Source organism: Aotus nancymaae, unplaced genomic scaffold, assembly GCF_030222135.1.
Source record: "Aotus nancymaae isolate 86718 unplaced genomic scaffold, 86718_ANA_hifiasm-v0.15.2.pri h1tg000064l_0, whole genome shotgun sequence".
Lineage (NCBI taxonomy): Eukaryota > Metazoa > Chordata > Mammalia > Primates > Aotidae > Aotus > Aotus nancymaae.
The window spans coordinates 4,464,610-4,579,793 of NW_026988478.1; the positions used below are offsets into that span (position 1 = coordinate 4,464,610).

General features: G+C 42.4%; 1 protein-coding gene and 1 non-coding gene across 13 annotated transcripts; both read left to right on the top strand.

Annotated features, from left to right (window-relative positions):
* The first annotated feature begins 5,764 nt into the window (after positions 1 to 5,764).
* On the top strand, positions 5,765 to 112,760 carry CPEB1 (cytoplasmic polyadenylation element binding protein 1). Of its 12 annotated transcripts, none has more exons than XM_064366185.1 (12): positions 5,765 to 6,095; positions 27,457 to 27,631; positions 84,326 to 84,514; positions 97,308 to 97,531; positions 99,167 to 99,419; positions 102,070 to 102,183; positions 102,517 to 102,606; positions 103,449 to 103,585; positions 106,353 to 106,551; positions 108,125 to 108,219; positions 109,142 to 109,222; positions 111,292 to 112,760. In XM_064366185.1, exons 3-12 carry the CDS (start codon positions 84,361 to 84,363, stop codon positions 111,400 to 111,402), a joined length of 1,458 nt encoding a protein of 485 aa, XP_064222255.1. In that variant the 5' UTR covers positions 5,765 to 6,095; positions 27,457 to 27,631; positions 84,326 to 84,360; the 3' UTR covers positions 111,403 to 112,760. The 12 variants fall into 12 exon arrangements, with proteins under 12 accessions (XP_064222255.1, XP_064222249.1, XP_064222251.1 ...); XM_064366179.1 differs by having other exon boundaries at positions 6,003 to 6,095; positions 102,517 to 102,621; XM_064366181.1 differs by having other exon boundaries at positions 6,011 to 6,084; positions 102,517 to 102,621.
* Positions 77,262 to 77,425, top strand: LOC135270567 (U1 spliceosomal RNA). The gene has a single exon (XR_010338724.1). It is a non-coding gene; the product is annotated as a U1 spliceosomal RNA (small nuclear RNA).
* Positions 112,761 to 115,184: the final 2,424 nt, after the last annotated feature.

Consider the following 115,184-nt stretch of genomic DNA (forward strand, 5'->3'; position numbering starts at 1 on the left):
AAACTGGCCCAGGGCTGTGGAATTCAGGTGGAGTCCAGGACTGCAGGACGGACTGGGAAGCACTCTTAGGACTGTGCTGGTGCAAAGGAAGGGCTGCAAAAAGGGGCCTGGAAGTGGATAGAAGCACAGGGACTGGCACAGAGGCAGAAGATGCCCTGACAAGGACGGGGTAGTGCTTCAGTGGGGATTTAGGAGGTCTGAGCCTGACCAGAGGCCTTGATGGGTCAGAGGACAATAAGCTCAGTGAGGGCATTTGTCATTCCCTCCCACACATTATCAGAGTTGGTATATGTGAATAATACAAGGGATGGTATGTCATTTCTGAGATTAGGTTATAAAACTATTTGCACCTCCATCTTGGTTAGTCTCTCCCTCCCTCTCAAGCCAGCTGCCATGTCTTGAGCAGCACTATGGAGAGGTCCACGTGACAAGGAACTGAGGCTTTTGTCAGCACCCACTTGAGTGAGCTTGGAAGCTCATCTTCCAGCCCAAGGCAAAGCTTCAAGTCACTGCAGTTGTGGCTGACATCAGCACTGCAACCTCATGAGAGATCCTGAGCCAGAACCAGCCAACTAAGTCATTCTCCAATTTCTGACTCCCAGAAATTGTGCGAGATAACAAATAGTTGTTGTTTTAAGCTGCTTAGCTGTAGGGGTAACTTAATAGCAATAAACAAATAATACAATCCAGCCTTCCATCCATCTCCTAGGTTGTCGGGAAAGCCCTCAGGGAGCCTGGGTCCCCGGCTCTGGCCTTCAGAGCACTCTGCTCCCACATTCAGTGTCTGAGTGGTGTGCCTAAGTTGGCTTCTATTGGCTCATAAGGGCTGACTGTTATTACATGTTCAGGAATTTTGTGAGCCAGATGATGTCACATTGACAATTTGAAATCAGCCATGGTGGGAGTTTTTATGCCACCTAAGGGGCAAATGCTACAAATCACTTTCCTCCCCCAGCCATTTACCAGCACATCACTGCCCTTAATTACCTCCATCTCCGTCTCTTTAAAATATTTTGTATTTCAAGTTTAAAGACTAACATAACCACCTGTATCCTAATCACCCAACTTAAGAACTGAAGCACTCATCAATTCAGTGCTCATCAATTCAATGTCCCCCATACCTCTCATTTCATGACTGCTTCCTTTCACACCTGAAACAAATCATCAAGCTGAACGTTCTGTTTATCAATGCCACCATGCATTTTTTGTACTTTCACTATATACAGAGGTGTTCCTAAACAATAGGCAGTACTATACTTTGTGGTAGTGGTGGGTACTACACATTTTCAAATTTTATACAAATGGCATCTTAGAGTATGTTTTCTCCTACATCCTGCTTTTTCACTCAATATTGTTTGTGAGTCATGTTGATATGATTCGCTATATTTCATCTACTTTTACCTATATATAGTATTCCATTGTATAATTATACCATAATTTATTGATCCACTCTCCTGTTGGTGGGCATTTAAGATTGTTATTTTATTTTGTTTTTGCAACTATTAATTAACAAAACAGCTACAGGCACTTTTACTTGTGCCACTTAACACATGAAAGTTTCTGTAACATATTTTCCTAGGAATTAAATTGCTGGGTCATAGAGCATACACTTTTTTTTGAGATGTAGTCTCGCTCTGTCGCCTAGGATTGCAGATGGAGTGCAGTGGTGCCATCTTGGCTCACTGGAATCTCTTCCTCCCAGATTCAAGCGATTCTCCTGCCTCAGCCTCCAGAGTAGCTAGGATAACAGGTGTGTGCCACTACGCCCCAGCTAATTTTTGTATTTTTAGTAGAGACAGAGTTTCACCATGTTGGTCAGGCTGCTGTTGAACTCCTGACCTTATGATTTGCCTGCCTTGGCCTCCCAAAGTGCTGTGATTACAGATGTGAGCCACCGCGTAATCACAGTAGATAAGGGTGGGTATCTACTGGTATGTTTGTTGGCCATTTGGATTTTCACTCGTGTCAACTGCCTATTCCCATCTTTTGCCCATTTTTCTATGGAGTTGTGTTTTTTTTCCTCATTGATTATAAAAGTTCTTTTTTTTTTTTTTTTTTGGAGACAGTCTCACTTTATCACCCAGGCTGGAGTGCAGTGGCATGATCTAGGCTCTCTGCAACCTCTGCCGCCTGGGTTCAAGCGATTCTCCTGCCTCAGCCTCCCAAGTAGCTGGAATTACAGGCACCTGCAATCGCACCTGGCTAATTTTTGTATTTTTAGTAGAGATGGGGACCATCTTGGCCAGGCTGGTCTTGATATCCTGACCTCGTGATCCACCTTCCTCGGCCTCCCAAAATGCTGGGATTACAGGCATGAGCCACTGTGCCAGGCCAGAAGTTCTTATATAGTCTAGAAACTAGTCCCTTGAAGATACATGGATTGCAAATATCTTCTTCCAGTCTATGGCTTGTCTTTTCAAGCTTTCAGCAATATCTTTTAGTAAACCAAAATTTTTTTTTTTTTTTTGAGACAGAGTTTCGCTCTTGTTACTCAGGCTGGAGTGCAATGGCACGATCTTGGCTCACCACAACCTCCGCCTCCTGGGTTCAGGCAATTCTCCTGCCTCAGCCTCCTGAGTAGCTGGGATTACAGGCATGTGCCACCAAAATTTTTGATTCCAGTGTGGTTAAATGTATTATCTTCCTTTATACCCTGTGCTTACTGTTCCTAATTTACAAAATTTTTTACTTCAGGCTGAAGTAAAAAAAAATTCTCCTATATTTTATTCTAAAAAAATTCTAAGTAAAGCTTTTCAGAATTGTATTTATTTATTATTTTGAGATGGAGTCTTGCTCTGTCACCTAGGCTGGAGGGCAGTGGTGCAATCTTGGCTCACCGCAACCTCTGCCTCCTGGGTTTAAGGGATTCTCCTGCTTAACTTCCTGAGTAGCTGGGATTACAGGCATGTGCCACCACACCCACCTAATATTTTAACCTGACCATGTTGGTCAGGCTGGTCTTGAACTCCTGACCTCATCATCTGCCCGCCTCAGCCTCCCAAAGTGCTGGGATTACAGGTGTGAGCCACGGCCCCTGGCCTAGAATTGTATTTTTAACTTACATTTGTGTAAGATAAAAGGTGGGGCCAATCTACTCTTTTATCCCACTTAAAAGGAACTTGAAAAAAACAAAGAGCATGGTTTCTTCTGTACAGAGCTTGGTAAAACTTGAGCAGAGACTGTTTGTCTACCTTGTGGTCTTGAGCTCCTAAGTGAATTCCTTTTCTAATCTTTTGCAACCAGGAAATTATTTTTTCCCGGCAAACTCCTCTCTTCTTTTAGCTCTCTGCCTGCTGCGGAAGCACTGAACACCTGAGCATATACAAGACTGCAAGGTCCCTCCTGTCTCCCTAGTACATATATTTAAAATGTAGTCCAGCTAATTATAGTTAGATTTAAAACCTGTATTGTAAGTCTGGGGATTGACTGCAGAGACAGTGCCAGGCATAGCTGGGCTCAAAGGCTGTTTGTTGACTGGGAGAATAGATAATGCTGCCTATTTGTTCCTGCTACTTCTGCCAGTGACCAGTGTGGGGACCTGACTAAGTCATTTAATATATTCACCTCTGTCACTTTCCATACCCTGCCCAGGGGATTATGGACACCTTCAGAGGGACTATTCTTCCTGTATGACCTGCAGGCCTAGCCAAGTACAGGCAGGGAGCAAGGACTCACCCACACCTCAGGTCATGACTGTATTTTGTCAAAGTTACCTCATCCCTCAACATCTGCAGTCAGCTCTGGGGTCATTCACAGAGAAGCACACACATAAGCATGTCGGAAGTTTTATTCTCACCTGGTTAGGACGAAAGGCTCTGAAACCAGAAGTCTGCCTTGGTTTGAGTCCTTGCTCTGCCACTTTTAGCTGGGAGTCTTGGGCAATTTACTGAACTTCATTGAGCTTCAGTCTCATCTGCAAAATGAGATAACATAGTTAAAGCACTTAGAACTTTGCCACACACATGAGTGGTCACCAAAGATGAGCTATTATTATTACCTGCAACAGAAAGTTTAGGAAGAGAGATTTTGGGCAGCAGAAATTTCTGTTCCAAGTCTCTTGAAAGATGCCTTTCTTTTCTTATGGTTGAGAGTTTTGAAATATGAAAAGGGCTTCCAGATACCCATTCCCTTGGGCACTATTCTGAGTTTCAGATTCTTATCTTGCTTAGCTTTTGGGTCAGAGAGGAGGAAAGGATGTCAGGGATCACAAACTGGCAGCCAGTGAGCTGCATGGGGCCCCTGGACATGCTGGGTTTGGCTCTTTTCATTTGGATTAGTAACCAACTTTAAAATTCACATTAAAGGTTTCAATTTTAAAATAAAAGTACTTCCAGCTTTTCTTGAAAGATCTGGCTGGGCTGGAACCTCATTTCTACATGGTGCCCCCCAGCTAATGGCCCTTTTGGGTGTTCCTTGGGCCTTCAGTATTGTTACCCACCCTCACTTGGCTCCCATGCTGTAGGCATCTGGGTGTGGTACCCTCTCATAGGACAAGCAGCTGTCCTACCCTGCTTGTGGGCCACGACAAAACTCAGGGGTAGTCTGCTCCTGGAGAAAACATGGCTCAAGAGGGAGAGGTCCCAGCAAAGTTGCTCCTGCCTTGCCCCTGTGGTCATCACTCTTTCTGCCCATGAACTCAGCAATCCAAAAAAGCTCCTGCAAGTAGATAGACCTACAAGTGAATGGAGACTGACCAAATCCCAGTCACTCCCTCCCTCATAGAGTTCTTTTCTTTTCTTTTCTTTTTTTGAGATGGAGTCTTGCTCTGTTGCCCAGACTGGAGTGCAGTGGCATGATCTTGGCTCACTGCAATCTCCGCCTCTCAGGTTCAAGCGATTCTCCTGCTTCAGCCTCCCAAGTAGCTGGGACTACAGGTGCACACCACCATGCCCGGTTAATTTTCTGTATTTTTAGGAGAGACAGTGTTTCACCGTGTTAGCCAGGATGGTCTAGATTTCCTGACCTCGTGATCCACCTGGCTCAGCCTCCGAAAGTGCTAGGATTACAGGTGTGACCCACGCCCCTGCCTGTGGATTTCTGCTCTTAGGCTCACCATCCTTCCCCCATTAATTCTTCTGAAACACTAGACTACACCATCAGTTTCCTCTTTCTCCATCACGCGAGGCAGAAACTGAGAGTTACCTGCCCGTCTCCCTTTAGCCATTAGAGCCAGGCCAGGAAGGCGGCAGCACCATCTTCCCTAAGGGCCAGAAGGAGCCCGGAGCGTAGTAAGTGCTTATTAAATAGTATCATGACAACCTGACACACGTAAGACAGTTAACAATGCTCAATAGACTCTGGTCCCTTGTTTTCCCCCTTTTATATACAACCTCTTCTTCTTTGAGACGGAGTTTCACTCTTGTTGCCTAGGATGGAGTGCAATGGTGCAATCTCGGCTCACCACAACCTCCGCCTCCCGGGTTCAAGCGATTCTCCTGCCTCAGCCTCCTGAGTAGCTGAATTACAGACAAGTGCCACCAAGTCTGGCTAATTTTGTATTTTTTTTTTTTCTTTTCAGTAGAGAGGAGGTTTCTCCATGTTGGTCAGGTTGGTCTCGAACTCCCGACTTCAGGTGATCCGCCCAACTCGGCCTCCCAAAGTGCTGAGATTACAGGAGTGAGCCACCGCGCCTGGCCTGTCCAACCTCTTCTAAGTCTCCAGTAATACCTTAAAACAGAACCGATAATTGCCAACCCCTTTTACAATTTTTTAAGTTTCCTGCTGTCTGCAGAATAAAGGCCTTTTACAAACCCGGCCCAGGCTTCCCTCCGGCGGTATCAGTTCGCATCATCCTCAGCCCCCGTCTGAGTGAGCCCTCTGTGCAGTCCTTTCTCTGCCTTTGCTTGGTCTCCCGCCTGGAATGCCATCTCCGCCTCTGCGCTTGCCTGGGGCTTCCGGTCCGCGCCTGCCCTGGAGCCCTCGCCCTGTCCCTTGTCCTATTTCTGTGAAACTTTCTATTTCGGTCTGTCGGGAGCGTCTGAAGCGGTTTCCCCGGGGAACTCCGGTCCAAAGAGGGCCAGTGATGTCTTTGGAACTTTCTGGAATGTCCTGACTCCCGCGGCCCCCTCTACAGCGCACGGAGCGGTGAGTCTAAAGTAAGTGCGCCTCCCGAAGCCCGGGTGCTATGGTTTGGACCGAGGCCGCAGGGCTGGCTGTCGCCCTGGAGAGATCACTGAAAGAGGAGGAGCGCGGATACGCGGCTGTACTGACAAAGCGATCCCGCCGCTCGCAGGGGCTTGTAAATCGTGCCCTCTTTCGTAAGGGGTAATCTGAGGTTGAGGACAGACAACGACTCGGCCAGGGTCACTTAGGTGAGTGGCGCGCTCGAGATCCCCCAGGGGGCGGCTGTGGCCAGCAGCAGCAGCGGTCCCCGCCGGCGTGCGGGTGGGCGGCAAAGCCCTCCTCGGCCGGGCCTGCTGGGAGGGGCGGGGCGCGCGGGGGCGGAGGCGAGGGCCCGGGCGGGGCCGACACAGGTGCTCCGCATCCGGCCGGGGGGCGGCTCCGAGGAGCTGCTTGGTGGAGCTTCATAAGCTGCCGGGGTGCGGGGCTGCGTGCGGCCCGCTGCAAAATCAGTGCCCACGTGCGTGCGCGTGTCTCGCCCGCCGGCCGGCTGGCCGGCCAGCCCGCCCGTCAGCCCCGCAGGGCCACACCGGCCCCATGGCGTTCCCGCTGGTAAGAGCCGCCCGCCGCTCGCCTGGGCGGGGCCGCGTCCCGGCCGCAGTAGCTAACGGTCCGCGCGCAGCCGGGTCCGGCGCCACGGTACCCCATCCCCCGCCCCGTGCGCGAGTCCCGGGCGGGGCGCGGTCACGTGCCGGCGGGCGTGGGGCCTCGTGGAGGGGTGGAGGGCGAGGGGGGCAGGGAGCCTCCTCGTGACTCAGGGCCTTTGGGCTTAAAGGCGCCGCAGCCTTGCGGGGGTGGCCGGTGGGGCCTCCGAGCCGCACTGCGGCCTCCGGGCGGCCTCGAGCGTATGTCCAGACGGGAGTTGACCGGACAGAAAGGAGCCCTGGGGCCCAGAACACTTCTGTCTCACCCTGCCGTCGCACCCGAAGCCGCTGGCGCTGGAAGCTTACGTCCCGCCGTGGGTCTCTTTCGCACTCGCCGCAGAGCGTGGGTCTCTTTCGCACTCGCCGCAGGGCGAGGGGGAAGCCGGGCGGGGCGGGGCTGCTGACGGCGTAGACCCCGCGCTGTGTGGAGAGCCCCACGACGGCGGCGGCCTCGGCCCCTTTAAGGCGGAGGGATCAAGCCCCTCGTGCGGCTTCCCGAACCCGGGCAGGTCACGTGGCTTCACACCTTCTCTTGGAGCCGGAGTCTTGGGGCGAGGCTGGCCAAGTAGTGTGGCGCGAGGGCAGAAGACTGGCGGGGCTCCGCGCCCGGGAGACCTGCGGGGCTGTCAGCTTTGAGGTGGGTCCCGGGGGCGTGGGTGGGAGAGGGGTAGGCAGGGAGCGGCCCGAGCCCGCGCTGGACTGTGCAGTCCAGACCCTGCGGCCTGGCGAGCGGGTGCGTGTGGCCTCGGCGTTCTGGTCACTCTTCTCAGTGCCGGACGAGGCCAGGTCTCCAGACTCGGGTCCGGCCTCAGGTTTGTGGAGCGGCGGCCGGGGCGCTGGACGGGCCGCTTCCCTTGACGAACTGGTTGGGCGGGCCTGTGCCCAGGAGTCACCCGGGAGTTGGGGGGACTCACCCACAAAGGGGCTCTCACCTCGGGGTGTCCCAGCCGGCGTCATTCCCCGGGGCTTTTTCTTCTCTCGTGGGTTTCTCTGCGGTCAAGTCGACCGAGGCTTTGCTGCCTCGTTCCTAGGGGGCCCCGGGAAGCCAGAAGGCCCCGTCAGCGGCCCCGCGCTGGCCCCGGGACCCGACCGAGAAAAGCCAGGCGGGCCCCTGGGCTTTCGGGCGCCTTCGTGGGCGCGCGCTCGATTTCTCGGTGGCACTTTGCTCCCTGCAGGCCTGGCCTCTTGCACCGTTCTGTCGGCGACGGTTCCTCCCGTGGGGAAGAGTCGGGAGCGGAATCCGCCCTTAGAAGCCGGGGTGCCTCCCGCCAGGCCCGCCCGGGAAGAGGCCGCGCCCCTCCTCCCCCGCCCGCGCCTGCAGCCCGGCCCTGACTGACGCCCTATTTCTCTGGCAACCGCTTCCCTTGGTCTCCCTGGCTACCGCCCTGCCTCCCCGCACCGTCTCCTGGCACCTGAGTCAACTACTGGGCTGCGTGGTTGATGGCGACGAGGGGCAAGCGCGTGGGGTTCCTATTCTGGAAGGCACAGGTGCACCGCCCGCCTCTTGGCTGCCCCTCAGGTGCCGGGGCTGTCCCTTGCCAGCGGGAAGAGTGTCTGCTGAGGACAGTTTGCACCCTGAGGCTCGTGTTCCCTTTGAATCTAGGGACACACGTGGGTTAAAAAATAAAAAATTCAAACAGAACCTAACCTTGGAAACCTCAAGTTGGTGAAGGTTTTCCTGATTGGTTTTTTGCATCGTTAGAAAAGCTTGTGGAACTCAGGGGGACTGTAGGAAAACCCTGGGGACCGTGGTTTTGGAACTCGGCACTGGTCTTTTACTTGTCCCCATTGAACTGGCTTGGAGCTGAGCTATATTCCCAGAGCACGTTGCTGTAGAGTTTGGCTTTTTAAATTTTTGTCACGGCGATTTGAACTTTGGGTGGCCTGGTAGTGCCTGCTCAGTTTATAGAAATAGGATTTGGAAGTTGACTACTCTGTGTGTAAGTCAACCTTTGTAATATAAAAATACTTGGCTTACCCCCTCCGAACGGCTCATCTTATAAACAACTCCCTGGCCTCGGCTCCCGCGAGTGGGAGGGAGGTTGTGCCAGCCTGTGCAGCACGTTGGAGGTTGGAGAGCTGATGCCTGTGGTGAATGATGGTGGGAACGTTTGCAGTTTGGGCGAGGCCATAGGCATTTGGTAGAGGAATGGTTCCATGGGCTTTTCTTTCACTGTAGTGCACAAACCAGTGCCTGTGAAGGGAAAAGTGGAGGAGCATGATAAAGTAGTAACTCCAGGCTCAGCACCAAACTTAACTAGTGAGCTAATGATAATAGCTGCCTTAATAAGCATTTTCACCTAGCACAACCATTAGTTTTGTTCTTAATCTTTAAAATGGGTTGCAAACTCAAACCCTACAGGGGCCTGAGGTAACACAAATGAGCAAAGGAGAAGGAAGGAGAGGTAATGGCTACTGAGCTAGAGAGTTTCTCTGAAAGGAGCAGCCACTAGCCGATTGTTGGCTATCTCTATTTTGATGAATCTCCTGACTTTTAAATGTAGCATTTAAAAAATTTTGAACACTATGGACCAAATGTAACATGCCTTTAATGTTGGATTCAACCTGAAGGCTAGTTTGGAGTCTGTCTTAAAATATCCCTGTTGGATTTTCCTGCTATTTTGCAGAAAAGGAAACAGGCTTAGAAATCAAGTCACAAGGCTGTTAAGTGATGGAATTGGGTGTCAACCTAGGTCTTTTTGGTGCCATAGCCCAGCCTATTATGTTATGTGTGTTCTGTTACGTCAGAGGAACAAGGGCTTATTGGTGACGTACACTGTAGAAAAAAAGGTAGTGGTCTGGGAGCTGGTCACAGTTATAGGCAGAGTGAACTTTAACTGCATTGGCAGGAATTCCAGTTGCTGTAGAAGTCAGTGTGGGTCTTCTGAGTGTTAGTACAGCAGTGCTGATGTCGGGAGGAATGTGCTGCGTCTATCATTCCACAATGTATGTCAGGGTAGTTAGCTGATCCTGAGAGCTGGAGCTCTGGAGAAGGCAGGCTCCTCCCACTGTGGGGGTAACCCTCCCAACCCTCTACACAAAGACTCCTTTTTTCAGGACAGTTAAAATTTCAGTAACTTTTTCTGTCTGAGGCAAGGCAAATTTGAAGTTATATACTTGTTTTAGGAACTGTAGAGTAAAATGGTGCTTACTAAATCTATCACCTTGTCTGTCTTAGCTAAAATTTCCATAATGCTGCCTCTTAGATTTCCAGGAAATATTAATAAAGGGTTAAAAAGAAGAAGTTTTTTAAAGCAGCATGTAGTAAAATCTTCTGAGATAAGCTCCCAGGGCATAAAATGACCCTGCCCCAGAAATGAGGGGCTGGAGTTTCAATTCTGGATAAAACTTAGAATGCCAGCATTGTACACAGCCACAGTTGCTCATGTAAAGGGGTATATACATTTTTTTTTCCTATATTACATTCCCAAGGATTTTTTTTTTTTTTTTTTTTTTTGAGACAGTCTCGCTATGTCACCCAGGCTGGAGTGCAGTAGCGCAATCTTGGCTCACTGCAACCTCCACCTTGCAGGTTCAAGTGATTGCTCTGCCTCAGCCGCGGGAGTAGCTGGGACTACAGGCATGCGCCACCATGCCCAGCTGATTTTTGTATTTTTAGTAGAGATAGGGTTTCACCATATTGGCTAGGCTGGTCTTGAACTCCTGACCTTGTTATCAGCCTGCTTCAGCTACCCAGCGTGCTGGGATTACAGGCGTGAGCCACAGTGCCTGGCCTGAGCCACAGTGCCAGGCTGCATTCCCAAGGATTTAAAGGAGTGGAAAGCATATTCAGAGCTTTTGCCAAAGAATTTTTTTCGGTGAGAATGCAAACTCAAACACAAGCTAGATAGCTTTCTTACCTGTGTCCTAGAAAGTTTTTGGAAAGATGGAAACTTTAAAATGTTACCTACTTCTAGCTGCTTCTTAGCAACCTTTGCCAGCCAAGCACTCAGCTATGAGTTCAGTGTTTGTGGATTTGGGGGCGTGGAGTGTGCTGGAAAGGGTGAGGTGACTAAAGCAGCTCTCTGCTGGTATTAGTATTTTCACATTTATAATGTTAGGTGTTGTCTGTGCAAGCATTCTCGTATTCATTGGTTTCAGGTCCCTTAGTTAAATAATCATTTTCTAAAGTTACATTTATTTTAAGGGAAAATTAATTAGTGTGCTTGTACTTCTGGCTTACAGTTTGATATAGAAATGCACACCAAACCTAAGTATTAATGTTTAGACCGTAGTCTTTAGTAGCTAGTGGTGGGGGCAGTAAAAGAATCATGGGATCAAATAACAAATAATTTTCTCTGCTGTGGAGAAGTTGTGCTAATCTTATCCTGTTCTGAAAATCTGCTTTTCTGAGGCAGTATATAAACTGTACTGACTTTGGGGAGAATTTGCCAGAAAGCCCCCAAGGCTTAAGGGTAGGAAGGGATTTGGACTTCAAGGTTGTGGTGGAGGTGGTTATATAAAGAATTTTGCTTCTTTTGTTCGAATTAAGACCAAGAAGCTCTGATTGCACCCTTTACCGTTTCTTAAGCCTTTTAAGATTGTATTATCATTTTTTTGTGAGAAGGTCTCACTTTGTCACACGAGCTGCTGGGGGCAGTGGCGCAATGACAGCTTACTGCAGCCTAAAGCTCCCTGGCTCAACGGATCCTTCAGCCTCGGCCTTCCAAGTAGCTGAGACTACAGCCATGCACCGACATATCTGGCTAATTAAGAAAAAATTATTTTTTTGAGATGGGTTTTGACTATGTTGCCCAGGCTGGTCCTGGGCTCAATCTATCCTCCTGCCTCAGCCTCCCAGAGTGTTGGGATTACAGGTGTGAGCCCCCATGCAGGCTTGTTTGTTTGTTTGTTTTTTGAGATGGAGTCAAGCTCTGTGGCGCAATCTTGGCTCACTGCAACCTCCATCTTCCGGGCTCAAGCGATTCTCCTGCCTGAACTTTCCGAGTGGCTGGGATTACAGGCGCCTGCCACCATGCCTAGCTAATTTTTGTATTTTTAGTAGAGATGGGGTTTCACTGTGTTGTCCAGGCTGGCCTCGTACCCCTGACCTTGTGATCTGCCCACCTCCCAAAGTGCTGGGATTACAAGCGTGAGCCACGGTGCCTGGCCTCATTCAGGCTCTTAAAGCCTTTTAGCCACTGTGAACTCTGCTTCCTTTGCCTCCCACATTGCAGTTTTGGAAATGCCTTTAGTTTTTTTCCTGCCATTGTTGTAGCCTGTTTTTTAGTTCTTGCTTATCAGAGTGTCTCATCTTCTGAAAGTTTTTATGTTGGAGATAGGACCTGCCCCAATAGTGCATTTCTCAATTATAGTAAACTAGTTGAGAAAGATTGAACTAAAACATGCATGATGTATATCATATTTCATATTTCTGTAGGAAAATTATCTGACTTGCAGTAAAAAGTTAGTATCCAAATTTCAGAGTGCCAAATTCACATTATAGATGTAATTTCCTATGAATTTTGTTAGGTATCATTTTAAAGCCCAATGTTATGGATTATTTTGCCATGCTAATACATAACAGGAGTGTTTTTGATTGTTGTGGACTTGGGAGGATTCCCAACTGAATGGGGTTGAGCTTTACTTTCAGTAGTTCAGGAGAACACTTAGGAATGGATAACCTTTGAATTATTATTTGTTTTTTGTATTCCTGAATGGTGGAACAGTTCTTTTAAATTATAGCGCATTAACACTCTTTGTTTTGATTTATTTAAGGCATTTGCTATGAGTTCCCTTGAGATAACAGAAGAATCCCCAGAGGGCACGTCTAAAGGTTGATTTGTATGCTAAAAATGGGTCATAGTTGCAAGTAGCTATTGATTCTGGGAGTAACTTGACTAATAGTGTTACTGGTTTCTTTCTTCTTGGCCGACATAATATGCTGCCTTATGTGCCATGCAGACACATTTAGCACCACTGCCTATAGTCTGAAGTGTGGGAGTAGCTCTACTCTGTTGGAAGAGAGCAGTTACTTTGAAGGGCAAGTTGGTTTTTTTGTGTCTTTTTACAGAACACTTAATCTCTTACTACTTAACATCTGTGTTCTCTGCATTCTGGCTTTGTGCTCCTGGGTTCTGGCTCTGACACCATCTGTTTCCCTGAGTCTGCCCTTTCTCCTCAGGCTTTTTGTTTTTGTTTTTAAAGCTGTAATCTTGGAATTGTTTTGAAGCTCAAAAGGTGTTAGAGACCCGTCTCCTACATATAACTCGGAGTTGACACCAAAGCCGGATTATAATCTGACGTTCTCTTTTCACAGACTAAGAGAATTAAATTTAGAATGAAAAGTGATTACCTTAATTTTATACAGTGAGCAGGGGATAGAAACAGAACTGGAACCCAAGTTTTTTCATTTCTAGGCTAGTACTTGTCTTGGTACTTGCAGGCTTCCTTTTCTCCCTGAATGCCACATTCTCCACAGTTCAACCCTGTTGGATAGTTCCTGTCTCCTTATATATATATAGGAGGCCCACGTGTTCCTGTAGGATCACCAGTTATCTGTGTGACCAAGTTTTAGATTGAGTTCTTTAGCCTTGGTTGTTCTGAAGACCTATACTTCTGATTAGAGTACCGAATGCATATATCTATCTGAGGTGTGTTAAATGCAGCAGATGTAAAAACAGAACCAATTTCTTCTTTTTTCTCATCAGAAATAACATCAATAGTAGGCAGGCAAAAGATTAAGCCAAAGAGGCGTAGTGTAGGGGATGGGAAGGACATTCTAGGCAAAAGGAACAACATATACAAGGACAAGGAGGTATGAAACGGCTGTTGTTAGGCAACTAGGAGTACAATATTGCCAGAATTTTAAGTGCAAGGGGTACTAGCCTATGACCTAGCAATCTACTTGTGTTCCTATATGCAGGAGAAATGAGTATAAAAAGGCATGCACAAGAATATTCACAGCAGTTTTATCCATAATATTCAAAATCTGAAGAAGCAGCAATCTGGGTGTGGTGCCTGTATAGTATCAGCTACTGGGAAGGCAGAGGCGGGAGAATCCCTTGAGCCTATCAGTTCAAGTTCAGTCTGGGCATCATGTCCAGACCCTGTCCCTAAAAATAGGAGAAAACAACAAACAGCTGTTGTGTCAGGGGTCCCTGAAGACAGTGCCCAAATTAGATGATTTGCTAGGAAGATTCACAGGACTCGGCATATAGTGGTACTCATAGCTAAGCTTACAGCTAAAGGATACAGAGAAAAACCATCAAAGGGAAAAAGCAGATGGGGCAAAGTCTGGTACAAGCTTCCAGTGTTCTTCTCCTAGGGAAGTTACACGGGATATAGTTTAATGCCCCCACAACTGACAACATATGTAAAATGTCACCAGCCAGAATAGCGTGTGTGTGTGTGTGTGTGTGTGTGTGTGAGAGAGAGAGAGAGAGAGAGAGATTGTGTATGTTTGTTTGAGGGCTGGTTAAATAGGTAGCCTCTGCCTGAAATGTACCAAAATTCCAGACCAGGAGGAAAGCTGATGTTTAGCATAAACCCTATTGTTTGTTCATTTTGGGTATAGTAAGTCACTCAGTTTAGGGAATGGTGGGAACTCAAAATTTAGGTTCCCAGATGGCACCAGTTAGACCTGTTACTTTAAATCTTTTCTGTACACCCTTGAGCAGAAATATGGATAAATACATTGTGATCTGTCCACATCTATTAATATGATGTGCTACTGCACAGTAATAAAACTATTGTTCTATACTTCAGTGTGTAGACATCTCAGATACTAAGTTAAATGGGGGGGAAAAAGCCAGACCCAAAAGAATATCTACATAATTGCATTTGTAAGAGGTTCAAAAATAGGCAAAACTAATTGGTAACAAAAGGAGCCTGAATAGTAAACTCTTTGGGGGATAGTGGGAAAGGGCACAGGGGAACCTAACAGAGTGTTGGAAATGTTCTGTATCTTCCTGTGTGTGGTGGTTGCTCCTGTATATACAGGTAAGTGAAACTCGATCAAGATACACGTTTGTAACTAGTGTCCTTTAATTGAGAGAGAACACACAATAGAGTAAAGTAGGATTAGACTAGGAGGGCTCTAACTTGGCCACTGAGATGAAGCGAGACCATGAAGGGTTTTATGTGCTATTGATAAGGAACTTGGCCTTTACTCTGTGACAGCACTTTTCCAAGCTAGGTCTCTGCATGCCTAGTGATCACAAAAACCCTTTAAGAGGCCCACAAAGTCAGAAGTATTTCTGTAATTCTAGTACATGAGTTGATTTCTCCTCCCCCACCCCACTGTGTTGACATTTGCACTAATAGTGCAAAAGCAGTGGAAGTGGGTAAAACTGGCTGGCACTTACCAGGAATCAGGGTAATGCCATTAAACTGTAGTAGCAGTCATTGTATTCTTCATGCTACACATTCCTAGAAAAGCCAGTGTCAAGGCCAGGCCCTGTGGCTCACATCTGTAATCCCAGTACTTTGGGAGGCCGGGGCTGGCGGATCACCTGAGGTCATGAGTTCTAGACCAGCCTGCCCAACATGGCGAAACCTTGTCTCTACTAAAAATAGGAAAAATAAGCCAAGTGTGTTGGTGGGCACCTTTAATCCCAGCTACTTGGGAAGCTGAGGCAGGAGAATCTCTTGAACCCGGGAGGCAGAGGTTGCAGAGTCAAGATCGTGCCACTTGTACACTCCAGCTTGGGTGACAAAATGAAACTCTGACTCAAAAAAAAAAAAAGCCAGTGTCACTTATGAATGTCCTTGAGGAAGCAGTAAAATTAATTTCATTAAATCTTGGTCCTTGAATATATGCCTTTAATATTCTGTGTGACAAATGAGAAGTCAGCATAAAGTACTTTTGCTTTATATCCAAGTACGATGATTATCTCAAGGAAAGTGTTTATATGACTGAGTTTCAAGAATAAGCCTCTTTTTTTCCTCAGAGAACCTTTTTTCTTTACTAGAAGAACAACTGACAAACTATGGTTATTCAACTTTGGGTATTGGGCAGACATTTTCTTGAAAATGAACAAAGTAAGCCAGTCACTTAATGAGAAATAACTCGCTATATTTGTCAATGATAAAATTTGGAAGACCTTTATCTGCCACCACGTGAGCTTAACAGTTGCCCCAATACTTAAAGACTCCTGATGAGATTGCTGGTACTATTAACTAGTGTGTCAACATTTGTTATATTTGCATAACTCAGTGAGCCAGTATTTGTCAAATGACTAACATATGATAGAAAAACAGATATGAGTAAAAGATCCATCCAAAATACAAGCTTGACCTATGTGTTTTAATGTAACAACATATGAAGAGTACATATGGTTCCAGATTTCATGTTGTTACTAATCTTTAAGAAGTTACCATTTGTTGAGAATTTTGGTGTAGTACTAAAGAATAACCACGGTTGTCTGAAAATGATATTAAAATATTCCTTTTTTCCAACTACATATCTGTGTGAGGCTGGATTTTCTTCATATACTTCAACCAAAACAACACATGGCGAGAAATGAAATACAGAAACAGACCAGAAAATCCTACCGTCTTATATTAAACCAGATACTAAAGAGATTTGCAAAAATGTCATTGCCACTCCTTAAATTTTTTAATCTTGGGGAATTGTATTAATATGTGATAGGTTTTTTTAAAATGATTAATCCATCTGCCCCTTTTATTTCTAATGGGTGAATATTGATATGTTCTACTTACACAAAAAGCTCTTGAGTAATTCAAAGTGCTTAAAATTACCTCAGTAATTTTAAGAGTATAAAGGAGTCCTGAGACCAAAATGTTTGTGGACCACTGCCCTCTGGAGTAGGTGATTAAATTTGTACTTTTCAAAGATCCTGTAGGAACATCCAAACAGGAATGAAGACCTCGTAAAAGGCTTAGAGTATGCCCATAGGATTTGATAAGGCACAGTGAACTTGGTTTGAAAAAAAGTGTTTCAGAATAGCATGTGTGGAAAGGGAGAGAAGCATTTGATGCTTGCCTTCAAGGATTAAAGAGATGAGTAGAGGCAGTAGAGATGGGGTACTGTGTATGGAAGGCTGATGCGGATGCTAGGGAAAGACAGGCTGGCTACTAGAGGGAAGCGCAGGGTTAAGGAAAGTTCTAAACGTGGGAGAGAGCTGATCATGTTTACAAAGGTGTGAGAAGTGTGGCAGGGATAACTGACCAGGAGGATCTGGGGGTATGAGAAAAGATGGACTCCAAAATCGCTCTTTAAATAGGAAGAAGGATACCCTGTCAGTAACTGTAGAAAAAGGATAGTAATGGAATCTATGTCAAATTGGTGAGGGCAAGAGTAGGGTCATGTAGACCAACTGTCCAGAGCCTTTAGTTTCTTAAATTCCTCAGGAGAATTTATAAGACACTGTCATTCTCAGATTACAAAGAAAAAGACGTGCTTAGAGAAACTGAAAATCTTGGTCAAAGTTCCCCAGTTAATAGAGCACTGGGGCTTAAATCCGAATCCCAGACTCCAAGCTCCCTCTTTCTTCTGCATCAAGGCAGCCTGAGAAGCATTATATGGAGAGATGATAGAGACCAGGTCAGGGAACAGCTCTAAGACAACTCTGGAGCCTTTGTTTTTTGTCAATGTGGAATGGTCTGTGGTCCAAACTTAAAACCCCAAATCCCAAAATGACTAGTGGCTGAGAATTCTGACAGGGAGAACAGGTAGAATTGAATGAATATTTCTCTTGATGTTCTAAAAGCTTAAGAAACGAGTCACTTCCATTTATGGAGGTTGTGATTGAGGTAGTAAAAATACCTGTGACAGGAGTATTATAAGAGGCTACCTTTCATGTGGTATCTTTATTGAGTGCCTGCAAATGCAGCAGATTCTGTGCTGGACATTGCTGAGATACAGGTTATGAAGGACTTTTATAGTTTATTAATTTGGTGAGCTAACAGTCCATACAGTTAGCAGTGTGACTGGTAAGTGATGAGAGCTACAATTAAAGTGACCGTGTGCTTTCGATACTCTTGAGCTGTCTTGGTTTGAAATATTATCTAATGTTCTCATAAATCTGTCCTGGAAATTGTATATCCTCTTCCAGACTGAGTTAATAGAGCAAAAAGAATGTCGGACAGTAGATGTACCCTATGAAAACTGAAGAATAACCAGAGATAGAAAGGGAGAGCCAGGAGAAAGTGATTCCTGACTTGAGTAGAGAATAGTTGAAGGGTCAGATCTCAGAAAGATGCAGAGTAAGATAGACTTGAAGTATTAGTTGGGTTTGGCAGCTAAAGTCATTAATTTGGGAGCAATTGTTTAGTGTCTTTTGGGGGAAGGGGAGAGATTATAGTGCTAGCAGGATGTTGTGGATTGAGAGGATGAACAGGAGGTTAAATAAAGATCACATATTTTCAAGAAGGTTGGTAGTATAGCAAAAGAAAGATGACAGTGAATTGGTAGGATATTTTAGATTAAGGAAGGTGTGGTGGTTTTTTTAAGGTGAAAGAGTCTTGAACATACTGACAAACTGAAGGAGCCAGTGGAGAATAGAGGAAAGTCAGGTGATGCAGGAAGAGTAGAGGAGATCTCGTATCTGTTGATGGATTTATCTTTCTGATAGAGGAAGGAGGTTAGGACCTGTACCTTTTTTTTTTTTTTTTTTTTTGAGACAGAGTTTTGCTCTTGTCACCCAGGCTGGAGTGCAATGGCACGATCTTGGCTCACTGCAACCTCCTCCTCCTGGGTTCAGGCAATTCTCCTGCCTCAGCCTCCTGAGTAGCTGGGATTACAGGCACGCGCCACCATGCCCAGCTAATTTTTTGTATTTTTAGTAGAGACGGGGTTTCACCATGTTGACCAGGATGGTCTCGATCTCTTGACCTCGTGATCCACCCTCCTCGGCCTCCAAAAGTGCTGGAATTACAGGCGTGAGCCACCGCGCCCAGCAGGACCTGTACCTTTATCTCATTGGATCCTGGTGAACTTTCCTGTCCAGCCCTGTTGGACTACTTCCTTTTCTTGAATTTACTGTGTTCTGTATCCTCTCTGCTTATTCTCTGGGTGTTTATGTTCTTTCTCATGCCTGCTTATTGAAATTCTGCATTTTCGTTATTCTCTAGCCAAAATGTCTGAATTGTGAAACCATTTTAGACACCTCGATTTATTCTTCTCTTCTGTAGTATTTTGTGCTTGTCTTATGTTTCTTTTTCTTGCCTCATTCTCCTGAAGGCAAGGATTGTTTTATATATGTCTGTAATCTCAACATCTAACCTAGTGGGTTGTCAGCATTTATGAAATAATATTAGGTTGAATTATGTTAAATTACCATTTTATTGGTTGAAAAAGGTAAAATATTGACAATTTCATATGGACCAATCTGATAAATTTTTATTCCTGACATTGTTGCATAGAAGACTTGAGGTCACACCAAGGAGAAAGTTAAACACAGAGAAGCATCTGTCAGCAAACTATAGAGTCATTAAAGTAGAGCCAAAATCTTGGCTTTGAGTGAGCTGGTGACTAAAGTGAATAGAGAAATTTGGCTAGAAGACAGTACTCTTCCATAAGGAAAACTTATTCTTCATGGGAAGCTGTAGCATTTCCTAATCTGTGGTCTGAGTGACATTTCTCTAAATGGTTGCTCATATAAGGCTCTTCAAAATTGTAATAAAGAGTATGCCCAAAATATTGAGTATCCATGCTATAGAAATTTTATTTAGCTTTATTAATGTAAAACTAAAGGCAGGCTGGGGGTGGTGGCTCATGCCAGTAATCCCAGCACTTTGGGAGGCCTAGGCAGGACAGATCACCTGAGGTCAGGAGTTTGAGACCAGCCTGGCCAACATGACATAACCCTATCTCTACTAAAAATATAAAATATTAGGTGGGTGTGGTGGCACGTGCCTGTAGTCCCAGCTACTCAGGAGGCTGAGGCATGAGAATTGCTTGGACCTGGGAAGCAGAGGTTGCGGTAAGCCAAAATTACACCACTGCCCTTCAGCCTGGGCAGCAGAGCAAGACTCTGTTTCAAAAATAAAAATAGAAAAAAAAAAAAGGCAATTTGCCAGAGTACATCTCAGCAGAACCAGTTCTTTGGAGCATCTAAGTATATTACTTTCTCCTCCACTGGCTTAATTAAAAAACAGTCTAAATGTTCAAGACCGATATGTTTTTAAAAACGTCTGATTAAATGAAGAAAAAATATTTTAGAAAAGTTTTCAGTGTGAACACTTTTTGTCAGGAGGATCACTACATTCCAATCCATGGGACCCCAGTTTTAGAACTCTCTCTGGAGCAGTGCATAAACCTTAGGCCCTTCAAACAGTCTAAATTTCTCAACTGGCTTTTAATGAATCAGTTGTACATAGTTAATAGTAATAGTCTTGAAGGAGTCTTCAGGGTTGGTATTATGTTGTTGATTAAAGGCAAAGTGAATAAAAATCAACCCAGAGATGGTAGTTGGCGTTCATTTACGACAAGTGAGTATCCCCAAATCAGGATTTTAAGCTGCCAGAATGGCCATCCCATCACAATACTGGGTCTTGGGAGTAGGATATTTAAAGGCAAGGCCAAGGTTTCCAAATTAGACAATTGTACATTTCTTCTATACAAATTAAGTATAAATTTTGGGGTTTTTGTCTAGCAAGCATATCTACGTAGCATGGGTTCATATTTTTAAAGAAAAAGTTATGAGTGATAACTTCTGAACCACAGATGGGAAAAAAATAAAAACACAGTTATGTGCTAAAATGAGTAAAAAAGGTTCTTGTGGAACTTGGCTAGGATGAATAAGTTGAAAACATGCCTCTGAGTAACAGTGATATAGTTTAATAACCTGTGTGTAATTGGACATCTGTCACTAATAAGTTATTTTTTGAGCATATCCATGTACTTTATGTATTTCTGACTACTACAAAGTCTGCAAAGTAGGTGCTACCCGCCCCCCTTTTTTTTTTATACCTTTAGGCAACCAAGGCTCAGAGTGATACCTAAGTGGTAGACCTGGTGTTTTATTCCAAAGCCTAAATTCTTTCTGCTTTTCAAAACAATGATTCCCAGTTTTGAGGAGGAGGAGGGGAAGGATTTTCCTTTATGTAGTACGGGAATGCTTTTCTTCAGACTATCTCCATCACCTTTGTTGTCCTAGTTGAGGATCATGGCTATAGGAAAACAGTTTCATGATAAGAGTATCAGCTCTGTGATCCCAGCTACTCCGAAGGCTGAGGCAGGAGAATTGCTTGAACCCGGGAGGCAGAGGTTGCAGTGAGCCAAGATGGAGCCATTGCATTCCAACATGGGTGACAAGATTGAAACTGTGTCTCAAAATAACTTGTATTAGGCGAGTTTCTCAAAACCCATTCTTTGTAACAATAGGTAGATAGCTAGAACTAGTTTTATCTTGAGGCCATTTGTCTTTATATCATCACATTAAACAATTGTTTTTAAATTAAAATTTTAAAATTAATTGTTTTTCTTTTCCAGCATTGCCAAGTAATTCTTCCTGTTGACTCCTGATTTTTGGTAGTGTTAAAGTTTGGGTTCTGTTAAGTCTCTGATTTATCGTAAAGCCTTCTTTCCCCTTGACAGTGAAAGACCAACCAACGGTCAAAAACTACAAATGATCTCACTTTATGGCAAAATATGCCAAAAATAAGAGTAGGAATTGTCAGGCAATAGTAGAATAACCAAGAGAACATTTTTTCTCATGGCAAAACAGTGGTCTGAATGCTGATCTATACATTGATGAAAGTTCAGATAGACTACACAAAATAAATGGGTCTGTGAGTATGGGGTGGATAGTTGGTGTCTGTTTTGAAAATGAGCAACTATGAATTCATTTAACCTAGACAGTTTAAAAGGATCAGTATTGGCCAGGCTTGGTGGCTTATGCCTGTAATCCCAGCACTTTGAAAGGCTGAGGCAGGAGTAGCACTTGAGCCCAGAAATTCAAGACCAGCTTGGGCAACATAGCAAGACCTCTTCTCTGAGGGGGAAAAAAAAAGTAAAAAAAAAATATTAGCTGGGCATGGTGATGGTGGCACATGTCTGTCAGCTACTTGGGAGACTGAGGCAGAAGGATTGTTTGAGCCCAGGAGTTCAAAGCTGCAGTGAGCCATGATTGTACCACTGTGCTGGGGGGTGGGGGGCAGAGCAAGACCCCATCTCTTAAAGAATGTATTCACACACCACACATGCATGCACATGTGTGCATGCGCACACACACACCCCCACCCCCCCAAGCAGCCCTAATCTGAAATGCCCCAAAATCTGAAACGTTTGGAGCACCACCATGTTGTTACAAGTAGAAACTGCACACCTGAATTCTTGATGGGTGACAGTTAAAACAGTCAAAATTTAATTTCATGTACAGAATTACTAAAAATATTATATAAAATTGGCCAGGTGCGGTGGCTCATTCCTGTAATCCCAGCACTTTGGGAGACTGAGGCAGGCGGATTGCCTGAGGTCAGGAGTTAGAGAGCAGCCTGGCCAACATGGTGAAACCCTATCTCTACTAAAAATACAAAAAAAAATTAGCTGGGCATGGTGGTGCGAGCTTGTAATCCCAGCTACTCAGGAGGCTGAGGCAGAGGAATCACTTGAACTAGGGAGGTGGAGGTTGCAGTGAGCCAAGATTGCGCTGCTGCACTCCAGCCTGGGCATTCCGTCTCAGAAAAAAACAAAAAACAAAAAAACAACTGTATAAAATTACCTTCTGCCTATATGTATAAAGTGTGTATGAAAAATGAATTCTATGTTTAGACTTGGGCACTATTCCCAAGATAGCTTGTTATGTATATGCAAATATTCCAGAATCCAAAAAATCCAAATCTGAAACACTTCTTGGACCCAAGCATTTCAGATAAGGAATACTGAACCTGTAGTGGATTCAGCTCTTAGGTAGGTCTATTTGAATCATATCTGTTGTCTTTTAATTAAGCATTTTAAGTCCAAATGATTAGGAAGAGTTATGGGGTACCAGGAATAGAAGTTCTGGAGTCTTAGAGAAATAGTTGCCGTAGGTCTTCGGTTCACTTAGTGAGCCAGTAGATCTTTCCTCAGGGATCCCTGTGGTGGCCTCTGACCTGCTATAACAGTAATGGTACTTCTGATAGTATTCATTGGTTCAGCACATAATTATATGCCAGGACCTATGCTAAGTAACTTTGTGTGCATTAATTCACAAAAAGCCTTATGAGATAGTATTACTTTTATTCCTGTTGTACACAAAGGAGAGTAGTAGATCTGTTCCCCATCTGACAGTCCTGGTTTTGATTTTTTTTTTTCCTTCTAAGCTGGTTAAGGCAAACATTGGTAGTTATAAGATCATACAGTTTGGAGTATACATTGAATACCTCATTCACTTTTATTCTAATTATAAAGTCATCTTAACTAGAGCTCTGGCTTGATGTACGTGAGAGAAGGGGAGAGAGGCATGTCGGAAATCATTTGCCTTGATTTTGGAAGTTGTGTATTTTCCTAACAAGATTAGGAGTGGATCAGGATGGCCAGACATATTCCTAAATTAGATTTTTTTCAGGCTCCTTGAAATGGTAAGATTTCCTTCCTCTCCTAAGGAATACCTTTCTCCGAGACTCTGAAGTCTGCACCTGTCCTTAGACTACAGTGGTACTTTCTCACTAATCCTTCTGCCACTTATCTTTCATGTAGTTGCTGGCGGTCTCCTTCTAAGACTTTCTTTATTATTTACTTGCCTTTAGATGTAGCCAGGATCTGGCATCCATATATATGGTACTACTGTTACAGTAAATAAAAATGAGGTTAATTTTTGTGTATTGAAAAGACAATGTTGACTCCTTAATTTGGCATATGAGGCTTTTCCAATCTTCTCTCCTATACCTAATGCTGTGCCACACTGGACCACTTTTGATAATGCCTCTCTACTCTCTGTGTTCTTCTGAACTTCCTCTTTACCCCTATTTCCAGGCATATTGTCCCTCCGAGCCACCTTGGCTTAGTGGACAATGTATGTTTACAGCACACTGTAGTCTGTGTTATGGATGTTTACAGGATCAGGTCTTAGTTCTTTTTTTTTTCTTTTCTTTTTTTTTTTTTTTTTAGACAGGGTCTTGCTCTGTCACCCAGGCTAGCATGTGGTGGCACAATCTCTGCTCACTGCAACCTCTGCCTCCTGGGTTCAAGCATTCCTACCACCTCAGCTTCATGAATAGCTGGGACTACAGGCATGCGCAACCACACCTAGTTAATGTTTTGTATTTTTTATAGAAACAGGGTTTTGTCATGTTGCCCAGGCTGGTCTTGAATTCCTGGCCTCAAGCAATCCACCCATCCTGGCCTCCCAAAAGTTCTTTTTCCAAACTTCGAACCTTAATTTTGGTTTAGTCCATGTCTAATCTGCTGCTTCTTGGGGTGCTCACTATAGAGAGCATTAAGTTGGCTAATGTTTATTGGGCAGTGAAGAATGAAGTGTGTAGCCTTAAGATACGTAGATTGTGCCAGGCAATGGCACATGCCTGTAGTCTCAGCTACTTGGGAGGCCGAGGTGAGAGGAGCACTTGAGCCTAGGACTTTCAAGTCCAGCCTGGGCAACACAGTGAGACCTCCTCTCTGCAAATTGTAAATATTTGCATCTTAACCTTTATGAAGTTGCTTTCATGAGGTTGAGAATCATCTTAGAAATCTACAGTTGTGAAAAGGGCCTGGTGTGCCACTGGATTTAACAATTCTCAATGGCACCACTCGAGAAAGCTTGGGAAAACAACCTTGTAGGATTGTGTATTTTGGTCTTCTTGACAGTTTGCAAAGGATGCCAGTCTTTTGAAGAACTTGAGGCTAATAAGAGGCTCAAGTTTGTCCTTTAAGGTCATCTTGCAGAGTTGATCAAACTGTAAATGCTCCTGGTCATTCTCATGCTTACTTGGATTTTAGTAGGCTAAACAAAGTGACATCAGGCCTGTTCTTGTTTTGTTTTGATGTGAACAGCTTATGAGATATTAAGTGCCAGTTTTTTTACTTGGTCTGTTTTTGTTTGTTTTCCCAAAGGTAATTGAGGATGATAGAATTGATGAGGCAGGCTCCTCTTAAAAGACTCAATCTGTTGGCCAAGCACCGGTAGTTTACGCCTGTAATCCCAGCACATTGGGAGGCTGAGGCGGGTGGATCACGAGGTCAAGAGATCAAGACTATCCTGGCCAACATGATGAAACCTTGTCTCTACTAAAAATACAAAAATTAGCCGGGTGGGGTGGCAGGTGCCTGTAGTCCTAGCTACTTGGGAAGCTGAGGCAGGAGAATTGCTTGAACCTGGGAAGCAGAGGTTGCAATGAGCCAAGATCAAGCCACTGCACTTCAGCCTGGTGACAGAGCGAGACTCTGTCTTAAGGAAAAACAAACAAACAAACAAAAAACTCTGTCAACCATTATTTCATTGCTTAGTTGGGCATTGGATGTAGAGCGTGAGGGAGACTAGAGTGAAGAATGGTACCTACATTTCTGCTTTGGGCATCGGGTGGATGGTAGTGTTATTTACCAAGATAAGGAACACCAGAAGAATAGTTTTTGTGTAAGGGTTCATGATTTTTTATACATATATACATTTACGTGTGTGTGTGTGTGTGTGTGTGTGTGTGTGTGTATGAGTTCTTTTTTCATTCATTAATGGCTTATCCATTAAGATAATGGCATAAGATAATGGCATCATCTTATCATGCCAGTTAACAAAGTTGTATGTCCTTACAATGACCACATAGAATTGTATAACTTAATCAGTTTGGGTGCTTTGCCACTCTTGGTACTTACCAGTATTTAATAATTAATGTTTTCAGATACAAAAATAGCAGCTACTGTATGCCATGCAAAATGCTTTACATATGTCATCAAAAAGTTGGTATCTTTTTTCCATTTCATACATGGGAAAACTGAGGCATGGAAGTTAATTAACTATGACATCACACAGCCAGTAAACAGCAGAAAAAACAATTTTAAACAGCTGTATTGACATAAATAAAATTGACATACCCTAAAGTTCACCTTTAATGTACAGTTCATTGGGTATTAGTTCAGTTGACTCTTGGACAATGCGGGAGTTAGGAGCACCAACCCCCACAGTCAAAAATCTGTGTATAACTTTTGACTCCCCTAAAACTTACTGTTGACTGGAAGCCTTACCAATAACATAAACAGCTGATGACATATTTTGTATGTTACATGTATTATATACTGTATTCTTACAATAAAGTAAGCTAGAGAAAAGAAAATGTTACTAGGAAAATCATAAAGAGAAAATATATTTACTGTTCATTAAGTGGAAGCAGATCATCATAAAGATCTTCACATTTGCCATCTTCACGTTGAGCAGGCTGAGGAAGAGGAGGGAATGATTGGTCTTGCTGTGTTATCTAGTTATGTATAACTTTGCTATCTCAGGGGTGGCAGAGGTGGAAGGACGTGGAGGGGATGGAAGGAGAAGCAGGCACAGTCAGTGTAACTTTACAGAAATAATTCATAATTTCTGTGTGACTTTTTGCTTTTTCATTTCTCTAAAAATGTTTCTATACTGTACCAATCCTTCTTCCACTGTTTGTGTTAGTTTCAGTGCCTGTATAATAGAAGGGTACATACTGTAAAAGAAGTCAAAAGCAGTCTTGGATAATTGGAACCCTTCTGCCAGATCATCAAATGTCAATTTGTTTTCTGACATTGGTACTTCAACATCATCTTCCTTGTCTGTCACTGGTTTGGAGCACTCATCTCTATCAAATTGTCTCTATTAATTCCTCTGGTATGGTGTGTGTCAACTCTCAGATTTCTCCAAGGTCCAGGTAAACCTTCACTCTCAATCTTTTTTGTCATATCTATAGTCTCTTTCATGATTTTCTGTATTGGCTCTGTGGTAAATCCTGTGAAGTCATGTATAACATCTGGAAACCGTTTTCTCTAGCAGGATTTTATTGTTTTGGGCATGATGGCTTTCATGGCTTTTTCTGTAACAATGATGACATTATCAATGGTGTAATCTTTTCAGATTTTCATGATGTTCTCTCTATTGGGGTTCTCTTCCACAGCATTAATAATCCTTTCCATAGAGTAGCATGTGTAATGAGCCTTAAAGGTCCTTACGACCCCTTGATCTGGAGGCTGACTTAGCGATGTGGTACTTTGGCATGTATACCTCTTTGTTAAATTGTTGTTAAATTCGTAGCATTCTGGGTGGCCTGGGGCATTGTCCAATATTAAAAGAACTCCTGAGTACCTTGCTCATCATAAACACTCGTTAAGTGTTTTACTATATAAGCAAGTCCCTTTCTGGCAAGGTACTTCCTGACTTCGGGGACAAGACATCAATGGAACCAATCCAGAAAAAGGGTTCTTGTTGTCCACATCTTCTTCTTTTATAGCTGAAAGGCTGACAGCTGGTGTTTATCTTTTTCCTTAAGGCCCAGATGTTAGCAGCTTTTTAGATAAAGACAGTCCTAATCATAAACCTGACTATATTTGTAGAAAACTAGTATAAGTTAGCCTACCTCTTCTTGCCCTAAATCCTGGTGCTTGATTTGCTTCCTTTATAATATCCTTTGTGGAATTTTTTCCAAGAGTTGGCCAAGAATATTATGGTTATTTTTTTCTTAGAGTTCTGAGTACTTAGCTCATAGTAAACACTTATTATTTTAATGTATAAACAAGATATTTAAGTCCTTCCTACTTTATCTAACTCATAGTGTGGAGAGAAGAGGGTACAAAGTCTGTCATAAAGGAGTATAGAAAACCTAAATATCTTTTTTTCCCTATGTCTAGGAAGAAGAAGCAGGAAGGATAAAAGATTGCTGGGACAACCAGGAAGCACCTGCTCTCTCCACATGTAGCAATGCCAACATCTTTCGAAGAATAAATGCCATATTGGATAATTCTCTGGATTTCAGTAGAGTCTGCACTACACCTGTAAACCGAGGAATTCATGATCATTTGCCAGGTGATTTAGATTTGAAAACTTGAATGTACTAGGGATCTGTACAGATCTGCTTCTCGGTAGTGATGTAAGAGGTCTTCCTCGGAAAACTTGTGAAGAATGATGTTGAGTTGCTGGCAACACTTGGGTTTTTAGGTTATGAATTGAATGCCTGTCTGGGTGAAGACTGCCTTTGGTTAGGATGTGTAAATCTACTTTATGATGCATAGGAAGATTGAGGGGAAAAAAGAACAGGCCACAGGTTACATGAGTATTTATATAAAGAGATATAATGTGAATCACATATGTCATAGATTTTCTGGTAGCCATATTAAGATTAAGATATAGATGAAATTAATAATTTAGCCCAATATGTGATAGTATGGCAACAATTAATAAAAAAAAACTATTAATGATTTTTTTTGTTAGTACTAAGACGTCAAAATCCAGTGTTGATTTTACAGGCATATCTCAACATGGACGTTTCAGGTGTTTAGTGGCTACGGCATTGGACAGTGTAGCTCTGGAATGTTTTAACAGCTTTTAAACATGAGTCAGCACACATTTAGTTTCTATGATCTATTGGATACTCCAAGGAATAGTGGAGTTAGAGGGCAGCATCTCCTGAAGTTGACTTTCCAAGGAGGTGCAGATGTCCTAGCGGTGTTTAATAACCTTTTGTGGGAGTTGCAACGCATTATAAGAATGTTGAAGTGTTTTTGCTTGAGTAATTTTATTTATTTTATATTTTCTTTCTTTTTTTTTTTTTTTTAAGACAGAATCTTGCTTTGTCGCCCAGGCTGGAGTGCAGTGGCGCAATCTTGGCTTGCTGCAACCTCCACCTCCTGGGTTCAAGCAATTCTCCTGCCTCAGCCTCATAAGTAGCTGGGATTACAGGTGCCTGCCACCACGCCTGGCTAATTTTTTGTGTTTTTAGTAGAGACAGGGTTTCACCATGTTGGCCAGGCTAGTCTCAAACTCCTAACCTCAGGTGATCCACCTACCTTGGCCTCCCAAAGTGCTGGGATTACAAGTGTGAGCTGCTGCGCCTGACCTTTTTTATTTTAGATGAAAGAATATAATTTTTAATATTTAAAAATGGACCTTGAAAAAAATTAGCAACAATGGCAATTCTCAATACAAAGACTGATAATTAGTCGACACTTGAACAACATTATTTTGAACTGTGCAGGTCCACGTTTATGCACATTTTTTTCAAAGATGGAAAATACGGTATTCAAGGGATGTAAAACCCACATATATGGAGGGCTGACTTTTCTGATATAAGTGGGTTCCTGGACCAACTGTGAGACTTGAGTGTGTGCAGATTTTGGTATACTCTAAGGGTCCTGGAACCAGTTCCCTACATACAGCAAAGGACAACTACTGTTTGTAGTTGTAAATTCTTTCATTTATTTTTTAGCTTGGACTTGGAAATAATTCCCACAACAATGCAGGAGTATATGAGCATTAAATATCTTAATGTTTGAGGGAGAGGCCTATTAAGGGAGAAACTAACTTGTGGCATTTGTTTCTGTTGTACAGGAAAGCAAATGAGAGAAGGGTATACTTGGGGTTGTGGGTAGTTTTTGTCTCTTCTGGCTTCTACAAAAGAAAAATGTAAGTCATGAGCTAGTCCAATTCTCTTTTAGCTTACACTGAGTTAAAAATTCAGGGAGTTGCCGGGCGCAGTGGCTCACGCCTGTAATCCCAACACTTTGGGAGGCCGAGGCGGGCGGATCACGAGGTCAAGAGATGGAGACCATCCTGGCCAACATGGTGAAACCCCGTCTCTACTAAAAACACACACACAAAAAATTAGCTGGGCGTGGTGGCGTGTGCCTGTAGTCTCAGCTACTCGGGAGGCTGAGGCAGGAGAATTGCTTGAACCCAGGAGGCGGAGGTTGCAGCAAGCCGAGATCGTGCCACTGCACTCCAGCCTGGGACCTGGCGACGAAACAAGACTGTCTTTAAAAAAAAAAAAATTCAAGGAGTCATCTCTTAATTCTAATAAATGTTCTGTTTTTCTCCTTTGAGAAAATTGCATGTATTGTGTCCCAATAAGGATGACAGGCAGATGTGGTGATTTAACCCCTGTAATTAAGGCTGGAGCAGGTGGGCCACTTGAAGCCAGGAGTTCGAGACCAGCCTGGGCAACATGATGAAATCCCATCTACAAAAAAATAGAAAAATTAGCCAGATGTGGTGGTGTGCACCTAGTCACAGCTAGTTGGAGGGTGAGGTGGGAGGATCACTTGAGCCTGGGAGGTCGAGGCTGCAGTGAACGTGGTCATGTCACTATACTACAGCCTGGGTGACCTGCCGCCACCCCCGCCCCCTCCAAGAAAAAAAGCTTAACAGTTAATAATTCAACAATGGCTTAAACCTCACTGAGTTGCTTCAGAGATGCTGAAAACTTTTCTAGTTTGTAGGAAAATATTTTTAGCTAATACTAGGTGTTGGACTGTCTAAGGGAAATGACCCATGATTGATGGGAGAGCAGCTTTCAGGAGTGTATGTTTGCAACTGTCCAGGGAGCCCAATGACTTCTCTGGTAAAACAGAAGGGTTTGGTGAGGATGTTGTTACCATTATACTCTGCCCAGGGACAGTAGCCAAACTACACGGTGTAGACTTCTAGGCTTTTCAGATTCTTCACAGCCTCTTAGAACCTGCTAAGAGGAACAGGAGGAAGATCTTGAGGAAGCTGGGAAACCTGGGTTCTAAGTTTGACCCTGGGCAGTGAGATAAAGAGGTCAGATTGCTCAGCTGTAGGACAGAATGGTACCTGCTCAACCTGCCTCACAGGTTTCTTATGGAGCTCAGATGTTAAGACAATACTGTAGATTTAAGGGAACTCATGGAATTGTAGGAAAGGTTCCTGTCAAAGGTAGCGGATGTTCTTGAACCTTTCACATATCCCTAGCCCCTCTCTTGTGTGGTCAACTCTGCTTTCCACCTGCGATTCAGTTCATGGTTGTGGGCCTGTATTCTTGAGTGGTGAAACAAGGATGCCTGGCCTACTGCAGAGAGCATTTTTCCTGTGTTTTCCAGCAAAAATACCAACCTTGTGATTAATGAGGAAGTAAACTAGGATATATATTTTTCTGTGAAGAACCTTAAGAAATAACCGAAACTTGTAGCTTCTGATCAAAAGTAATTTTGTTACTTGAAGAAAATAATCAGAATTATGAGAACCTGAGATTATTTATGGAACAGCATTATAGCTCGGGACAATTTGGCAACAGAATGTTAAGTAAATGGTAGGAAAGCCATATCATGGAATATCATTTAACATTAAATATAATGTTTATAGAATAACTACTTAATAGCAAAGAAAGATAACTACAGTATCTGAAATGAAAAAAGCAAAGTGTAAGACAGATGTAAAAAAGCAAAATGTAAAAAAGCAGTTTAAAAAGAATGGTCTTAAGTATACATGTACAGAAAAACACTAGAATGATACAGATGTGAGAGTGAAGGTGGGTAATACGGAAAAAAATTACGGGTAATTTCTTTTTCTTTAGTCCGAATCTCGCTCTGTTGTCCAGGCTGGAGTGCAGTGGTATGATCTCGGCTCACTGCAACGTGTGACTCCCAGGTTCAAGCAATTCTGCTGCGTCAGTCTCCTGAGTACATGGGATTACAGGTGTGCGCCACCACACCCAGGTGATTTTTGTATTTTTAGTAGAGATGGCATTTCACCACATTGGCCAGGTTGGTCTTGAACTCCTGATCTCAAGTGATCCACCCACTTTGGCCTCCCAAAGTGCTGGGATTAAAGGCATGAGCTACTGCACCTGGCTGGGTAATTTTTTTCTATATACTTTTCCCCACTAGTTCTTCTATAACAAACATTTTATAATAAATTTTCAAATTTCAAAGTGTTTCACAGTGCTAGTTGCATGCATAACCCAGGTGATAAAGCATCATTGGAAAAGTGCTGTGACAGGGTCAGGGAGAGGTTGCTTTGGTTAGGAAACTAGGAAACCCTCTGGTTAAGGCAGCATTTGAAATAGGCTTCGAAAAGAATTAAAATTACTTTAGTCTTAACTGAATGTTGAGTAGATTTTTTTTATCTGTTGCCCGAGAATTGGCCATTAGGGCCCAAAGCTGAGAATGAAGAGCTCTTAAGTGACCTGTGGTACAATGAGAATCCCTAAGAGGTGGGACCGGATACCTTCTGCCAGGGCTTACCAAAAGGTCACAGAGCCGTCCCTGCTACCACAAACATTAACTCAGCCCTTCCCTGGTCTATAAAGAGGATCACATAAGGAGGGTAATATTTGAAGTGATTACCTCTACGTTAGTGGAGGAGGATGGGGTAGAATGCGGCTTTGTTGTTCAAGCCAGGCAAGAGGGTCTTCCAAGAGAAGTATTTGTATAGATGGAGAGTGCTTCCAAAAAAGAAGACAAGGTTGAGCATCTGATTAGACAGCAAACTTGCTGTCTTTCCCTGACTGAATGGAGATTAATGAGAAATTAAGAGATAGGGCTGGGTACAGTGGCTCACACCTGTAATCCCAGCACTTTGGGAGACCGAGGCAGGTGGATCACTTTAGGTCAGGAGTTCAAGACCAGCCTGACCAACATGGTGAAACCTTGTCTCTATTAAAAATGCAAAAATTAACCTGGGCATGGTAGTGTGTGTGCCTGTAGTCCCAGTTACTTGGGAGGCTGAGGCAGGAGAATTGCTTGAACCCAGGAGTTGGAGGTTGCAGTGAGCTGAGATCTTACCACTGCACTCCAGCCTCAGTGACAGAGTGAGACTCTGGAGAGAGATGTGGTAGGGCAGGGAAAAAGACAGTAGCTGGAGCATCTGAATTCCCTGTTTATATACAAGGAAAGTGACTTGCTGTGGTCTTAGAAAGTTGTGACTTGCTCAGGTTTTGCAAAGGCCTGAGCTTTTGGGCTAGTACCCAACCAAGAAGGCCATTGTTGCGTGATGGGTGGTGGGAGCTAGAGTAGGGCTGGAAGGTCAGGCCAGAGCTGGATTTCCTCCCCCAACAACTGTCTAATGGAGATGAGAGGGATGCCTGCCACCTAGAGGGCCCTTTCTGCATTCCCTAGTCCTTTAAGCCATAGATCTTTTGGAATCTGTGAGGAATGGAGAAAATGAGCTGTAAATGGACATGTGATTTAAGCATTAATGAATGGAGTTTTTAGTAACTGTCTGCGAAGATCTGAAAAGTGGTGAAACATCATTAAGGGACATCTTAACTGCTGTGTGGGTAGGGAGACTTAATATTTAATATGCCTGGCGACAATGATTGGAGGAAAAATTTAATGTTAACTCACTGAGATGCCATTTCTCAATAACCAGTTAAAATAGCTTAGAAAGGAATTGATTAGCCAAAGCAGTTCAAAGTAAGGTAGAGAACTGATACGTTGATTTAACAGTTTTTAAAAACTGAAATATAATACACATACAGGAAAGTACATGCTGTATCACATGTGAAGAGCTCCAACTTTCCCAAATTGAACACAATCATGTAACCAACTCCCAGACCTAATTAGACTGCTAACTTTTAATGTAGGACCAAAGAATTGTATAGTTGTAGCCTGATGGTGGATTTTTTTTTTTGAGAGACAGGGTCTCTCTATGTTGCCCAGGCTGCTCTCAGACTCCTGGCCTCGAGCAATCCTCCTGCCTCAGCCTCCCAAATTGCTGGGATTACTGGCATGACTGATGTTGAATTTTTGACTAAGATGGTTTCACTTCTTATTGTACTGGATGATAAACTGTATCATCCCTAAATTGTCTGAAAAGCTATTCCAAAACAAAGTTTAATACATTCAGTCCCAGCTTGCAGAAGATGATTGAAATTACTCTCATGAAGTCTTGTTTTCCACAAGATAAACTTTTGTGGAACCTTACTATATGGCTGTAACAGTTAAGTGATAACAATTTAACTTGTGTTACTGAAGTTAACTTACAGAAAAGTATGAATGTACTGTCCACTGAATTTTTATATACTGAACACATCTTTTATAACTACTCACATATAGAGGCAAAAATTAACAATACACCAGAAGTCCCCTTGCAACTCTTTCAGTCTCTAATTCACAAAGGGGAATTGTTATGCTGACTTTTTATTTTTCCGAGATGGAGTATTACTCTGTCACCCAGACTGCAGCACAGTGACATGATCATAGCTCACTGCAGCCTTGAACTCCTGGGCTAAGTAATTCTCCCACCTCAGCCTCCTGAGTAGCTGGCACTGCAAGCCTGTGACACCATGCCCAAATAATTTTTTACGTTTTTGTAGAGACAGAATCTTGCTGTGTTGACCCGGCTGGTCTCAAACTGTTGGGCTCAAGCATTTTCTTGCCTTGGTTTCCCATAGTGTTGGGATTAGAGGCATAAGCCATCACACCCAGTTCATGCTGACTTTTAATTGTATAGATAAATTTTGCCTGATTTTGAATTTACATAAATGGAATCACAGATATGTACTCTTTATGTACTTTTTTTTTTTTTTTTTGAGACAGAGTCTCACTCTGTCCTCCAGGCTGGAGTGCAGTGATGTGATCTCAGCTCACTGCAACCTCTGCCTCCTGGGTTCAAGCAATTCTCCTGCCTCAGCCTCCTGAGTAGCTGGGACTATAGGGGCATACCACCACGCCTAGCTAATTTTTGTATTTACTTTTAGTAGAGATGAGGTTTGACCATATTGGCTAGGCTGGTCTTGAATTCCTGACCTGGTGATCTGCCTGCCTTGGCCTCCCAAAGTGCTGGGATTACAGGTGTGAGCCACCGCGCCTGGCCCAGATATGTACTCTTTAGCTGTGAGTTTTTGGGTGTTGTTTTTTTTTTTTTTTTGAGACAGAATCTTGCTCTTGTTGCCTAGGCTGGAGTGCAATGGCATAATCTCTGCTCACTGCAACCTCCACCTCCTGGGTTCAAGTGATTTTCCTGGCTCAGCCTCCCAAGTTGCTGGGATTACAGGCATGCACCACCATGCCCGGCCAAATTTTGTATTTTTAGTAGAGACAGGGTTTCTCCATGTTGGTCAGGTTGGTCTCAAACTCTGGACCTCAGGTGATCTGCCCGCCTTGGCCTCCCAAAGTGCTGAGACTACAAGCGTGACTCACCATGCCTGGCCTAGCTGTGAGTTTCATCCATGTTGCAACTGGTGGTTGTGGGTCATTCATTCCTGTTGCTGTACAGTATTCCATTGTATGAATGTACCAATGGGTATTCATTATACTGTTAATTGGCATTTGAGTTGTTTCCAGTTTGAGGCCGTTGTGAATAGTGCTGCTATTATCTTTTGGTGAATTAATTTCTCTTGGGTTTCTTCTTAGGAGAGAGGTTGTTGGGTCATAGGGTATACATATGTTTATCTTTGAGATGCTGCCAGTTTTTCTCAGTGTTTATACCAGTTTACACTCGAAGTAGTGTGTGATGGTTTGGGTGGTTCCATATCCTCATCAATAATTGTATTGTCTTTCATTTTAGCCATTTGGGGGAATATATAGCAATATCTATTGTGGTTTTAATTTTCATTTTCTTGGTGACTAATGAATTGGAGCAAATTTTCATGTTTATTGGCCTTTGGATATCCTCTTTCTTGAAGTGTCTCTTCAGGCCTTATACTCATTTTTCTTAGGGTTGTCTACCTTTTTCTTGTTTGCTTATAGCAGTTCTTTATATAGGCCACTTATGAGTTCTGTGTCTGAAATGTTTTACTTTCTTTGAGTCCGAGGTTTGTCTTTGTACTTTTTTTTATTTTTATTTTTTATTTTTTTATTTTCATTTATTTTTTATTTTTTTAAGATGGGGTTTCACCTTGATGGCCAGGCTGGTCTTGAACTCCTGACCTCAAGTGATCCACCCACCTCGGCCTCCCAAAGTGCTAGGATTACAGGCATGAGCCACCGCGCCCGGCCCTTTTTTAAATTTTTTATTTACACATATATTTTATTGCATTTTAGGTTTTGGGGTGCATGTGAAGAACATGCAGGATTGTTGCATAGGTACATACATGGCAATGTGGTTTGCTGCCTCCATCCCAATCACCTATATCTGGCATTTCTCCCCATGTTATCCGTCCCCGACTCCCTACCCTGCACTGTCCCTCCCCTAGTCCTCCCCAACAGACCTCAGTGTGTGATGTGCCCCTCCCTGTGTCCATGTGTTCTCATTGTTCAACCCTCACCTGTGAATGAGAACATAAGGTGCTTGATTCTCTGTTCCTGTGTCAGTTTGCTGAGAATGATGGTTTCCAGGTTCATCCACGTCCCTACAAAGGACACGAACTCATCGTTTTTTATGGCTGCATAGTATTTCATGGTGTATGTGTGCCACATTTTCCCTGTCCAGTCTATCATCAGTGGGCATTTGGGTTGGTTCCAAGTCTTTGCTATTGTAAACAGTGCTGCAGTGAACATTCATGTGCATGTATCCTTATAATAGAATAATTTATAATCCTTTGGGTATATACGCAGTAATGGGATTGCTGGGTCAAATGAGATTTCTATTTCTAGGTCCTTGAGGAATCACCACACTGTCTTCCACAATGGTTGAACTAATTTACACTCCCACCAACAGTGTAAAACTGTTCCTGTTTCTCCACATTCTCTCCAGCATCTGTAGTCTCCAGATTTTTTAATGATTGCTATTCTAACTGGCATGAGATGGTATCTCAATGTAGTTTTGATTTGCATTTCTCTAATGACCGGTGATGATGAGCATTTTTTCATGTTTGTTGGCCTCATATATGTTGTCTTTTGTAAAGTGTCTGTTCATATCCTTCACCCACTTTTGAATGGGCCTGTTTTTTTCTTGTAAATCTGTTGTAGTTTTTTGTAGATTTTGGATATAAGTCCTTTGTAAGATGGGTAGATTGCATAAATTTTTTCCCATTTTGTTGGTTGCTGGTTCACTCTAATGATTGTTTCTTTTGCTGTGCAGAAGCTTTAGAGTTGGATTAGATCCCATTTGTCTAGTTTGGCTTTTGTTGCCAATGCTTTTGGTGTTTTAGTCATGAAGTCCTTGCCTATGCCTATGTCATGGATGGTTTTGCCTAGGTTTTCTTCTAAGGTTTTTATGGTGTTAGGTCTTATGTTTAAGTCTTTAATCCATCTGGAGTTAATTTTAGTGTAAGGTGTCAGGAAGAGGTCCAGTTTCTGCTTTCTGCACATGGCTAGCCAGTTTTCCCGACACCATTTATTAAACGGGGAATCTTTTCCCTATTGCTTGTTTTTGTGAAGTTTGTCAAAGATCAGATGGTTGTAGATGTGTGGCGTTGCCTCTGAGGCCTCTGTTCTGTTCCAGTGGCCTATATCTCTGTTTTGGTACCAGTACCATGCTGTTTTGATTACTGTAGCCTTGTAGCATAGTTTGAATTCAGGTAGCGTAATGCCTCCAGCTTTGTTCTTTTTGCTTAGAATTGACTTGGCTATGAGGGCTCTCTTTTGGTTCCATATGAAGCATAAGGTGTTTTTTTCCAGTTCTGTGAAGAAGGTCATTGGTAGCTTGATGGGGATAGCATTGAATTTATAAATTACTTTGGGCAGTATGGCCATTTTCACGATACTGATTCTTCCTAACCATGAGCATAGAATGTTTCTCCATCTGTTTGTGTCCCCTCTTATTTCGTTGAGCAGTGGTTTGTAGTTCTCCTTGAAGAGGTCCTTTACATTCTTGGTTAGTTGTATTCCTAGTATTTTATTCTCTTTGTAGCAATTGTGAATGTTCCTTCTTGATTTGGCTCTCTTTAAGTCTGTTATTGGTATATAGGAATGCTTGTGATTTTTGCACATTGATTTTGTATCCTGAGACTTTGCTGAAGTTGCTTATCGGTTTCAGGAGATTTTGAGCTCAGATGATAGGGTCTTCTAAATATACAATCATGTCATCTGCAAATAGAGACAATTTGACTTCCTCCTTTCCTAATCGAATACCTTTATTTCTTTTTCTTGCTTGATTGCTCTGGCTAGAACTTTCAATACTATATTGAATAGGAGTAGTGAGAGAGGGCATCGTTGTCTAGTGCCAGATTTCAAAGGGAATGCTTTCAGTTTTTGCCCATTCAGTGTAATATTGGCTGTGGGTTTGTGGTAAATAGCTTTTATTGTTTTGAGATATGTTCTGTCAATAGTTTACTGAGAGTTTTTAGCATAAAGGGCTGTTCAATTTTGTTGAAGGCCTTCTCTGCATCTATTGAGATAATCATGTGGTTTTTGTCTTTGGTTCTGTTTATGTGGTGAATTACAGACTTGCGTATGTTGAACCAGCCTTGCATCCCTGGAATATAGCCTCCTTGATTGTGATGGATAAGCTTTTTGATGTGCTGTTGCAATTGGTTTGCCAGTATTTTATTGAAGATTTTTGCATCTGTGTTCTTCATGAATATTGGCCTGAAGTTTTCTTTTCTTATTGAGTCTCTGCCGGGTTTTGGCATCAGGATGATGTTGGTCTCATAAAAAGATTTGGGGAGGATTCCCTCATGTTAGATTGTTCAGAATAGTTTCAGAAGGAGTGGTAGCAGCTCCTTTTTGTATGTCTGGTAGAATTTGGCTGTGAACCCATCTGGACCTGGGCTTTTTCTGGTTGGTAGGCTATTAATTGCTGCCTCAACTACAGCCCTTGTTATTGGTCTATTCAGGGTTTTGACTTCTTCCTGGTTTAGGCTTGGGAGGATGCACGTGTCCAGGAATTTATCCATTTCTTCCAGGTTTACTGGTTTATGTGCATAGAGTTGTTTGTAATAATCTCTGATGATGGTTTGTATTTCTGTGGACTCTGTGGTGATACCCCTTTATCATTTTTTATTGCATCTATTTGATTATTCTCTTTTCTTTTCTTACTAATCTGGCTAGTGGTCTGTTTTGTTGATCTTTTCAAAAAACCAGCTCCTGGATTTATTTATTTATTTTTTGAAGGGTTTTTTGTGTCTCTATTTCCTTCAGTTATGCTCTGGTCTTAGTTATTTCTTGTCTTCTGCTAGGTTTTGAGTTTTTTTTATCTTGCTCCTCTAGATCTTTCAATTTTGACGATAGGGTGTCGATTTTAGATCTTTCCTTGCTTCTCATGTGGGCATTTATTGCTATAAATTTTCCTCTAGACACTGCTTTAAATGTGTCCCAGAGATTCTGGTATGTTGTATTTTCGTTCTTGTTGGTTTCAAAGAACGTCTTTATTTCTGCCTTCATTTCATTGTTTATCCAGTTAACATTCAAGAGCCAGTTGTTCAGTTTCTGTGAAGTTGTGCAGTTCTGAGTAAGTTTCTGAAATCTGAGTTCTAATTTGATTGCACTGTGGTCTGAGAGACTGTTTGTTATGATTTCCATTCCTTTGCATTTGCTGAGAAGTGATTTAGTTCCAATTATGTGGTCAGTTGTAGAGTAGGTGTGATGTGGTGCTGAGAAGAATGTATATTCTATGGATTTGGGGTGGAGAGTTCTGTAAATGTCTATTAGGTTTGCTTGGTGCAGATCTGAGTTCAAGTCCTGGATATCTTTGTTAATTTTCTGTGTCGTCGATCTGTCTAATATTGACAGTGGAGTGTTAGTCTCCCACTATTATTGTGTGGGAGTCTAAGTCTCTTTGTAAGTCATTAAGAACTTGCTTTATGTATCTGGGTGCTCCTGTATTGGGTGTGCATATATTTAGGATTGTTAGCTCTTCTTGTTGCATTGATCCTTTTACCATTATGTAATGCCCTTCTTTGTCTCTTTTGATCTTTGTTGGTTTAAAGTCTGTTTTATCAGAGACTAGGATTGCAACTCTTGCTTTTTTTTTTTTGCTCTCCATTTGCTTGGTAGATCTTCCTCCATCCCTTTGTTTTGAGCCGATGTGTATCCTTGCATGTGAGATATGTTTCCTGGATAAAGCACACCAATGGCTTTTGACTTTTTATCGAATTTGCCAGTCTGTGTCTTTTGATTGGGGCATTTAGCCCATTTATATTTAAGGTTAATATTGTTATGTGTGAATTTGATCCTGCCATTTTGATGCTAGCTGGTTGTTTTGCCCATTAGTTGACGCATTTTCTTCATTATGTTGATGCTCTTTACCATTTGGTATGTTTTTGGAGTGGCTGGTACTGGTTGTTCCTTTCCTTGTTTAGTGCTTCTTTCAGGAACTCTTGTAAAGCAGGCCTGGTGGTAATGGAATCTCTGAGCAATTGCTTGTTCATAAAGGATTTTATTTCTCCTTCACTTATGAAACTTAGTTTGGCTGGATGTGAAATTCTAGGTTGAAAGTTCTTTTCTTTAAGGATGTTGAATATTGGCCCCCACTCTCTTCTGGCTTGTAGGGTTTCTGCTGAGAGATCTGCTGTGAGTCTGATGGGCTTCCCTTTCTGGGTAACCCGACCACCTTTCTCTCTGGCTGCCCTTAGCATTTTTTCCTTCATTTCAACCCTGGTGAATCTGACAATTAAGTGCTTTGGGGTTGCTCTTCTTGAGGAATATCTTTGTGGTGGTCTCTGTATTTCCTGGACTTGAATGTTGGCCTGCCTTGCTAGGTTGGGGAAGTTCTCCTGGATAATATCCTGAAGAGTGTTTCCCAGCTTGGATTCATTCTCTCCATCACATTCAGGTATACCTATCAAATGTAGATTAGGTCTTTTCACATAATCCCATATTTCTTGAAGGCTTTATTCATTTCTTTTTACTCTTCTTTCTCTTATCTTGCCTTCTCGTTTTATTTCATTGAGTTGATCTTCAGTCTCTGATATCTTTTCTTCTGCTTGGTCAGTTCGGCTATTGAAACTTGTATATGCTTTGTGAAGTTCTTGTGATGTGTTTTTCAGCTCCATTAATTCATTTATATTCCTCTCTAAGCTATTAATTCTCATTAGCATTTCGTCAAACCTTTTTTCAAGGTTCTTAGTGTCTTTGCATTGGGTTAGAACATGATCTTTTAGCTCAGAGAAGTTTGTTATTACCCACCTTCTGAAACCTGTTTCTGTCAATTCATCACACTCATTCTCCATCCAGCCTTGTTCCCTTGCTGTTGAGGAGTTGTGATCCCTTGGAGGGGGAGAGGCATTCTGGTTTTGGGTATTTTCATCCTTTTTGTGCTGGTTTCCCATCTTTGTGGATTTATCTACCTGTGGTCTTTGTGGTTGGTAACTTTCAGATGGGGTCTCTGAGTGGACGTCCTTTTTGTTCATGTTGAAGCTATTTCTTTCTGTTTCTTAGTTTTCCTTCTAACAGTCAGGCCCCTCTGCTGCAGAACTGCCGGAGGTCGACTCCAGACCCTGCTTGCCTGGGGATCACCTGCAGTGGCTGCAGAACAGTAAGGGTTGCTGCCAGTTTCTTCTTCTGTTATCTTTGTCCCAGAAGGATACCCACCAGATGTCAGCCTGAGCTCTCCTTTATGAGGTGTCTCTTTGGTTATATGGGGGTTGATGAGCTGCTTGAAGAGACAGTCTGACCCTTATAGGAGCTCAGGTGCTGAGCTGTGAGCTCCATTGTTCTGTTCAGATCTGCTGGGCAGGTACGTTTAAATCTGCTGCAGCAGAACTCATAACTGCCTTCTTTTCCCAGGTGCTCTGTCCCAGGAAGGTGGGGCTTTATAAGTTCCTGTCATTCTGCTGCCTTTTTTCAGAGATGCCCTGCCCAGCGAGGAGGTGGCCTAGTCACAGTCTGCCAGCAGGCACGTTGCTGAGCTGCTGTGGGCTCTGTCCAGCTGCTGTGTGAACTTCCTTGCAGTTTTGTTTATAGGGGTATAGTTAGAACTGCCTTGGTAATGGCAGTCTGCCTCGGTAATGGCAGTCTGCCTCGGTAATGGCAGTCTGCCTCGGTAATGGCAGTCTGCCTCGGTAATGGTGGACGCCCTTCCCCCCCACAGAGCTGGACTGTCCCTGGTCCAGCTGTGCTTGCTGTGAAACTCTCAATCCAAAGTGTTTCAGATTGCTAGTGTTTGTGGGGGTAGGACCATCACCTCTCCCTGTTTCAGCCCCCTTTTTTTTCAGTTGAACGAGTGACTGTGTCTCTCAGGCGTTCCAGTCGCCAGTTGAAATGGCGCCCGGATTTGTGTGAGTTTTTGTGCGGAGACCCATTGCGCCGGCTGAAACAGCTACACGGGAGACTCGTGATGCTTTTCCGCCTGGGAATCTCCTGGTCTGTGGGCAGTAAAAATTCATTTGGAAATGCGGTGATCACTCACCCTCTGTGCTTTCATTAGGAACTGCAATCCAGAGCTGTTCCTATTTGGCCATCTTGGATCCTCCCCAGGTTCAAGCTGCCTTTGTACTCTTAATTGGTGTCTTATGAATAACAGAAAACTTAAATTGTAATTAAGTGTAATTTACTGACTTTATTCAATTATTCTTAATGCTTTGTGGCCTGTTTAAGAAATGTTTGCCTTTTCCATGGTCAGGAAGGTAGTATAATACTGTTTCTTTTCAAAAGTTGTTTTACCTTTCACACTTAGATTTATAACCCATCTGGAATTTTGCTTTGCATGTGGTAAAAGCTAGAGGGGCAAGATTAATTTTGTTATGTATGAATAGCCAGTTGACTCAGCATCATTTTGGTGAAAGAAAATTCTTTTAAATTGTATTGCTATGTCACCTTTCTCATAAATCAGGTATCTGTAATATATGTGCAGATATGTTTCTGGATACTTCTCTTCCATTGATCTATTTATCTGTCCTTCTGTCTTAATTATTGTAGCTTTTTAATTGGCATTGATAGTTGGTAGTGAAGTCCTTCAACTTTGTCTTTTTGGATTCTTGGCTTTTTTTTTGGATCTTCACATTTCCTTATGAATTTTAGATTCAGCTCATCAGTCCAAGCTCCCTGAACCCCACATACACAAAGTTATACTGGGTTTTGATTGGGATTACGTTTTGTCTGTGAATCAATTTCTGGATGATGGATATGTTAACAAGTCTTCCAGTTCAAGAAGCTGGCATATCTCTTTGTTTATCTGGTCTTTAAAAATTTTCTCTGTGTTTGTAGATGTCTTGCACATTCTTTAAGTTAGATTTTGATGAGTATTTAAGGCTATCGTAAAGGAAGGTTTTTTGGTTTTTTTAAGTGCCATTTTCTGTTTGTTTGCTGCTGTGACAGCCCTATCTAGTGTGGGATCCAGAAGTAGATATTCCAGGTTTTGGACATTTGAGTTCCTCTTATGTGCAAATTATTTATGGTATCCTGTCTCCTAAATAGTCTATAGTTTTGAGATGTGAATTAGTTTTATTGCTTTAGTTCATCTGTGAGTTTTGGAGGCTACATGGAGAGATTTGGATCTAGGCAACTGCCAATTTCCTGTAGGAACCAGGAAGTCTGATCTTACCAGTCTTGTTTGAAAAATATATATATACGTATTCTCTCTCATACATACATATGTATTGTGCATTTGTCAGTGTGTATATGAGAGTATACATATGTGTATACATCATATATATTGACAAAATATACACCAAAAAGTGAATGTTTTTGCCTCTTAGAATGTCTAAAATTGAGAAGACTGACCTTACCAAGAATTGGCAAGGATGTAGAGTAACTGAAACTGTCAAACTCAGCTCACGGTAACCTCTGCCTCCCAGGTTCAAGTGATTCTCCTGCCTCAGCTTCCCAAGTATCTGGGATTACAGGCGCCCACCACCACTCCCAGCTAATTTTTGTATTTTTAGTAGAGATGGGGTTTCACCATGTTGGCCATGCTGGTTAAAATTTTTAAAAGCAAAAGCCCTATAAAAGCAAATATATGCACTTAAATCCTACCATTCAGAGATAACTATATTTACAAAGGGTAACAGTTAAGATATTGATATGTTCGATTCAGACCTTTACTCAGACAGTAAAATAAAAATTTTGCACTTAAGTATACTCTTGCCCTCATTTTCCTAGAGATAGCCCTCCTGAAGTTGGTGTATTTCCTTTCTATCTGTTTTTTATGCTTCTCTGTGTATATCCAGAAACATCATTTGACCTATAAAAAGGTAAAACGTAAATAAAACATACACTGAGGAAATGTACAATTAACGTATATAACTGGATAAATGGTCACAAAACAAATACACTCATGCTCTAAAGCTCAAATCAAGAAATAGAATACCAGCACCTAAGAAGACCCCTCAGGCCCCTCCTAATTGTCATATGTTTTAAATCTTTAGGCAAAGAATATGACATTATCTTCCTGGTATTTGCTTTTTTCCATGTATCATATTTATAATGTGTACATATTGATGTTTATAAGTAAAATCAGTACGTTTTAATTGCTTTGTAGTAATATTTTACATAAATATCTATAACATCCCTCTGCTGGTAAGTGTTTAGGTATATATTTTTTGCTATGTTTAGGTAAATGTTTAGGCATATATATTTTTGCTATTATAAACAGTATTTTGGTGAACATCCTTGTTTATGTCTCCTGTGCACACATCACAAGAGTTTCCTTGAGTATATACCTAGAAGTGAATTGCAGAGTTTGCTATACTGTCTTCACACTTGTTGCTCGGTACTTTTTCAAAATGAATGTACTGGTTTATAATCCTGCTAGGATTTCATGAGTTTTCAGTCACATTCTTTGTAGACTCTAGGTATTGTCATACTTCAAAATTCCAGTTGATATAGCTGTAAATCAAACTTGATTTTGTTTTCTTTATATTATAAAATACTTTCTGAAGTTAAAATAATACATGTAGCATGTGTGATCTGGCATCAACCCGGAGAAAGTTTCTAAATTGTGTCCCAGGGGTCTTATCCTTTATGTCATTCTGTCTGATGTTTCTTGACATTCCATGCGTATCATATAATTAAAATCATTGATTTAGATGAAGTAATGCAATGAGTGCTCTTCTGCTACATTGTTGGCAACTAAATTGACCTTGTCTTCCTAGAAAAATTCTTTTATTCAAGGTTGGCTTGGTTGTCACTTCAGAAACTTTCTCACACTGTTCTGCCTCCTGTGTTCTGTAGTCTGCCAATCCGTGAGATGAAGCAAGGTCCTTTTTGACTCTTCCTGTTTGTGGTTCCACTATGTGGTGTTGTAAGCATATACATTCTTAAAATGGGAGGATAGGGTATAGTTTTGAAAAACATTGTTTGTCCATTTCATAATAAACCCACACAAAGGTAGGGTACAGGCTCTGGATATAGATGACCCGAGAACAAATTCTGGTTGTGCTGCTTACTTGCTGTGACCTTGGCTTATACTCTGAGTTTAAATTTCCTCTTTAGACATATAGGTAGTAATAGTACCCATTTGTAGGGGTTTTGTGAAGCTTAAATAATATTTGTATTGAATACTACTTAAAATGATGCACATAACTGCACTTACTAAATGGTGATAGTGATTGTGATAGTGTGGGTATATAAAGAAGTTGTCAGAGCATTACTGAGGTCATATATATATACACAAATATATACTTACATTAAGAGTTGAACTAGGTTTTCTGTTTAGACTGAAAGTCTCGAAGAATACTTAAGGACTAGATCTTAAATATCCTTGAGTTTCATTTCATTTCCTTTTTTTTTTTAAAGATGTTTTGAAATCCTTGGATTTCCAATCCTCACGATTGGGCCTTGTGCATGTTATGTGACATTATACAATTGCTTAATGAATACATTCTCTCAAACTGGATCCCTGAGCTGAAAAAGGCCCTCATTTTATGTTCAAATTGTACTCCCCCAATATTCGGTACTGATAATATCTAGGAATTTACTTGCAGTTTTGTGTGTGTGTATGTGTACACAGTCAGTGTTTATTTAGACTTTAGTAATTTTTACTGATTACTTAGATTATCATTGTTTCGTTTAATTCTTGGACTAGTTTGCTGGACTTTTCCAAATTGTTAAATATAGAATATATGGAAACTTGAATAAAACACCGGTATATTTTAATCAGTTAATCAGCAGACACCCACATAACCACTACCTAGGTCAAAAAATAGAATATTACAGCTGGGTACAGTGGCTCATGCCTGTAATCCCAATAATCCCAGCACTTTGGGAGGTTAAGGTGGGAAGAACCCTTGAGCCCAGGAGTTGGAGGCTTCAGTGAGCTGTGATGATGCTGCTATACTCCAGTTTGAGAGCAAGACCCTGTCTGGAAAAAAACATATTTTTATATGGTTGTATATTTTTATTTTTATTTTTTTGTCCCCTACCCTCCTTTTAAAATTATACATTAAGTTCTGGGGTACATGCGTAGAATGTGCAGGTTTGTTACATAGGTATACATGTGCCATAGTGGTTTGCTGCATCCATCCCCCTGTCATCTACATTAGGTATTTTTCCTAATATCAGCCATCTCCAACCCCCCATCCCCTGCTATCCCTCCCCTAGCCCCACCTCAACCCCTGAAAGGTCCCAGTGTGTGATGTTCCCCTCTCTGTGTCCATGTGTTCTCATTGTTCAGCACCCACTTATGAGTGAGAACATGTGGTGTTTGGTTTTCTGTTCCATGTCAGTTTGCTGAGAATGATGCTTTCCAGCTTCATCCATGTCCCTCCAAAGGTCATGAACTCGTCGTTTTTTATGGCTGCATAGTATTCTATGGTGTGTATGTGCCATATTTTCTTTATCCAGTCTGTCTTTGATGGGCATTTGGGTTGGTTCCAAGTCTTTGCTATTGCACACGGTGCCACAGTAAACATGAACGTGTACGTGTGTCTTTATAATAGAATGATTTATAATCCTTTGGGTATATACCCAGTAATGGGATTGCTGGGTCAAATGGTATTTCTAGTTCCAGATCCTTGAGGAATAGTCACATTGTCTTCCACAGTGGTTTAACTAATTTACACTCCCACCAACAGTGTAAAAGTTTTCCTATTTTTCCACATCCTCTCCAGCATCTGTTGTCTCCTGATTTTTTAATGATGACCATTCTAACTGGTGTGAGATGGTATCTCTGATTTGCATTTCTCTAATGACCAGTGATGATGAGCTTTTTTTCATATGTTTGTTGCCTGCATAACTGTCTCCTTTTTTATTTTTTTAATTTTTTTGAGATGGAGTCTCACTCTGTCACCCAGGCCAGAGTGCAGTGGCACAATTTCAGCTTGCTGCAACCTCTAGCTCCCGGGTTCAAGCAATTCTCCTGTCTCGGCCTCCTGAGTAGCTGGGTGGTCAGGCTGGTCTCGAACTCCTGACCTTGTGATTCACTCACCTTGGCCTCCCAAAGTGCTGGGATTACAGGCATGAGCCCCTGTGCCTGGCAAATATCTCCTTTTGAGAAGTTCAAAAGGAGACTTCTACTTTTTGATGGAGTTTTTTTTTTTTTTTTGTAAATTTAAGTTCTTCGTGGATTCTGGTTATTTGCCATTTGTCAGATGGGTAGATTGCAAAAATTTTTTTCCCATTCTGTTGGTTGCTGGTTCACTCTAAATGATTGTTTCTTTTGCTGTGCAGAAGCTCTTAAGTTTAATTAGATCCCATTTGTCTAGTTTGGCTTTTGTTGCCATTGCTTTTGGTGTTTTAGTCATGAAGTCCTTGCCTATGCCTATGTCCTGAATGATATTGCCTAGGTTTTCTTCTAGGGTTTTTATGGTGTTAGGTCTTATGTTTAAATCTTTAAGCCATCTGGAGTTAATTTTTGTTTAAAGTGTACGGAAGGGAACCAGTTTCAGCTTTCTGCTTATGGCTAGCCAGTTTTTCCTACACCATTTATTAAATAGGGAATCCTTTCCCCATTGCTTGTTTTTGTGACGTTTGTCAAAGATCAGATGGTTGTAGATGTGTTGTGTTGCTTCTGAGGCCTCTGTTCCGTTCCATTGGTCTGTATCTCTGTTTTGGTACCAGTACCATGCTGTTTTGATTACTGTAGCTTTGTAGTATGGTTTGGAGTCAGGTAGCATGATACCTCCAGGTTTTTTTTTTTTTTTTTTTTTTTGCTTTGGACTGTCTTGGCTATGCAGGCTCTCTTTTGGTTGGTTGTATATTTTTATATTGAGAGGATAACCATTATCCTCTTGTTTCCAGTCTTGGGGGCGGGGTTGTGAGTGAACTTCTTAGCATTTCTCCATTAAATATGCTGAAGTTTTTGTGAATGTTCTTTATCTAATTAAGAAAGTTCTTTTCGGACTTTGCCAAGAGGCTTTTAAAAAAGAAAATCTGCAGGGCACCGTGGCTCATGCCTGTAATCCCAGACCTTTGGGAGGTTGAGGAGGGTGGATCACTTCAACCCAGGACTTAGAGACCAGCCTAGACAATGTAGTGAAACTCTGCCTCTACAAAAGTACAAAAAGCCTGGTGTGGTGGCACGTACCTGTAGTCCTTTTTACTTGAGGCTGAGGTGGGATGATCATTTGAGCTCAGGAGGCAGAGATCGCAGTGAGCCAAGATCATGCCACTGCACTCCAGCCTGGATGGCAGAGCCAGACTCTGTCTCCAAAAAAAGAAATAAAAATCATAAAATCATGAATGGTTATTAAATTATATCAGTTTTTCTGCATCTGTTTATTTCTTTTCTCCATTATTGTATAGACATAGGAATAACATTCAGGAAAGAATACCAACGTGAAGCCAACTTTGCATTCCTGGAATTAAGTTGTTCATAATATATTTTATTTAGTATACTGTTTGTGTTTGGTTTGTAAATGTTGTCTTTAGGATTTCTGTATTCATGCACATAAAAGACAAGCTTGTAATTTTCCTTCCTTAAAATATCCCTGGTGTCAGAGTCCTTAGCTTCTTGAAGCAAATCGTTAGCTTCTTGAAAAGTTTGTTTTTTTTCCTCTGTTCTTGGGAAGAGCTTGTGTGAAATTTATATTCTTCCTTAAATTTTTGTATAATTCATTGGAGAAACCACCTGGGCCTGGCGTGTGTTTTTGTTTTTTTGAGGGACAGGCTGTAGTGCAGTGGCATGATCTCGGCTCACTGCAACATCCGCCACCCGAGTTCAAGCGATTCTCCTGCCTCAGCCTCCTGGGTAGCTGGGATTACAGGTACCTGCTACCTCACCCGGCTAATTTTTTGTAATTTTAGTAGAGACGGGATTTCACTATCTTGGCGAGGCTGATCTTGAACACCTGACCTTATGATCCATCCGCCTCGGCCTCCCAAATTCTGGGATTACAGGCATGGGCCACTGTACCCGGCCAATTTATGTACTTTTTGTAGGGACGGGATTTCACCATCTTGGCCAGGCTGGTCTTGAACAACCTGACCTCATGATCCACCCACCTTGGCCTCCTAAATTCTGGGATTACAGGCATGGGCCACTGTACCCGGCCAATTTATGTACTTTTTGTAGGGGTGGGGTTTCACCATCTTGGCCAGGCTGGTCTTGAACTCCTGATCTCATGATTCTTCCCAACTTTGGTCTCCTAAAGTGCTAGGATTACAAGCATGAGCCTCCACGCCCAGCCCAGTTTTTAAAATATAATTATCCAAATTTCTGTTTTGTTTTTGTTTGTTTTTTTGAAATGGAGTCTCACTCTATCGCCTAGGCTGAAGTGCAGTGGCGTGATCTTGGCTAACTGCAACCTCTGCTTCCTGGGTTCAAGCAATTCTCCTGCCTCAGCCTCCCGAGTAGCTGGGACTAAATTAGCCAGGGGTGCTCCACCAAGCCTGGTTAATTTTTTTGTTTTTTATAGAGATTGGGTTTCACAATATTAGCCAGGCTAGTCTCAAACTCCTGACCTCAGGCAATCTGCCCATCTCGGCCTCTCAAAATGCTGGTATTATAGACATGAGCCACCAAGCTCGGCCCAGCTTTCTGTTTCTTCTAAATTTTGCTAAATTGCGTTTTTCTAGGAATTTCTTCATTTCATTTAAATTTTCAAATTCATACATAAATGTTTATGTAAAAGCCTCTTCTAATGTTTTAGAATTTCCAGTATTTCTTGACATTAAATTTGCTTTTTTTTGTCTGTCTTACTAATCTTTTTTTAAAAATAAGCTTTTGGCTTTAATCCCACCCTATTCTACTATACATTGCTTTTATGCGTCATTTATTTATTTATTTTCCTATTACTTTCTTTGGTTTTAATTTACTGTGTTTTTTAAACTTATTGAGATGAAAATTATTAGATCATTGTATTTTTGTTTTTTGGGTTTTTTTTGTTTGAGATATGATCTCAAGTCATCCTCCTGCCTCAGCCTCTTGAGTAGCAGAGAATGCAGGCATGTGCCACCATGGCTGGCTAATTTTTATTTTTATTTTTTTCTAGAGATGGTGCCTTGCTATGTTGGCCTGGCAACTCCTGGCCTGAAAGGGCCCTCCTACCTCGGCCTCCCAAAGTGTTGAGATTATAAGCATGAGCCACCGTGCCTGGCCTACTATTGCCATCTTAACAATATTAAGTCTTCTAATGCATGAATCAAGGTTGTCTCTCATTTAATTTCTTTCGATGATTACTTAGAATTTTCAGTGTACAAGTCTTTCAATTTATTCATAAGCATATTTATTTTTGATGCTACTGCAAGTGAAACTTCTCTTAATTTCATTTTCAGTTTGTTCATTGCAAGTGTATAGAAATATAGCTGGTTTTTGTACATGGATTTGTGTGTGTGTGTGTGTGTGTGTGTGTGTGTGTGTGTGATTTCTTAGGATTTTTTTACATCCAAGATCATGCCTTCTGGGTGTATCATCTGTAGTTTTGTTTTGTTTGGTTTTTTCATCTGGATGCCCTCTGTTTCGTTTTCCTACCTAATTGTGCTGGCTAAAATCTTTAGTACAGTTTTGAATAAAAGTGAAGAGAGCAGACATCTTGTCTTGTTTCCAAAAGCTTTGTCTTTCACCATTAAATATAATGTTAGATGTGGGTGTTTTTGTAGGAGCCCGTTATCAAGTTGAGGATGTTTCTTTCTTTTGACTGGAGTTTTGCTCTGTTGGCCAGTCTGCAGTGCAGTGGCGCAATCTCGGCTCACTGCAACCTCTGCCTATTGGGTTCAAGCACTTCTCCTGCTTCAGCCTCCAGAGTAGCAGGGATTACAGGTGCACGCCACCACATCTGTCTAATTTTTGTATTTTTGGTAGAGACGGGGTTTCAACATGTTGGTCAGGCTGGACTCAAATTCTTGACCTTAGGTGATCCACCCGCCTTGGCTTCCCAAAGTGCTGGGATTACAGATACGAGCTACTGTGCCTGGCCAAGGATGTTTTTCCTATTCCTAGTTTATTGAATATTTTTGTCATGCAAGGATATTGGATTTTCATCAAGTACTTGCCTGTGTCTATTGAGATGATCATGTGTTGTTTTTTTTTTACTTTATTCTATTAATATGATATTTTTCTTTTTTTTTTTTTAAATGATGAACCAACCTTGTCTTCTTGGGATAAAATCCCATTTGGTCATAGTGTGCAATCCATCTTAGATGCCACTCCATTTAGATTAATAAACAGGTCTATGATTTTCTTTTCTTGTGGTCTGTTTGTCTGATTTTGGTATTGGGGAAATACTGGCTTATGACTGAGTTGTAAAGTGTTCCCTGCTCGTCTGTTTTTTTGGAAGAGTTCATGTGAATAATTGGTATTTATTCCTTTTTAGGTTTTTGGTAGAATTAAACAGTGAAGCTTGCTTATCCTGGGCTTTTCTCTGGGAATTTTGTAATACAGGCTTTTTGTTCATTACAAATATATTCAGATCTATTTCTTTGAGTTAGTTTTGGTAATTTGTGACTGTAGGATTTGTTCATTTCACGTAATGTTTTTCTAATTTGTAGGCATATAATTACTGATAGTAATTCTTTATAGTCTTTTTTTTCCTTTCTGTAAGGTTGGTAGTAATTTTCCCACTTTCATTTCTTCTTGGTTGATAGCTCAAGGTTTATCCATTTTGCAGATGGTTTTCCAAGAACTAACTTCTGTTTTTTTCTTTCTTTTTCCCTCTATAGTTTTACTAGACGTTATTAATTTTGACTTTAATCTTTGTTGCTTCCTCAGCTTGCTTTGTGTTTATTTTACTTTTGCTAGTTTGTTTAGGTAGAATGTTAGGTTATCGATTTTTAATTTTGAAACGGGCTCTCGGTCTGTTGCTCAGGCTGGAGTGCAGTGGCGTGATCACAATTCACTGCAGCCTCGACTTCCCAGGCTGAAGCAATCCTCCCACCTCAGCCTCCTGAGCAGCTGGGACTACAAGTGTGCACCACCATGCCTAATTTATATTTTTTTGTAGAGGCAGGGTCTTACTATGTTACCTGGGCTATTCTCAAACTCCTGGGCTCAAGTGATCCTCCCACCTCAGCCTCCCAAAGTTCTGGGATTACAAGTGTGAGCTTTGACATCTGGTATAATCTTTAACGTAAGATTTTACAACTTTCCAAGTATTATTTTCACTGCATGCCATAAGTTTTAGTATGATGTGTTTCTTCATCTCAGAGTATTGTTGCATTCCCTTGTGATTTCTTCTTTGATCCATTAATGAAGAGTATGTTGTTTAATTTCCACGTTTTGTGAATTTTCCAGTTTTCCTTCTGTTACTGACTTCTAATTCTATTACTTTGTGGTTGCAGAGTGTACTTTGTGATTTCAGCCATTTCACGTTTATTCAGGCTTTATGGCCTAACATATGGTCTATCCTGGAGAATATTCCATATACACTTAAGATTGTATATTCTTCTTTTTTTGATTGAAATATACATGTCCGTTCTAGTTGGCTTATAGTGTCCAAGTATACAGTTTCCTTCCTGATACTGTCATCTTGTTCTGTACATTACTGAAAGTGAGCTATTGACGTTTCTACCTGTTACTGTTGAAGTATCTGTTTCTCCTATCATTTTTGTCAGTTTTTATTGCATGTATTTTGGTGGTCTGTGTTAGGTTCATTGGTGTTTATAATTGTTAAAATTTTTTGATGGATTAACCCTTTAGTTATTATAAAATGTCCTCCTTTATCCTAGTAACAACTTTTGTTTTAAAGTCTGTTCTGTCTTTTAACAGGCACAGTTACTCCAGCTCTCATTTGGTTACTATTTGCAGGGTATGCTTTTTTCCATCCTTTTACTTTCAACCTATTTGTGTCTTTTTTTTTTTCTTTTTTCTTTTTTCTTTTTTTTTTTTTTGGAGATGGAGTTTCGCTCTTGTTACCCAGGCTGGAGTGCAATGGCGCGATCTCGGCTCACCGCAACCTCCGCCTCCTGGGTTCAGGCAATTCTCCTGCCTCAGCCTCCTGAGTAGCTGGGATTACAGGCACGCACCACCATGCCCAGCTAATTTTTTGTATTTTTAGTAGAGACGGGGTTTCACCATGTTGACCAGGATGGTCTCGATCTCTTGACCTCGTGATCCACCCTCCTCGGCCTCCCAAAGTGTTGGGATTACAGGCGTGAGCCACCACGCCCGGCTCTATTTGTGTCTTTTGTGGCTTTGCTTTTATTTATTATTATTTTTTTTACTTTTTTTTTTTTTTTTTTTGAGACTGGAGTCTCACTCCGTTGCCAGGCTAGAGTGCGGTGGTGCGATCTTGGCTCACTGCAACCTCTGCCTCCTGGTTCAAGCAATTCTCCTGTTTCAGCCTCCCTAGTAGCTGGGACCACAGGTATACACCACCAACCCTGGGTAATTTTTGTATATTTATTAGAGACAGGGTTTCCCCATGTTGGCCAGGCTGCTCTTGAACTCCTGACCTCAGGTGATCCACCTGCCTCAGTCTCCCAAAATGCTGGGATTACAGGCATGAGCCACCGTGCCCAGCCCTGTTTGTGTCTTCGAATCTTAAAGTGTGTCTCTTGTTTTACAGTATATGTTTGGATCATGCTTTAAAAAAATCCATTCTGTCAGTCTCTGTCATTTGTGAGTTTGATCCTTCTACATTTAATGTAATTACTGGTAAGATATACACCTGCCATTTTTCTATTTGTTTTCCATATGTCTTGTCTTTTTCCCCAGTTCTTCCATTACTGCCTTCTTTTGTGTTAAATAAGATATTTTCTAGTATAAAATCCTATGACATTTTAATTTCTTTGTTATATATATGTTTCTTTTTCTTTTTTTTTTTTTTTTTTTTTAAGAGATAAAGTCTTGCTCTGTCACTCAGGCTGGTCTCAAACTCCTGGCCTTAAGTTATCTTCCCACCGTGGCTTCCCAAAGTCCTGGGATTGCAGGCATTAACCACTGTGCCTAGTCTCTTTTACTGTGTATTTTTAAGTTAATTTTCTTAGCAGATATAATGAGAACTAGCTTTTTTTTTTTTTTTCTGTTTTTGAGATAGAATCTTACTCTGTCACCCAGGCTGGAGTGCAGTGGTGCCATCTCGACTCGCTGCAACCTCCGGCTCTTGGGTTCGAACAGTTCTCCTGCCTCAGCCTCTTGAGTAGCTTGGATTACAGGCGCCTGTCACCACGCCCGGCTAATTTTTTTTTTTTTTTTGTATTTTTAGTAGAAACGGGGTTTCACCATGTTGGTCAGGCCGGTCTCAAACTCCTGAACTCAAGTGATCTGCCTGCCTTGGCCTCCCAAAGTGCTGGGATTACAGCCGTGAGCCATCATGCCCAGCTGGAACTAGCATCTTAATTTATATTAACAATCTAGGTCCAATAATACTAATTTTATTTTGAATAGTACACAGAAACTTTGCTCCAATATCACCTCATTTTCTCCTCCTTTTGTGCTGTTAATGTAATACAAATATGTCTTTACAGATGGTATGCCTATCAATATAGATTTATAATTATTACTTTAGCTATCTTTTATGTTCCTAGCTGTAAGATATAATTGAAAAATGAGAACTTTATGGCTATATATATATATATATATGTATAAATTGTGAAATGAATTTGCTAATATATTCATCACCTCACATACTTAAATTTTTGTGGTGAGAACATCTAAAATATCTCTCAGTAAGTACAACTATACAACATATTTAGAGTTGCATGCAAGTATACAACTGTAGTTACCATTATTCTATACAATGGTCTTCAGAACATTTTCATCCTAATCAAAACTTTGTACCCTTTGACCAGTACCTTTTTATCCCACCCCAATTCAGTTATCTTCTAAGTCTGATAGGAGAAAAAAAAATTTAGACAAAAAGTACTGTCTTTTGTATTTACCTATGTAGTTACCTTTTTTGGTCTTCTTTGTTACTTTATGTGGATTAAAGTAACTGTCTAGCATTCTTTGACTTCACTGGAAGGACTCCCTTTAGTATTTGTTGTCTGCTAGTAACAAACTCTTTTTCTGGGAATGTCTTAATTTCTCCATTTTTGAAGGATCATGTTGCTGATATAAAATTCTAGGTTGAGTTTCTTTTTTTAACTCTCTTAGTATGTCATCCCACCGCCTTCTGGCTCCATGGTTTCTGGTTAGAAATCAGCTATTAATATTATTGAAAATACCTTGTATGTGATATATGATGATTGCTCCTCTGTTGTAGCTTTCCCCATTCTGTCTTTGGCTTTTGACAGTTTAATGTGTCTTGGTGTAGGTCTCTTTGAGCTTATCCTACTTGCAGTTTATTGGATTTTTTGAATATGTAGAATGATGTTTTTCATCAACGTTTTCTGCCATTATTTCTTCACATATTCTTTCGGTCTGTTTCCCTCATCTCCTTTGGCACTTCTAATAATGTGTATCTTGGTATACTTGACTGTATCCCAGATATCCCTAAGGCTCTGTTCTTTCTCTTCCTCAGACTGTGTAATGTCATTATCTCTATCTTCAGCCTTGCTGATTCTTTTTCTTTTTAAATCTGCTGTTGAGTCCTGTAGTGAATTTTTCATTTCAGTTATTGTAACTTTCAGCTCCAGAATTTCTAACTGGTTCGTTTTTATATGTAATTTCTGTCTCTTTAGTGATATTCTCTATTTGGTGAGACATCCTCATACTTTCCTTTAGTTCCTTAGATACGGTTTCTTGTTTCTGTTTTGTTTTTTGTAGCAATGGAGTCTTACTATGTTACCCAGGCTTGCTTGAACTCCTGGCCTCAAGTTATCCTTCCTTCCTTGGCCTCCCAAAGTGCTGGGACTGCAGAGCCACTGTGCACAGCCAGATATATCCTTTAGCTCTTCAAACATATTTAAAATAAGTAGTCTTTGTCTAATACATGTAATGTCTGGTCTTTGTCAGGGAGACTTTCTAGTGATTTTTTTCCCCATGAATGAGCCATACTTGTTTCCTTGAATGTCTTACAAATTTTGTCTTGAAAACTGGACATTGGAAATAATGTGGCAAGTGTGGAAATTGGGTTATTCCTCCTCCACAAGCTGAAGAGTTCTTGTTTATTGTTCATTTAGTGGCTTTTCTCAGCTAATTCTGTAAACTTTGGATTTTTTTTCATATGTGGCCACTGAAATCTCTACTTGGTTATCTGATGATGGACAGAAATTGCCTTACGTGCTTAGAACCAGTAAGTTTCCCAGTCTTTGGCAAGGGGCCCATTATGCCCTCCACACTGAGCCAGACAGTTTATGACTGCAGTAGTCTTCACTTCCTGTTTGTACAGAGCCTCAAGGTTAACCAGAAGTGAGAGTTCAGGGTCTTCTAACGATTCTTTCAAGCATGCAGGATAGCCTAGATTCCCAGGAATATATGGAGTTTTTACTTTTGTTTCTTCTTTTTTTTTTTTTTAGCTCTCCACACTACAGAATTTTTTTTCTTTTTTTTTTTAAAATAGAGTTTTTAATAAAGCCTCATATTTCATTCCCCAGCCTTTTAAGCTTTTTTGGTTAGCCTGTTGAGTTCCAAAACTGTTACCTACTGCCTCAGGCACCTGGGATATTTAATAATCGCCTCTATTTTTTTTTTTTAAACAAACTTTCTCTAGGAAATGACTGTACTTGGTGAGCTCTGAGGCAGGTCAAATAAAGACAACTGCGTAAGTGGGGTCTTATGTGTAACCCTCTAAAAGGTCAAGTAATGACAGTTCTTTGAGGATAGGGCTTGAGCTTCAACTGTTTTGTCCCTTCAGTGGCTTCCAGGCTGCTAGTTTTCACAGTGATTGCAGGTTGCTGGTTTTCAGGGTTATAGTAGAGCTAGGGAGGAAGGTATGGGAATAGTGCAAGTTAAAAGGCCACAAAGAATGTTGTTCTTACTAAGATTCATCTGTCATGTTTTTATTTTTTAAACAAATACCCCCAGATTTCTGCAAGCTTTGGTTTAATTTCCAGAGGTCTGACAGTTTATTGTGACAATTTTTTGCTAGTGTTCTCATTGGTTTTATGTAGGAAGAATTTTCAGAGGTTCTTACTCTGCCATTTCACTATTACCTTGATCATTGATTTTATTTTAGTTTTATTTATTATTATTATTTGAGATGAAGTCTTGCTCTGTCGCCCAGGCTGGAGTGCAATTCAGAATCTTGGCTCACTGCAACTTCTGCCTCCCGGGTTCAAGTGATTCTCCTGTCTCAGCCTCCTGAGTAGCTGAGACTACAGGTACCTGCCACCATGCCCAGCTAATTTTTGTATTTTTAGTAGAGATGGATTTTCATCATGTTGGCTAGGCTGGTCTCTGACTCCTGACTTCAGGTGATCCACCTGTCTCAGTCTCCCAAAGTGCTGAGATTACAGGCATGAGCCACTGTGCCCAGCATAAAAATCTGTTTTGTTTTGTTTTGTTTTGTTTTTTTAAATTAAAAAGACTTCCTATTAGAAGTGACAAGTTCTACGGCGGGGCACTGTGGCTCACACCTGTAATCCCAGCACTTTGGGAGGCCAAGGCAGGTGGATCACCTGAGGTCAGGAGTTTGAGACCAGCCCGACCAATGTGACGAAACCCCATCTCTACTAAAAATACAAAAATTAGCTGGCTGTTATGGTGCGTGCCTGTAACCCCAGCCACTCAGGAGGCTGAGGAAGGAGAATTGCTTGAACCTGGGAGGTGGACGTTGCAGTGAGCTGAGATTGCACCACTGCACTCCAGCTTGGGCAATAGAGAAAAACTGTCTAAAAAAAAAAAAGGTGACAAGTTCTAGCTTCTTAAAAAAAAATGTAGTTTATGAGAGAGAATGAAGAACCCACCCAACCCCCCTAGAACCATGTAGTTTAACTAGGTGCTCAAACCTATCATCTTTACTGAGTCGTCTTTGTTCTTCATGTTCTATTCCTTTTTCTTTCTTCCATGGCCTCCTGGTCTGACAAGTGAGTAAACATATTTACTGATCTTTTTGTGGCTACTCTAGGCATTACAGCATGTTATCATTGACTTACTAGCATCTAACAAATTAGTGCTTTCATCACTCCTAGAAAATACAAGGACCTTGTAGAACTTGTTATCTTGTCTCCACTGCTTTTGTGCTGTTGCTACTATACATTTTAATTGTATATATATTTGAATCCCAGAAGAAAGCATCTTACATAGTCAGTATTTACTTAGACTTAGACGTGTCTTCTTTTCATTGTTATTTTTTTTTTTCTTCTGAATTTCTGTGCTTCCATGTGGGTTAACTTTGCTCAAGGAGTATATTTAATGTTAAAGATGAACATTTTTATTTTGAGTCTGCTGGGAGTGAGTGATCTTTATCTTCCTTGAAAATATCTTTTTCACGTGTTTCTTAGGATGTATTTCCTGGTTATGCAGTTCTTAATTGGCATTTATCATTTCACTCTTTATATACTGAACATGTTCAGGCCTCAGTGGTTTTGAAAAGTCATTCTTTTGAAACCTTTTTCTCTGTTTTGTTCCTTGTTTGTTTTAATTATCCCTTTGTTTTCTGATGTTTCACTCTTACTTTAAATATGGTTATCTTTTTATTTTTCTTCCTTGGGAGTTTTTGGGTGTCTTATGTGTACAGACTGGTATCTTTGATTACTCAATTTACAACCATTATCTTCTCATATATTTCCTGTGCTTCATTTTTCTTTCTCCTCTTCTGGGAGTCTGTAGTTAAATATTTATTCTACTTTGTCATACTATCCATTGTCTCTTTGATATTCTCTACTTTTTTGTGTCTCCCTTACTTATTGTATAAATTTTGGTTCTGTATTCTAGTTCACTACTTTTCCCCTATTGTACATCATTTAGTTGTTAAACTCCATCTTTGAGGTTTTAAATTTTAGAGATCAGGGCAGGAGATTTGGGGCCCTGGTTTTATTCTGGTTATAGGTAACTTGGCGGGGGGGGTCCCAGCTTAATGTGGATAGGCTGTCTTATTAAATTCCCTTCTTGGGTGTGTTTTGAACCTTGACTTCTTTTCCTTTGCTTCTTGGGACCATAGAACCAAAACCCAACTTTGCTGAGATGGGCAAAGAGATTCCATCATAGACTAAAAATGACTTTGGTGTTCTGGTATTGTGCTTTTTAGAGGTAGGGGAGTGCTTGCCTGGTTTTTTTGTTGTTGTTGTTTGTTTTTGTTTTAAAGAATTTGGAGCCAGGCGCGGTGGCTCATGCCTGTAATCCCAGCACTTTGGGAGGCCAAGGCGGGTGGATCACGAGGTCAAGAGATCGAGACCATCCTGGTCAACATGGTGAAACCCCGTCTCTACTAAAAATATAAAAAATTAGCTGGGCATGGTGGCGCGTGCATGTAATCCCAGCTACTCAGGAGGCTGAGGCAGGAGAATTGCCTGAACCCAGGAGGCAGAGGTTGCTGTGAGCCAAGATCGCGCCATTTTACTCCAGCCTGGGTAACAAGAGCGAAACTCCGTCTCAAAAAAAAAAAAAAAAAAAAAGAATTTGGATTAGTAGTTCTATTCTGTAAGATTTCAGATGCTTTTAAGATGATGTCCCTATTTATTGTTAGCATTTTTTTTTTCAGAAAGAAGGTTAGTTTGAATAACTTTGCCAGCCTTTATTGGAAATGGAACTCAAATAGTTTAAAATTCTGATTTAAGCTTTATTTCAATTCTCTGGTACTACTACCTATTCAATTCTCCTAGTACTAGACACTAGGAACATGTCCAGTTGAGTGGTAGTGATGAGTGTTTCCAATCTTCTTATATTTTTCAACATTTTTATTCTCCTGCATAATTTCAGAGAACTTTTTCGTTCCACCTCATTAAGTTTTTCATTTGTGAACATTACACCAGTCAGACCATTTGTCAGCTTTATTAAAATAATCAGATTTTAACTTCCAAGGTCTCCAGCAATCGTCTAGTATCTTTGGGGGAATTATTGTCTTAAAATATTATTTTCTTGGCTTTATTATCCTTCATTTCCTCAGATATGAGTTAATTTTTTTTTTACTTTTAATTTTCACGGGTACGCGGTAGGTGTATACATTTATGGGAAAGGTATAGGTTTATGTTAAGGTTACTGCCACATTGAATCTGTTGGTTTTCTGAAAATATTTGGTCAATATTGGTTATAATTTGTATTTTTAAATGGCCTTCGGGTTTTTGTTTGTTTTGGTTTTTTATTGAGACGGAGTCTTACTCCATCGCCCAGGCTGGAGTGCAGTGGTGTGATCTCAGCTCACTGCAACCTCTGCAGTTCAAGCGATTCTCCTACCTCAACCTTTCGAGTAGTTGGGATTACAGGTGCCTGCCACCATGCCCAGCTAATTTTTGTATTTTTAGTACAGACGAGGTTTCACCATGTTGGTCAGACTGGTCTCAAACTCCTGACCTCAGACGATCCACCCGCCTCGGCTTCCTCAAAGTGCTGGGATTATAGGCGTGAGACACTGTGCCCAGCCTGTTTTGTTTTTTTGACAAAGGAGTTTTTCTCTGTTGCCCAGGCTGGAGAGAGCATTGGCATGATCTCAGCTCACTGCAACCTTCACTTCCCAGGTTCAAGCAGTTCTTCTACCTCACCCTCCCTAGTAGCTGGGATTACAGGTGTGTACCACCGTGCTTGGCTGATTTTTGTAGTTTCAGTAGAGATGAGAGTTGACATGTTGGCCAGGCTGCTCTCGAATTCCTGACCTCAGGTGATCCACCCACTTCAGCTTCCGAAAGTGCTGGGATTATAGGTGTGAGCCGCCACTCCTAGCCTAAATGACATTTGTTTTTGAAATGCCTGAGAAATCTTGTGTACAAATGATGTGTAGGTTTATTCTAGCCTGCTCTCAGGATGGGAAGTTACAAGGGAGAGATGTAATAGCAGCAAAACTTCTGGATATGTAGTCTCATCATCCCTCCTGGATATCATCAGGTTCCTGGTTCACAGGTGAAGTAGTAGAATCAGCCTGTCTGCTTCTACTGGGCTCCTCCAACTCAGTGATTGTTAATAGTCCTATAAGTAACTCCTTTTATACACCTCTCAAGCTGTGCAGTATCTGGAGCAGCTCTCCTGTTTTGTAACAGTCTTCTTTCAATGTTTCCTCTTTCCGGTTTGAATCCATCTGTCTTGCTTGTTGTATTTTCTTGGTTATTGTTTTTTTGAGACAGGGTCTCATTCTTATCATGTAGGCTGAAGTTGAATGGTGTGATCACTGCTCACTGCAGCCTCAACCTCCCAGGCCCAGTTGATTCTCCAACCTCAGCTTCCCAAGTAGCTGGGACTACAAGCATGTGCCACTATACCCCATTAATTTTTTCTTTTCTTTTCTTTTCTTTTGTAGAGTTGAGGTCTCCCTGTGTTGCCCAGTCTGATCTTGAACTTCTGGGCTCAAGCAATCCACCTCCCTCAGCCTGCCAAGTGCTGGGATTACAGGTGTGAGCCACTGTGTCCAGCCTTATATTTCTTGTTTTCAGGATTCTTCGTGATATTGGCACACCAAGGATATCTTTTTTTGTTTTCTAATATGGTTACAGGCTCTTTAAAATTGACATTTTAGCATTGGAGAATGAAGGAGAAGCTATAATATGTGTTCATCCTGGTATCTTAAGCCTGACATGATTATTTTTGTTTGTTGGTAGATTGTCTTCCATGTTAATGACTTAAATATGTCAAGAGAATGTATCAAAACTACCTAACAGTTCTTATCCTCTCCTTGCCATGTAAATAAAACCACATGCTTCCTGGGTATCTTCTTGCTATAAATAATACTGTAATGAACATTTTTTTTTTTGAGACAGTGTCTCCCTCTGTCACCCAGGTTGGGGTGCAGTGGCACAATCTCGGCTCACTGTAACCTCTGCCTCCTGGGTTCAAGTGATTATCATGCCTCGGCTTCACGGTGGAGTGTGCCACCACGCCCAGCTATTTTTTTGTATTTTTAGTAGAGATGGGGTTTTGCCATGTTGGCCAGGAGTTCCAAGTCCTGGCCTCAAGCAATCTGCCTGCCTCAGTCTCTCGAAGTGCTAGGATTACAAGTGTGAGATGCAGTGCCTGGCCTGTAATGAACATTTAAATGAACTTTTTAGTACATATGTTCTCCATATTTTGCTTTTTTTTCTCAGATTAAAAGCTTATTAATACTTTTATTTGCAAGTTAAATCCTCTCCTGTCAAAAGTTTATTTGCAAGTGAATTCGGTCAGAATGTTATGCCATCAAGAGTACGAATCAGTCCAAGTTTCACCACACACTTGCTTGTATTAACTGCTGTATTTTTTGTGAGCTTTAGTGAAAATTAGGCCTAACTGTTTTTTGAATCTTTCAGGAATAGGATTGTGATTCTGTGATCGTTAGGGTTGCGATTGTTTATGTCTCATGTTGCTTTTAGTCTGGAGTTGCTTTCTCCATCTGCCTCCTGCTGTAATTTATTTTTTGAGAAAAGTAGGTCATGTGTTCTCTGGAATTATCTGCGGTATAGATTTTAGTGACTGCATTCCCATGGCAGTCCTTAACATATCCCTTGGCCCCCTGTATTTTCTATTAATTGGTTGGTGATTATAGCTAGAGACTTGAGCAGACTTAGGTTTGACTTTCTTAGCAAGAATACTTAGCAGGTGATATTGAGTACTTCTGTCTAGTGAAATCTAGGTGGTCACTACCTAGATACATACATTAGGGGTTGCCAAATTGCAGTTTCCTAATTCTCTCAGTTTTTCATGTATTATGACATGCTTTTATAAAAAATAAACTTAATTTCATCAACTATTTGATAAATCAGAAGAGAATGTTTCTTCAAATAATCAAGCACAATTAAATGCTTGATTATTTTTCTTTACTTTCCTTATAATATTGAGCTGATTCTCTAGCATTCTCCAAAGTTGACCAGTAAGTTGTTTTTTAGTATCATTGTGAACTCATGGATTTAATATGTTTGATGTGTCTTGATCCATTGCAGTTACCCTTTTTTGTTTAGATTGTCTAATCTTTGAACAGTGGAGCCTCTTTACACCTGGTAGGATGCCTGTAGCAAAAAGGCAGTAACAATTTTTGATCAGGATGTAGAAAAAGTGAAACTCTCATATATTGCTAATGAGAAATGTTGCAGCTGCTTTGGAAAACAATTTGGCAGTTACTCAAGGTTAAACAAAAAAAATCACCACATGACCCAGAAATTCAATCCTAGGTATGTACTGAAATGAAAATGCATGTTCATACAAAAACTTGTAGGTAGTAACTTGGGGGGTCCCAGCCTAATATGGAATAGACTGTCCTATTAAATTCCCTTCTTGGGTATGTTCATAATATCCCAAATGTGGAAACAACCCAAATGTCTATTAACCGGTGATGAATAGATGAACAGAATGTAGGACTGGCGTACATCATATTATTGTGTTTTATTTTTATCACACCTCACAGATACACCATTTTATACAAATTGAAGGTTTGTGGTAATCTTGTGTTGGGCAAATCTGTTGGTGCCATTTTTCAAAAAATATGTGTTTACTTGATGTTTCTGTGCTACATTCTAGTAATTCTCCCAATGTTTTCATCTTTTTTTTTAACTATTGCTTTGCCACTGTTGTAATTGTTTTGGTGTGCCACAAATGATTTCCATGTAAGATGCTGAACTTAATTGATAAATGTGTGTGCTGTGACTGCTCCACCAGTTGACCATTCTCCTGTCTCTCCCACTTTTCTTGGGCCTCCCTATTCCCTGAGACACAACAAAATTGAAATTAGGCCAATTAATAACCCTACAGTGGTCTCTTAAGTGTTCAAGTGAAGGGATGAGTCACATGTCTCTCAGTTTAAATCAAAGACTGGAAATGATTAAGCTTAGTGAGTAAGGGATGTCAAAAGCCATGGTAGGCTGAAAGTTAGGCCTCTTGTGTCAGATAGTCAAGTTGTGAATGCAAAGCACAAGTTCCTACAGTAAACTAAAAGGGCTACTCCGGTAAGCACATGAATGATAAGAAAGACAGGCTTTTTACTGATACCGGAAAGTTTGAGTGGTCTGGATAGAAGATCAGATCAGCCACAACATTCCCTTAAGCCAAAGCCTAATCCAGAGGAAATCTCTAACACTCTTCTCTTCTATGAAGGCTGAGAGAGGTAAGGAAGCTGCAGAAGAAAATTTGGAAGCTAGCAGAGGTTGGTTCATGAGGTTTTTCTTTTTCCTCACTCCCTTCCTCCCTCCCTTCCATCCTTCCATCCGTCCGTCCTGTCCGTCCATCTGTCTCCGTAACATAAATGTGCAAGATGAAGCAGCAAGTACTGATGGAGAAGCTGCAACAAGTTATCCAGAAGATCTAGCTAAGATCATTGGTAAGATGGCTACACTCAACAACAGATTCTCAGTGTAGATGAAAACAGCCTTCTCTTAGAAGATGTCATCTAGGACTTTCCCAGCTAAAGAGGAAAAGTCTGTTTCTGGCTTCAAAGCTTTGAAGGACAGGCTGATTCTCTTGTTACAGGCTAATGAAGCTGGTGTCTTTTAAGTTGAGGCCAGTGCTTACTGACCATTCTGAAGATTCTAGGGCCGTTCAGAAACATGCTAAATCTACTCTGCCTGTGTTCTATAAATGGAACAATAAAGTTATGACAGCACATCTGTTTGCAGTATGGCTAACTGAATGTTTAAAGCCCACTGTTGAAACTTACTGCTCAGAAAAAAGGGATTCCTTTCATAATATTAGTAGTCATTAACAATGCTCCGTCAGAGCTCGAGTAACAATGTCACTCAAGCTCTGAGATGTACAAGGAGATTAATGATTTCATGCCTGCTAACACAAGATCAGTTCTACAGCCTGTGGATCAAAGAGTAATTTTGACTTTCGAGTCTTATTGTTTAAGAAATACATTTCGTAAAGCTAGGGCTGCCATCCATAGTGATTCCTTCGATGGATCTGAGAAAACCTTCTGGAAAGGATTCATTTTTCTAGGTGCTGTTAAGAACATTTACGATTAATGGAGGGTCAAAAGATTAACGTGAGCAGAAGTTTGGAAGAAGTTGATTCCAAACTTCATGGATGACTTTGAGGATTCAATACTTCAGAGGAAGAAGTAGCTACATAGGTGGTGGAAATAGCTAGAAAAGTAGAATGAAAAGTGGAGCCTGAAGATGTGACTAAATTGGCTGAAATCTCATAGAACTTGAACAGATGATAAATAGCTTCTTACAGATGAATGGTTTCTTGATAGAATCTACTCCTGGTGCAGATGGTGTGAACATTTTTGTTGATAAGACAACAAAGGACTTAGAATTTCACATAAACTTAGTTGATAAAGCAGAGGCAGAGTTTGAGAGGATTGATTCCAATTTTGAAAGTTCTCCTGTGGTAGGTAAAATGCTGTCAAACAGCATCACATGATACAGAGAAATCTTTCATGAAAGGAAGAATCCAGCTATGCAGCAAACATCATGGTTGTCTTATTTTAAGAAATTGCCACAGCTAACCCAGCCTTCAGCAGCCACCACCCTTGTAAGTCAGCAGCCATGCACATTGAGGCAAGACCCTCCGCCAGCATTGACTCACTGAAGTCTCTGATAATCGTTAGGATTCTTCAGCAATAAAGTGTTTTAAAATTATGATATACACATTTAATAGACTATAGTATAAAAATAACTTTTTTTTTTGAGACCAGGTCTGGCTCTGTCACCTTGTTGCCTAGGCTGGTCTCAAACTCATGAACTCAAGCGATCCGCCCACCTTTGCCTCCCAAAGTGTTGGGATTATAGACATGAGCCACCATACATGGCCTAAAAATAACTTTCATATGCACTTGGAATCCAAAAAGGTTGTGAAACTAACTTTATTGCAATATTCACTTTGAGATGGTCTAGGACTGAACCTACAATATCTCCAAGGTATACCCATATATCCATTCAATAAAATATTATTTGGCAATAAAAAGAAATGAAGTTCTGTCTAGGCATAGTGGCTCACGCCTGTAATCCAAGCACTTTGGGAGGCTGAGGCAGGCAGATCACTTGAGCCAGAGTTCAAGACCAGCCTGGAAAACATGGCAAAACCCCATCTCTACAAAAAACATGAAAATTAGCCAGGCGTGGTGGCACACACCTGTAGTGTTAACTAATAAGAAGGCTCAAGTGGGAGGATGGTTTGAACCTGGGAGGTAGAGGTTGCAGTGAGCCAAGATAATGCCACTGCACTCTAGCCTGGGTGACAGAGTGAGAGAGACCCTGTCACAAAAAAAAAAAAAAAAGAAGTTCTGATATATGCTAAAACAATTATGCATTTAAAAACATGCTAAGTGAAAAAAATTTTTTAAACATTGTATTATCTTATTTATGTGAAATATCCAGAATAGGTAAATCTGCAGAGACAGAAAATAGATTCGTGGTTGCCTAGGGGTGGGAGAGGTTAGAGGGAAATGATAGTGTCCTAAAAAGGACATGTACAGACACTTTTCAGAAGAAGAGATACATGTGGACAATAAGCATATGAAAAAAGCTTTATTACTGATCATTAGATGAAACTCAAGCTGGGCACAGTGGCTTATGCCTATAATTCCAGGACTTTGGGAGGCCGAGGTGGGCAGATCACCTGAGGTCAGGAGTTTGAGACCAGCCTGGCCAACATGGTGAAGCCCCGTCTCTACTAAAAACTACAAAAATTAGCTGGGCGTGGTGGTGGGCACCTGTAATCCCAGCTACGTGGGAGGCTGAGGCATGAGAATCATTTGAACCTGAGAGGCAGAGATTGCAGTTAGCCGAGATCATGCCACTGCATTCCATCCTGGGTGACAGGGCAAGACTTTGTCTCAAAACAAAACAAAAAAACAAATGAAAATCAAAGCCACAATAAGATACCATCTCACTCACACCAGAAGGTTGTCGGGGGGAAAGGGTAATGCTTACACACTGTTGGTTGGGAATATAAATTAGTTCGGCCATTGTGGAAAACAGTGTAGTGATTCCTCAAAAGAGTTAAAAACAACTACCGTTCAACCCAGCAATCCCATTACTGGGTATATACCCAAAGGAATATAAATTGTTCTACCATAAAAACACACACACACATATATTGTGAACAGTATTGCAGCACTGTTCACAATAGTAGAGACATACAATCAACCTAAATGCCCATCAATAGTAGACTGGATAAAGAAAATGTGGTACGTACACACCATGGAATACAACACAGCCATGAAGAAGGGGGAGATCATGTCCTTTATAGGAACATGGATAGAGTTGGAGGCCATAATCCTTAGCAAACTAACACAGGATTGGAAAATCAAAATACCACATGTTCTCACAAGTGGGATCTAAATGATGAGGACATATAGACACAAAGAGGGTAACAGTAGACATAGACACTGGGGTCTATTTGAGTGTGGTGGGTGGGAGAAGAGAGAGGATCAGGAAAAAAACAAGCATTGGGTACTGGACGTAATACCTGGGTGGTAAAATAATCTATACAACAAATTCCTGTGACATGAGTTTAGCCATGTAACAAACCTGCATATGTACCACTGAACTTAAAATGTTTTTTTAAAAAAAAAAATTCAGAGCAACTGCTGAAAGGATGCAAGTTTCTGTCTACAGCCATACCACCCTGAGTGTGCCTGATCTCGTCTGAAAGGATACAGGTTTCTTTTGGGGATGATAGAGTACACTAAAATTGTAATGATTCCAGAATTCTGAATGTATTAAAAACCATTGAATTATATAATTAGGTGAATATGTGACCAAGGAGGAAAAAAATCTGTGTAATGGGTAACAGTAGGTTAACTTTCTTAAATCAAAGAGTTTTCTTAGGAATTAATGAGACTAACAACTTTTTTAAAAGGGGGGGGACACATATGAAAAGACTGTTCTGGAAAAAAGAAAACTGTTCTGCACTTCTTTTAGTCAATACCTAATAAACTGTTCTAGCTGTTATGGATACAGATGTGAACAGGGCAGATACTGTGTCTTCTGTCCTGTAGAAAAGCTACGAATTTTACATTTCTAACTACAGACGTATAGTGGAGTAGAAACAAAAGTTTTCCCTGATTATTTGTAGGGGATCCAGGACCTTCTGTGCATGTCCACATCCACAGATGCTGAAGTCCCTGATGTAAAATGGTACAGTATTTGCATATAACCCGCATGTCTTCCTGTATATATACTTTAAATCATCTCTAGATTACTTACACCTAATGCAATGTAAATAGTTATACCGTATTGTTTAGGGAATACTGACAAATCTGTATGTGTGTAATATGGGTGCATTTTTAAAAATACTTTTTTTTTTTTTTTTGAGACAGAGTTTCGCTCTTGTTATCCAGGCTGGAGTGCAATGGCGCGATCTCGGCTCACCGCAACCTCCGCCTCCTGGGTTCAGGCAATTCTCCTGCCTCAGCCTCCTGAGTAGCTGGGATTACAGGCACGCGCCACCATGCCCTGCTAATTTTTTGTATTTTTAGTAGAGACGGGGTTTCACCATGTTGACCAGGATGGTCTCGATCTCTTGACCTCGTGATCCACCCGCCTCGGCCTCCCAAAGTGCTGGGATTACAGGCGTGAGCCACCGCGCCCGGCCTTTAAAAATACTTTTGATATGCGGTTTGTTGAATCCACAGATGTGATACCCACAGGTAGGGAGGGTCGACTGTAATACAATTTATTTATTCCCTCCCTCCCTCCCTCCCTTCCCTTTTTCTCTTTTTCTCTTTCCTCTCTTTCTCTCTCTCTCTCTTTTTTCCTCTTTTTTCTTTCTTTCTCTTTTTCTTTCTCTTTCTCTCTCTCTCTCTCTCTCTCTCTCTTTTTGAAATGGAGTCTTGCTCTGTTGCCCAGACTCTAGAGTACAGTGGTGCAGTCTTAGCTCACTGCAACCTCCACTTCCTGGGTTCAGGCGATTCTCCTGCCTCAGCCTCGCAAGTAGCTGGAACTATGGGCGTGTGCCACTACACCCAGCTAATTTTTATTTTTAGTAGAGACAAGGTTTCACCATGTTGGCCAGGCTGGTCCCAGACTCCTGACTTCAAGTGATCCACCCGCCTCAGCCTCCCAAAGTGCTGGGATTACAGGCGTGAGCTACCATGCCAAGCCACAATTTTAAATTATACTCAGTAATATGAAAACTAAGCAATGGGATATGGTAAGGAACTAGGATGGGGGTTAGTGATTAAATTGCTGGCCCACATGCAATCGAGGTCTCTCTCTCAGAAAGTAACATTTAAGCTGAATACTGAATAACAAGTAGCCAACCATGCAGAGAAACTGGTTTAAGGCCACAGAGCAGGAGTATCATAAGCAGAGCAAACAGCAGGGCCTTGGTATGGACCTGAACTTAGGATTTTTAAGGGGTACAGGGCTTTCCAGGGGGTAGGAAGTGTTGAGTGACAAAGCACAAATAACAGCAGGAAGCTATTGCAGTAGTTCAGGTGAGAAAGTGTGTTGACTTGGACTGGTATGGTAATAACAGAGACAAACTAAGTAGATGGATTTCGTGTAAATTTTAAGGTTTAGGTTCAACAAGACTTGATTGTGAGGAATGAGAAAGAGGAATCAAATTTTGTCTGGCACATTAATGGGGATCTGTTTTCTAAGATGGGGAACATGACGGGGGAAAGGGGGACAATTAACGTGAAAAAATACTCAGTCTTAAGAACATATGGTAGACTCATTGCCCTTCAGCTCAGAATCCCATCATTGATTTAAACAATGGATTCTTTGTTTACCTGTCAGGTTCATAAAAAGTAAACTTTGGCAAGGGTGCAAAGAAATAGTTCTCATATAGTTGAGAATTTAAACTGTTGTGGCTCTTGGGTCAATTGCAACTGATATCTATCAATTTTAAATATACTAGATTGTGAAGTGTATGCATTTATCAAGTATGCTTGCCCAAGTAAGTAAAGATCAATGTCGAGGGGTGTTCACTGCTTTATTTGTAGAAGAAATAAAAACAACTAGAAGCAGCCTGAATGCACATCAGTAGAGAAATGAGTTGAGATCACACAATTGCATTCCAGCCTGTGCAACAGAGCCAGACCCTGTCTCAAAACAAACAAAAATTGACCATTATCCTTATAAGTAGAATCTTAGAAGTACTGAACTACTTCTGAATGTTTGTACTTAGGTATAAACATACTCTTAAAACATATGACCAAATAGCATCCCAGAAAAGTTTTTTACTGAATTATTTTCTTAAAAGAAGACAGCTCATCTTTCTTTAAATGTACTACTTTAAATATATATTGTGAATTCCTTTGTCAGCCATACCCAGATTTTAATTTCTTAAAATTATCTGAAATTTTTTTCTGAGTAGTTTATATTTGCTATAAAAAATTTTTAAATGCCATTAGTTATACATCCTACTGTCTACTTCAGTTGTTTTTGATGACTTTCAGTTCTCCATATTTCTTAATACCTTCATGCAGCTGTAATCTTGCCTTATATACAACTTACTCTCTTTCCCCAACCACTTAGCATTCTCCTTTGTCGTATGCTGAGGTATGTATTTTAATGGCTAAGTTTGTAGTCCATTTTGAGGGAATTTTTACAATTGATTGCATTGTGACAGGCATCTTTGTAGGTAAATCTTTCTTAGCATTTATGAGTATTTCTCTAGAGAGATTCTTATAATACAATTACCAACTTGAAGAGTTTTGATATTTTTAAAATTCTTGATGGTTAAATTCTTGACAGAGATACTATCCTTCTGTTGTTCCCTCAGCAGTTGGAGAGTCCTGTCTCACCATATACATAGAGAAGAAAAAAATTACCAAAATGACTCATCGCCATTGAATATTGTAACTGTAATTTTTCAGGTTTGGTAATCAGAATTCTCATTTTAATTCCCATTTTCTTTATAAGTAGAAGAATTACTTTTTCTATTAGTCTTTTAAATCTTTTTACTATGTTGAATTTCCTGATATCTTTCTCACAACCAGGGGGTGGAAACTGTTGAAACTGTCTTAAAGACAATTGTAGTTCCTTCCCTGTTGCAAAGTTAAAGGTCTGTAGTGTGTTAATTCATTGTCAACTAGTTCCTAATGAATAAAATCCCTTGGGGAAAATGCTTTAAGCCAGGCTTAGGGCAGCACACATCCTTACTAGCAACTTTAACTCTTTAAAATGTTAATGAAGGCTAGGAATAGTAATCATCTTGAATTCACACCTGTGCAATTCAATGTCCCTAAGTATAGAGGGGAGTGTGTGTGCACGATGTGTGTGAATCTAAATTTAGAATAGCTGTGAAACCAGCCTGAACCTACCTACAACTTCCTTACATTCTTTCCCAATGAACACAGAAATACAAACTAACTGTAAGTGGTCTTTTCATGCAGATTGATTGAAGTTAGTTTTTACTAGCAACCTGGCTGTTCTGGACAAAATGTAGCTTAGGTAACTTTTTGTTCCAACCAGAAATGCAAAGGAAAGATCAGATTTATTTAATGTAATCTTTTTTTTTTTTTAAAGGAAAATAACATTTAAAACTAGAGGCCTCTGTAAACAATCTAGAGTTTAAAGCACTTTAAGTGTAGTGCTTAGAAAAGTATAACAAAATTATTTTTAGAGTATTCTCTTTCTTTTAGCGTATTTCTCTTTCTAGAGGACAATAAGTACAGGCTTATTGATGTAAAGGAAAAACCACAGGATAAGAACTCATTCTTAAAGAGGGCAAATGATATAAACTGAAAATTGATAGCTACTGGCTTTTTTTTCTATCTGAAAAAAATGTTTCAACTTTCTAATCAAATTAGATTAACCTTGCAAATGATATTAACAAATATCTGAAAAGCATACTTACCCAAGGAAATTCTAACTACTACTTCCCCATTAGTCCAGAAACCACCTTACAAACTTCTATTTCCTGATTTCTCTTTCCTTCCTAGCACTTCACTCAGAATTACACTTTATCACTTACACCATTATCAGATTTTTTCTACCACTACACTAGTAAACCCAAGAAGACAAGAGCTGTAGCTGTTTTTCTTTTTTTCTTACCATACCCTGGTTGCCTGGCTAGTACCTGACACTCAAGATTCTCATTTGTTAAGTAGCGTATATTTTAATCTATCATATTGGCAGAACTTAAAGTTGAATAGTACCAGTATTGGTAACAGTGTTCACAAATGCATCGAAAATGTTTTAAAAGGAGTATCTCAAACTGTTCAGAGAAGAGAGTAGGATTGAGGACAAGGAATGTTACAGAAATGTGAAAGTGATCTTCGTTTACTTTTTACTTGTTATTTGTATATCTTTTTGAGATGGAGTTTTGCTCATGTTGCCCAAGCTGGAGTGCAGTGGCACAATCTCGGCTCGCTGCAGCCTCCGCCTCCTGGGTTCAAGTGATTCTCCTGCCTCAGCCTCCTGAGTAGCTGGGATCACAGGCATGTACCACCACACCTGGCTAATTTTCTGTTTTTAGTAGAAATGGGATTTCTCCATGTTGATCATGCTGGTCTCGAACTCCTGACCTCAGGTGATCTGCCCACCTCAGCCTCCCAAAGTGCTGGAATTACAGTCATGAGCCACCGCACCTGGCCAATACTTTTTTTAAAAAAAACAAAATGGGAGCCGGGCGCAGTGGCTCACGCCTGTAATCTTAGCACTTTGGGAAGCCGAGGCGGGTGGATCACGAGGTCAAGAGATCGAGACCATCCTGGTCAACATGGTGAAACCCCATCTCTACTAAAAATACAAAAAATTAGCTGGGTATGGTGGCGCGTGCCTGTAATCCCCAGCTACTCAGGAGGCTGAGGCAGGAGAATTGCCTGAACCCAGGAGGCAGAGGTTGTGGTGAGCCGAGATCGCGCCATTGCACTCCAGCCTGGGTAACAAGAGTGAAACTTCGTCTCAAAAAAAAAAAAAAAAAAAAAAAAATGGAATTTTACAATATAATTGTATAAAGGGCATGGTGGGGTAAGGGCTTGGGTTTTGAATGGGATCTGAGTGCTTAACTGTGTGACCTTGGTCAGATTGCTTCACCTCTTCTGTGCCGTGACTTCGGTGCTTGTAAAATGGATGTGATGCCTGTCTTCTCCATGGGGTTGTTTTGAGGAATATGGTGATAGTTGTACATTGCCTGGCTCCTCTTGGACTTCAAAAACAAGTTTTCTGCTCTTTTTCTGCCTTGAAAAATAGAGAATGTGATTTTCATTTAAATTTTGAAAGTCTTAATCTGCATAGTACCATCCCCATCTGCTGGAATGTCCAGGCTTTGCCACTGAAAGCTTAACTGTTGGTTGTGTCTTGATCACAGTCTGGATTACTTCCACTTTGGAGAATGTGTTCTAGTTTCCAAATGTAGATAGGTTGCATCATTTTTGTCTGAAGAATAAATGAGTACATTTAGTACATTTATGGGGGTAGAGGGAACTATGCAGAGATCAGCACTTAAGGCTTCTGGAATTAGCGCTGGGGAAAGGGTCTTTCTACTGTGAAATAAAGGGCTTGTACTAAATGGACTCCAAAGTCCTTCTTATTTTTAATGTTTTGTTGCTTATTTAAATGATCCTGATTTCATTCCATTGAATTCCTGTTGTCAAATTTGGAATATAATACGAGCTTTTAGCTGCAAAAAAATACTCATTTATTTAGGGAATGTTAAATCACCTTGCCCAGTTTAATAGCTTGCATTTTTTTCTTGTTACAATACGTTCACTTTAAAAAGGTAGAAAGCAGACAAATTGGGGGGGAAAAATCACGTCATCTTACTACCCAGAAGTAACTATCGTTAACATTTTGGCATATCTATCCAGTTTTTTTCAATCATGTATATATTCAGTCTTTTTGAACACACTATTTACCTCTTTATCTTTTATCTGTGTTAATTTTTCTATCTTTTTTCAAGGGTACATTTACTGTGTAGATAGATGCATTATGGTATTTTTTATTTTATTTTATTTTATTTTTTTGAGATGGAGTCTCTCTCTCTCTCTCTCTCACCCCGGCTGGAGTGCAGTGGCACCGTCTTGGCTCACTGCAACCTCTGCCTCCCAGGGTCAAGCAATTCTCCTGCCTCAGCCTCCAAAGTAGGTGGGATTACAGGTGTCCGCCACCACCCCTGACTGATTTTTGCATTTTTAGTAGAGACAGTGTTTCACCATGTTGGCCAGGCTGGTCTCAAACTCTTGACCTCAGGTGATTTGCCCTCCTCTGCCTCCCAAAGTGCTGGGATTACAGGCATGAGCCATCATGCCTGGCCTGCACTGTGGGATTCTTAACCTAGATACATGGATAGAATTCAGGGGGTCCAATAATTTAGACAGGTAAAAACTTGTATCTTTATGTTCAGTGATGTTTAACTGAAACATAGCATTTCTTTCAACTGTAAGTTTAGGCAACAAATCACAATATTAGCAGGACCTAATAATTTGGTATCCATAGGATGATCAGACAATTTGTATTGATTCCTTTACAGTCATTGTACATATCTTGATATTATTTCAATATTACACTATTTTATATGTTTTGAAACATTTTTCTTAGAATGTTTCTGTAGGTTTTAGCAGACTGCCAAATGGTTCAAGACACAAAAAAGGTTAACCTCTGGCATTCAGTCTTCATATTTTCGAGTTTGTTTAAATAGGTGTCTATTTCATACACCAGTAAGAAGTACTTGAAGTTAAAACTTTTGCCTACATCTGTGATTATTTGGACATAGGATACATTTCTAAAAGTAGAATTTATTTATCAAAGAATAACTATCTTTTGAAGCTTTTAATGTTTTCGTCAGATTTCTCTCCAGAAATGTTGTACCAATTTACTCTATATGAAAATACCCTGCCCTTTTATTTTAAATAACTGATGGGATGGGTTTAGTACACAGCTCCGTGAGACCTGAGTGCAGAAAAGGGATACTTTGCTAACTTACTGATAAGACAGGTCTGAGTAGGGTTATGTATGAGTGTAGACCTGGGTCTAGAAAGTGTCCCATCATGGGAGAGAGTCTGGGGAGCAGGTTACTCCCTGGATTTGAGACGAACAAATATCTCACCTCTACCTTTTAGTAGCTTTATTGCTTACGGCCATCTCTGAGGCTTGTGTGCTTTCTAGGGAAAAAAAAAAAAAAAAAAAAGGAGTGGCAAGGAATTTCACAAGGTGGTATAAACTGCTTTCCTGCTTTCTTTTGTGGCTGACTTTCTCATCTGGTGCCAGGACATTAAGGGCTTTTGTACCAGAGATTTTTATCCAGCATGCAGTAGTTACTTGTTTGGTCTATCCTTGTTAAAGGGCCTGAATTGCACAGAACACTCTGATTTGTAAACAATCAAACACCCAATCAGAACTTACTTTAGTAAAATGTGGGATATGTTGGAAGGCTGTTGATAGAAAGCTCACAGAATAGGAAGGAATCACTGGAAAGCTGGAGATACTGAATTTGTGGCCTCCAGTTTTATCTATTTCTATCTTTCCTCTGCTCATTTCCCAGTGTGAGTTTCATTATCTCCTGTTAGAGAGTTGCCTGTTATGAGAAAGAGTATATGCTCACATCCTTTGGCGTCATGGACAATCCAGAAATAGTTCTTCCACTGTCTACAGTTAGAAAAAATCTCGAGGAAAGATACCCAACTAGGTTGGCTTAAGTCATGCCCATACCTGGACTGGTCTCTGTAATCATGGGGTTGGGTAATTCTTGCTTAGCTTGAGTCAGATGCTTACCTATGGGACCATTACTGTAACCAGGGAGGTAGAATCCTGCAAGAAGATGCCATTGCCTTTAGCACCACTTGGATGGCAATTCAACAAAAGCAATTCAAAAAAAAACCTGGTGTTGGGGAGATTTTTTGAAACGTTGGGGATTCATGAATTAGACAACAGGAATCTTCCAACATTTGTGTACAACCTAATTTTTTAAAAAACGTGCCACAATGAGATACTAGTTTATACACTATTAGCATGGCCATTATTAAAACAAAATATAAATTGTAGGCAAGGATATGGAGAAATTAGAACATTTGTGCATTGCTGGTGGAAATGTAAAATGGTGCTGCTGCTGGGGAAAATAGTATGGTGCTTCCAAAATAATTAAACATAGAATTACCATATGATCCAGCAATTCTCCTTCAAGGTATACACAGAAAAGCATTGAAAGCGAGGACTTGAACGTATATTTGTATGTTAGTGTTCATAACAGTACTGTTCACAATAGTCAAAAGGTAGAAAGAGGAAACAACCCAAATGTCCATCAGTGGATGAATTAGATGGATGGATGGATAAACAAAATGTTATGAACAATGAAATATTAGCAGCTTTAAAAAGGAAACCTGGCACAGTGGTGCACACCCATAGTCCCAGCTACTTGAGAGGGTGAGGCAGGATAGAGTGAGGCAGGAGTCTGGGGCCAGCCTGGGCAACATAGCAAAATCCTGTCAATGAATGAATGAATGCTGGGCAGTGGCTCATCCCTATAGTTCCAGCACTTTGAGAGGCCTAGGCAGGTGGATCGCTTGATCGCAGGAGTTCACCAACAGCCTGGGCAACATAAGGAGACCTCCATCTCTAAAAATTTAGCCAGGCTGGTGACATGCACCTGTGGTCCCAGCTACTTGAGAGGCTGAGGTAGGAGGATTACTTAATGCTGGGGAGACCAAGGCTGCAGTGAGTCGTTATTATGCCACTGCATCCTAGCCTGGGTGGCAGAAGGAGACCCTGTCTCAAAAAAAAAAAGGGGGGGACGTACTACAACATGGATGAACCTTGAAGGTGTTAATGCTGTAAAATAAGCCTGATACAAAGGACAAATACTGTATGATTCCACTTACGAGGTCCCTACGATAGTCAAATTTATAGAGACAAAGTAAAATAATGGTAACCAGGGTCTAGGAGGAGAGGGTAGTGGGGAATTAATGTCTAATGGTATAAAGTTTTAGCTTAGGGTAAAAAAAGCTCTCGAGGTGAATAGTGGTGATGGTTGCACAAAAATATGAATGTACTAATGTCTGTGAATTGTATGTGCAAAAATGATTAGAATGGTAAATTTCATGTATATTTTACCACAGTAAAATTTTTAGTACAGTGTACCCCTTGCATATTTAACTTGGTATCTACATTTTTATTAAAAAGTGGAAACAGATTTACAATAGTAGATTTGACCCCTATTATCTATTTTAAAATATGTTAACGAGTTCTTTAATAGTGGGAAACTTTATTATTTCTTTTCTACTAGTATTTGTAGTCCACTTCTTCCACTGAGTTTTATCCTAATGTAATATTTTATGCTTGAGAGTCTTGTTGATTGCATGTCATACTTCTCGGTAACAACAAAAGTACGTAAACTGAAATTTTAAATTTCCTGTATCTCAAAGGCGATAAGTATACTGGATTGGTATGACAATTGGTAGGGCAATTAAGACAACTTAAATGTTACAAATCTTGATAAAATTTTATTCTTTAATAAACTGTTTATTGGAAATGCTTGCTTTTTTTGTTGTTGTTGTTTTAAGACAAGGTATCTGTCACCTGAGCCAGAGTGCAGTGCCACAATCACGGCTCATTGTAGCCTCAGCCTCCTAAGTAGCTGGTACCACAGACGCACGCCACCATGCCCTGCTATTTTTCTTATTTTTTGTAGAAACAGGGTCTCCCTATGTTGCCCAGGCTGGTCTTAACTCCTGGGCTAAAGTGATCTTCCTGCTTTAGCCCCCTAAAATGTTGGGATTACAGATGTGAGCCACCACAACTAGTCTGAAAATGTTTTTTAATGACATAAATTGAGACCTTTTAAAAACTCATGTAATTTTATACTTACCTGGCAGGGGAGATACCATGATCACGAAGGTGGTTTTCCCAGGGTGAGGCTTATCCATTGCACTCCGGATGTGCTGACCCCTGCGATTTCCCCAAATGTGAGAAACTCGACTGCGTAATTTGTGGTAGTGGGGGACTGCGTTTGAGCTTTCCTCTGGTATTTTTTTATTAAAAAAAAAAAAAAAAAAAAAAACATGTAATTTTAAGAGCGAGCACAGTGGCTCATGCCTGTAATCCCAGCACTTTGGGTGGCTGAGGCAGGTGGATCACCTGAGGTCAGGAGTTCAAGACCAGCCTGGCCAACATGGTGAAACCCTGTCTCTACTCAAAATACAAAAATCAGCTGGGCATTGTGGCATCTGTGTGTAATCTCAGCTACTGGGGAGGCTGAAGCAGGAGAATTGTCTGAGGCCTGGGAGGTAGAGGTTGCAATAAAGCCAAGATTTTGTCTAGCCTGGACGGCAGAGTGAGACTGTCTTAAATAACAACAACAACAGAAAAGTAATTTTGGGTGGGTGACTTATTGCTGGAATGACTTGGGATTTTCTTTTTTCCTTTTCTTTATTTCCGTTTTTTTTTTTTTTTTTTTTTTTTGATACAGAGTCTCTCTCTGTCACCCAGGCTGGAGTGCAGTGGCATGATCTTGGCTGACTGCAACCTCCGCCTCTCCAGCTCAAGCGAGTCTCCTGCCTCAGCCTCTTGACTAGCCGGGACTACAGGTGCATGCCACCACGCCCAGCTAATTTTTGTATTTTTGGTAGAGATGGGGTTTCACCATGGCTGGTCTCGAGCTCCTGACCTCCAGTGATCCACCTGCCTCGGCCTCCCAAGGTGCTGGGATTATAGGTGTGAGCCACTGTGGCCGGCCAATTTGGGATTTTTAACCCTATATGTATACATTTTGTTTTCATAGGTTTGTGCCCTGAGTAAACTTGTTCACATAAAATAAGTAATTGGGCAGTGAACTAGTTTTTACGATTCTTTGATCTCTTTTAGTTCTGTGCAAAAAATTAGTCATGTATTATTATTTTTAGTCATCTACTTGCTGATAGTTGCATTCTACTCCTCCTTCATATTTGTTGAAAAGAAAGAACTGGAAACCAGCTAATTTGTGAAGATTTGTTACCTAGTCATACCAGACATGGAATTATTGAGTTTCTTGGAACTGTACCAAGAATGCTTTATCAAGATTTCAGATGAGGCTGAGTGCAGTGGCTCATGCCTGTAATCCCAGCACTTTGGAAGGCTGGAGCAGGCAGATCATTTGAGCTCAGGAGTCTGAGAATGGCTTATATGTTGGGCAACATAGCAAGACCCTGTCTCTACAAAAATATACCAAACAAACAAACAAAGCCAGGTATGGTGGCATGCACCTGCAGTCCCAGCTACTTGGGAGGTAGGTAGGAGAGTCACTTAAGCCTGGAAGTCTAGTCTGCGGTGAGCTGTGTTTATTCCACTGCATTCCAGCCTGACAGGGCAAAATTCTGTTTCTGAAAGTTCGTCTCAAAATCAAAACAACAACAACAAAAACACAGATTTGACATTACTACTAACCACGTCTCTTTGTCCTTCATTTAGATACATCTTAACTCAGTATACTTAAAGGATTGAGAAAACTTAAAATAGTTTTTGTGCAACATTGGTAGGAAATTTAAGAATTTTAAGTTAGTTTAAAAATACACCTTCGTAGTCAGGACAGTGGCTCACACCTGTAATCGCAGCACTTTGAGAGGCTGAGGTGGGAGGATCCCTTGAGACCAGGAGTTAGAGACTAGCCTGGGCAACATAGTGTGAGACCCTGTCTCTACAAAAAAAAAAATAATAAAAATTGGACATAGTGGTGTGCCTATAGCCTCAGCTACAAAAACAAAACAAAGCACACTTTTGCCAATATGCTATTTTAAAATGATTTTATTTTACCATTTGCTTTAAGTATGTTTTGTCAAAACCACGGGCCTATAGACTTAACTTTATTTATAGAAAATGAGTTCTGTTTTTTTGGAGACAGGATCTCACTCTGTCATCCAGGCTGGAGTGCAGTGGCATGATCTCAGCTTACTCTGCATACTCTGCCTCCTAGGCTCAAGCGGTCCTCCCACCTCAGCCACCCAGCTAGCTGACTACAGATGCACAACACCATGCTCGGCTAATTTTTTGTATTTTTTTAAGAGATGGGGGTTTTGCCATGTTGCCTAGGCTGGTCTCGAACTTGTTGGCTCAGCTGTCCATCTGAGTTGACCTCTCGAAGTGCTGGGACTACAGGTGTGAGCCACACCCAGCCTGGGATCAGTTCTTATTGTCAATCCGATTAGTTCAGTCAGATTTTCTTTCAGAAAAAGTCTGACTTTGTTTTTTTCTCAACATTTTATTAACATTTTCAAGCATACGGAAAAGCTGAAAGAAATATAAAGTGAACACCTGTAATACTTACCACTCTTATACAATGAACATTTTATCATATTTGCCTTATCACATCTCCATTCATTTAGTTAGCCCCCTAACCACTTATCAGTACATTTTACTTTTATAATTCATTAAAATAAATTGTAGACATTGGTACAGTTTACCTAAAAATCCTTCAGCATGCATATTGTTAACTACAGTTGTTTATAACTTTTTGAGGTAAAATTTTTATGCAGTAAAGTCCACAAATCCTAAATGTGTCATTAGATCCATTCTGACTGATATATCCCCACTCTCATCAAAACTGTTAGCGTCACCTCAGCTAGTTCCCATGTACCCTTTCCTAATCTACCCCAATGCTTCCTGCCAGAGGCAACCACCTGATTTTTTTCACCATATATTAGTTTTGTCTGTTCTAAAAATTGAAATAAGTGGAATTACGTACATATGTAACTTACGTATGACTTTTTTCACTCACCATAATTATCTTAAGATTCACCCATATTGTTGCCTGTATCAGTTTCCTTTTTATTGCTGAGTAATAGTATGGTATATGCATGTATCACATTTTGTTCTGTTGATTCTCACATGGACTGAATCCAGGTTTGAGTGATTATGAATAAAGCTGCTATTACTATTCTTGCACAGGTGTTTTTAGAGACATAGACTTTTACTCCTTTTAGTTCAATTCCTAGGAGTATAATTTCCAGATCATAGGATAATATGTGTTTAGTTATTTAAGCAATGGGCAGACTATTTTCAAAGTGAATGTACCTTTTCTTCCATTGAAAAGGAAGAAAATATTTAAGAGTTTTCATAGGTACAAGGTGGATGTACCATTTACGGTAATGAAGCTTTGATTGACATCAAATGTTGGCAAGATGTGGTACAGTCTTTTTAATTTTAGCCACCTAGTAGTTGTGCAGTAGTATCTCACTGTGGTTTTAACTTGGATTTCTTTGACTAATAATGTCGGGCAATTTTTGAAGTTCTTTTTTTTTTTTTTGAGACGGAGTCTTGCTTTATAAAGCCAGGCTGGAGTGCAATGGCACAATCTCGGCTCACTGCAACCTCCACCTCCTGGATTCAAGCGATTCTTCCACCTCAGCCTCCCAAGTAGCTAGGACCACAGGCACATGCCACCATGCCCGGCTATTTTTTGTATTTTTAGTAGAGACGGGGTTTCACCATGTTGACCAGGATGGTCTCGATCTCTTGACCTCGTGATCCGCCCGCCTCGGCCTCCCAAAGTGCTGGGATTACAGGCTTGAGCCACCGCGCCTGGCCTAAATGCATTTTCAATTTACAGTGTTTTCAACTTACAATGGGCTTGTCAGACCATAACCCCACTGTAGTTGAGGAACATCTGTATATTAATTTAGTGGTTATCACTTTTTAGCACTATTGAGTCTTCCAGTACATGAACATGGTTTATGATTTTCTTTTCTTTCTTTTTTTTTTTTTTTGAGACTGAGTCTAGCTTTGTCACCCAGGCTGGAGTGCAGTGACATGATCTTGGTTCACTGCAACCTCTCCACCTCCCAGGCCCAAGCAATTCTCCTGCCTCACCCTCCCAAGTAGCTGGGACTACAGGCCTGTGCCCCATGCTCACCTAATGTTTTTTGTATTTTTAGTAGAGATGAGGTTTTATCATGTTGGCCAGACTGGTCTCGAACTCCTGACCTCAAGTGATCTGCCCACCTCAGCCTCCCGAAGTGCTGGGATTACAGACGTGAGCCACCATACCTGGCCTCAAGTATTTTCTTTAATCCTCACAAAATGCCTAAAACGTAGCTACTGTTGCCTCTTAAAAAGATGAAAAATGCTCAGGAAGGTGCTCAGAAGGACACAGTGGCAGACCTAGTGAGCAGAGCAAGGTCTGTTGGTTGTCTAAAGCTGTTGATTTTTTCACCCTGCCACACTAACGGTTTTAACAGGTATGGCCTCCATTGATTGGGATCTAGTGAAGGAATCCTACAATGGTAGTGAAAACCTTTATCTGGAGGAATGTCTGGATAAGGAGGAAAGTGACGTCTGTGGTGGTGGGGTTTGTGCGAGTGAAGGTAGAGTTACGCTGTGTGTAGAACTCCAGGCTCTTGGATGCATGTAGCCATTTGGTCCTCAAAGGGTTTAACAGACCTGTTGCTCAGGCCTGGGGTCTTTCAGCTTGGGGTGGGAAGACTGTGTTAGTTGCATACATCAGTACTTTTCAAACTTTTGAGATGGGGACTGCTTTGTTGCCCAGGCTGGAGTACAGTGGTGCAATCATGGCTCACTGATGCCTTGAACTCCTGGGCTCAAGCAGTCTTCCCAAAGTTCTGGGATTATAGGTGTGAGCCACCATACCCAACTGCTCAAACTTTCTTTGCATACATATATATTAACTGGGAATCTTGTTAAAATGCAAATCTCAGTTCCATCAGTTGTGGGTGGGGCCTGAGACTCAGTATTTATAACAAACTCCTGGTGCTGCTCACATTGCTGGTCTGTCACACTATACTTTGAATAGCAAGAGCATAGTTGATTCTCTCTGAGTGAGGGATGAGGGTAATCATCTGCACAGTTGCCCTGATTTTAACAGGTAGAGAATGGCTACTTCTAGACATAGATGCCCTCAGTTTGGGGTAGAGAGGATTATATAGATACTTGATTTAGGGGGGAATAGATACTTAAGTATGGATGAAGAAGCATTATGCTTTGGTAACTAATACATATGAGTGAAGTCTGAAGTATATGCTTAGCTGAGGGAAGGATGAACATAGAGAAGCAGGAGGGAGTAGTCAGGGGTGAGGGCAGCGCCAATATGGGCAATTCTTGCTTGGCGTTTACAGTGATGAACAAGGCTTTGACAAACACAGATAGGGAATAAGCAGAGTATCTACAGCCAGCAGGAATAACGTGGATGGATGACACAGCAGCAAGGATTTAAAAAAAAAAACTCCAATGGAAGGAGACTGATAATTTCCCCCTCTAGGCTATGCCTGAGTCTGAGTGCCTATGGACACAGGGTGTACTGCAGGAAGCTCTGAACAGCTATTCCTATGGCAGCAGTATCCTCTTGACCCTGCCATGGGAGGTCCCACGTGGAAATGCTTCCTGTATCTGCTTGCTTCTCCTTGCAACAGGGGAGAACAAGCAGGTGGAGTGCTACCAGCTGAGTCCGGGTGTGAGCAGCCTGTCTACTGAATCTGGGCCTGTTGCCCTACCCTCCTTTGTGAGGAAGAAGCACAGTGACCCAGGGCTCATGTTGGGAAAGGACTGATGTGGAAGGACATGGCAAAGAGGAAATGGTGGAAGCTCCAAAAACCGAACTTTCTTAGACTTTGTTGCTGGGGCTGTGAGTGGACACAAAAATAAAGCACTGGTCTTATGCAGCACCTCTGAGAGAGGGCCTGAGCATTAGAGGCATCAGTGGCCTCATGGCTGCCCAATATCGTGCTCAGGGCTCTTAGAAGGGCAAGAGAAGCAATATTGACAGAGCTGGGTGATTAAGCTTCAGAGTTTGGTGTTTCTAATAGGGCATAACAATATTTTAGAGACTGTTTCTCTTGTTTTGGTTTGTCAGATGCTGCTTTGAGAGTGTTTCCTCAGTCTGTGCCTGCAGTTGCAGGAGGGAGGGGAGGAGTGGAGCTGGGCCACTATATCTGCTTATGACTAATACCCATCTTATTGGGGTGAGGGAGTCTGGGCACAGGGATTATCCTAGTCAGGGCAGGTCTCACTCTGGCATATGGGTTATGGCCATGTCCTGTGAGGTGTACCTGGAAAAGCCCAGTGACTCTCCCATCCTCTGCCAAAACCGACCCCCTTTCTCTGTGATAAGCTGTTCTAGACAAGCCTGGAACACCAGGTGTTGTTCCCCAAGGTCCAAGTGTACATTGTTTTTCTGAAGGTTATCTTGTCCCTCAGTGGTAAACACTGCTGTGTCAGGGTGCTGCTCAGGGGCCACTTGGAGTACACAGATTTTTGCTAGCAGGATTGTGAAGCTTTGCATTGGGCTGCAAAGCCAGGGCTTGAGCCAGCAGCTGGAGAGAGTCCAGGACTAGAGTGTTTTTGGGTTTGGGGGTGGAGAACAGAGGGAGGGAAAGGGAGGGGCAGGAGGGCAGAGCCACACAAGCAGGCAGTCGGCTGCTTTGGCTTTGCTGTCAGCAGAGAGGACTTCAGTCGTGCCTGAGGGCTGCTTGGCCACCATTGCTGGAGATCGGAGGGCGCTGCCTTGCAACCCAGACTTACCGGCACTGCACCGGGACTATTCCAAGTAGCTGTTGTGCTGTCTTTCCCTGGGAGGCAAGTCTCCTCCCTGTTGTCCCCTCCTGCTCCTCCCCCGTTCTGTGAGGGATGATGCCGCTCTCTATTGCACGGCTCAGCCGGCTGATGTCACTGGCAGCGGGAAGCATCAGCAGCCTGATCACATGCTGGCCCAGTCTGTAATGCAGACGGGATAGGGGTGTGTGTGTGGGGAGGGGGCCTGTATGGCAACTGCTCTTGTTCCAACGCCCCCAAAAGTGCAGAGGCAGCGGCTGCAGCATCCAGCCAGCTTGGATGTCTGGCCTGTGAGCCTGGGGAAACTATTATTAATAATATTTACTGTTGATAATATTGGGGAAAACAGCCCTTAACTCTGAGGTTTCTGCTGTGCTCCTGTCTAACGCAGACTTCCAGGACTCTGAAGAAACAGTTACAAGCAGGATGCTTTTTCCAACCTCTGCGCAAGAATCTTCCCGTGGCCTCCCAGATGCAAATGACTTGTGCCTTGGCCTGCAGTCCCTCAGTCTGACGGGCTGGGACCGACCCTGGAGCACCCAGGACTCAGATTCCTCAGCCCAGAGCAGCACACACTCGGGTGAGTGCCAGGGAATGAGTTGGCTGGGGGAAGGGGATGCATGGGGGTGGTGAACGAAGATATCCACAGCAACAGTTGTTCTGTTCCCCTTTGCATCACTCCCCACCGTACACACATACAACATGGAGCTGTTTTGCAAGAGATGGAAATGCTAGCTGTGAGTGTGGCAGGACAGATGGCTCCACGTAAAAGCAGGCATGCCTCTTCCACTTACCCTGATAAATCCCCTGGAGTTGTTAGCCTGCACCTGGAGTGCCCCTGAGGAGGGTCCCCAAGGTGATGGCCTTATGCAGAAAAGATCCAGCTAACCCCCTGGTGCCCAGGCCTGTCTTGGAGATGATGAAGCAAAACACTTTTAGGTGGGGGAGGGGAGTTAAGGGGCTGATTACTGGATGACCAGAATTACTCAGTGGCTTTAAAAACTAGGGAGTTATATGAAGGGTCGGTGGTCTCTGAATCATGGCAAAGGAAGGATTTTAACCTCAGATGAGGCTGGATAATGTGCTGGGATATTGGAATTGACTTAACGTAAGGTTAAGAGCATTGATCCTGGAAAGGGGTAGGCAGGGTAAGTGGGGTGGGGTAACTCCCAGCTACAGAGCCTTTTTTTCTTTCCTTTGTGTTGAGAGTGACCAGCTGGATAAAAGAAGAGCCACTCCCCTTTAGGATCCCTTGTCTTCTTGGTAGGATTCAATGGGGACAAACTAAAGGGACTTTTTGGCAGTCCCCCTTGAACTGCTTCTGCTCAGACCTTCCGTTACCTGTTTATTTCCCTCTTGTGGTACAAGGAGGAGGGGCAAGTCTTGGAGTATTCAGGAAGAAATGTGAACTTAAATATTACAGGTATACTTACAACCTACATATTTTGCTTCATATATATTGTATCATAATAAAGAGGTATTGGCAGCAGATACTCTAGGAAAATGAAAAGGTGGTAAGGGGCAGTGGGGGGTGGGTGCAGCCATTTGTTGTTGCTGCTGACACTGGGAAACACCAAGCCTGCTATCCTTCCCTTCCGTTCCTGGTCCAGGAACCGGCAGCCATGGCAGCAAAGTACCGTCTTGTTGATTTCTGTGGCCTCCACCCTGTTTGGCGCAAGTCTTTTTTTAGAATGCTTTGCAGAGCCTGGGCCTGTTGTCTCTGTTAGGCATTTTAATGCCTAGTTGTTTTGGTAAAACCCCATTTAGGGGAGGGGTATTGAAATTGTTTGATGTGGATGTGGATGGGGAAGAGCTTTACCTTAAGTAACTACTTCTGGGTTAAGATAGTGCTTCTTGAAGTACTGGCCTTCTGCTGACTCAGGTTTTTCCAGAAAGGTCAGTAACTGCCCTGTTCCCCTAGGCAAGGAAATATGGTGTCACTGTTTGGTATCCTATGCCTGGAGACCTTGGCTTGGACACCACGATACTTTCTTTTGTGTATTCTTGAAGCCAACCTTGGTGGGCTATGAAGCCAGCCTCTCCTGTCCTCACTTCTACTGTATTGGAGCAAAAGATACAAGAGCTCACATAGGAGATGGGCACCTGTTTCTGGGTGATCAATGTTTGACCAAGGCACTGTCTTTCACTGGTATCAGGTTGAAGTATAGCCCTTCTTTTGCCCTGGTTCTCTAAGCTACAGTGCTCTTTCTGAAGACTTAGCTTGGTTTGAAAGTTGCTGAGAAATTCAGCTATTAAAAGCAGCTTGAATCTAGTCATAATATCTACAGCTTCCCCACCACCTGAAAGGCCTGTACTTGTAGCTGTTTGTCTCTGAAATAGAAATGGTTTTTCTTTTCCACTTTCCATCCCAAGCACTTTAGTGATAAATACTACATGATTTTGTGGACCAGGGAGGGACTGCAGCCTGAGCCTCAGAATTCATAAGGACCAGAACTGGAGTTGCCCCAGCAGCATGATCTGGCTATGTGGGTATGTCTTCCTTTCTGAGGGTTGAGGACACACCCATCCCTAATCGTCATGTTGCCTTTGGTTTTGGAGCAGTGGTGACAGCCATCGCTCTTCTTTCCCTGGGCTCTGGGCCTTCTTGGAAAGCCCACATGAGGGTACCGCCTCCTGGAGTAGGATGCAACCCTCCCACCAGCCAGCTGCAGTGCCAGATCGTGCACCCTCACCAGCAATGCGGGAACATGCAGCCCACATTCCAGTGCCTACACTGCCTTTCCGTCTGAAAACCAGCTAGCTCACTTGCTTCAGTGAGGGAGGAGGCTTTCAACAGCTTTGGGCATTTGGGGAGTTATCCTTGCCGATATCCTGTTACACTGTTGCCTCTGTGTAGAGACCAAGATGCAAGCTTATTCCTTGAGCTCTGCTTGGTGATATATGGCCCAAGGCAGGCAGCTATGGCATCACATCTGACCATCTTCTACCACTCTTAAGTAATCAGCAAGGTTGGGATAGTAGGGCTTTTGGCCAAATTCTTTCAGGAAACATTGAGCATTTGTTGTGTGCAGCACTGGAAGTAAAACAATGAATAAGATAAAATTATTACCTTTAAGAATCTCCATGGCTGTCACAGGAAAACAAATGAGAAAGTGTACCAAGTGCTATATGATAGCTGCTATGATAGGGGCTTCCATTTTTTCCTCTAAGGATTGTCTTCATTGTAACAACCTTTCTTCGGATTCTCAGCTTGAGGCTGGTACATGGATACCATTCTCCAGGAGCCAGAGTACTTCTGCTATCTAGATTTCCTTGGCCTCATAGTCCTGCAAGAAGACCCTGGGATAGTCTGTTTTTGAAATTGTACCTGCAATGCCTGCATGAACTTGGATGTAACACTTTGTGGGGTCCTTCTCTTCTAGACTGTGCCTACCGTGTGGCACCACCCCTTGCTGGGGAGGAAGGCTTTCAGGGCTAGATGAGTATTATAAGTGCGTTTTTCTCATACTCCAGTGGTACCTGTCCAGGGTTGCCCTTGTCCTGCTTGCAATGTCTTAAAATCTATAATGGAACAGCAGGGCTGTAGAAGCTGTCCTCAGTATCCCAGAATGGGGGATAGAATGACTAATAACCACCATTTATCGACTACTTTTTGTGCTAAGTATATCACATGATTTTAATGCTTGCACAGATGAGGAAATAGGCTCACAGAGGTTACAAAGTGCCCAAAGTGACACAACTACTGGAAGACTCAGAATTCTAACCCAGGTCTCTGGTTATAAAACTCATACGCTTCCTGTTACACCTGTGGTCCTGTTAGTAGAACCCTAACATATTGGGTGAGAAAACTTAAAGTAACCATATACTACACAGGCTATTCGGGTAGAGGTGGTTTGCTCCCTTGATGAGATCTCTGAAGGTAAAGGCGTATGGTAGACAGTTCCAGCCCCGATTCAGTCCCTGAGTCTTAGCTCATCAGCTGCACCACCCGCTGGATATGTCTTCCTGCCTTCCCCCTTGTGACTCTTCTGTGTGCGGCATTATTCAGCAGAAGAGTGAGGTGACTGAGACTACTTTGGAGGACCTGGAAACAAGGACTCTTTTAATGATGTTTAGTGCAGATGCCCAGTGGGCAGACCATATGTGCATTCTAAAGATATCAGTGTCAGAGGGCATTGTCGGTTTTTTCCCCACTCATCTTTAGAAGTCCTTTGAGCACAAACCCATTCACACTCTGTTTTTTCGTTTGTTTTTGATATGGAGTCTTGCTCTGTCACCCAGGCTGGAGTGTGGTGGTGTGATCTCAGCTCACTGCAATCTCCGCCTCCTGGGTTCAAGCCGTTCTCTGCCTCAGCCTCCCGAGTAGCTGGGATTACAGGCGCCCGCCACCATGCCCAGCTAATTTTTTTTTTTTTTTTTTTAAGTAGAGATGGGGTTTCACCATCTTGGCCAGGAGACTGGTCCTTAACTCCTGACCTCGTGATCCATCCGCCTCAGCCTCCCAAAGTGCTAGGATTACAGGCGTGAACCACTGTGCCCGGCCCAGACTCTCATTTTCTACCCTAACTGCTAATAAGTGGATGGAATGTTCCCTTTGCTGTGTCACTTGCACTCTCCCCATTGGTCTGCAGGCTAGATCAGCCTAAGATGAGGGGGGAGTCTTCAGCAGTTTGCACCTGAAGCTTCTTCCAAACAATCATTCTGAGGCGACATTCAGAACAGGATTAGGTCTGTCCTATGTAGAACATGGACTTCCTCAGCCCAACCAAAGCCTCTTGCAAATTGCCTCAACTCCCACTTGTCCACTACTATATTCCCAGCAGTAGAACAGTGCCTGGTTAATGGCTAATACATATTTTTTTGAATGAATGATGAGTGCTGAGCCACTGTGTTTATACTGGGTGTTTTTTAACTGCAGATTTCAGACAAGGTCTCTCCTATTCTTCTGCGTCCTGCTTGTGTTGATTTAGCTGGATGGACAGATTCTTCAAAGATCAGTATCTTGGGCCCTGTAGCTTCTAGGGCATGGTGATGTATTTATACAAAGTTTTCATCATACAGTGGAGCATGAGTTCTAGTAGTCTGTTTGGGAAAGCTTTTGGTGCAGAGAGGAGGGAGGACCTCAGAAGCAGTGTGGCCAGGGAGGCCTCCAATGTGAGAAAGAGGTTGAGCAGCGGTTGATTGGTAACAGGGGCAGGATGTGTGCTGACCTTACAAGGGACATGAATATGTCTTTTCTGCAGGTAATGGAACTTGCCTGGTGATCAAGACTAGGTGTTACAGTGGGGAGAAGGGCTGTGTTTGTCACTGACTTGAACTTGTGGGATCCACAGTCAGCAGGGGGAGTCCACACTCTCATTACCCCCACGGTTGAGAGTTGGTGTAGAGTTGCAGATTTGGAGTCACAGATGGAGTAGTCTGTTTTCATACCTAGAATGAATGCTTCTCTCCCCGCTTCCTGTGCCTTCAGAGAGATCCTGAGCAAGCATCCTAGAACCAAGGATGGCGATAGGGAAGACGAGTTTCAGGTATATGGCCTTATATCACAGGCTAGAAATAATGGCTCCTGGTCTGGATTTTCCCCATTAGACTATTCCCATCAGGTAACAAGCATTTGACTATCATGTTTTGGGGCTAGTCTCTGCTTCAGCTAAGCTCAATCTCAGATGGTCTTATAATGCAGACATACAGTGCCAAGCCCTTGTTGCCATTGCAAATGCTGCCATCACACTCTAGGTGCCTTTGTACTCTTGGGGAAGACTTCCGAAAATTCGAACAGTGACTCAGCTGTAAAACCGACAGGAGCTGGCATAGAAGGGTGAAAGGAGAGAAAGTTAACAATCAGTCTAAAAATATTACTGCTGATTTGGTCTCTTATACTCTCTGAGGTAGCATTAATGAACTGGAACACTCTGCCAGATCCTCTCCTCCCCGTGACTTCTCTGAGAGATATCTGTGGCTAATGCTGATTGCTGCCAACATGTGAGTGGGGATGGGTACTTCTGTTCTAGGAAGAGCACAATGTCTTACCCACTTCTAGAAGATGGAGATTTGCTGGACACATGGACACCAGAGCTGGAGGTACTTGGTATACCTCAGACTTTCCATGATCCCTTGCATTCTAGAGGCCAGGAGAGAACAGAGCAAAGAGGTCAGGGCCTTGGCCATTATTGAGGGTTGACTCTAGGACTTCTCACCACCCCTCCCCTTCCTCTAATCCATCTAGGTTAATACTTGACATTTGGACTTACGAAGTTGTGTGTCCCATGATGGAGAGTGGACTTTGAGATGAGACACTGACTTGCATTATAAGGGACCTGTCATTTCCACTGGATTTTAGTTTCTGTGGCTTAAAGAGAGTACCTTTCCAGTTAGGTATACTCGTGGCTTTGAATGTAAAAGGGAACAGTCTAACGCTAGCTGTTTTGTTCCTTTCCTCCTGATTCCCAGCTGGTGGAAATCGGTGCTGCTTACTCAGCAACCCTACATAGGGCAGGTATGGTCTCATGAGCTGGGAGCAAGACAGGCTTCCTTTCTTGAAATGAAGTCCCCCCACTTCCCTAGGAACCCAATGTAATTGCTGCTTTCCTTCCTTTGATCTGTATATACTCAGAAAACTGCCTGGCCAGGCCCTATGGAGGTACAGTCAGGTCACTCTAGGGCATCTTGACCATGGGTGGCAGTTTCGACAAAATTCACTTGGTCTGTGGGTTGAAGGAAATATCAAACCAGCTGGCAAGTTCTAGGCCTCTTGTCTTCTCAGTGTCTACTAGTCAAACTTACAGTATATCCCTTCTGATTTAATATTTGCAGGAAACTGATGCATGGAGATGCTGACATCCCACATGTGTTAATTCTGGGGCACCCTGATCCTATTCTCTAGGATGGCATTGCCCCTTTCCGAGCCATCAGTCCAGGTCATTTCCCTGTTTTTCTGCGTGGTTGGTATATAATTCAGTGAGACACTCTTCCTTGCCCTTGTACTTGAATGTAGGAGTGTATTTCAGTGGCCCTGAAGATCCCAGGAGAGTCTGGGGAGAATTGATCAGAACAGGGTGATTTCCACTCTGCCCCTGCTCGGGCAGAGCAGCTTTCTTCAGCATTTTTCTCTTGGAAGAAATTGAGACTCAGGGAAGAAGTACTGTCACAAATGTGATGTGGTGAGTTACTGTGGTTCTCTAAACCTCTGTTTTGGTGTTGGGCTGGGTAGGGATGAGTTAAGGTTTAGTCCCCTAAATCTGTATTACACTCTAAGTCAACATTGTGTCCTTAAATTGTATTCTTGATAGAAAAGGGTAGAGCCTCAGGGAGCATACTGGTTCTATGGAATACAGTACCCTCTATCTTTCAGTAGAATTCAGCAATCATTGTTCACCTGCTTTTTGCCAGGTGTTGAGCTAATTGCTATTAGAGTAGGGTGGTAAAGCTGCTTCTTGATATGCTTGGTTGAAAAGGCACAATTTCTTATACATGTGGGCCTGCAAATATCTATGCACATTTTTTGAGACTTCAAAAAGCACATTTAAAAGCAGATTATTTCTTCTAATAGGCAGAGACTCCAAAAGTACTCAATTACTGTCTTACCCTCTGGGATCCTAGTTCCTATTACTTGTGCTTGATTTCCCTTTGCTGATTAGATAAGTTACCTTGAAAGGGGCAAAGAAAGCCAAATGGGAATTGACTTGTTTACTTTACTGTCATTTAAAAAAATGGAAAAATTTCAAATTTATAGAAGTTGTAAAAATAGGCTGGGCACAGTGGCTCACACCTGTGATCTGAGCACTTTGGGAGGCTGAGGCAGGAGGATTGCTTGAGCCCAGGAGTTCAAGACCAGCCTGGGCAACATAGTGAAATCCTGTCTCTCCAAAAAAAGAAAAAAAAATTAGCCAGACATGGTGGCATGTCCCTGGCTACTTGGGAGGCTGAGGTGGGAGGCTGAGACTGCAGTGAGCTGTAATTGTTTACCTGCACTCTAGCCTGGGTTACAGAGGGAGACCCTTGCTCAAGAAAAAGGAATAGAGATGATCTTACATTCATACGTAACAAAACAGTTAACTTCAGTCAATTTAAAGTTGATATACTACTTTGGTTAAACTGTCCTTCCTATTCCAGTTTTGTCAGGTGACCCAGTAATGTCCTTAAATCCTTAATAACATTTTTCTCTTTCTGCTCTAAGTAACCCCTAGCTCCTTTTGGTGTTTTGCTCAGCATGAGCTTACAAAGTCCCTTGGTTGTCTTGAATGTTTTTCACAATGATCAGCTTGTTGTGGCCATCACTTTTCCTGAAACTATGATAATCCTTACCACTCTTTTTTTATATTCTTATTTTTTCATGGTTACTGTGTCTGTCTTGCCTCTCTGTGTTGTCCTCCACTCCCACCGTTTTCAGAGAGAAGGAACTGTTAAGTAAATGTCCTATATAGCCATGTTGATTTCTTTATCTGATGCCTTTTTTTCTCTTAAATATTTACCATTTTAGTGTGAGAACTGTATTTAAATTATAAACTCCTGTCTTTTTTTTTTTTTCCCCCCCTCGAGACAGGATTTTGTCCTGTCACCCAGGCTGGAGTGCAGTGGCACAATCATGGCTCACTGCAGCCTCAACCTCCTGGGCTCAAATGATCCTCCTGCCTAAGCCTCTTGAGTAACTGGGACTATAGGTACATGCCACAATGCGTGGCTAATTTTTTTTTTTAAGAGATAGGCCTGCCCAGGCTGGTCTTGAACTCCTGGCCTCAAGCAATCCTCCAGCCTCAGTCTCCCAAGTTGGTGGTATTACAGGCGTGAACCACTGCACTAGGCCATAACCTCTAGTCTTTAAGTCAGAGGAAATAATTATATATGAAAGATGTTTGGGTGTGATAAGGCAATTGATTAGGAATTTGAAGTAGCAGGCCTCAGGTTTGCATGGATCAGTGCTTCTCAAACTTAATGTGTACACAAATCTCCTGGGGATCTTTTTAAAATGGAGATTCTGAGTCAGGTCTCAGGTGGGACCCAAAATGCATTTTTAATGAGTTCCTATGGTGTCAAGGCCCTCAGATAAGATTTAAGACCCGAATATTCTAGGTCCTAAAGCAGGAACTTCTGGTAGATGACATCACTAGTCTGTAGTTCATGGTCTTAAAGGATTCAGACAAAGGAAAGGTGCCAGGAACGTGAAGACAAACAGATGTGAAATCCTAAAGATTAAAAAACAAACAAACAAAAAAACTAGCTAGTGAATGGTACTTGGAGTGGGAAAGAATCCAGTCTCGCTCTGTCACTTATTAGCTGTTAACTTTTACAAACTTGACTGCCTCAAGTCTTGGTTTCCTTTTGTTAAGATGCAGTAATAATATCCACTTCTTAGGATTTGGTGAAGACTGTTTACCTAAAATGCTTCTAACACAGTGCTTGGCGCATGTCAGAAGTTCAGTAAGTTGGTAGTAGCTTAACTGAACCTGGTCCAGATTTGTAGAACAGATGAACCACCATGAACTGTGAGCACTTAAGGAAGTAGAGTTCGTTAGTGACCAACGTGGGTTGTCATGCTGTTTTCTACTTAGGCAGGTTTATTGTCAGATTAAAGGATCACTACAGAGATAATTCCTAGCTTTGGTACAGAAATTTGGCAAAGCCTCAAGATATCTTTGTAGACACACTAGAGAATTTTCAAGTTAGTGGAGGTAGATGAGTTTGTGGCTTGCGAAACAGATGTACCAGCACAATAGTGAATACAAATTGATGTGAATGAGAAAAGGGGTCTGTAGTGCTTGCCATGTTGCTTTTTTAACTCTTCCCAACATATGTTTAAAAAAAAAACCTTGGGTGAGGACAGTTACCAGAGCCCATACTTTGTCATCTTTGGTGTTTTCAGACACAAGCCTTTGGGGCAGCATCCCCTCTTGACTATTTTTTCTGGCAGACTGCTTTATGCTGTTTCTCCCTTAACTCTCAGAGCTCTCTGCTGGGCCACTTGAAACTTCTCTTTTCCAGGGTTAACAAACTGTCCTCCTCCTTGTCACTGGTGAATGCTCCCTCCGGCTTCTGCTTTAGCTGAAGACTTTTCCTTTATGATGCTGCTATGCCAAGTAGAGCCTACTCATTATCCCAGGTCTCTGAAAATCTCAGTGTTTGTTTAACTCCAGGCCCATTTATCACCATAGGTCTCTTTAGTGTCGACATGAATGACTTAACTAATATTTCAAACTTAACACATTCTAAGTCAGCCACCTCTAGTTCCATACTCTGGACGTTGCCATCATCAGAACTCTTAATCTTCACTGTCCCACCTCTTCTGTTTATCTTGTGTACTGCCATCATTCTTCTTATAGCTATCAGCCTATTGTGAAATCTCTGGTTTTCCATTTATTTGTTCCCAATCTATTGACTTTGTTCTGCCTTTAGCCTATAATGCACAATCCATTCTTCATTTCCTTTGTTGCTGTTATCATCAACTCTGTTGTCCCATTTCTTCCTTCATACCCCCTTGAGGAAACAAAATCATAGCTCTGTATTGGTCCAGTGTCCATCCAGGTACCTGAACTCTGCTGGAGAAAATCCTTTAAGTCCAACTTAGTTTTCCTCTCTGCTGGGCACTGGTTCTTACTGGTACTCTTCCTTAGCTTCCCTGGTCAGCCTTCTTTGCTATCCCCACAATAGTTCTGCAGACCACTTTTTCTGTGTCTCTCAGTTGCCCTTAAGATAAAATCAACTGGGTGCAGTGGTTCACACTTGTAATCCCAGGACTTTGTGAGACTGAGGCACAAGGATTGCTTGAGCTCAGGAGTTCAAGAACAGCCTGGGCAACATGGTGAGACCCCGTCTCTACTAAAAAAAATTTTTTTAATCAGCCAGATGTGGTAGGTACCACATGGCTATAGTCCCAGCTATTCTGGAGGCTGAGGTGGGAAGACCACTTGAGCCCAGGAAGACTGAGGTTGAATGAGCCACTGCACTCCAGCCTGGGTGACAGAGCTAGGCCCTGTCTCAAAAAGCAAATGACAATAAGATAAAATAAAAACTCTTTAACCTGGGTGTCAAGGTTCTCTGTGATTTGAATTGTTACCTCATTGTTCATCACCCTAACTTGTTTTTGTGAAATATGGAAAAGGATGAGGCCCTCCAGGTAATTGGTAACACTTTTAAAACTCATGCATATAATCTGCTGATTTTTCACAATCCCTCTTTGCCAGGCTTTGCAGCATTAGGGAGAAACGCTGAATAAAAATCTTCATATATTCTGCCTTCTAATGGCATGGACTCTACAGCCTTTTCTTTTGGATTTCTTTCAGGTAGGAGTTTGTCAGGGATTTTTTTTTTTTTTTTTTTTTTTTTTTTTTAAAAACAGAGTCTTGCTCTGTCTCCCAGGCTGGAGTGCAGTGGTGCGATCTTGGCTCACTGCAATCTCTGCCTTCCGGGTTCAAGCAATTCTCGTGCCTCAGCTTCCTGAGTAGCTGGGATTATAGGTGTGCGCCACCATGCCTGGCTGATTTTTGTATTTTTAGTAGAGACAGGGTTTCGCCATGTTAGCCAGGCTGGTTTCAAACTCCTGACCTCAGGTGATCCACCCACCTCAGCCTCCCAAAGTGCTGGGATTACAGGTGTGAGCCACCATGCCTGGCCCAATGATTATTCGAGAAGTTTGTCAAAGATTATTTCTGATGGTTATCAGAATCCAAGCATTTTGAGACACTTAGTTTCAGCATACAGTTAAATGCTAGAGCTTTGAAAACTGCTTCAAAAGGCAATTTCAAAGTTAGGAATGTTTCCTTGAAAACAAAATGCTAAACTAACTCCTTGCTGGTTGTGGTGTGGCTCCACCCTACCTGCATCCCACAACATGCATATACAACTAGCTAGAAACAAAAAGACTGACCAAACCAGGTGTTGGCCCGGTTGTAGAGAGACTGAAACTCTTACAACTGCTGGTGGGAATGTAAAATGGTATAGTACATCTACTTTGGAAAACAGTATTATGACAGTCTCTTTAAAAATTAAAGATATTTTTACCACAATAAAATAATAACTAGATAAATATATCTACCCTGCATTAAATGTTAAGGATACACCTACCATATCTTATCCAAAAGGAGAGGTCATATACTAAAGGAGAGTGGGCTGCTCTGGTCCCATATTAACACACGTTTGGGATCTTGTGCATATGGTCCATCAATGGCATGTGTGTCTTTCACCCTGAAAGCATGCATTGACTTTGATTTCAGGCTTGAGAGATTTATTCCTGCTTCTTGGGACTCCCATTTTCAGACAAGCATTCAGACTGACTTAGAGGCCTGGGAGAAAACCAGCTCTGGGTGACCTGTTTAATTTCATTGCTAGTCAGGGCTGTAGTGGGACCAATCACAGCTAGTTACTGAGCATTTACACATATTATTTTGGTTTTACCTCATCCATTTTAAGGTGAATATTCTCATTCTTCAGATGAAAAAAAAAAATATTAAATTAAGGCTTCTTCCCTAGATTTAGCATCATAGCTCCATGGCAGAGCCCTCTTATTTCTCATCCTCATGGATAGAGGGTATACTTTGCCTTAGGTTCCCCAAGGCCAAGTGTGGAAAATGTTGCTGTTTTTTTATGTTTCATATTTAAATATTTATTGTGTGCTGGTTGCTACTCCGGTGAGCTCTTTCCCTCTGCTGTCTAATTATTGAACTGTCCTAACAATGTTATGAAATAGTTGGTACTCCACCCTAGATGCCAGTGAGAAAATGGAGGATCAGAGAAGCTAAGTGAGCTTCCCAGAGCTCATAGCCATATACAAGCGGTGTCAGACACAGGATTTCATCCCAAGTTTGTCTTAACCCAAAGAATGGGCTTAACCATGTCATTCTGCTTCCATCCTAAACATTTCAAGTTCGGGGGTGCATAGAAGAGAATCTGCATATGCTAGAAGTTTGTATAAGTGAACCTCTCACATGAGGTGGTGTTCTTATGCTATACCAGATTTCTGGGATGTGGCCTGAAATTCTGTATTTTAGCTATATAGCATCAGAAAGGTGGGAATTCTTCTAATAAACAAATTGACAAGGAGTAAAGATGAAGTATGGTTTGGGATTTTTAACTGTGCTGTAGGTGTATTCAGGCATTAATAGCCATGACCAGGGTTCCCAGTGACAGTTTCCCAAATGCTGGCATTGACCTTTAAGCCTGTGTAGCAGAACCCAGCAGTTTTGCTGCTACTGTAATAGCAGGAACTCTGGTCTTCAGTCAGCCTGTAACTTCCTCTAACAGTCCCTTGTGGCCAGGTCTCAGAGCCAGATACATATCTGTTCATTATATTCTGTTTTGTTGGCACGCTTTTAGTGGTCTTGCCTTTGGTGTCTCTTATTGGGTGGCTGTGGGAAAAGAAAGAGGCTGTTGGCTGCAAAGAAAACTAAGAGGTCAAGAGATTTCCTTTTTTGTCCTCCTAGTACTGAGCATGCTGCATAACCCACTGGGAAATGTCCTAGGAAAACCCCCCTTGAGCTTCCTGCCTCTGGATCCCCTTGGGTCTGACTTGGACAAGTTTCCAGCACCCTCTGTTAGAGGATCACGCCTGGACACCCGACCTATCCTGGACTCTCGATCTAGCAGTCCCTCTGACTCAGACACCAGTGGCTTCAGCTCTGGATCAGATCATCTCTCAGATTTGATTGTATGTAATTCATTTGGGAAAGGGGGGTTGTGGGTGGAGTTGCCTGTGTGTCTCCAAGGGGAAGGAGGGTACGATATCTGTGGGTTGCCTGTCCCCTGGAGTGTAGGCTGGGAGGTGGGATGAGGGGAGGAGTGGAGGCCATTGTGGATATTTGTAGAGTTTCTCATCCTTAACAGGATAAAGAACGCTTTGAAGACCCATCGAGCAATACATTTCAGGACCTGAACTCAGGACTTTCATTTTACTAATTACTCCGAGAGTACTGAAAAACACTTAATTTTAAAAGTAAATTTAAGGGCCCTGGCAGTGTTCTGTTTCTTTACCTACATGGGGTACTTTCTTTGGCCTTTAAACAATGTCATTTATGTACTTTGATGTATGATATCTTAAAATTAAGTAATAACTTAAAATTTTTTAAAGTACTTAGCAGAGGTAGGATTTTAATTCAGATCTGACTGACTGTAGCTCCTATATTTTTTCCACTGACCCATGCCAGCTTTCAATTCATGCCATGATGAATCTATGAAATATTGCCTTAATTTTTGCATTTCACGTTCCTTATCTATAGCCATGTATGATGTGTGTGGTCTTCATGCTAAGTAGAGTTGGCAAATGGATTAGAATAGGTAGAGGATATTATAGATGGAGTAGTACAGATAATATAGATAGGGGATAGTAGAAGTAAATACAGATGGGATTGGCAGTGAGAAATTACCCCAAAATAAGAATACAGTTTCAGATGCCTTGTAAGCATTTTTGTTGCCACATACCCTGAACTGAATGTGCAGTGAATAGAATGGCTTATTTTCTCACTCTCTTCTCTTCCCATACCCAGGACTGGCAACATTGGTTGTGATTGCCTGTCAGCCTGTCCTAGAATATGGAAGTTGGCGTTGGTATTCTCACTGCCTGCCCACTGGTTTTATCTGTTTGGGCTGCATTTCTAAAAGGGCAGTCACAAGCAGGTCCCTTTGCTTCTCTGGGCTGCAGTTACCTCTTCTGTAAAATGGGGTCAGATACAGTGCTGGAGGTCTGTGTTACTTAGATTGGACTCAGTCTTGGAAATTTATCTCATGACGGATTAATATTTGGGGATTTTAAAATATTCTGTCAGTGAGTTATTTTGATAATGTATCATTTCACACATGTAAATTAAGAGTTTTTAAAACTTTGACACAAGCTTATAGTATTCTGATACATTTATGATATAACACAGAGCCCTCATAGATAGCACTTTTGGCATTTGACTTTCTAGAAATCTGACCAAAGAAAACACAAAATATGAAGAAGGTACATCTTAATTTTAATTTATGGTTCTGAAAAGTTGGAAAGTATATATGTAACAGGAAGAGTATGGGTCAGTGAGATGTACCTTGTTCCCTAAATATAATATGATAAATGCATTTTAAATGGTTATAAAGATTGGAAATATGGAAAAAAAAGGTTGAATGAGGAGAAAAGGAGAATTTGTTTATAGTACAACTACAACTAATCAAAATTGCTCAGGAAGAAAGTCTAAAAGAATGTATATCAAATGCTAAATGTCTTGGGTATTTTTAATAATTTCTATAATGTGATTATTACTTTATAACGAAACTATCCTTTAAAACCCTATCTTCCTTTTTCCTCCCCTAGTCAAGCCTTCGCATTTCCCCACCCCTGCCCTTCCTGTCTCTGACAGGGGGTGGTCCCAGAGACCCTTTAAAGATGGGGGTAGGGTCTCGGATGGACCAAGAGCAAGCTGCTCTTGCTGCAGTCACTCCCTCCCCAACCAGTGCTTCAAAGAGATGGCCAGGAGCTTCTGTGTGGCCATCCTGGGACCTCCTTGAAGCTCCCAAAGACCCCTTCAGCATAGAGAGAGAGGCCAGGCTGCACCGACAAGCTGCAGGTGAGTGTGCCTTGAGCATGTGTGGGACCTGAGGCCTCATTCTGGGAGCAGAGAGGAAGTGACCTTAGTTCACACGCTTGTAAACCTTCTAGAGGAGGCTTGGTTGCATGGTGAAGTCTCCAGATCTGCAAATAATTATATTTCTGTGGAGTAAGTACTAATGGGAACAAATTCAGGAATTTCTTGAGGCTGAGTGGAGAGGAAAGAAGCAGATAATCTGGCACATGCATGTGCCACAGCACAAGAGGTTGGCTCTGACTCCCACTCGTGCCCTTCCATGGAGACTGGCTGTATGCTACTCTTGCTTTTACCTCTTCCACGGGTGGATGTCCTCAGAAACTCTGGAAGGGATGTCCAGAATTTTGTCTACCCTCTCCCCATTCTAATTCAAAGACAGTCAGACACAAGTCATGTTGGAGCTTTCTTCCCTGAGGCTTTCTGATTGGTACACTCAGGGATACACTGGGGAGGGAGGGGTCTATTTGTCAACCTCTAAGGTAAGGGATGTCACCAGATGTCCTGGTCTCTTAGGAATCCTTAAGGTTCTGACATTTAAATTATCTTAGGCTGGCCTGGGTGGCTCAGCACTTAAGCAGAGGCAGCAGGATGGCTTGAGCCCAGGAGTTGCCCAGCCTGGGAAACATAGCGAGACCCATCTCCATATATTTAAAAAGGTTTAAAAAATAAATCATCTTAAATATGTATTAAATTTGTTTTTCATCTTTGTCTACTAATGCTTCAGGGAGATGTTCATTAACCACTGGCTCTTCTGAGGTCCTGAATTTGATGACTAAGTTAATGTTAGTTTCTCCATTCCATTTGTTTCCATAGGCTTCAGTGTCTCTGTCTGTCTGCTCACAGAGTTGGGCTGGATCTCATTCTCCTCTGATAGTGCTGCTGCCCTGTTCACCTAATGATTTTGGCAGCCCATCTTTGTACTTTCTCTGGTACCATTGTTTTTCTATGAAATGACATTACCATGCTTTTGGAGGAGACCATTATATTTTGTTTTTGTCATAAAAGATTGGTGACATTGCCCAATTTCTTGTGTAGCAACATGTTGGGGCCTATTTTTTTTAGGAAATATCCTTCCATATCTTTGTCCTGAATGAAAATGATAGTTCCTTTCATTGGCTGTCTGCCTCTTTGCTGAAAGAGGAGGGTGAAATAAATGGGCAAGAACTAGCCAGTCCCCACTAAGGTAAGTCTCTGATTTGGAAAGGTACAGTGGGGACAGGATTGAAAACTGATATTGCTAAACTGGTCACCAAGAACCACCCTCTAGAAATAGGGGCAAATAGAAGATAGTTCCTAACCTATTCAGCAAGTAGGGGTTTTTGTTTGTTTTTAAGAGACAAGGTCTCTCTCTCACCCAGGCTAGGGCGCAGTGGTGAAATTATAGCTCACTGTAGCCTCAAACTGCCGGGCTCAAGGGATCTGCCTGGGCATCTGGATCTACAGGTGCACACTCCTGCACCTGGCTAATTAAAAAATTTGTGTGTGGAGACAGGGTCTCAGTTTGTTGCCCAGGTTGGTCTTCCAGCTCCTGGATTTAAGTGATAATCCTGTCTTGGCCTCCCAAAGTGCTGGGATTAGGGGTGTGAGCCACCACACCCAGCCAAGAAGGATTTCTTAATGTGGCCTTTGAGTCAGAGAAGCATCACAATAGGTTTGGACAAACTTGTGGTTGACATAAATAGAAAGCTTAGGGGTTCAGGGCTAATTCATTACCTTACCATGTTGGCATCAAGAAAGGCCCATTGTTTGGGTGCTATAAAGATGAGTCTGGCTTGGAACAGTTGTGATACTCTTGTCTTATTGGGTTGCTAGTGCTGGTTTTTATTGGCAGTGTCCTAACCTCTGTGATTGATGAATTCAGAGCCAAGACACGAAAACAGAATAGAATGTTTATCATTTGAACACTGGGGAGAAGGCCCATTTGTACCAGTAAGCCTGTAGGATGTTGTATTGCTCTGTTTACTTTCAAGTGATTATGAATTAGTACTGTAAGCAATAACAAGATAAAACTGCTTTGTGGTTAGCATATTAGTTGTATGTTTAAAAATAACATGGGGTATGAATTTTTACCCTACACGTCTGGTTTGGTATTCCTTTCAATTTTAGTGAGGACAGAATTAGCAAAATAGGATTATCATACTTGATTGAGTGAATTGGTGAGACATAGGTTTCTTACTTTTCAGAATAATCGTGGATATTCTCTCAGGCATCTGGGCAATGACTGTGGCCAGTGAGTTTTTTGTTTTTGTTTTTGAGACAGAGTCTTGCTCTGTCACCCAGGCTGGAGTGAAGTGGCATGATCTCAGCTCACTACAACCTTTGCCTCTTGGGTTCAAGCCGTTCTCTGCCTCAGCCTCCCGAGTAGCTGGGACTATAGGCACGGGCCACCACTCCCAGCTAATTTTTTTGTATTTTTAGTAGAGATGGGGTTTCACCATATTGGCCATGGTGGTCTCGAACTCCTGACCTCAAGTGATCCGCCCACCTTGGCCTCCCAGAGTGCTGGGATTACAGGCATGAGCCACTGTGCCCAGCCGACAGGTTCTTGCTGGACAAGTTCACCTTAGGGAAGGGTGGTGACTTTGTTGATTCTCTAACCTTTCCCTGTTTCCCTCTTTGTCTTCTGCCAAAGCTGTGAATGAAGCCACCTGTACCTGGAGTGGCCAGCTTCCTCCTCGGAACTATAAGAACCCCATCTACTCTTGCAAGGTGTTTCTAGGAGGTGTTCCTTGGGATATTACAGAAGGTGAGCTGTCTCTAAGACTTTCTGCTTCGAGAGTTGAAGGGTGGGGCATGTCTTTCAGGAGCATGAAACTTGGAATGAGGCCAGGGGCTGAATCTCTGACTGAGAACTCAGAGTACACTATTACATGAGCGTCTGAGGGGAGAGGTGCATTTCATAGATCCCCATAGTGCTCCTCTCTGGAGCTTACACTTGTCACTGGAGATCAGCATTCATTTCTGAGTTGTTTGTCATGGGGGATGAGCCAGGAAGGAGAATGCTGGTGATTCTGTGTTTGTGTCTTTACTGGGGAGGATGGTTCCTCAGCTTCTGCCATTCTTTTCTGTCTCTTTGCAGCTGGATTAGTTAACACCTTCCGTGTTTTTGGCTCTTTGAGTGTGGAGTGGCCTGGTAAGGATGGCAAGCACCCCCGGTGTCCTCCCAAAGGTAATATGCCTAAAGGTAATAAAGACATGGTAGGAGCTTTTTTTTCCCTTCCCTAGTACATAACTGCACCTAGGGGTGCTGGGATGTCACAGCTGCATGCTGGCAACATGGTGGGCACTCCAGGGCACAGACCTGTCAGCTATCAGCTCTTTACTTCAACCTCACAAGTCCCTCTGTTTCTTCCAAACTAATGTTCCATCTGTCCAGACTTACACAGCAGTGGGAGCTGCCTCTGAAACCCCTTCCTTGTACACTTCTCTCTAAACCTGAACCCTAGCAGCACCTTTCCTCTCAAAATAAGGCGTTTGAAAGCCTTTCCCTTGCCTGCCTGTCCCGCCCAGTTACGTTGTTGCCTGACCTAATTCTGAAGTCCCTTTGGAGTTGGCAGGAATGAGGACCAAGCATCTGATTCCTCACTGGTCTGAAATGAGATCCCTTCCCTGTAGAAAGGAGCAGGTGCTATTTTCACCTTGCCCCATCTTCATTGAACTGAACCAACGGTTTAAGTAGGTGTTTAAAGCAATACCTGCCATCCTTCCTGCCCCCAGGAAGGCTTGGCTCTGCTGACCTGAACATGCTGTGTATTCTGGGATAGAGAGCTGTGGTAATTGTGGGATCCTCTGTCCAGCTTGCCAATCCTTTCCTTTACCCAGGGTGGGAGGGATGCCCACAACCCTGGGCATCTGCACAGCAAATGCTTCAACTCAACAAGACTTTTCAGGAGTAAAACAAAAATGTATCTCATACACAAGGCCTTCTTTCTTGGAAGAAACTCGCTGCTGCAAAGCCAAGGCTGAGGAGTGGGATAGTAATGTGATTTTTTTTCCTCTCATTGGGAATAGGGTATGTGTATCTGGTGTTCGAACTAGAGAAGTCTGTCCGAGCCTTGCTTCAGGCTTGTTCTCATGACCCGCTGAGCCCAGATGGCCTGAGTGAATATTATTTCAAGATGTCCAGCCGAAGGATGCGCTGCAAGGAGGTGAGTTAGCATGGTGTCCTTTCTGGATCAAGGTTCTTAGCATATTGAGGCACTGGATTTTCTTGGGGTAGGTGGCTAGGCAGGATGCAGACAAGTATTCCTGCTGAGGCAAGAAGGCTCTTATTGTCCCACAATAAATATAGCAATATCCTCTCAATTACATTAAAAAAAGAAGAAACCTTTGAGCCTTAGTGGGTTGTGTGTGTATGCACACATGCGCGTGCCTGCCCACGGTGATCAAACTGTCTCCCAGCCTTTATTCTACTCTTCTTTCTTGTAGCCAACACTTTGGTTTTAAACCTTTTGTCTTAGAAATGAAATTGAGAATAGCAAACTTCTGTACTTGATTTAACTGATAAACCTACAGCTGTTTTTCCCTGGTTCTGCCCTTTCTGTGCCTTCTGACTTCCTAGTCTGTGGGGATGAATTTCTCTTCAGCCCACACCCACCTGTGGGTCACTTCTTCATTCTCATTCAGGGCTTTATTTAGTTTTGTGGTTATTCCCCATAAGATTTTCTCTTCCTGTGCCTTTTCTAATATCAGCCTTGTGTGTCCTTGGCATCATGGGTCTCTAACGTGGAGTTTATCTCACCTGGGGATCTCATTGCAGATTCTTGGGCCTTATTCCAGATTTACTGAATCATTCTGGGTGGAATTTAGGAATCTCCAACTGAACAAAGATCCCCCTAGTGGTTCTAGTGGATGGTGTTTGAAAACCACTTGTCAAAGCAAGTTTTGAGCTCAGCAATCAGTGTGGTGGTAAAATCTGATTTGCGAGTACACAGCTTTTGTGAGATTGAACTAGATATTTAATATCTCTGAAACGTTGTTTCCTCTTCTATAAAATAGGAAACTAAAATGCCTATTTTAGTAAAAAGATCAGTAGTTGCCAGGGGTTTAGCAGGAAGGGATGAATAGGCATAGCACAGAGGATTTTTAGGGCAGCGAAACTATTCTGTATATGGTAGATACACGTCATTGTACTTTGGTCCAAACCATAGAATGTAAAACAAACACCAAGAGTGAACCCTGATATAAACCATGGTTTTGGGTGGTGGTGATGTGTCAGTGTAGCTGCACCAGTGATAACAAATGATCCACTCTCATGTAGGATCCTGATAGTGGGGAAGTCACACAAGTGTGGGAGCAGAGAGTATTTGGAAAATCCCTGTACTTGCTGCTCAGATTTACTTGAAACTTAAAGTTTCTGTAAAAAAAATCTGTAGGGTAAGATGGTAAATGCCTATTTTATTGGGATGATCACATTAGATTTGAAATAAATCCATGTAACAAAGCTGGCTCTTGTTCTGTATGAGTGAGAGGGCAGGTTCATTTTCCAGTTTGCCACAATGACCCACAGCTTCCCTACCTTCTCTGTTTCCTTACTGTGTGGAGCTTGTGCAGTCATTCCAACTTAGTATGTTCTAGGACTTACTTAACATGCTCTTCCTTCCTCCCCTCCTGATTTCACAACCAGAGATGGCCATATGCATATCACAGAGTCCCTCCCCTTCCTCAGTGCCCCTGTTGACACCATCCTGTCTCCCATTCCCTCCTCATCACCTTATAGGGATTTAATCGTGCTTTGATTCATTGGTTATAGGCTGATTCAGTTCTCCTTCCTCTCTTTTACTTTTCCTTTGTGTTCCCCTCCCTGCCAGCACCAATATAGTCAATCTTTGACTCCCTCCTATCTTCTTTTCCAATTTAGTTAAATGACTCACTTTTGTGGCTCCTCTCAACTTTAGACCCAGATTCACCTTTCTAGCCTCATGTCCTACCTGAGCACCACCTTCCTGTGAGACTCCCCTTTGGGATTTCCTGTAATCCCAAACTCTTGTGGACAAAATGGGCTTTTTCATTTTACAGTGAAATTGGCTCCCCTTGTAACTTCTGCCAGGTCCTCTCATCCCAAGACAGTGTAGGCCCAACACCCACCAGGCCTGATTCTTCCTTGCTTGCCCATCCTGCTAATGCAGTCTGGGTTACTGCAGACTCTTCTCTTAAAGAATCTGATCCTTGATCTTGGCCTGTTCTCTGTTCATTGCCACCAGCCTTGTCCAGGTTTTAATCACCTGTCCTTAGAAACTACTGTTTTTCCTCCTTGCTGGTTTCTGCCTCAGATCTCCTCTTGCTTCAAGACATATTTTTAGATCTTTACTTCATTCTGGAGTCTTCTGCCTGCTCTACCAGGTTTTGTTCCATATTCAAGAGATTCAGAGGCAAAGGACATGGTCAGCCCCAGCCCTGCAAGACTCCAGGGATCTTGTATTTGACTTTCTACCCAACCTGTCTCCAGTCATTTCCACTGCTCTGGGTACAAACCCTCTGAAGCCTAGGTTGGGGCTAGTAACCATCTCATACAAATATCATAAGCACTCCCACCCCTCTGTCCTTCAGGATCCTAGCCTTTAAATTCTCTGCCCTTTTCACCAGTGTCTGTTGGAACCACACAGTTAGAGGTTGAAATAGAATGCTGGGCTCTTTTGGTACATTTTTGCTTACTCTCCAGCATGAGTGAGTACTGTGTCCACTTCTACCATTCTGGACACATGGACTCAGTAAAATTCAACTCCAGTTGGGGTGGAGTAAGGGTGGTTTACTGGATGGCTGTGTGCCTGAGACTGAGCAACAACGCCTTTTCACCCCTGAAAGGGCCTTAGCAGCCAGCTTCAGTGTCTCCAGAGCATGCGCCTTGCCATGCAAGCACCTCTCTATCTGTTGTGGTTCTCTGCCAGGGCTGATACGCCTTTGGGTGGTTTTCAGGTGCAGGTCATCCCCTGGGTATTAGCAGACAGTAACTTTGTCCGGAGCCCATCTCAGAGGCTTGACCCCAGCAGGACGGTGTTTGTTGGTGCTCTGCATGGGATGCTAAATGCCGAGGCCCTGGCAGCCATCTTGAACGACCTATTTGGTGGAGTGGTGTATGCTGGGATTGACACAGATAAGCACAAGTATCCCATTGGTAAGTGTCCCACTTCTGTGTGCGAAAGCTTGGTTGGCCCCTGGGAGTAGACCAAGATTGTGATAATTCCCCATGGGAGTGGGGAGAGAGGCCTGACCCGGCTCTGCAGATAAGCACATACCAGCAGCAATATCTTCTAGTCAGGTCACTAGTACTGGCCCCTCTGCATCGAGCCCTCTACCTCCCATCTCCCATGCAGGGAGAGAAAAAGTGATTGGAGGAGGTGATAAGGAGTAAGAGCCAGGTAGGAACTTTGTTGAAGCTCAGAGTTCACAGCCAAACCAGTTTGGAACAGACAACAGGTACTGTTTCATGAAAAGGCTGCAATTCTCTGAACTTGCCTGGTTTCCTTTATTTTAAAAGTTCTTGAAAAGCTCTGTCATTATCTCAGGTCAGAGACCAGGTCAGGCTGGAGGAGGACTTTCTGAGTGAGTCACGCAACAGAGGTGTGGTCATAGCCTGTGCTTTCCTAACTCAGAAGTCTGTGGGCCTAACCACTCGGTTTTGATCAGCTCCTCTGAGAAAGGAGGTCAGTTCACCAATCCTGGCAAAATAATCTCAATGATGGGGTATGGAGGTGGAGCAGAGCCTGAACTCTGATTAAGATGTGGCTAACCCACTTCCCCAAATGCTTAGTCTTCACACCCACACTGAATCTGGTGAGGAAGGAGCATCGTGTACTCACCAATGCTGTGCAGCAGATTAAGAACAGGGACTTCAGAAGCTGCAGGGGCAGAGGCGGCACTTGGCAGGATGGGGCTTCTTCCAGCTCCCCAATAGGTCTCTAGAGTGCCTCCAGGCTAGGAGAGGTTCAGTTCAACTGCTGGGCTTTTACCCTTCAGAGAAGTGTTCTATCTGCATCTTGGCTTCCACTCTGAACCCTTCAACCTTACCTATGCTTCTACCTGCACTGAAGGAATCCCTTCCCTTCCCTTCCCATCTTGATCTGCACATTCTTCCCCTATTCCTATGTGGTTCCTGCCAACATGATCTCGAATATGGTAGCCACCAGCTAAATGTGGCTACTGAGTTCTGAAAACACGGCTAGTGTCATATTTGGAAATAATATTTTTAACATATAGGGTTAAATAAAATATTGATGTCACTACTGTTTAAAATTTTAATGTGGCTACTAGAAAATTTAAAATTACATAAGGGCCGACCACGATGGCTAATGCCTATAATCCCAGCACTTTGGGAGGTTGAGGTGGGCGGATCACTTGAGTGCAGGAGTTCGAGACCAGCCTGGGCAATATGGTGAAACTCTGTCTCTACAAAAAATACAAAAATTAGCCAGGCATAGTGGTTTATGCCTGTAGTCCCAGTTACTTGGGAAGCTGAGGCAAGAGGATCATTTGAGCCCGGGATGCAGAGGTTGCAGTGAGCTCACGCCATTATACTCCAGCCTGGGTGACAGAGGGAGACTCTGTCTCACGAAATAAAGTTACATAGTACCTCACATTATATTTCTGTTGGACAGCACTGGTATGTATAGTAAAGGGTTTCCTGCATGTTAAAAGAGTAGCATTTGGCAGAATTTGGTTAGAAGGGAAGCTTATGTCTGTTGTCCTAGGATCTGGTCGTGTGACTTTCAATAACCAACGGAGTTACCTGAAAGCAGTCAGTGCTGCTTTTGTTGAGATCAAAACCACCAAGTTCACAAAGAAGGTGAGTTGACTGGTTTATGCTCTTACTCTGGGATATATGAGAGGGGTTTGGGCAATTACTACCCAGGGCAGGACCTGAGACCTGAAGCTGTGTTTATGCTGTGTGTGTTCAGGGAAGTGAGCCAAACTCCTGAGAATTAACATGGAGGTTAGGGTTTGGGAGTGGGCTTGGTCTTTGTAGGCTCAGGAGGAAGGCAACTGGGACTGTTAAGCCTCTTCAGTGTGTAGGGTGCCTCCCTCACTGTGGTGTTTCTCTGACATTGCTAAGTAGCCTGACTTCCCATTATCCAACCTTTCAGGAATCCTCTCAACACCTGCCTATATTGCTAATTGATAGAGGGCTGAGGTACAGTTTGCTGAGAAAACCAGGCATGTGTGGTTGCCCGAATCTTGGAGGCATCCAGCCTGGCTCTGCATGGTGTATGAGTCTGTCCTCTAGAATCCCTTTCTGCACTTCTGGCCCATAATTCTCTCCAAGCCTCCTTTAAAACAGGCAGATATCAGGCCAGGCGTGGTGGCTCACTCCTGTAATCCCAACACTTTGGGAGGCCAAGGCGGGTGGATCACAAGGTCAAGAGATTGAAACCATCCTGGCCAACATGGTGAAACCCCCCTCTTTACTGAAAAATACAAAAATTAGCTGGGCGTGGTGGCATGTGCCTGTAGTCCCAGCTACTCAGGAGGCTGAGGCAGGAGAATTGCTTGAACCCGGGAGGCGGAGGTTGCAGTGAGCCGAGATCGCGCCACTGTACTCTAGCCTGGCACCTGGTGACAGAGAAAGACTGTCTCAAAAAAAAAAGGCAGATATCCTGCATTCAGATATCCCACATTCCTGTGTATAGCCCAGTAATGTGCCCTTCTATAACCTATCAATCCTCCTGGTGAGAAGAGACACTTCATCATCATCTTTTGCTTTTGTGCAGGTTCAGATTGACCCTTACTTGGAAGATTCTCTGTGTCATATCTGCAGTTCTCAGCCTGGTCCTTTCTTCTGTCGAGATCAGGTGGGTCTGATGTCTATGAAGTCCCTGCCCTCAATTAAAAATTGTTATACCGGGCCGGGCGCGGTGGCTCAAGCCTGTAATCCCAGCACTTTGGGAGGCCGAGGCGGGTGGATCACGAGGTCAAGAGATCGAGACCATCCTGGTCAACATGGTGAAACCCTGTCTCTACTAATACAAAAAAATTAGCTGGGCATGGTGGCGCATGCCTGTAATCCCAGCTACTCAGAAGGCTGAGGCAGGAGAATTGCCTGAACCCAGGAGGCGGAGGTTGCGGTGAGCCGAGATCGCGCCATTGCACTCCAGCCTGGGTATCAAGAGCGAAACTCCGTCTCAAAAAAAAAAAAAAAAAAAAAAAATTGTTATGCCAAGATCATGACATGGAATGTTGGAGTTCTGAGATATCTTGTGGTATCTGAAAGCATAGAGGAGGAGCAGTAAGGTTTGCTGAGGGTCAGACCAGTGATACACTTTGGATGGCTTGACACAGAACTTTTGGGAAAACATGTTGAATTGAGTCTTTATACTTTGGCCTTTTTCTTGCCTGGGATGTTGTTATGCAGTATGCCACTATTTGTAGATGATAGAAGCCTGCCTGGGTGTGTTCAGCGGCACCTAGGAGCCAGGCTCAGCTGCTCTAACCCTGAGGCCTTCTAAGCTTATTTTTCTCTACTCAAGGGCCTCTGAACTACTAGACTACTTTGATATTTGCACCTGGGCTGTTCCCACAGGTGTCAGCAACAGGCAGAAAGCAAAGCTGCTTTCTGTTGACTGTTTCTGGGTGGTGGAGCATGGATCTGGATGTGTTTGGCAGTGCTTCTCAAACCTTAATTGTAGATACATCACCTGAGGATCTTGTTTAAATGCAGATTTTGATTTGGTGGGTTTCAGGTTGATCCTGAGATTCCATATTTCCAACAAGTATCCAAGTGGTGTTAGTGCTGCTAGTCAGCATCATCATTTGACAGGTGTTAGGGGATGTTTGTCTTAGGGTAAGGGTGTCTTAGGACACCACCTAGTCCCATCCATGCTTAGTGGGGTGCTTTTTTTTTTTTTTTGAGACGGAGTTTCGCTCGTTACCCAGGCTGGAGTGCAATGGCGCGATCTCGGCTCACCGCAACCTCCGCCTCCTGGGTTCAGGCAATTCTCCTGCCTCAGCCTCCTGAGTAGCTGGGAATACAGGCACGCACCACCATGCCCAGCTAATTTTTTGTATTTTTAGTAGAGACGGGGTTTCACCATGTTGAGCAGGATGGTCTCGATCTCTTGACCTCGTGATCCACCCGCCTCGGCCTCCCAAAGTGCTGGGATTACAGGCGTGAGCCACCGCGCCCGGCCGGGGTGCTTTTTTAATTTTATTTTTAAAATTTTTGCAGTGATGCCATTGTTCAGATTTGGAGTCTCTGTATGTGGTTAAATTGAGGCTCTCAAGTGACAGTTTGAAATTAAGTTTGGATTGTTAGGTAAAGCCTGAGAACAAGTATCTCTCTGATCAGCCTCTTCTAGCAGGCTTTTATGGATCTGGATCTTTCACAGATAATCTTCATAGTCAAATAATTGCTCAGTGATTAGTGGCTTGCCTGAGGTTACACAACAAGCAAGAGATGGGACTAGACTGAGAAAGCCAGTCACCTCTCCTCACTTAGTGGGAAGAAGGGGGATGGGAAGAAGGCAGCATGTTGCCTAGCATTAGAATTTGTAGTCAGTGTCTTTATACATTCTCCATGTTAGCAGCCATGTGATACAACTACTCTGTAGGAGGTGAGAAGGGCAGGGGAATAAGAGAGCAGCTGTCATGGTTAGAAGGGATAAGAGAAACTAGCATGGTCTCTGTACATGCTAGGAGCCCAACATGTTTAAGGGGACCTGTAAGCAGGATGGTGGGTTTGCCATAGTTAATCAGGCTTTTGTGTTGGAGTGAGAGTGCTCCTAGGGACCATCTCTTCTAACCCACAGAGGCCATCAGGAGTTTCCCACCCCTTCTCCAAACAGAGCAAGCAGCTCATGCAACAGCTCCTGTGTCCAGTGCTGACACAGGCATGGCATCCTTTTTTTTTGTTCTCCCAACCCAGGTCTGCTTCAAGTACTTCTGCCGGAGCTGCTGGCACTGGCGGCACAGCATGGAGGGCCTGCGCCATCACAGCCCCCTGATGCGGAACCAGAAGAACAGAGATTCCAGCTAGAGGAGCTGGCCTTGCCCAGTGGCCTGTGGCGCCCAAAGCTGGCAGGTCAGGCAAGCAGCCTGCACCACCCTGCCACTGGCGACCAGGGAGCTGGCTTCCCGAGGACAAGGGAAAATTGTAGTCACCTTTGCACTTGCTGAATCTGTCTTTGTTTCTGCACTAATTAATGCACAATGAGTTTTGTCGGGTTTTGTTTTCAGGGGGCGTGCCAAGGGCAAGGACCCTCTGGCTTACCCTTCAAGCGACTCTGTAGTTTTCCCAGATTTTAGTTCCTCATTTTGCCGATGAAAAGCAAACAACAAAAAAAAAACGTGTCCAGAAAGTATTGACACGGATGCCTACACCTAGGTTTATTTATTAAAAGCGCTTTTTTACATTCCTTGCAATACTGATGGTGATGATGCGCAGGTCTCATTGGTTTCATTCTTGCAGTTGCCATACAGTGCCTTTCCATTTATTTAACCCCCACCTGAACGGCATAAACTTGAGTGTTCAGCTGGTGTTTTTTACTGTAAACAACAAGGAGACTTTGCTCTTCATTTAAACCAAAATCATATTTCATATTTTACGCTCGAGGGTTTTTACCGGTTCCTTTTTACACTCCTTAAAACAGTTTTTAAGTCGTTTGGAACAAGAGATTTTTTCTTTCCTGGCAGCTTTTAACATTATAGCAAATTTGTGTCTGGGGGACTGCTGGTCACTGTTTCTCACAGTTGCAAATCAAGGCATTTGCAACCAAGAAAAAAATTTTTTGTTTTATTTGAAGCTGGACCGGATAAACGGTGTTTGAGCGGCTGTTGTATATAGTTTTAAATGGTTTATTGCACCTCCTTAAGTTACACTTATGTGGGCGGGGGGGGTTGATAGAAGTTTTTAATCACAAAGTCACAGGACTTTTTTCTTTTGTAACTGAGCTAAAAAGGGCTGCTTTTTGGTGGGGGCAGATGAAGGCTCACAGGAGCCCTTTCTCTTAGGGGGGCAAGTACCCTTCCTTTATATCTTTAATTTGAGGAACGTATGAGATAACAGTTGCAGTTGACTGAAATGCTACTGGAATTTGAAAACTTGACTTCTTTCTTTCTTTCCTTTTTTTTTTTTTTTTTAAATAGAAAAAAAACAAAAACTACTTGCCCCTCCTAGGGAAGCTGTGTGCCAAAGAACCAGTGTCATAACCCCTCCCTCCTGCTGAGCTGATGTTGCATTGTTGCATATCCCAGCTACTCTGTGGGTTTTGTGAAGCTGTGTGTGAAGTCTCTACCTCATTGTAGTATATGCAGGCAAGACTGCACTCTCCTACAGATGTGTGGAGTAAGCTGTGGTGTAGTTTTTTTGGCACATAATAAACACGTTGCAGCAGAGTTCTGGTTTTGTCTCTGTTTGAGGTCTGGGAGCAAGGGGCTGACAGGGGAATAAGAGGGTAATGGCGCAGCCACAGCTTGTTTCCTTGGATTTTCTGTGATGGGACCCTGGACCAGGATAATGGTGTGACCATGTGGAAGACCTGCCTTGTGAGTACTTCTTGGTCCCTTCCATGGTCAGTTATACTTTGGAGATGCCTCTCCAGTGGGTGGGTGCTTCTAGCCCAAATACAAAAAGTCCTTACATCTTAGCTTCTCGGGGGTCCTCGCAGCCTCCAGACCCAGCTTGGAGAATGCTGGAGGCGCAGCTGCTCACATGCCAGTAGAAGCCACTTGTTCACAGCTTCTCCTGCAAGCCTCGGCCTGTTACTTCTTGGGAGGCTGCACATCCTCTTCTACCCACCTGTGATCACCGAGTTCCTTTCTGAGAGGAAGTGATTGGGATTTTGCCATTCAGAGAACCCTATCAACTGAACTTTCTCAAAGCTCCTAGGATTTGTGACGGTGTACTGCTGATTGTTTTTCAGTCAAGTTGGCCTAGGCCCAGCTGTTGGACTGATTTGTTTGGGAAAAACTCCAATTTAAGTTGAGGTAGAGGGAACCCTGCATACTGAAGCTGTCTCTTCTGAAAGAGGTGCAAGAACTCTTGGGAAGGGTTGGGGAGTCTCCTCACTAAAGGAGAGGCTAGACTGGGCACAGTGGCTCACGCTTATAATCTCAGCACTGTGGGAAGCTGCGGCAGGAGGATCGCTTGAGCCCTAGGGGTTTGAAACCAGCCTGGGCAACATAAAAATACCCCATCTCTACAAAAAAACTAGCTGGACATGGTGTGTGTGTGCCTGTAGTTCCAGCTACTGGAGGCAGGAGGATCATGTGAGCCCAGGAAATCGAGGCTGCAGTGAATTATTAGCATATCACTTCACTAAAGCCTGGGTAACTGAGCAAGACCGTGTCTCAAAAAGGCTGGCCATTGAGGCGGGCAGATCACCTGAGGGTCAGGAGTTGGAGACCAGCCTGGCCAACATGGCGAAACCCTGTCTCTACAAAAAATGAAGAAAAAAAAAAAAAAAAAATGTAGCCAGGCGTGGTGGTGCTCACCTGTAATCCCAGCTACTCGGGAGGCTGAGGCAGGAGAATCACTTGAACTCGGGAGGCTGAGGTTGCAGTGAGCCAAGACAACACCATTGCACTCCAGCCTGGGCAACAGAGCAAGACCCCATCTCACCAGAAAAAAAAAAAAAGCCTGATCTTTCACTTTGGACCTGACAGCAGCTTGACTGGAGGTTTGCTCCTGCAATTCTGAGATTCTGGCCTTTTCTTTTGTCCCAGTGCTACTTTTGGGGTGAGGGCTTTCTGTTCTTCAGGTTCCATCCTCAATCAGTTGAGAGTCTGACTGGAGTACCCAAGGTGCGTTGAGGAATGAGGCAAAGCGCTGGGAAGATTAATTTATCCATCCTGGCCAGCTCAGCCTTCCCCTGTCAGGTGTGGGACCTAGGTCAGCCCAGGGAGCAGAGTTGGAAGAAGGGGGCAGGGCCCTACCTAGGCTGCGACTCATGAGGGCAGCTTGCGCTGGTGGCTTCTGAAGGCCCTGGTTTGGTTATGGGTATCGCAGGAACAGCCTGAAGACGGTGGGTGGAGAAGGTGCCTGAAGTGTTGAGAGCTCTGCAGGTGACTAGGGCCCTTCATTTCAATATTGGAGAGATTGCTACATGCTAGGCGCTATTCAAGCACTGGGAATTGGCTAAACGAAATGACCCTTACTGTGATGGCGCTCACCCCTATATGAGAAAACTAAGCCGAGTCACATGCCAAGTGCTAGGAAATAGAAGAGCAGGAATAGTGAGGGAGTTATTATACCTAAGTTTGAAGGGAAAGTCCTCTGATAAGGCGACATTTGAGCAAAGACCCGGAAATGAGATATGCCTCTCCCAGGCGCACCCTGTATCCTGGTTAGGCCTTAGAAGTCGCGGTGGCTCACGCCTGTAATGCCAGCACTTTGGGAGGCCGAGACGAGTGGATCACGAGGTCAAGAGATCGAGACCATCCTGCTCAACATGGTGAAACCCCGTCTCTACTAAAAATACAAAAAATTAGCTGGGCGTGGTGGCGCGTGCCTGTAATCCCAGCTACTCAGGAGGCTGAGGCAGGAGAATTGCCTGAACCCAAGGAGGCGGAGATTGTGGTGAGCCGAGATTGCGCCATTGCACTCCAGCCTGGGTAACAAGAGCGAAACTCCGTCTCAAAAAAAAAAAAAAAAAAAAAAAGTCTTTGGCCCGCGGACTGGCTGGGGGTCTGGGTGGCCGCCATCCCTGACTTCCTCATTGTTCCACGGCCCTGGATCGCCTTCGTTTCTCGGTCCTCCCGAGGACCGGATGCCTCTCCTCTCCCTGGCATGTGTGGAAGAGATGGACCGCTCCTAGGATA

Coding starts and splice junctions, on each gene's coding strand:
- CPEB1 (XM_064366179.1), top strand. CDS start 84,361: ATGCTTTTTCCAACCTCTGCGCAAGAATCTTCCCGTGGCCTCCCAGAT. Junction 97,532..99,166: donor ATCATCTCTCAGATTTGATT/GTATGTAATTCA, acceptor TTCCTCCCCTAG/TCAAGCCTTCGCATTTCCCC. Junction 106,552..108,124: donor TAAGCACAAGTATCCCATTG/GTAAGTGTCCCA, acceptor CTGTTGTCCTAG/GATCTGGTCGTGTGACTTTC.